This window comes from Staurois parvus, unplaced genomic scaffold, assembly GCF_062004578.1.
Source record: "Staurois parvus isolate SC_StPar_1 unplaced genomic scaffold, SC_StPar_1.0 ptg001349l, whole genome shotgun sequence".
NCBI lineage: Eukaryota > Metazoa > Chordata > Amphibia > Anura > Ranidae > Staurois > Staurois parvus.
Window position 1 is genome coordinate 2,794,905 of NW_028319145.1, and position 144,179 is coordinate 2,939,083.

Here is a 144,179-nt window from a genome sequence, read left to right on the forward strand (position 1 = left end):
CAGGAGCCAATTCACCTCCCAGCATGTCTTTGGAGTGTGGGAGGAAACCGGAGTACTTGGCGGAAACCCATGCAGGCACAGGGAGAGCATGCAAACACCAGGCAGGTGGTGCTGTGGTTGGGATTTGAACCAATGACCCTAGTACTGCCAGGTGGAAGTGCTAACCATTTAGGCATTGCGCTGCTCAGTCCCTAACCCGCAAGGGGCGTACAATCTAAGGTCCCTAACCCTCAAGGGGCGTACAATCTAAGGTCCCTAACCCTCAAGGGGTGTACAATCTAAGATCCCTAACTCACATTCATACATACACATACTAGGGACACTTTAGACAAGAGCCAATTCACCTACCAGCATGTCTTTGGAGTGTGGGAGGAAACCACTTGATGCAAATCTTAATAAATGTTACCCTATGACCTGCGTCTGATTTTATTATACATTGAATCATACCCCAGGACTTGTGACCAGAGAAACTAATGGGGAGAGAATATTAGTGTGTTAACCTGCTTCTGTTGGTGGTGAAAGAGACATCGTTATCCTATAAATTTCCTGATGCTGCTTTTTTCACTTACACAAAAGGTGCAGCGCTAATATATGAACAAAAATAATTGCGAACTAATATCCAATATTTAAATCATAAAGTCCAAAGGAAATTGCAGTGTCCAACAATACATGAAAATCAATGGCGATCAGCGATGTGAAGTGACATCTGTGACAATCCTCCACCACTAGCAAGAAATAAACAGGCTCTGTATGGAAATCCCTCCAAGCAATGTCTTATCCACTGCAGGAAATGGAAAGATACCCTAATGACCTCCACTGTGAAATGGGTATTCCTGAAAATGGACCTCCAGTACACTAATCAATAATCAATCCAAATGTGGCACACCCTGATAAGGTGCTGAATGCTGAACACTATGCTGCTCTGCCAGAACTCCTCAACCTATTAGTTCACTTTTTTTTCATATATTAGTGCTGCACCTTTGTGTATGTGTTTATTCAGTGCACTAGGAGGGTTTGCCGCTTTGTGCTAGCTACATATTCATTTATTTCTTTGCACACACTACAATTTGTTTTGGTGCTTTTCATCACTTGATTGAAGGCTGAAACCATGTGATTTTTTTTTTATTCCCTTTGGAGCACCTTAGTATAAAGTACACTCTGTAATTTATTAAACTCATTAACCAGCTGTTGCACATTTGTAGCAATTTTTTTTATTCATTGACTATTACAGAATGGAGTGCTGTTTTATGTGTTCTACATTGTGAGGATCCATCCCTTTGTGATAAAATTTTTCCCTTTCTGTTTCAGTTTTCTCCCCTTTGTAAAGCTGTATATGTTTCACAGACATTCTTCACTGTTTGTTTAGGGTAGTTTGAACTTGCAGTCTTTCACTTCTAATAGCGTTCATACTGTATTGTTGGGTTGTAGGGTTTTGTTGTGGGTGGGGAAACCCCGGTGCCCGGGTGTCTGGTGGGGGTGAGCTGTATATACTGAACGGTGTTTAATAAAGAGTCATTTATTTCACCCTACACAAAGTTTCGACTCGTGGTTTGGGGTGGCAGGGAAAGAATTGATTTTGGAGCTCTAATACCTGCCTTGACAGAGTGCTAGACTTGCTGGAAAAGGGGACCATTGGCTGAGACACCCTGCTCCACACAAGGAAGCCCAGGCAGAACAGTTCCACTACATACATATACTTTCATTCATAGAACACAACATTTTCCAAGAACAGCTGCTCAGGGCTCAGTCCAACCTTATCCAGAAGCAAGTCCCTGTCCCACTACTAACCACTTCTTTCTCTTTACTTTTCAGTTATACACTGACAGCCACAACTATACCCACCATAACGTATTGGAGGCATAAACTCCACTCGACCAATGAAGGCGTGCTGTGGTATCCAGCGCCAAGCTACCACGAGCCAATACCTTTAGTGCTGTAAGTTGTGAGCTGGAACCTCCATGGATCAGATTTGAATTTCCAGCACGTCCCACAGCTGCTCAATTGGATTAAATTCTGGAGAACCAGGAAGCCAACACCTCAGAATAATATTAACCACTTGCCAACCACCCTATAGCAGAAGTACTGGAACAAAAACAATGTATTTCCAGGTAGGGGGTTCACACAGGCCTACACACACCTCCATTGGCAGCTACACCTATTGATCACTGGATCCCAGCCAGAGATTTCCCACCGGCACCTGACGATCATCAAAGGAACATTGACAGGGGAATGGTCTGCACCAGCCTACTGCTTTAAATTGCTTGGCCTAGCAGCAGTACAAAGCAGCATGCTTACACAGTAAAAGCTACCAAACTAAAAAAAAAATAAAAAAAAAACCACGTCATACTTTCCGCAGTAGCTTTGCATAGAGCAGCCCCACTCCTCTTTCAGGTTCCTAACAGCGCTTCTGCCCCCCTTCCTCCTGCTGAATGGCCCCAGAGCAAGTAAGCTCACTCCTGCTTTATGTCCATTCTCACACAGCTGCGGCTCAGCCTCCCCTCTCATTAGCTCATTGACTGATAGACAGGGACAGGAACCAGTGGCTCCTGCTGCTGTCTCAGCAGATGACATGGGAAAGTACCCAGGGAGCACAGGCTCTCCTGCACATGACTGGGGAGGGATCGGCTCAGGTAAGTATTGGGGGGGCTGCTGAACACAGTTTTTTTACCTTATTTATTTCAGGTATTTATATAGCACCGTCAATTTACGCAGCGCTTTACATAAATATTGTATTCACATCAGTCCCTATTCCTCAAGGGGTGTACAATCTAAGGTCCCTAACCCACATTCATACACATACTAGGGCCCATTTAGACAAGAGCCAATTAACCTACCAGCATGTCTTGGGAGTGTGGGAGAAAACCAGAGTTCACAGAGGAAACCCACGCAGTCACAGGGAGAACATGCAAACTCCAGGCAGGTGGTGCCAGGGTTGGGATTCGAACCAGCAACTCTAGTACTGCAAGGTGGAAGTGCTAACCATTTAGCCACTGTGCTGCCCTTCATGCATTACAACCACTTCCAACCATTCTTGAATTCATAGGCTAGGCCACATTCCTCCATTAGTGAGTGGTTCAATGCCAATGCTGTCACATTGTGGACATGGGTCAGCCAGAGCACATGGACCAGTCTGCAGCTACACAGCCCCATACGTAACAAGCTGATGCACTGTATTCTGACGCCTTTCTATCAGAACCAGCATTAAGCATCACTAAAGGAAAAGCCTTCAGTTGTGGAGAAATTAGAATTCTTGTCAGATTTTAGTGCAGTCCCCAATAGGGAGATACACCCTCTATTTGTCATCAAAAAGTAAAAGAAAATTACAAATTTTAGGTTGTGCACAGAAAAGGCGAAATCTTTCATTGGGGACATTTCCTGCTTTGGCTATGCAGCAGGAAGTGAAGGGAAATCTGACCAATGGGATATAGATAACTGGAGTTAGTAATACCCTCACCATCCAAAACTGAAAAGTTTTTCCTTTAGTGACACTAAATATTTCAGGAATTTGAGCTACAGTGGCCCCTCTATTGGATTGGACTACATGGGCCAGCCTTTACTCCCCCACATGCATCAATGAGCCCCAGCCACTCAGAACCTGGTGGTCCAGTCCTGAACCCTACAGAGCCACAAGAGCTGCAGTTTTGGAGATGTCTGACCCAGTTGTCTAGCCATTACATTCTGGCCCCTTGTCAGTTAATCAAGCTTGCCCATTTTTCCTGCTTTCAGCACGAACTTCAGGGACAACATGTTTACTTGGTGCCTTATATATCCCACCCACATTCAGATGCCATTGTTAAGAAAATCAGGGCTTCCTGCTTTACCTGTCAGTGGTCAATGTTATGGTTGATAAAACACTCTTGTTCAGAAAATATGCTTTTTTTTGATTGGTACAAAAAAGAAAAAAAAAAAAAAAGAAAGGAGGAGGTAGGTCTGAGCATTAGCACCCATGGAGGAGGAAATTAAAGGGCTTTTCATTCCATTCTAAATGAAATTAGCTCAGTACCCTGCACCCTTAACACTCCCATGTATTACAGAATTAAATCACTAGTGCCAAAGACACCAAACAAGTGATTAGCAGGACTTTAAGTATAGAGAAAAAAAAATTCCATTTTGGACCGGCTAGTGTTTTGAATGTCTGTTAAGTCACCAAGACAAAGTGATGGGACAAGAATGTCAATTGTCAGCAGAAGTGGTAATCTATCCTTTAATGTGGTAACATGACTGGAGAGGTTCTCACTTCTGGTTATTTCTCTAGGAATGTGAAGGGAATCTCATCAGAAGAGATGGCAAAAAAGGACATGTTAAAACCCTTCATAAAGCTGACTATGCAATGGTAGAATTTCCCTTGAAGGTTTTTAAAGAACATTCATTCAATGTTCTAATCATTTATGGGGTCAAATTGACTTTTGACCACAGTGAAGAGAACATTTTAACAGGATGGACATCATATTTAACAAAAAATTTAGTTTTGGAACAAAGTCCATTCACTAAGAAACCAAATGTAAAAGCAAATGAAATTGAAGAATGTTCAAATGACATTTGTCAAGTTATGAAATGTATTGAGAATTTTTATATAAAAATGTTCATATAAACTTTTGGTACAAAACCTACCAGTATTGCCAGCATACCACCATGAACAAAAAATATTTGGCTATACTTTAGGCCACATTTGTCAAACACAAGGCCTGTGGGTAGAATGCAGCCCACAAGGTCATTTCATGAGGCCCACACACCCAGGGCTTTTTTCTCAGCCAGAATGTTGCAGAACTCTGTTCTGCCACCACGAACTCTCCCCCCCCCCCGAGCTCCCCAATTACCACTGTCACTTGTGAACACAGAAGCCTTCTGTATAGGGCACCTCTGAAACTGCACTCTGTATATAGCAAACCCCTGAACACAATGCACTCTTTGTATTTTATTGCCCCTATAAGATCCTCCTATTGTCAGTGCAATTTGGCCTCCACTGTTCAATGCAGTTGGGTTCCTACACCTATTCTCTAAATTTATCCAGGGCTTTCTTCATTTAGTCTTAGATACAACTGGTTCTTTGAGGGACCATAATACAGCATTAACCTCCCTAGCGGTATGATTATGTCCATGTTTTTGTGCTGAAAGTAGTATTTTGCATGGAAATATGTATTTTTTTTATTGTAGGCCTGTAATTTTAAGGAATAACTCACTGAAATCTGTCCAAACAAGAGTCTGGTAAACATCCCAGGGATGATAAAACTTGAAACAAAATCATAAAATTATAATTTAATAAATCATAAAAATAAAATAAATTTAATTCAATATAATCAAACCAAAAACACTGAAATCTGAAAGAGCGCCAAGTTCACACATCGCTGAGCAAAGTCACAGAATCGTTTTCAGTGTCTGATGAGGCATTTCCCCACAAATCATCACTCAATTCTGCAAGTGGTTCTAATTTACTATCGCTGTTCTCTAGCCGGTCTAAAACTGCTTTTGACCAAAAGAGATGCTTTTTGGACGCCATGGCCTTTTCCAAGTTTCCAGGCAGAAAACTGTAAAAATGCAGGCAGGGCGCAGGACAAAACAGTAGTGACAACATGTATGTGAAATGGTTTGATACAGTAATGTTTTACTATGTCAAATTCATTTCTAAGAAAATGACAGTTTCAAAAAAATTTTACATTTGCCGCCGTTCCGGCCCCCATACGTCCGACACCCGCAGGGACCGGAACACTGTAGCCGGATGCCAGCATCGGCTGGAGGAGATGGCCAGGGACACATCACGGGAGCCAAGGACAAGGTAAGTGCTGCAGGGAATCCCTGAGCAACGCCGCATGGTAAGCCCGAGTGTAGCTCGGGGGGGTTACTGCTTTTGGTACTGAAACTTTACCCCGAGCTACACTCGGGAATACCGCTAGGGAGGTTGACCATGCTGAAGGCAACCTGTCAAACATGGGAGCCTCCAAGATTGTCACTTGGACTGTACCTATTTTAGAGCCCATTCACCCCAGTGAAGTCACATATGTAGATATTTGGTTAGGTATTCCACTGAAACTCCATTTTTATAGAGTTGCCTCTGCTTTACCATTAGAGTAGATGTACAGGGCATATAAAATACGACTGCAGTCCAATAGGTACCCAAGAAAGACCACACAGGCCACTGCACTTCATTGCCCTAGTCAGACCCCTCCAATACAATTCTAATGTTCACTTGTAATGATGGTTGTGATCTTTACTTCCACAGCCATAAAGCACAGACATGGAAGGTCAGGGTGCAATAGTTACATCAAGGCACATTTTAAAAACAAATCTTAAGTCATATTATACAGGACTTCAGTAGGGCTTTGGAGCAATATTAACTAGTATGAAGTCCTGATCCTTTACTGGATAATGAGACCAAACTAGTGGTTTAATTTTATTAGCCTTGTCCATAGTCTAGTCCAGGGGTGAGCAACTGTGGCCCTCCAGCTGTTGTAGAACTACAAGTCCCACGAGGTATTGCAAAACTGAGGTACAAGCATGACTCCCAAAGGCAGAGGCAAGATGGGACTTGTAGTTCACCAACAGCTGGAGTGCCACAGTTGCCCACCGCTGGTCTGGTCCGCCTAGCTGCCCTCCCACAAAAGCATTGGGGAGATTAAAACTGGGGCACAGAATCTAGTGCCCAATCAGCTGACTTCAGCCTGTTCAGTAAGCTGACTTACTATGCAGAACACAGCAGTTTAGTAAATCCCCCCCATAGTGTTCATGAGCAATTACGGAGCCACTACAGCTCTACAGAAAGATGAATTTACACCAAAGAAGCCATAAAATCCTGCATGGAGCTAGATTCTAAGCAGTGTCAACATGCTTCTGGGTAACTGCAACCCCTTCACAATTCTCTGAAGCGCATTGTGCTCCCCAGTAGACTGCAACATACATGTGGTAACTCTAAAAGCACTGGCCACCACTCGGGCCAGAAAATGCCACACTACTTTTTACAATGTGAATGTAATCGGTGGATGGCCTAAATCCCTGCAGCTTCCCCTTACTGGTTTTTATCCATATCAAGATTAACCATTCCAACCCCCCCCAAAAGAAAACCAAACACACGTTTTGCTTTTTTTTCTTAAAGTTTTATTTTTCCTTACAAAGGTTCATTTCAAAGCTTTCTTTGTTTAGAAGTTCCTACAAGAGAAAAAAATAATTAGTGATAGATGAAAGCAACAGGCCAACTTGCACAATAAGAAATGCAGATTTGGGAGTACGGCAGTTCTCTATTCACCCTTTAGTTTTCCAAACCCAGAATTTACCAACTGATAATCTACTGTAGGCTCCAAACTATGAGCTGGAGCAACGGGCCAACTACTGTTCCTGTCCTCATGACATGGAAGATGGGCAAGTCATGCCTCTAACACCTAAAGTGCCAGGTAAAGCAGGAGAGTTTCACAACGCACAGCAGAGGAACACATTTGTTTTATCTGTTCTCTACCCAAGTTGGGGAGACAAACTGTTCCTGGCAGCAAGTATAGAATAGGCAGGGCAATACCTGCAGGCAACCCTTGCGGCATCTGCTCATCTCTCATCACCCCCATTCACCACATAAGAACCTGCACTTTTTTTTTAAAGAACCAGCTGGGATTAGAAGTTTAACAATGAGATTTTTTAAGTGTCAAGTCAAAATATAAGACTTACTTTGAAACAATGCCATCACATTTTGCCAGCCTGAGAATGGCATCATCAGATTCACCCTGTAAAAAAAAATAAATTTAAAGAATATTCTGCAAGTAAAAATACTAATGCCATAAAGTCCTGAAGTCCACAGATTGAGTGTTTTAAAGTGGTGCTCCACTCAAAAGGGGATGTGATGCTTTAATACTTTGTCCCCCACTTAAGGATTGGCACCTTTGGGGTGTGGGTACCTGCTCCCACTTCCAGTGTGATCACTTAAGGTGATCGGAAATGGAAGTTGTTCTCCCCCTCCATGAAGTTTTCTGGGACATGACAGGTTCCATGGTCATGTGACACGTGACCATTCACAAAGTGTAGCGCTACTTATTCATGCGCAGTGCGCACCCTGCTGTGAAGCCGCAAGCTGTCACAGCTGGGTGCCCGCTACAGATGCCAGCACAGAGGAGAGAAGATGGCCAGTGAAACCAGCCGTGGTGAGGACACTGCCAGGACAGGCAAGCGTCCATTTTAAAAGTCAGCAGCTACAGTTTTGTAGCCACATCCAATGTAAGTTTAAAGCAGCATTCAGTTGAATAAGTAAGCGAACAGATGACTTCCCAAAAGGGGACATTCCACTTGAAGCCTTTGTCCCCCACTCCCCATTAAGGATTGGCACCTTTGGGGAGCAGGGAGGATTTGACAGGTACCCACTCCCACTGCAATCGCCTAGGCCAGTGGTGGGCAACCTTTTTTTTTCAACTGAGCCAAATCTCGCCAAAATCACGATTGAAATTTATTTTGAGAGACACATTTTTAAAACTGAAAATACATAGGATGGTACACTGTTTTTAGTTTCAATAAGTTTTTATAGTAATTCATCCCCCCCTATAGTAATTCATCCCCCCCTATAGTAATTCATCCCCCCCTATAGTAGTAGTAAGTAGCAAGTAGTAAGCCAAGTCCCCCCTGTGTCAATTCACTTACCTTTGCTCCGCGCGTTCCTCTCGCCGTGTTCCCGCACCGTTCCGGTCTTCAGGGCGGACTGTGAGAGGAGCTTAGCTCCTCTCAAGTTCGTCATGCTGCCCCGCCTACACACATCGTGACAGCTAATCACTGGCTATCAGGATGTGAGTGGCAGCGAGACTGGCCAATCATTGCATTTGAGCGCGCTACCCTGGCTGTTTTTTTTTTGGATCACGCTGCAGAGTCCCTGCTGCCCGAGAGGAGGGAGGGGAGCGGGCGCCCGGCACACAAGAGCCGCATTAAAGCGTGTAAAGAGCCGCATGTGGCTCGCGAGCCGCGGCTTGCCGACCACTGGCCTAGGCCATTGGAAGTGGAAGTTGTCCCTCCCCCCATAATCTTCTGGGACAAGACAGGTCCCAGGAGACTATGGGGACATACACAAAGCACAGCGCTTGTCACGCATGTGAAGTGGGCACCCGGCTGTGAAGCTGCAAGCCATCACAGCCGAGTGCCCACACTGAAAATGCCGGTGCCAGGGAGAGAAGATGGCCGGTGAAATCAGCAGTGGTGAGGACACCGCTAGACCGAGGGACAGGTATGCGGTTGTATTTTAAAAGTCAGCAGCTACACAGTTTTTGTAGCTGCTTTCAGGTGGAACTCTGCTTTAAAAGTTCTAGATGCCAGTTTTAGAATCTCAGAAAGTGACAAATGTGTCCATCCTCAGCCAAAAACAGTTCAGGTTTTAGAGACTTAAAACGCGTCATGTTTGTATTGCTACCGTGACCCCATTGGAGATTTCACATCACTTTAACAGGACCGGGGGGGGGGGGGGGGGGGGGGGGTGTTAAGTTTTAAAAATATGATGCTTGTTAATGCGCTCTGAAGGGGCTGCATATCCCCAAAACACATCCGCCTTAGTCTTGAAGCATTTTAGATTGTTGCCAGGATCGTACATAAGAGATATATCTTTACTTCTTGTCTAGACAGAAAAAGCAAATTTAACGGAGTAAAATCTGAGGGATTCTATCCCCTTCCTGTTCTGCCCTGAAGTGTAAGCTGGAGTAGGGCTTTAACATGATAGTACTGCCTCACTTACCATCCTACGAATGCTGCCGCAGATACCGTAGGTCTTGTACTGGCCAGTTACTCTGCCTGTTGTCTTTTCAACCTGGAAAAGAAAAAAAAAATAAATTAATAAAGACGCTGCTCATGCTGTTCTCAGATGCCCCCAGTCACCCCCATGTTTGCAATCCTGCCTCTCTGTAGTAGTAGGTATGTGGAAGAAATCAGCTACACAAAGCACACTTATCAATGAACTCCACTGATTTTGCCCATAGTTACCACTTTAAAGTTGCCATTTACTTTGCCCATACAGGGAAAGTAGGATCTCAGAAAAAGCAGAATGATATAAAACCGTTTCTCTAACCTCAACACACGTTTTCAATTACATCATGCTGATAATTTTCACATAAATATCTTGACACAAAAAGTGTTGTACCCAAATGCAATGATAACTTGAGACAAACAGATTACTTGAGACAGGCTTCTAATTATGATTCAAGATAGCTGGGATTACCAAGTCAGAAGTGTGGACTCCATCCAAAGAAACTGATAAGCTTTGGTACATGCTGCTCCTCAAAGGACATGAAGCAAAATATTTCACATTCCCTTCTCCCACTAAAAGCAGACCAGGATGACAGAACTATTTTCAGCCTTGACTGAAGGATTAACACTGGTTTCCAATAAGAACCTCGATTCTTCAAGTTCATGAGGCTTACTACAATGCCATGTTCCATTGGCATAGGTGATCACTTCCACACTACAACTTCTATTTGTCAAGCTACACAGCAAAGACATGTATAATGAAAGTGGAGCCCTCTATGGCTGACTAGAAGACTGCAGGTTGTATACAGGTGCTAACACAACTACATAGCAAGTGTTCCAGAGCGCTCCATAGCACCTGTGCCAACAGGCGTTGGGCTTGTGTGAATGGCAGTTTGATATGCTGTCCAGATCAATCGGAATTTACCGACAGCAGCACTTTACCTCATTTGCTTTAACCCCTAGACGCCAAACGCACATAAATATGCGGCATCTGGGCCTTGATGCCAAGCGGCTGCATATTTGCGTACCATTTGAAAATACATATGCTGAGAACAAGCTCCCAGCGCATATGTCTGACTCACGGAAAAATCCCAATCTCGCCATGCGATTGGGACCTTTTCCGATCATGTGACAGCGAGTCACATGACCCCACAACCCCACCTCGCCTCCTGAAACCTCGGGAGGCGTTGGCGCAAAGGGGTTAATCAGGCTTTACATTTCATGAGACTTGTATTGGAATGCAAACTATTTACAGTAAACAAAAGCCTGTCAACAGGCCCCTAACATCAGGATGACAAAGCCCCACCTCACCAGTTTATGCAAAATCATATGCCTGCTTAATTCGGGAAAGCTTTTGGGAGCACACATCAGTATCCACACCCTCCCATCTCAGTCATCAAGGCGCATGCCAACAGATACAGCCTAGCAAGGCCTTATGTCTATTGGCCTGTTCTTACCCTGGAGAGGCCATCAAAATGCCAAATCCTGCTCTGACTATGATTTTTACTCAAACACGAAAGTGACATTCTATACCCTATATGGGCAAGGCAACAGATCACCTGCTCATCCCTCCAATGCTCGTCCCTCCTCCAACTAGGGACAATCACCTGCCAGGGACAAATACCCAAATTAAGGGTATGGGTGAGCATGTGACCATGCCAGTGTAGAATAGGTACAGTGCTTTAACAGGGACCAGGGAAGGTGTTCACAGCTATGCGTTTGCTCCCACAAGTCTGTTGGCAGCTTACATAGGGATCTTCCAGCAAACTGTTGAACAGAACAGTGCTGCAAGGAATGGTTTGTGCTGCTGGGGAGATCTTTTCACTTTTCTCTGCAAACATCCTCCAAAGCATTAGCAGTTTATCGTCCCAAAAGATCTGGGTTTTTTTTAGGCTCCATGCACATGGGGCATTTTAATAACGCTGGTAACGTTAGCTATATAAAGTCATGTTAAAAACGTTAGTTTTTCAGCGTTTTTGCATTAGCGTTTAACCAAAAAAAAAGAATTTATTTTTAAAAAACTCCTCTAGAAACCCACTAGTTCTGGGTTTTATTTCCAAACAAAAAAATGCAGATTACAGTCTATGTGCATGGACACATAGGATAACATTCTGGGGAGTTTACTGGCTGTAGAAAAAAAAAAAAACGCCAAAAGCAGCCGCTGGAAAAACATCCAGTGTGCATGAGGACTTAAGGCACGTAAACGGTTTGTTCTGCACAGCAGGCAAGTTACACAGCGGCACTGTCCCCTTGTGGACAGGGAAGGCTTACTAGGAAGTGTAGTTTCAAGTGAAAAATTACTAAAGTGCTAATAGGGTGAATAAAACTGGAGGGAATCAAACTGCTGTGCTAATGCCATTGACACACTGCATCTTTTTTTAAATTTGACCCTACCAAAGAAAGCTGTAATGTCTACCCACACCTAGCAAACCTTTTTATGCCACTTACACATTATGTTGGTTAGCTCAGCATCACTCAATCTCCCAAATTGAAGAAATTCAGACCCTGAACACATCCAACCCATTACTACATGAAGGCAATGGCACACTATAATCTGACATGTCTTTTCCACAGAGCAGTGAAGGAACAAGCTGCACTACCTACAGTCACCCAAATCCTGAGATGAAAGCTGCTCACCTCTGCAATATTAATCTGGATGGAGGCATGGTCCTTGGCACCAATGATTCTGTTGCTGGCAGAACTAAAGAGGAAAAAGAAAAAAGGTCAGAACAGCATTTCACGGCTGTAAATTTAAGAGTCATTCTCCCCTTGCATTCCAAAAACGAAATTGTCATTTCTGAGATAGTTTCAGGTTTATTTCTTACCACCAAAAACAAAAAAAGTAATTAAACATTTAATTCAAACAAACAGATAATTTGTAATTCTGTAATTTGTAATTCTCCTAACTAGGATGGCAGCAGCTGCCTGCGTTTTTAATACAGACGTAGGGTGGAACCGAGAAATTTGACACCTCCAGTATATTTCAGGTACTTCTATAGCGCAGTCAATTTACTCAGCGCTTTACATATATTGTACATTACCATCAGTCCCTAACCCTCTAGGGGTGTACAATCCAAGGTCCCCAACTCCCATTCATACACATACTAGGGTGAATTTAGACAGGAGCCAATTCTTATAGGCTGCGGTTTGTCCTCATTCGGCCCCCTTTGACCTGTGGGTCCTTTACCCGCTAGGTTGTTCTTTTTCTTATCTACCAAATTATACAGGAGCCAATTCACCTACCAGCATGTCTTTGGAGTGTAGAAGGAAACCGGAGTACCTGGAGGAAACCCATATAGGCACATGGAGAACATGCAAACTCCAGGCAGGTGGTGCCATGATTGGGATTTGAAGCAATGACCCTAGTACTGCCAGGCAAAGTGCTAACCATTTAGCCACTGTGCTGCTCATCCCTATATACTTTGTGACAGAATGGGATTTACTAAAATTGGAGTGTGTCCAATCTGGTGCAGCTCTGCTTAGAAACCAATCAGTTTCCAGGTTTTGTCAAAGCTTCATTGAACAAGCTAAAGTTAGAAGCTGATTGGCCGTCATGCACAGCTGCACCAGATTTTGCACTCTCCAGTTTTAGTAAATCAACCTCAATGTATCTCTGGCAAATGCCTGGTTCCAGAGACAAGGGTTGTCAGATATTTGTCTCCTTGCTAGATGCGTGGCTGGAAAGCAGTGGGTGAGGGGCATGGTCAATGTTCTCAGCAAGGAGACCAACTAAAAATGCTGCTCAAAGTATTAAACTTTGGGGACCAGGAGCAAAAAAAGTGTTAGAGAACTTCGTTAAACCTACCGGGATCTTTAATACTCTGATTTCCCGTCATTATCTGTCTTGCAGAAAACTAACAGAACAAATTAACTCAGTGGGGACACAGACTGCAATAGAAACCAGCCAGAGGGTCCATCCCTTCCATAGTCCATCCAAAATAAAAAGCTTTGTCTTCACACCAAGAACTTAGTTGTGGAATTTGGGGTTGGACCAAGCATGTCTATTAAAATCTGTCAAATTGGGATTCTACACACTAGATTTTTAACACTTGGCTGCATTTTAAATTTACATTTCTTTACCAGAAGAGAAAATTCATATAGGAAAAAAAAACAAAAAAAAAAAAAAAACAAAAAAAAAAAAAAAAAAAAAAAAGGGACAACCACAGGATACATTCCCATATCAAATAAGGACTGCAGAAAAAAATCAAATAGGGAGAACAGAGGCAGCCATGACAGATGAAGCTGATAATGAAAACATTCGTACCATTTACGGGGGACGTACAAGTCCACGAATTCACCGGCGTCGTTCTGCATTGTGGACTTTGGTTACAGTCACGAGGACCTGACAGAAAAAGATTTTTAAGCAGTTATTAGTCACACTTTATACAGTACACATTGCTAAGCCACCTGGCTACCCTTGTATTAAAACCCAAGAGACTACTGGTATTGTTGAACTTCTGATACACAGCCAATGATTGCTCCAGTGTCTCAAACCTGCATGTTTCCGGCAATGGAGGCACATCAGAATGAGGAGACCTGGCTAAGTGTCATCACAACAAAGTGGCATAACAGGTATATATTTCAGAGAGATTTGACAAGCGGCAAAGAAGCAGGTTTTATGTGCATACCAACCCCCCCCCCCCCATAGTGTGAATAATCCCCAAAGATAACGCATTCATCAGCTCCAAGGGCAGAACACTAAAGGCTCATTTACACTTGTGGTGCCATCTAAAGACAAATGCCCAGTAAAACGCTACGGAGGGCATTTGACAGGCAGCGAGAAGGCATTTTGTTTCCTCCTCACCATCTGTGTTAAATCCTAAAGTGCGCCACCGTGCTGCAATCGTGTGCATTTGGTTGCAGCACGGCCACATTCAGCTGAATGGATCACATTCTTCAGGCGTAACGGTAGGGATTGTATGCACATCCTCACCCACTGCCTCTGCAGCTTAAGATTTAAAGGTAAAAATGTGGCTCTGCGGTGTGTTTTTAATGCCCCCAAACACAATTGTAAGAAGCCTAACTCTGCAATGCAGGCGTATGGCAGGATCTCTGCATGCAGCCCCTATCCAGTATAGAACATCCTACAAGTATCCTCTCATATGCATGTCGTAGATGGGGAGGAAATCGGCCGCAAATTCGTCCAAAAGAATAATCGGCTGATTTTTGGATCCTTAGTGGCTGAATTGGTCGGTCTTCTTGATTGACACTTTTTAATTGGTCATGTTGGAAAAAAAACGGCCGATTTTGCCCATTGGCCGATTTTCACGGCAATGATGGGCAAATCAGCCGATCTTTTTACCAATTAAAAAAATGCACATGAGCTGTGACCAAAGAAAAAGAACATCTGTATCTATTTGTATCCATTTCAGATATTTCTATTCGGATACAAATAGATACAATGTTGCAACCACAATACTTATAAATGTCAAATCTAATAGTGGCCCTGCAGAGAGCTCCGCTATTATATTTCACAGTATAGCAAAGTTGCAACATTGTATCTATTTGTATCTGAATAGAAATATATGTATCCGAAATGGATACAAATAGATACAATGTTGCAACTTTGCTATACTTTGAAATGTCAAATATAATAGCGGAGCTCTCTGCAGGGACACCACTATTATATTTGGGACGAAAATCAGCCGATTTTTTTTTTACCAATGGTGGTAACGTCGGTCGATTGAAGGACTGATTTTTCGTTTTAAAAAAAACATCAGTTTTCTCCCCGTCTATGGCCTGCAATAGCCCCACACCATGGTCCTTCCTGTGATTGTAGTCGAATCAAGCCAATCAGGTGTTTATAATAGAAAACATACAAGCCAGCCTACAGCAGTCTGAAGGTTGTAATGGGTGCAAGCAGGAAAGCCAGACACCGGACAACCCCGGGGGGGGGGGGGGGGGGTGGAGGTAATTAAGCTCCCCCAAGTACAGGTGATCAAAGAAGCCACCATTAACCCCTTCCTGCCCAACCTTGGGGTCCCTTTAACTTCTTGACGCCGGCCGAACACAAACGTGCAGCATCCTGGCATCTGGGCCTAGACGTTGAGCGGCCGCACATTTTCGTTCTATTAAAAAACGCGCTGAGAGCGCGCACCCTGCACGCTCCCAGCACACACATTCGGTATTCACAGAAAGGTCCCGATCTCCTTTCGATCGGGACCTTTCCTGATGTAACAGTGAATCACAGCAGTCACATGACCCTAAAACACCATCCCCCGTCTTCTAGGACCCTTCAAGGGCCAGGAGGCGTCGGCATCAAGGGGTTAAAGGGATAAGTTGATCTTTCGTGTTACACCCACATTCAGGGTGTAACATGTTAATAGACCGCCAACCACCCCCCCAGCAACCACTCCCCTGCTTTGCCAGCTAGCATGGGGTCCTCTCCCACTGTCAAAATTTTAAAAATGCAGCCGTGCAGGGCTCCGCCCATACCACTCATTCCCAGTCCTCTGAATGAGAGACTACAAGTCCCAACAGCCTTAGCGGCTGCCAGCTTGTAGTCCTCAGTGAACTAGCAGGGCACTGTGAAGCTATGTGGTAGTTCATCCATTCTATCAGTATATCTGCTTGCCTGTACAGCAAGTACAATATACTGACAGGTCTGCAGGAGACCTGCGTAGCACCAGTGATCTACTGATTGCTAGTGCAATGGTTTACAGGCTCCAACAAAAACAACCGCACATTTTTTCCTGCACAAAAATACTTTCGATGAACTGGCTGAGATTCAAACCTTCCTGGCCCAAGGAGAGATCAGCAAATGGATGATTACTGATGTCCCCTGCCCTCAACTCCCACCAGGCTAGTTGCTACGGGTGACCACACTAGGCCGTGCACTCCCACCAGGCTGGTTGCTACGGGTGACCACACTAGGCCCTGCACTCCCACCAGACTGGTTGCTACGGGTGACCACACTAGGCCCTGCACTCCCACCAGACTGGTTGCTACGGGTGACCACACTAGGCCCTGCACTCCCACCAGACTGGTTGCTACGGGTGACCACACTAGGCCCTGCACTCCCACCAGACTGTTTGCTACGGGTGACCACACTAGGCCCTGCACTCCCACCAGACTGGTTGCCACGGGTGACCACACTAGGCTCTGAACTCCCACCAGAATGGTTGCCACATGTAACAATACTAGACCCTAAACTTCCATCAAGAGGGTTGCTATGACTGACCACACTAGGCAGACATCTCAGGCTGATTGCTATGGGTGATAATACTAGTCCCTGTCATCAGGCTGGTTGACATAGGTGACCACACTAGGCCCTGAACTGTCAGTTGCGCCTGTCTCAGGCCGGTGTAGTCGGCCTCGGCAGCTCCCTGCAGCACATGTCCGGCACTTATAGAAGATTCTAAGATGATAATCTAGGACGGCGACCTTATACTACAGACCGGGGACTTCCCCGACCATAGAGACATTCACCGAAACATCTACCAGGCCCCCACACCACTCCCAGGCGCCATCCACCCGCACAGAGCCAGCCCTCACCTCACACTCGCTGTAATGGCCGACAAGAAAGAGAAAGAAGCCCCTCCCCGGAAACACTTTATCTAATAAGCTCAGGGAAAACTTCCGGGTCACGTCTGGCGGGTGTCTCCATGACTGACCGCTAGGGGGCCGCCGGCTACAACAGAATGGCGCCATTCAAAAGCACCCGACAGGTGAAGGCGGGGCTTACACATCACAGCTGCCTGTGGTTGGTGGGGCGGCTCCTGTGTCTGGTACAATGCGGTGTCTCAGAATCACCTCACCGAGTCATGTGATCGGTCATGTGATTATTGAAAGACCCTCGAAGGAAGGACGTGATGGAGAAATTCTCTGTAGGTATTCCAGGAGTAGAACATAGTGACACCTCCGCCCTCCTCCACACACCTCACCATTCTCGGCTCCGTCCCTGGTCCCCTCCACCTCACTCCCCTCAGAACACACGGACCCCCTACAGGCACCTCACTCCCCTCAACACACAGGACCCCCAACATACACCTCACTCCCCTCAGAACACACGGGACCCCCTACAGGCACCTCACTCCCCTCAACACACAGGACCCCCAACATACACCTCACTCCCCTCAGAACACACAGGACCCCCAATGTACACCTCACTCCCCTCAGAACACACGGGACCCCCAACATACACCTCACTCTCCTCAGAACACACGGGACCCCTTACAGACGCCTCACTCCCCTCAGAACACACGGGACCCCCAACATACACCTCACTCTCCTCAGAACACACGGGACCCCTTACAGACACCTCACTCCCCTCAGAACACACAGGACCCCCTACAGACACCTCACTCCCCTCAGAACACACAGGACCCCCAATGTACACCTCACTCCCCTCAGAACACACAGGACCCCCTACAGACACCTCACTCCCCTCAGAACACACGGGACCCCTTACAGACACCTCACCCCCCTCAGAACACACGGGACCCCCTACAGACACCTCACTCCCCTCAGAACACACAGGACCCCCTACAGACACCTCACTCCCCTCAACACACAGGACCCCCTACAGACACCTCACTCCCCTCAGAACACACAGGACCCCCAACATACACGTCACTCCCCTCAGAACACACGGGACTCCCTACAGACACGTCACTCCCCTCAGAACACACGGGACTCCCTACAGACACGTCACTCCCCTCAGAACACACAGGACCCCCTACAGACACCTCACTCCCCTCAGCACACATGGGACCCCCTACAGACACCTCAGAACACACGGGACCCCTTACAGACACGTCAGTCCCCTCAGAACACACGGGACCCCCTACAGACACCTCACTCCCCTCAGAACACACAGGACCCCCAACATACACCTCACTCCCCTCAGAACACACAGGACCCCCAACATACACCTCACTCTCCTCAGAACACACGGGACCCCCTACAGGCACCTCACTCCCCTCAGAACACACAGGACCCCCAATGTACACCTCACTCCCCTCAGAACACACAGGACCCCCAATGTACACCTCACTCCCCTCAGAACACACAGGACCCCCTACAGACACCTCACCCCCCTCAGAACACACAGGACCCCCAACATACACCTCACTCTCCTCAGAACACACGGGACCCGTTACAGACACCTCACTCCCCTCAACACGCAGGACCCCCTACAGACACCTCACTCCCCTCAGAACACACAGGACCCCCTACAGACACCTCACTCCCCTCAACACACAGGACCCCCGACAGACACCTCACTCCCCTCAGAACACACAGGACCCCCAACATACACCTCACTCCCCTCAGAACACACGGGACTCCCTACAGACACCTCACTCCCCTCAGAACACACGGGACTCCCTACAGACACGTCACTCCCCTCAGAACACACGGGACTCCCTACAGACACGTCACTCCCCTCAGAACACACAGGACCCCCTACAGACACCTCACTCCCCTCAGAACACACGGGACCCCCTACAGACACCTCAGAACACACGGGACCCCTTACAGACACGTCAGTCCCCTCAGAACACACGGGACCCCCTACAGACACCTCACTCCCCTCAGAACACACAGGACCCCCAACATACACCTCACTCCCCTCAGAACACACAGGACCCCCAACATACACCTCACTCTCCTCAGAACACACGGGACCCCCTACAGGCACCTCACTCCCCTCAACACACAGGACCCCCAATGTACACCTCACTCCCCTCAGAACACACAGGACCCCCAATGTACACCTCACTCCCCTCAGAACACACAGGACCCCCAATGTACACCTCACTCCCCTCAGAACACACAGGACCCCCTACAGACACCTCACTCCCCTCAGAACACACGGGACCCCCTACAGACACCTCACTCCCCTCAACACACAGGACCCCCTACAGACACCTCACCCCCCTCAGAACACACAGGACCCCCTACAGACACCTCACTCCCCTCAGAACACACAGGACCCCCTACAGACACCTCACTCCCCTCAGAACACACAGGACCCCCAACATACACCTCACTCTCCTCAGAACACACGGGACCCCTTACAGACACCTCACTCCCCTCAACACGCAGGACCCCCTACAGACACCTCACTCCCCTCAGAACACACAGGACCCCCTACAGACACCTCACTCCTCTCAGAACACACAGGACCCCCAACATACACCTCACTCCCCTCAGAACACATGGGACCCCCTACAGACACCTCAGAACACACGGGACCCCTTACAGACACGTCGGTCCCCTCAGAACACACGGGACCCCCTACAGACACCTCACTCCCCTCAGAACACACAGGACCCCCAACATACACCTCACTCCCCTCAGAACACACGGGACCCCCTACAGACACCTCACTCCCCTCAGAACACACGGGACTCCCTACAGACACCTCACTCCCCTCAAAACACACGGGACCCCCTACAGACACCTCACTCCCCTCAGAACACACGGGACCCCCTACAGACACGTCAGTCCCCTCAGAACACACGGAACCCCCTACAGACACGTCACTCCCCTCAGAACACATGGGACCCCCTACAGACACCTCACTCCCCTCAGAACACACGGGACCCCCCTCAGAACACACGGGACCCCCTACAGACACCTCACTCCCCTCAAAACACACGGGACCCCCTACAGACACCTCACTCCCCTCAGAACACACGGGACCCCCTACAGACACGTCAGTCCCCTCAGAACACACGGAACCCCCTACAGACACGTCACTCCCCTCAGAACACATGGGACCCCCTACAGATACCTCACTCCCCTCAGAACACACGGGACCCCCCTCAGAACACACGGGACCCCCTACAGACACTTCACTCCCCTCAGAACACACGGGACCCCCTACAGACACCTCACTCCCCTCAGAACACACCGGACCCCCAACAGGCACCTCCCCTCAAGGCACACGGGACCCCCTACAGCTCTCCCACCCCTTCCCTCTGGTCAGTCGATATTATTACACTATATGTTAAATGAAAAATAAAGGTAAACATTTCAGTTTTTGCATTTGTTTCCTCTTGGGGTCAGTCAGTATATTGTGATGGAAAGGTATGGTAGCACCTGCAAATGCTCCTGTTTTTCAAAAAAATGTGATTGGAGTACAGCAATAGCCTATCAAAGTGTCAGAATAAAACATGAGTAGTCTTGTACATTTAATATTTAGCATTTGTTTTTTTTATTATGGGTGCTTGTATATTGCCGTCAATTTACGCAGCGCTTTACATATATATTGTACATTCACATCCGTCCCTAACCCTCAAGGGGTGTACAATCTAAGGTCCCTAACCCTCAAGGGGCGTACAATCTAAGATCCCTAACCCCCAAGGGGTGTACAATCTAAGGTCCCTAACCCTCAAGGGGCGTACAATCTAAGGTCCCTAACCCTCAAGGGGCGTACAATCTAAGGTCCCTAACCCTCAAGGGGCGTACAATCTAAGGTCCCTAACCCTCAAGGGGCGTACAATCTAAGGTCCCTAACCCTCAAGGGGCGTACAATCTAAGGTCCCTAACCCTCAAGGGGCGTACAATCTAAGGTCCCTAACCCTCAAGGGGCGTACAATCTAAGGTCCCTAACCCTCAAGGGGCGTACAATCTAAGGTCCCTAACCCTCAAGGGGCGTACAATCTAAGGTCCCTAACCCTCAAGGGGCGTACAATCTAAGGTCCCTAACCCTCAAGGGGCGTACAATCTAAGGTCCCTAACCCTCAAGGGGCGTACAATCTAAGGTCCCTAACCCTCAAGGGGCGTACAATCTAAGGTCCCTAACCCTCAAGGGGCGTACAATGTAATATCCTTGTTTGGTATTGCATTGGTTGTATTTTAAGTGTGTTGATTTCGGACATATTTTTGTCCCCCTTTACTGGTGTCATCTGAGCCTGACACCTCACATAGCTGCTGAGAAAACAGGACTGCATTGTTCTTTTTGTAAAAAAGTGGCAGTTGAATGTCACAAAATTATGCAGCTACTACAGCAGAATGTTTGGAGCATTGTGCGTTGACGCAACTGCTTGCCGATGGAAATGGGTGACAACACTGCAGATAAACTGAGAAAGCATTGTCATCCTAGGAAAGAAAGTGAATAAAGTAAAACGTAAAGGTTTAAAGGCTAATTTGAAGAAAGTAAATATCCCTCCTTGGCAGTGGGACTGTACCTGCCCTGCAGGGGTCAAAATAGAATTCCAGAATAACCCCAACTAATCTTACAAATTTTCCTTCACCCGTCCTAACAGCTATGTTTGCTAATCCTGTGTAGGAATGATGCGTATACTGACCTATTATGTCACTCAGGTCCTGTCATGTGATCATGACATGAATGGGCCATTGAAGCCTGTGGGTGATGTCACCGCTCCAGGATTTACTAGCTATGGGTGAGTACTCCTCACCTGTAGTCAGCACTGCCTGACACGGAAGATAACATGATGGGAGCAAAGCAGCATGGAAATAGGTTTTTTTGGGGGGGGTGGGGGGTTGTTTTTAATGCATCTTTCTTACACAGGTTATCAAGCAAAGGTGTTAGGAGGGGGGTGGGAGTGTTTTAGGATTAGTTGGGGTTAATCCGAAATTCTACTTTAACCAATTCAATACCGGGCAATTTTACCCCTTCCTGCCCAGGTTATTTTTCAGGTTTCAGCGCTCTCACACTTTGAATGACAATTGCGCGGTTATACAACATTGTACCCAAACTAAAATTTTATCATTTTCTTCACACAACTAGAGCTTTCTTTTGGTGGTATTTAATCACTGCTGGGGTTTTTATTTTTTGCTAAATTAACAAAAAAGACCAAAAATTGAAAAAAAAAAAAAGTTTTTCTTTCTTTCTGTTATAAAAGTTTGCAAATAAATAATTGTTCATAAATTTAGGCCGAGATGTATTCTGCTACATGTCTTTGGTGAAAATAACCCAAATTAGGATGTATTTTTTAGTCTGTAGTAAAGTTAGAGTTCACAAACTATGGTATAGATCTGAATATTGATCAATCCTGAAGTACTGACGGCCAATCTAATTTCTTGAGGTCCAAGAATGTCAGAACAGTACAGAGACCCCCCAAATGTCAGAACAGTACAGATATCCCCCAAATGTCAGAACAGTACAGATATCCCCCAAATGTCAGAACAGTACAGATATCCCCCAAATGTCAGAACAGTACAGATATCCCCCAAATGTCAGAACAGTACAGATATCCCCCAAATGTCAGGACGGTACAGATATCCCCCAAATGTCAGAACGGTACAGATATCCCCCAAATGTCAGGACAGTACAGATATCCCCCAAATGTCAGGACAGTACAGATATCCCCCAAATGTCAGGACAGTACAGATATCCCCCGAATGTCAGGACAGTACAGATATCCCCCAAATGTCAGGACGGTACAGATATCCCCCAAATGTCAGGACGGTACAGATATCCCCCAAATGTCAGAACAGTACAGATATCCCCCAAATGTCAGGACAGTACAGATATCCCCCAAATGTCAGGACAGTACAGATATCTCCTAAATGACCCCTTTTTGCAAAGTAGACAGTCCGACGTACTTCATAAGAGGCATGGCAAGTTTTTTGAAGTTGTATTTTTTTTGTCATTTTTCGGAAAATTAAAAAATTAAAAAAATTAGTTTCACTATTTTTTTTTTATTTTTTTTTTTTACATATTGTCACCAGTGCAGTACAGCGTCATATAACTGGCATGGCGGTGATCAGGGACACTGACTGGTGACAGTATGAAAAAAAAAATTATATATATATTTTTTTTTTTTCATATTTCACTAGAACCAAAGTAGTACAATGTTACCATAGTAACATTGTACTACTTTGGGGAAGTGATCAGTTTTTTTTTTTTTATACATAATTAGCTTATAGCAAAGAATTACTTTGCTATAAGCAAGCATTTACCTGAATGACATCGATTCATTCAGGGTTTTTTTTTTTTCTTTTGTGTTTAGCTGTGATTTGGCCATAGCTAATCACATGACATGTGCATGTGATTAGCTGTGACCATTCACAGCTAGGCACTAGTATACAATGGATGGCATGAAAGAAGCCATCCATTGTATACAACTGTCATGTGACCTGCTGTGATTGGTCACAGCAGGTCACATGGTACCGGCAACGGGGCCAGTACTCAGATCTGTCATCGGCCGTGTCCGAGGTACACGGCCGGTGACAGATCGCACCGCTGCGCATGTGCGGGAGGACGCCGTATGGCGTACACCCGGAACGCTGATGACATTTGTCGCCCGCCATTCGGCCATAGGGCGGGCGGCAAATGGTTAAATGTTAATCTTGGGGATGGGAAAAGCACTCCTGTTTACCCATTCCTCCTCTCCCCCATGCTCTTGTGTCAGACTTCCTCATGTCCAATGCAGGGCTGTTTGCTCTGCGTCGGTCTTGCTGATGTTGGAGAACCTTACACCGCTGAAAGCGAGGAAGAAAAGGCTGCCCGAATCAGTCCAGCAGTGCAGAGGAGCCAAGGATCAAGTAAGTAAAACTGCTTTTAGGCTTTTGTCTCCAGTGTATTTTTAGGTAGAAAAAAAGAAAAAAAAAGCGCAAAATGCGCACAATTGTTTCTGGGCTGTACTACAGGTACAAATAACATACGCATATGTGGTATTGCTGCAATCGTCAAGAGCTGCAGAATTTATTTTGGGTTGTTCTTCGGTTAAATGTTATAGTAACAAGAAACACACGTCCTTTTTTTTTTTTTTTTTTTTGAAATTTAGATCTTTTCTACTATTTTGGGCCTGTTTTCCTTGGATAATAAGAAACAAAATCAGGAGATATCCATTACCACTAACCACCGAATGAAAGCCCAATTTTGTCCTGGAAAAAAAGGTATAATTCACTTGGATGTACAAAGTAGTTGTGATACGTATAGTTTTACTAACACATGTCAAAGTTGTAAAACTTTCCTTGGGCATTAAGATTTGTTTTACCCTTAGGCGTGAAGGGGTTAAATTGTTGGTTTAAAACCACTCTTTCCACAGGCTTGACAATGCTTTTGGGCAATGTCCCTGCAAATCTAACAGTGTTGTCACCCTTTTACAGGAAGTGGAAGAATATTATTTATACTGGCAGGATTAGTGAGTAATAAAAACAAGGTTACAGGAGGGACACACTAAACCAGCTATGTAGAGTGCGTCATATATGTAATTTATGATTGTGGCCATAGTTGCACTTTAGGAACACACAGGCCATGTCAGGAGGCAGTTAGTCAATCTGGCTTTTTAAAAGTATACATACTCTAAAGTATATCTGTGTTCCTGAGTGGAAGATTTACCCTCCTGTTTGTTTTGATGACCATTCTAATGGGATTAATAGTGGAGGAAAAAAATCTAAAATTTTGAGTTGTCACCAGGTCTGGACGGGAGGGGAAATAATCCATTTGGAACCCTTCCTGTTGTGTCTGGACTAGAAAAAGAAAAGGGAATCTCCCCAATAGGACACAGAATAAAATAAACATATCAATGTTGTAACTTACTCTTTATTTGAACAAAAGCTAAAATAAATATATAGTACGTAAACATTTGGCTTTAGGTATTCGTAAAGCCGAATGCTTGTTCTTTATTGGCGGCTATGTCTAACTTGGCGAATGTGCTGAAGCTGGACCATGTTGCGGCCTTGCAGATCTGTCCGGGGGAGGCTCCAGCTTTTTCCGCCCATGAGGCTGCTGTGGCTTTTGTTGAGTGTACCTTTAGACTAGATGGTGGGGTTAGGCCTGCAGCTTTTTAACCTCCTGAGATGGCTTGCTTTAGCCATCTTGCGATTGGTACTTTTAGAGGCTTGGGAAACCTTTGGACCTTGGAACAGGACTAAGAGGCTGGACGAGTTCCTCCACTCCTTTGTACGTTTTGATATACATGATCAGGCACCTTCTAACAACATTGTTTTAGCGCTTCTCTAGTGATGCTCGGGTTCCCACAGACAGATGGTATCACAATGTCTCCCATCCTATGAAAGTGTGATGCTACTTGAGGCAGGAACACTGGGTCTGGATTGAGGATAATCTTGTCCAAAAGGATTGCGCAATAGGGTTCCAATACTGATAGCACCTGTAATTCGCGGACTCTGCGTGCTGAAACTACTGCTACTAAAAGGATGGTTTTGAGAGTTCAATACTTGAGGGTGCATCCTTCTAAGCAGCAATGGGCAAACTACGGCCCGCGGGCCATATACGGCCCGGCGTACCTTTTAATCCGGCCCGCGGAGCTAGGCTCCTCTCACAGTCCGCCCTGAAGACCGGTGTAGCATGAAAATCTGTCTCCTATGAGGATCTGTCCCCCTCGACGTATCTGCGCATGTGCCGGAGATCGCCGATCGGCTGCTAATGCCTGAAACTGGCACATGCGCAGATACGTCGAGGGGGACAGATCCTCATAGGGGACAGATTTTCATGCTACACCGGAACGGCGCGGGAACACGGCGAGAGGAACGCGCAGAGCAAAGGTAAGTGAATTGACACAAGGGGTACTTGGGGACTTAATATGGGGAATGAATTACTATAGGGGGGATGAATTACTATATGGGGGATGAATTACTATAGGGGGGATGAATTACTATAGGGGGGATGAATTACTATAGGGGGGATGAATTACTATGCTTACTATGGGGGAATATTACTATACTTACTATGGATGACACATACACATCATTCATCTACTCTTGGTCCGGCCCCCGGGTCCAATATATGAACCCATTGCGGCCCTCAAGTCAAAAAGTTTGCCCACCCCTGTTCTAGAGGCTCAAAAGGTTCCTGCTGGAGGCTTCTTAAACTGTACCTAGGTCCCAAGAGGGGAATCTGGGCTTCCAAGGGTTTCTCAGTTTGAAGATGGCTCTTAGAAATCTGATCACCAGAGGATCTATTGCTAATTTTTCTTCCAGGAAGTTGGATAAAGCCGCCACTTGAACTTTCAGTGTGCTAACTGAAAGGTTCTTATCTGCGCCTGCTTGAAAGGAATTCCAGCACTGTGTTCAGGATAGGTGTGTCTGGACCACTGTTCTCCAATTTCCAGAAGGCAAATCTTTTCCAGATTTTGTCATAAATAACGTTGGTGGACTGTTTCCTTCTACTTAGAATAGTGGTGTACTACCTTTTCTGGCTAGTCTTTGCCTCTCAGAAGCTATGTTGCTAGTACCAGTCTCTCTGGGGGCGGGTCGAGTACCTCCCCCTGTACTAGGAGGTCTGCTTTGGGTGGTATTATCTAGGGATCTGTCAGACTTAGTTTCTTCAAGAGGGAAAGCCATGACCTCTTCGGCCAGAAGGGGGCTATTAGAATGACCTTGGTGGGAGACAATTGTATTTTCTGTAAGACTCTTGGTAGCAGCCTGAAGAGTGGGAAGGGGGAGATCCCCCTCCCAAGGCTGGGCTAGTGTGTCCATTCCCTCGCTTTGGGGGTCTCTTTGTAGGCAGAAGTATTTGCTTAGTTTCGCATTTCTTTTGTTGGTGAAGAGGTCTATCGATGGAGTGCCCCATCTGTTGCAAATTTTGGTTGAATATCGCCTGGCTTAGGTACCACTCTGACTTTTCTTCTCAACTTAGCTTGTCTGCCAGCAAGTTCAAGTGCCCCTTCAGATGAACCGCCATAACTGACTTTAAGTTTTCTTCCACCCAAGCTAAGCGTTCTGGCCAGCAGCATCTGGTTTGGTGATCTTGTGCCTCCGTGCCTGTTTAGGTAAGCGACTGTTATGTTGTCTGACAAGACTTGAACTTCCTTTACCTTTTTCCTGGAAGAACTTGAGCACTTTGAAGATCGCCATCAGTTCTCTGAAGTTTCAGGTGCTTCTTGCTGTCTCTGGATCCCATTTGCCTTGGACCAAACACTCCTCCGTATGAGCTCCTCAGCCCCAGGTGCTGGCATCCATTGTGATCTTCAAGGGATTGACTTGTTTCCACTTCCTTCCCTGTTCCAAAGTCCGTGTATTGTTCCACCAGGTCAGTGACTCCTTCACTTTTTATGTTAGTGGAATCTTCGGAGTCCAGAGAGGTTTGGTGGCCATCCCAGAGGGAGAGTGTATGGTTTTGTATTATCCTCGAGTGCAATTACGCCCACTGTACTCCTGATATGGCTACAGTCATCCTCCCGATGTGCTGCAAAAACAATGACAAAAACCTTGTCTAAAGCATTTGCAGCATCACCACATTGGTTACACTACCAGTAGGAGGTATATCAAAAAATTGTACCATAGGGTATATATAATTATTATGACATGCTATGCAGAATGGCTAATACAGTCGCCATATGAAAGAGACATAACCCTTGGCCTAAACAAGGCAGTGTGGGTAAAAAGGTATTGTTATGGAGGAATAGAGCCCCAGTAATATCTATATGGACTCATACAATACAGCCCTTTAGGAGCACAAGTGAGTGGGACGCATCTACCCTTGGCAGATGCAAAAATTGGCACAATTTCTTATATATGAAGGAGTCCCTGTTGGTGTCCTTGATGGAGTAATTGATGTAGGTAGCAGAGCCCTGCTTTACATGGTTTCTTCACCACAACATGTGGACTATAAACCACTGTAATATACATGATGAAATGAGGCCTGGTTGGTCTTCCGTTTGTTGTAAAATATAATGGGTGCCTTGCACCTAGATGATACATCATAATGTACCCATCCTGGAATAAAACAATAAATGGACAGTCAATCTGGGTACTCCTACTTTGATGTATATAGAAAGTGACAAGAAACCTTCTTTGTTAGCCTTGTAACAGTCCACTCACCACCTGTGCCGTGGGTGATATATAATGGAGATGTCCTCCGTATTTGCTGCCGTATTGATCCAAGGAACACCTGCTTACATCAGCCGATATCTCGCGGGCTCTGCTCTCTCCTTGGCGCCTGTACAGCCTTGCATAGCTCATGGCATGTGAAGATGGCCACCTCCTTGCTGGTCGGCGTGCATAGCGCCAATGCGCATGACCGGAAGTGACGTGTATGACGTCAACGCGTTTCGCCGATGGGCGTATCTCACTCAGCTTCGTCAGGACCAATGAGATCCCTGCCTTTCAATGAGATCCCATGTATCCTCAAGCTTTATAGTGCCTCCGCTAAGACCTTTGTGAATATCCTTGGGCTTGAAGATGGGCCGAAGGGAAGGGCATTGAACTGGAACAAGATGGTCTTCTCTGTCCCTTTTTTTTTTTTCTTTTTTTTTTTTTTTGCGCAAACCTCAAAAACCTCCTTGATGCTTCCCTTATCGCGGTATGAAGGTAAGCATCTCTTAAATCTATGGATGCCATGAACGCGCCAGAATAAAGCATTTCTTTTGACTGTAGGTCGTTTTTCCATCCGGAGCTCTTTGAATTTTACGCATTCGTTCACTTTTTTCAGGTTTAGGATCATCCTGTATTTCCCTGATGGCTTCTTCCCCAGGAAAATAATGGGAGTAGAAACCCTCTCTTCTTCTCCCAGTAGGCTTTTCACCTTCTGTTGGAGCATCTCCTCCAGAAGGGTCACTAGCGCGTCTGCCTGTTCCTGTGGTAGTGGGGTGGCAAAATACCTGCGAGGGCGAAGGTGAGAGAATTCTATCCTGTAGATTCACTCTGATACCATTTTTTTTTTTTTTTTTAATGAAAAATCATTCAGGGTTCGACCCATGTATGGCCTGCTTTAGGATGCATTCACAGTCGAATGCTCCCGCAGTCTGATTACAGGCAAGAGCCCTAACGGGTGCCCTGTAATAGGTAAGCCGCACAATTTTTCTTAGGTTTTTTTTCACCTAGTGATCTGACCAATAACACATCCTATATTAGAGTGCCCCCATTCTGGATGAAGGAGCACAGTGGCACTTTTGGACAGTCGCATTGTCAGTCTGGGGGGAGGGGAGTGTTAAATTTGCTAGCAGATTTAAACTCACTAACAAGTTTAACTCCAGTTAATATTTTATAAGCAGTTTTTTTTTCCCCCTTTTGGATAAAGGTTGTACTTAAAAGTTGATCATTGTAAGCACCCCTGCCGGTGGTACATATATTGTCTCATCTCTGTAACTGATTCATTGTGCTGGAGAACTTGTTCCTTCTTCTTCTCCTTCCCCTCCTTCTTCTTCTTCTCCTTCTCCTCTTTCTTTCTTCTTCTTCCTTATTTCTTCTTCCTTTTTTTTTTCTTTTCTTAAGACTGACTTACTGGGATTACTGTGATTAACAGAAGAGAACCTAGAAACAGAAAACTAATGCAGCCAGCACATCTAAGAATTGGTAAACGGCAATATAATACGTTTGTTTTGAAGAGGAGACTTGCTTAGACAAAGGAAAATTTTAAAGCTAAAGGTGTTTTGGGTTTTTTTTGTTTGTTTTTGTGTGTGTGTGTGTTGTTTTGGGTTTTTTTTTTTTTTGTTTTTTTGACCAAATATCTTTCCTGCAGTGCCTGCTTCATAGCTGTCTGATAGGTCCTGATCAGTTGTCTTTTTAGCACTGTCAGAGGCAACAGCAGTTGCTGACAATAGTTGTGCTGTTCACCTGCCCTCTTCTACTCTCTCCGCTGTTCACATTGCTTTTATTACAGGTATCCCACAATGCATCACATTCTATGAATGGAGGAAGAGCAGTTGAATAACGGGATCTCCACTTCCAATTCACAGGACACCATGTATTGTGGAAGAATAGTAACACAGCTCATACTTTGGGTGTCACATACTCTAAAACAGGGGTGTCAAACTGGCGGCCCTCCAGCGGTTGCCAAACTACAAGTCCCATCATGCCTCTGCTTTTTGGCAGCCATGCTTGTAACTGGCAGTCTTGCAATGCCTCATGGGACTTGTAGTTTGGTAACAGCTGGAGGGCCGCCAGTTTGACACCTGTGCTCCAAAAGGTGGGCTTTGTCTTCAGCTAGGCAGTTGGCTTGAAGTATTCTGTACATTGTCCTTCCTCGTATTGAAGTTCCGTTGACTGTAGTTGTAATCGTCGTATATTGTCTTCTCTGTCTCCCGTTTTTTGGTGAATGTCCTCTACCGCCTTGATAGGATTCAGAGACGGGATTTACTAATAATGGAGCAGACAGAATCTGGACCAATCGGCTTCTAGCTTTCATTTTCAAAGTTTTAACTGAACAAGCTGAAGTTAGGAGCGAAGCGCCTTGTCTCCTCTGTTATTGTTTACTCTCTGAGATGTGGGTTTCTGGTGCCTTATTTTGGGCATTTACTTCTTTAGCGTGTACTAAACTACATTGAGAATTTTATTGTTTGCTACCTTGTTTATAACTTTGTACCACGCCAAGTCTGTACTACCTGCTTTGCAGTTTAATTTTTGTGCTGTGAGCTGTACTTACTACGTTGAGAATTTAGCAAAACTGTTAAAAAAAATCAATGGTTTCCGACAGAAATATAACTTCCTGTATTCCATGTCTGCTGCACTGTTAACATTTCTTTCTGTGGACTACAGAACACCTCCTCATATGCTTTAGATAAGAGGAAAGGAGGAGTGGTTCTGTAGTTCTAACACACTTCTTGGAGTGATAGCACTGCTCCTCCATTGATGTCAGCTACCGTGGCCGCCATAGGACAGGAATTGTCCTGCTGGGAGGATCATCAGGTGAAAAAGGGGCTTCTAAGTGGCAATGTATTGTTTTTGGCTTTAGATATGCTTTAAAGTGTCACCCTTAACCCTCTGGACAGGTCCAGCCACCAGTTGCTACTCTCCACTTTCATCATCTATCCCACTGATACTTCTGGGGTCCTGCAGCCTACTTTTTACGCCCATTGGATAGTCGTGGTGTGACTCCTGCACATGAGTGTAGTCTGTGTTCCCATGCCAAACGTGTGTGTGTGTGTGTGTGTGTGTGTGTGTGTGTGTGTGTCAAAGTGAACCATCAGGGGCTGTTTTAGATCCCTGATATTTCACCAACGCCCATCCCACAGAGCTGTTAAAAAAAAAAAATAACAATAATAAATAAATGTCAAGAATAATTTAAAAAAAAGTAAAACATTATTAAAAATAAAATTGGATTTCTGCTAGGGCTGGTGTCTTGATGTTGGGAATGTACCATATGATTTGGAAGGAGAGTAGGATCCTCTGAATGGCCATCTGTACCAGGGGTCTCCAAACGTTCAATACAAAGGGTCAGTTTACTGCTCTTCTTTTGGGGGCCAGACTGTGGCCAATGGGAGTAGAATAGGTGGGAGTAAACTATGCCATAGGCTTGGTGGTCAGTGCAAGTAGAAAAATTATATCTTTTGTGTAATTGGGAGGAATAGTGTCCCTTCATTGGTGTCAGAGGCGTAACTAGTTGCCCATCTCTGGTGTCATTGGGAGGAATCGTGTCCCGCCGTTGGTGGCATTGGGAGGAATCGTGTCCCGTATTTGGTACCAGTGGGAGGAATCGTGTCCCGTATTTGATACCAGTGGGAGGAATCGTGTCCCGTATTTGGTACCAGTGGGTGGAATCGTGTCCCGTATTTGGTACCAGTGGGAGGAATCGTGTCCCGTATTTGGTACCAGTGGGAGGAATCGTGTCCCGTATTTGGTACCAATGGGAGGAATAGTGTCCCTTCATTGATGTCAGAGGCGTAATTAGTTCCTCATCTCATTGGGAGGAATAGTGCCTAATTGTCAGTGTCATTGGGAGGAATAGTGTCCCGTCGTTGGTGTCATTGGGAGGAATAGTGTCCCGTTGTTGGTGTCCGTGGGAGGAATAGTGTCCCTTCATTGGTGTCAGAGGCGTGATTAGTTCCTCATCTCTGGTGCCAGCGGGAGGAGTCGCGTCCCGTCGTTGGTGCCAGCGGGAGGAGTTGCGTCCCGTCGTTGGTGCCAGCGGGAGGAGTCGCGTCCCTTCGTTGGTGCCAGCGGGAGGAGTCGCGTCCCGTCGTTGGTGCCAGCGGGAGGAGTCGCGCCCCGTCGTTGGTGCCAGCGGGAGGAGTCGCGTCCCGTCGTTGGTGCCAGCGGGAGGAGTCGCGTCCCGTCGTTGGTGCCAGCGGGAGGAGTTGCGTCCGGTAGTTGGTCTCAGCGGTAGGAGTAGTGCCCCAAGGGCCAGATAAAGGCGAACAAAGAGCCACATTGGGCCCGTGTGCCGCAGTTTGGAGCCCTCTGATAAGTCAGTAGTTATGTTGGTAATGGTTTGGGTGTATCATTCAGATGCTTTGTCCACTCTGAGCTGTGGGTGTCTAAAGATGGTGAGACAGAGGAATGATATGACCAGAACAATTAATTTTAATACAGTCTGTTTGATCAGATTTCTCTGAGTTGTGTGACACCAAGGGGGGGGGGGGGGTTTACTTCTTCCTGACCTCTATACTTCTCTTTTTCTTGCATGCCTCATATAGAACAATAGTCAAGAATGAGAGAAGCATGTGGAGTAGATGACGGCTCTGTCTACTGGATTCATGAACTTCCATCCTTTTCATTATAACTTTTTGTGGTGTCCTAGTGGGACAGCGATCGCTCCCAGACTGGCACCCGCTGTACATGTTGGTTAGAACGGGATGACATTTTTTTTATTATGCATAAGAAATAATTGCCTTTTTTGTTTTCAAAATAAATATTTTCACATTTCTCTTTTTTTTTTTCTCTCTCTCTCCATCTCAGTCACTTTCTGTCTTTATTCAACTCACTCCAGCACCTGCTGAACACCATTGCTGGGGACCAGCTTTCTGTCAGTGATGGTCCATGCCTGTGCCAGTTCTATCAGCACCACTGCTTTCAGGCTATAGCAGGGGTGCGTGTGACAGGGCAGGAGCACAGCTGGGAGCCCGGTGTCACCTCATAACACATAATAGTGTCTAAACTTGGACCTTCAGGTATTCTCTTAATGAAAGCTGCGGATTTAAAAAGCTTGAAAAGAACACCTTAAAGCTTACATGAATTATAAGGGGCTGAGTTTATTTGGGAGGGTTTTACTATTACATTTGTGACAGTAGAACAGTTTTATCTAATCATACATCTGCCTGCCCTATAGGAAATTGAATGAGATGACTTCAGGGGTAGTGTGGTGCTGTTATATAGTATATTGCTTGTGGGTGCTATTAGTTTTTTGGGGTGTGGTTTTTGTTTTTTTTTGTTATGTTTTGTTTTTTTTTTAATGCGTACCTTCTTCCTCCATCTGAAATGGAACAAAGAGTACCTTAGTGCTTGAGCAGGGCTGGTGGCTCAGAGGGTTAGGTCACTGGTTGGTCTGTGGGAGACCTGAGTTCAAATCCCTCTGAAGAAAGGCCTTGTGTGTCCCGGGTGCTGTGCAGTGCCTGATCCCCTGATGGGGTTGTGGGAAATGTTTTGGACCCACTACCTTGTCCCACCATTGGAGGGTTCAGGTATGGTGTGGCACCTGGGTGGGTATATATATATATATATATATATAGGGTGAGGCCAAGAAAACCCTAAGTCCCTGCTTTTTGAATGGGCTGCCCCGGTAAGACAGCCCATTGTATTTATATATGTTGCAGTGATGTCACAGACCGTGGACCAAGGAGGGGGGTGTCCACAACCTAATGTGATGCCCACACATGTTACAGGTCTGTGGGGACCTGGGACTGGAGCAGACTGGTGGGTTGTCCGTGGCCTCCAAGCTTTCACTCAGGGATTTGAGCTCGGGGTCTACAGTGCTTTCACAGTATTGCCCTTGGAGTCTACAGCACACTTCAGCATTTGCCCTTGGGGTCTGCAGTGCTTTCATGGATCTGCCCTTGGGGGGTCTACAGCACTTCTTTGGATTTGAACTTGGGTCTACGGTGCCCTGGGTCAACACTCTTATCCACTGAGCTACTCGCCTCTGCTCAATAATTCATCTCTTTGTTGCCCTATTTCAGGAGTATAACATCCTCTCACAATCCAAAGGATAAGGTCAGATTTGAACCTGTGAAGCCAAAAGCCATGCTGGTCTATGGGTAGGCAGCTAAACCTCTACACCAGAGAGAAGCTGAGGCTTGAGATTCAAGAAGCCTGTCCTTTGAACATCACAGGGGAAAAAGACTTAGTAAATTAAACATAGCTGGATGATCCAGGAATCAAACCGGCAACATGGAGATCTCTGCCGGCTCATTGATTGGCTGCTAAACCTCTGAGCCAGAGCACAGCTCAGCCTTTGTGTTCTAAATAGGAATTATTAAATCCAGATATAGTAAGTTAAATAATTATGTTACCAATTAATAATGTGCTCATCCTTGTGAGTCACGTAGAGCATTGGCCAACTAATGAAGAATTAGCAGCAGCTGATCCAATATCCAATAACTGCTGCCAGCAACAATGTTTGTCAGGTCGGTGAAAAGTGGGACTTGTAATGTTTTTCTTTGGTCTTTTGTTTTTTTTTATTTCGTTGTCTTTTGTTTTTGTTTTGTTTTTTTTTCTTATTTTTTGTTTTGTTTTTTTTTTCTTTTGTTTTGTTTTTTTTTCTTTTGTTGTTTTGGTGGGGTTTTTTTTTTTTGGTTAAATTTATATGGTTTTAACTCAGAACTGATAGCAGATGGGCGGTTGAGTTCCAGTTTTGGACAAGTTGACAAGTTTATGATAAACAAAAGAGTCATCTGAGAGTTGGTTCAGGGGTTAGTAACCAGGCCTGGTAGTAGATGTAGTTTTGGAGTTCCAGGTTCTAATCTCACATCCAGCTCTTCAGAATCGGACTATATAATACGACTATAAATTGGATCATGCTTTGCTGGTTTTTTTTTTTTTTTGCCTTTCTCCGGATCAACTGTGGGTATAGGATTATAGGTTTTTTTTTTTTTTTTCTTTTTTGAACTTTTCTCTTTTTTAAGTTAGACTAACTGTATGACTGATAATAAAGGAGGGGAGTTGCTGTGTTTAGCAGTCAATTGCCTTTGGGTATCTGATGCAAGTGTTGATGGCCAGTATTGACAAGATTGATATGAAAAATCTGTGGAATTGCAACCAGCACCATATTATTTCAAACTCTTATTCATTATATTCTGGAAAGCTTATTAACCTCCGGTCCAGTGTATCTTTTATTTTTATTTTTTTTAAGCATTTATTCAACTACTTATATTAGTTGTCATCATTATTATTATTTTTTGGGGGGGGTAAACCATCATCTCTGTAACAGGCTTGAGATCATTGCAGTCCCAAGCATGTAAAATGCTTGAGCATCACATTACCTCGTGGAACCCCATCCATGTCACTTTCAGTCCATGGTCTGTAATATCACCAAAAAAATAATAATTAAAATGTCTCTTCACACTGGTGGTTGGGATGTTAAAGCCAAGTGGCTGAGCCCAGGTTTTATTGCTGACCTGGCTACCCACCAGAATTCTAACCTCACAGCTTGACATGGCTGTAAACAGACCAATGGAGCCGCACCGCTAGACAAAAGCTTGGCTCACAATTCCAGTGTGGCTATGCAATGTAAAATGGCATTCAGCAACTGATAAAGTAAACAGAAAAACAAGTGTCAGGAAATCCACGTTCAGCTGGAAAAAGGGAATTCAGGAGGGAGCAGTGGCCACTCCTGATTGCCTGCCAGCTGCTGCTTTACCTACCTCTAAAAAGCGATCCATCACATCGCTTCTCAGAGGGTGGTTAGCATTGCCAGCTGTCTGAAAGAGACCTTACTGGGGCTGCCCAGCCCAAAACTGGGACTTGAAGGGTAAACATTTCCGGTGTGCTCTACATTCCATGTTTCTACCACGTGCTGAGGATAGGATATGGCAATCCTGGGAATTGATTATTTATCTTTTTGACAAACAGTAAAAAAAAAAAAAAAACACAGGTGAAAACTACATATTTATTAAAGATGTTTGTGGTTTCCTGTCATTATTCCCAATCAGGACTCTGTGAACTAAAAAGAACAAATAGAAAGTACAGCAGATAGCCGAGTCATCTTCCCCGAGGTAATGATCAGTCCAGAGATTGCAGGGATGATGGTGTCTCAGCACAGCGGGGTGTAAGCAGCCAATCAATGCACAGCGGGGTGTAAGCAGCCAATCAATGCACAGCGGGGTGTAAGCAGCCAATCAATGCACAGCGGGGTGTAAGCAGCCGATCAATGGATAAATATCTGAAAAAATGAAAAAAAAGATTTAGTAGTTATAAAAGGAGAAGTCCTCCTAATGCTGGTGTATCGCCAGACACATTTTTTTCAAAGTTTTGGAGCAGTGTCACTTGTTACTGCTCACTGGGCCTCAGTGCTTTTTATTGCTTGTTAGGGGGTGTTCTCTCACTTCCTGTCCAGGTGACAACCTTGTTAATGGGACAGAAGGTAAGGGGAATTCTCCACAATGAGGCCTCAGCCTCACTTCGCCAAAAAACAAATAATAATGTGAATGTAGTTACAATGTAAGGCCCCATCGGCACTCCTGTTAGAACTCGTTCACATGGACATACTATAGTGTTCATCACAGGGATTTGGCAGCCATGTGGGTGTGCAGCCCCAAACGCAGGCAGTGTGAACGTCCATGCAGCTGCTGTGTCCCAATTGACATGAATGGGACTGCCTGTATGGGGGACAGAACACTTGTACATCCCCGCGAAGGACAAGCACATCATTCACACGGGTGTATGTTATAGTATGTCCGTGTGAACGAGCCTTTAAAGCGTAATGCTAGCCCAAATGTTTATTTATCTTTTTTTCATTTTGGATGAAGTGGGAGAAGATTAGAGCCTCTTTCTGTATTTGATTGCTGTTTAGGATCTAGTGGGGAGATTTCTGCTTACTTCCGGTCTCTTGGACAGAAAAGGGAAGTCTCCACCAGAAACACGCTCCCTCAGCAATCAAAAACTGACAGAAGTTGTACTTAAATAATGGTTTTACAGAGCACCTCCCCCTCCATGCATCCCATGATATAATGGAGTAGGTCCCTCTGTAGTCCAGCAGGGGAGAACTGACAACATTGTGCTAGATTTCAGTGCAGCAGAGGCACTGTGTTGTCAGGTGGATACAGGAAGCTAGGCGCTCTCTGTATTTCTGGCACACTTTCTGTACTCGCAGCATTTTAAAAAGGGATAAACACGGAGAAATGTTTATGTATGCAATTTGGTTTTGTTTTGCCCTGACATACACTTTGACGTTAGAATAGAAGTCCAGTCAAGTCCTATCTAAACTTAAAGTGTTACTAAACCCCGGACCCTGCGTTCACTATATCCGGTCTCCCTGGACCCCGCGTTCACTATATCCGCTCTCCCCGGACCCCGCGTTCACTATATCCGCTCTCCCCGGACCCCGCGTTCACTATATCCGCTCTCCCCGGACCCCGCGTTCACTATATCCGCTCTCCCCGGACCCCGCGTTCACTATATCCGCTCTCCCCGGACCCCGCGTTCACTATATCCGCTCTCCCCGGACCCCGCGTTCACTATATCCGCTCTCCCCGGACCCCGCGTTCACTATATCCGCTCTCCCCGGACCCCGCGTTCACTATATCCGCTCTCCCCGGACCCCGCGTTCACTATATCCGCTCTCCCCGGACCCCGCGTTCACTATATCCGCTCTCCCCGGACCCCGCGTTCACTATATCCGCTCTCCCCGGACCCCGCGTTCACTATATCCGCTTTCCCCGGACCCCGCGTTCACTATATCCGCTCTCCCCGGACCCCGCGTTCACTATATCCGCTCTCCCCGGACCCCGCGTTCACTATATCCGCTCTCCCCGGACCCCGCGTTCACTATATCCGCTCTCCCCGGACCCCGCGTTCACTATATCCGCTCTCCCCGGACCCCGCGTTCACTATATATCTGGTCTCTTCGGACCCTGCATTCACTATATCTAGTTCTGTGAATGGGAAAACTACAAGTCCCAACAGCCTTTGCAGCTGTCGGCCTGTACTTCTCAATGAACTACCAGGATGCTGTTGAGTGTTCTAGGTAGTTCAGTGAGTTTCCTGTCGGTCTGTAACTGCTTGCCTGTATTGGAGATACGGGCAGACAGCTTCACAGACAGTCTGCTGGACCGTAGCAGTACACCTCTTATTGCGAGTACAATGCTTTACAGGTCCCCACCAAAAAAAAAAAATAGATCCGTATTTTTTTTTACCTGCAAAAAAATGTGCATTTATAATTTATGTAAAAGTGAAGTTATCCTTTAAGCCTCCTCCCTTTTAAACCCTATGCTACCTTGTAGAAGAAAGTTGTATCTACTTTATTATCAGGGCACTCCAGTACATAGTTAGTCTGGCTGAAAAAAGACAAAAGTCCATCCAGTTCAACCATAGAAAAAAAAAATGTTATAATCCTACACCCACAGTACGGTCATGTGATCTCCCCAGCGGCTGGCTTTGGTGAAGAGGAGAGATCGTCCACAACGGCTGCAGTGCCTATGCGGTGGAGTCACCTATAGGTTTACTATGGGGCATCTGTTGTCAGCTATTTCTCCTCTACACAGAAGCCAGCCGCTGGGATCCCATCATGTGCCTGGACTGAAGCGCTCAGGGAACAGGTAAGTATGCACCCTTTTCTCTACAGGGTAGTTAGTATAGGCCAGGGGTAGGCTACCTGCGGCTCTCCAGCTGTTGCAGGACTACAAGTTCCATCATGCCTCTGCAAGTCATAGCTGTAACTCAGTTTTGTAATGTTGCAATGCCTCGTGGGAAATGTAGTTCCACAACAGCTAGAGAGCTGCAGGTTGCCTACCCCTGGTATAGGGCTTAGAATGGGGGTGAGAGCAGGGTTATGTTTAGGTAGGATTTGACTGGACTTCTACTTTAATCAGTAGCCACGTGACAACCTCTTAACGTAGACTTGTTAGGCTGGCATCGCATCCACTTTTGGAAATACTAGTTTCCTGGCTGTCTCCAGCATCAAGTACAGAAACAGTGATAGTTGGTCAGTTGCTCAGAAAGCTCTGAATCCAAAGAAATAAAACACAAGAGATTTTGCAGCGGTCAGCAATGACTTTCTTCATATCTGACAGTAAAGGATTATTATAAGAGCCGTACTGACCTTTCCTCCATAAACAGAGAACGTCATTCATGTACAGATTTTGCCGTCCAGTAATGGCTGTCAATTCTTTTTTTTTTTTTTTTAATTTAAATATTTATTTATTTTCAGAATAATATACACATTTCTTCATCAGTTTCATATACAAAAAGATCATTTTCCAAAACCCTATAATTACTTTACAACCCCTAGTTTCTTCCCTCTACCACCACCCAAAAACCCACCCCCCCCTACAATGTCTCCATTTTCCCAATTAATAAACCCTCCCACTCTGCATACTTCTATTGACTTTTCCCTTAATAAATATACAAGAACTTCCTCCTAAGATATTACTTCGTAGATCTTGCTACAAAATCTTCCCATTTTCTCCACTTCTTAAAAAATAACCCCATCTTGTCTACTTGCATGTAGTATAATTTCTCCATCTTACATATCTGATTTGTTCTTTCTACCCAGTCCTCCTCTCTCGGTATCTCTGGTCTATGCCAAAACCTAGGAATCAGACCTTTAGCCGCATTCAAGTAATGCCATACACCGGAGTCTTTATATCTATTTACTGGTAGATCTGTACTATGTAATAGACACACCTCAGGGTTCAATCCTATTTTTATCCCAGTGATTATCGAAATTAATTGGACTATTTTCTCCCAGAAGGTTTGTATCATTGGGCACTCCCACCATAGATGATATAAGGTACCTATTCTTCCACATCCCCTCCAACACTCTAAAACCTTTCCCCCATTCATCTTGTGTTCCACGTTTGGTGCAATGTGCCATCGCGATAAACATTTATAATTTACCTCCACCTCTCTCATACTTATATTTTCGTGTATCAACCTATATATTTTCCCTTGTTTTTCCTCATCTATCTCTAGTTCCAAGTCTCTTTCCCATTTTGCTATATACAGTGGCTTTGTGTGTGTAACTAACTCGGTGAGAATTTTATATACCTTAGCTGTGCCCCGTTTCCCATCTCCGCGTGCATCTAACAACCTCTCAAACGGATTCCAATCCCTTCTCATTCTCAAAGGTTTCGGAAGATTTTTAACAAAGAGTTTTAATTGGTGATATCTCCATTCATCTATTTTAATAAAAAGTTCTCTTTTATCTGTTTTCAAGTCCTTAAGTGTTCTCAACTGCTGTCCATCCATTATATCTCTCAGTTGAATATCCTCTTTTTTGAACCATTTTCCTATACTCTCTTCCCTACCTGGGGGAAAAAAATCTGTGTTCCTAAGTGATATTAATTGTGAATTGAACTCCCATTTCATATATTTGTGCAAATTATCCCACACCTTAAAAACATTTACTGTGAAAACACTCGTGGAATCTTTTAAACCTCTATACTTTGCTGGAACCCATATATTTTTACTCAAGGTAGATCCGCTTAAATCATTTTCGATCTTAACCCACCTTTTTCCCTCTGGGTTATGTGTCCAATCGTACATTCTAGCTAAGATTACAGCTCTATAGTACCTCTTTATGTCTGGCATTCCCAATCCTCCCTTCTCCTTATTTCTACTCAGTAGGTCATATGATATTCTAGGTTTTTTATTTTTCCATATATATCTTGTTAACATCTTTTTTATTACTTTAAAGAATGCCTCCGGGATTTTAACTGGGACCATCTGAAATTTATATAAGATTTTAGGTACAATTACCATTTTTATCAGGTTTATACGCCCTATCCAAGACGGGATACCTCTTCCCATTTTCCTTAATTCCTCCTTGATCTCATTTAAGAGTGGAATATAGTTTAACTTATATAAATTCGTATAAGAAGCAGATAATTTAACCCCTAAATACTTTATCTCTCTATTTTTCCATATAAAAGAGAATTCTTTTTGTATTTTTTCTTTTTCGCTACTTGGGAGATTAACATTTAAGATCTCAGTTTTTGATGGATTAATTTTCAGGTTTGCTAGCTCCCCATATTCCTTTAAGGTCTTCATTAAGTTGGGAAGTGTTATCCTCGGATTTCCCACATAAAACAGCAGGTCGTCAGCGAAAGCTGCCACTTTATGTTCTTCGCCTCCTATCTTCACCCCTGTTATATCTATATTCTTCCTAATTGTTGCCAGCAAAGGTTCCAGCGACAGAACATACAGCAATGGGGACAGTGGACATCCCTGTCTAGTTCCATTTGACATTCCTCTAGTATCTGACTTCTCCCCATTAACCACTATAACCGCGGAAGGCTCTCTATACAGCTTTCCTATCCACTCTCTCATTCTTGCTCCCACTCCTAAAGTCTCCAGGGTGTCCATCATAAAGCTCCAGTTTACTCTATCAAATGCTTTTTCAGCATCAATCGAAAGCACCACTACTGGCGTTTTCCCCTTCTTGGCCTTCTGGATAAGCAACAGAGATCTTAAACCGTTGTCTCTACCCTCTCTTCCTGGCACAAATCCCACTTGATCTGGCTGGATCCAATCTGGCATTAGATCTTTTAATCTATTTGCTAAGACCTTTGCATATAACTTTGTATCGATGTTCAGAAGTGATATTGGTCTATAACTAGAGCATTGAGAAGCATCCTTCCCCTCCTTTTGAATTAATACCACATGGGCCTGTAAAGATTCCCGTCTCATCTCCATCTCTCCTCCCAGGGCATTCATATATTCCTCCATTTTTGGTAGTAACAAGTCGCTATATTTTTTATAGTACCTCACTGTATAACCATCTGGGCCTGGACTTTTCCCCTTTATGGTACTTTTTAATGCACTTTTTATTTCTTCCTGTGTTATTTCCATATCTAGGGAATTCAATAGATCCTCACTTAACTTCGGTAATCCTGCGTTTTTAAGATACGCTCTTCTTTTTTTCTCTACTCTCTTTCCCACCTATATTGACTAAGTCTTGAGGGGCAATATTATACAACTTACTATAGTATTCTCTGAACACTCTAGTGATCTCTTTGGTACAATAAACCATTTCTCCGTTAGGGGTCCTTATTTTTTCTACATAATTTCTATTTTTCTTTTCCCTCAAAGCTCTCATCAAGTATCTACCTGGCCTATCTGCCCATCTATATCTCTCACTAGCAACTTTATTAAAGATTCTTCTCTTCTCCTCCTCCATCAAAAACCCTAGTTCTTCTCTCTTTTTTTACCATCTTCTGTCTTATCTCATCTGTTCTTTTAATTTTATGTATCTGCTCCAATTCACTTATTTCTCTTAACAGTCCAGTGAGTTTCTCTCTTCTTTCCCTTTTCTTTTTTGCCCCGATTGCCATCAGTATACCTCTTATATAGGCCTTATGGGTCTCCCACACTGTGGCCACCGACACCTCCCCTGTCTCATTCTCCTGAAAAAATCTTTCGATTTCTACTCTAATTTTCCGGTCGACCTCGGGATCTAGAAGGAGAGCTTCATTCAACTTCCATCCTGTCCCTCCTGACAAACATCTCCCCCACCTCAGTTTCAATGTAACCGGAGCATGGTCAGAGATAGAAATCTCTTCAATTTCTATTTTGTCCACCCTATCTATGAGTTGGTGGTCAACTAATATGTAGTCCAGTCTGGAATACATCCCGTGGGCATTGATAAAGAATGAGAGTGCAGCGCTAACCCAAATAGCGATTAAACATATGATAGACCACATATGATAGTGGATCAGTAAAATGTCAGTGTAAGTTCATCAGATGTGCTGAAAATGCATACAGTCTCCAATATGTAAAGAACCAAAAGTAGTGACTTTCAGAAATGATAATAGCCAAATAATGCACTAACCAGATAGCGCATATTAAAGCGCATGGAGCATTTAAGACCTGCCCCTGGTGCTCAGCCACTGTATCACTGGAGCCAGGAGATGTCATCTATAGGGTGACCACTAGATGTCATCTATCCGGATGGAAGCTGAGTCCAGCCACTGTATTAGAGGATCAGGCGGATGTCATCTATAGGGCGACCACTAGATGTCATCCGTTCCAGGAGGAGCTGTGTCATGGATCCAGGGATGTCACTTGCAGATGTGTCCTTTGCTAAGCACAGCCCCAGGACCTTCAGAATTACAGGCTCCCCAGAAATAAAGAGCCCGTGGAAAAAGGCCTCAAATAGTGTGATATCGTTTATTAAAGTAGGTAAATAATCAGAAAAGAACTTACTAACAACGGTTCAGCTGCTCATAAACGGCCAGACCAGAGGTACATGTACACAGGATATAAATAGCTTGGCACTTCCCTAACGCGTATCGTGTGAGTACACATCATCAGAGGGATCCCGTGGGCATTAGAAAAGTAAGTGTAATTTCTCTCTTTTCCATGTGTCACCCTCCAAATATCCACCAATTGACACTCATACAACACGCCCTTCAGATTTTTCAAAGCTCTACCTCCCTCTCTCTGCACCGATGAATTCGTGTCCATTTGTGGGTCCATGCAAAAATTCAAATCCCCCGCCACTATCAGAAGACCCTCCTTAAATGCCATCAATTTTCTCAGAACTCCCTTCAGGTATACCTCCGGTCTCTTATTTGGGCAATAAATATTCACAATAGTACATTTCTGTTCTTGTAATCTACCCTTCAAAAATAGAAATCTCCCCTCCGGGTCTGTTACTCTATCTTCAATCTCCCACCTTATATTCTTTGCAAACCATATTGCTACACCCTTAGCTCTTTTAATCGGGGAATCAGAACAGAACCATGTTGGATATTTTCTTGAGTACAGCTTTACATTTCATTTAATTTCTAAGTGAGTCTCCTGCAGAAAAACCACTGAAGCCTCTCTGTGCTGTAGCTCCTTGAAAACTTTAAACCTCTTCCCTGGGCAGTTCAAACCTTTTACATTATATGTTAAAAATCGCAAGTTTTCCATCAGTCTTGTATCAATTTATTCTTATTCCCCGCTCTAGCATGCAGAGACTTAACCCTAAGGCCCCCCCTAACCCTCTTATCATATCCCTCCCCCCCGCTCCCCCTAAACACCCTCCCACTCTCACCCCTCCTACTCACTCCACCTCCCCCCGCCCCCCCCCCCTATTTAGGCCTTCAAGCCGCCTATCAATCATTTGTGGTAATGAACCCACCTTTGATTTTTATACCTGGGGATTGAACTCCTCCCATGTACGACTTACCCCCCCCTCCAACCTCTACGGTTTCCCACGCCTGTTTTATTTCTTTAACCTTAGCGATGCAGTTTAGTGAGATAGTTAGGGAGAGAAGAGGAAAAAAAAAAAAAAAACTCACACTCTCCCAACTAACTCCTCGCTACCCCTCCCCTACCTACTTCCTGCCATACTTCTTTTCCCCCAAAGCCTATTTCTATCTCTGTTTCCCACCCACTGATCCTCATTCTCTGCAATTCCAGTCTGTCACAGAAGTCTCTTAAGTCCTCAGGAAATCTCAAAAATGCTGTAACACCGTTCTTCCATCCGATTAAACACTCTGGGTTACCCCATCTGTATTGCACATTCCTTGATCTCATCTGCTCTAACAGGGGCCTCAATGCTCTTCTTCTCCACAAAGTCTCGTGCGATAAATCCGCAAAAATCTGGAAATTTATATCTCCATACTGAATAGTTGTTCTTCCTTTAGTCCTTCTCCAAATCTCTTCCTTATCTCCATATTTTTGCAACTGAACAATCACATCTCTTGATTTTTCCTTCGCTTTACCTTGTTGGGGCTTTCCTGCTCTAAAAACTCCATCTAGTTTAAGTTCCTCTGTTACAGGTCTGTCCATGATGGAATTTAACATTTTGCAGACTATTTCTTGTAATTCTCCCCCTTTCAGGATATCTGGGATTCCTCTTATCCTCAGGTTGCTTCTCCTGGACCTGTTCTCCTGTACTTCTATTTTATACTGCAGTTGTTTCTGCATATTCCTCATCATAGCGGACTTTTTTTCTAAGTCTGTTATGTCTTGGGTATGTTTGTTAATTTTTTCCTCCATTTCTTCCGTTCTCATTAGCAGGTGCCCTAGATCCTGACGTATATTTGTCATTTCTTGTTTAATAGTTTTTTCCAGATCCTTAAACATTTCAGCCATCTCTCTTTTATTTGGCACTTGTAGATCTTTTACCAGGTCTATCCTCACGGAATTTTCTTTCCACTGTTGGTTACTATTTTCCGGGCCCAATGACAATCTAGGACTGTTCTCCAAGGAGGTTTCCATTTCCCCTTTTTCATTTCCACTGTTGGCCCTTTCTGGAGTCGCATTCCCCTGGGAGGTATACTTTTTAATTGTACCTGTCTGGGACCCTTTAAGCCCACTACCTTTAACACTTTTATTCTTCATATCTTCTGCACTGACTGTGCTCTTTAATCAGGGGGAAATTTTAAACTGTATATTGGGGTAATGATGTCAGACAGGCTCTGTCAATTTAACACTTCCTTTTTCTTTTCCCACTGTTCACTTTCCAAATCCCCTGGGAATCCCCCTTTTTTCTTTATAGGCAATTTCAAAGTCCTTTCCCACAGGTCAGCAAGCTTAAACAATTATTTGCGTGTGGACTCACCCTTCTTCACCCACTCACCCAGTGGGTCGACATAGATCCTCAGCCGTCCACTCGTTACATCTGGCCAATGTCTCTGGGGGATTCCTACAGGGTCTCCTATGAACTGTGGGTCCTGTTCCTCTTTCCTCTCCTGTATGGTAGGATTGGGGTTTGAACCGGTGTCTCCGCTCTCCTGGTTGGGACCCGGCACTTGACAGGGAACCGGCCGGCGTCTCAGCTTCCCAGAGCTCCCTTGCGGCCAACCCACGTGCTCACTCCTCCTTACTGCATCTCCCCGGCAATCGAGCAGCTGATCGCGGATCTCCGTAGCACGCTCTCCTCCCTTAGCTCGGCTCCCGTCCCTTCAGAGCGCCGGCATCTCTCCCCCTGGAGACCTCCTTACTCAGGTAGGTCTCCACAGGACTAAGCAAACGGGGGTTTCCGTGGTGGTCTGGCTTGGAGGCTGTCGGAGAGCACTCACATCGTGCTCTCCGGCGCCGCCATGGTTAGGCTCCTCCCCCTCTTCCTCATGGCTGTCAATTCTAATCTGTAGAAAAAAAAAATCCATATATAATAATTCCACTGGTGATCAACGGCTTATAAAACAAGAGCAGAGATATGTCATCTACAGTGAAGGAAATAAGTATTTGCTCCCCGGCTGATATTGAATGTTTGCCCACTCACAAAGAAATGATCAATCTACAAATCCAATGTTCGGTGTATTGTAACACTGAGAGACAGAATAGCAACAAAACATTCAAACAAAATGCATGTCTAACAAATGATGACTGATTTGCATGTTCATGAGGGAAATACGTTTTTGATCCCCTTCACAAAACATGACTTAGTACTTGGGGGCAAATCCCTTGTTGGCAATCACAGAGGTCAGACGTTTCCTGTAGTTGGCCCCCAGGTTTGCACACATCTCAGGAGGGGTTTTGGCCCACTCCTCTTGGCAGATCCTCTCCAAGTCATTAAGGTTTGGTGGCTGGCGTTTGTCAACTCGAACTTTCAGCTCCCTCCACAGATTTTCAATCGGATTAAGGTCTGGAGACTGGCTAGGCCACTCCAGGACCAGTAGACAATTTCCCTTAATTGTCTACAGGTGCCGACATCCCTCAGTTGTCTACAGGTGCCGACATCCCTCAGTTGTCTACAGGTGCCGACATCCCTCAGTTGTCTACAGGTGCCGACATCCCTCAGTTGTCTACTGGAGCCAACATCCCTCAGTTGTCTACAGGTACCGACATCCCTCAGTTGTCTACTGGTGCCGGCATCCCTCAGTTGTCTACAGGTGCCGACATCCCTCAGTTGTCTACAGGTACCGACATCCCTCAGTTGTCTACAGGTGCCGGCATCCCTCAGTTGTCTACAGGTGCCGACATCCCTCAGTTGTCTACAGGTGCCGGCATCCCTCAGTTGTCTACAGGTGCCGACATCCCTCAGTTGTCTACTGGTGCCGACATCCCTCAGTTGTCTACTGGTGCCGACATCCCTCAGTTGTCTACTGGTGCCGGCATCCCTCAGTTGTCTACAGGTGCCGGCATCCCTCAGTTGTCTACAGGTACCGACATCCCTCAGTTGTCTACAGGTACCGGCATCCCTCAGTTGTCTACAGGTACCGACATCCCTCCTGCATCAGGATAGGCAAAACCAGATTTAGAAAACTGACCAGGAAAGACTTTGTGTCAGTATAACTCCCTTCACTGGGATCTCTGGACTTTCCTGTAGTCGTTATATCCTGCAGGAGGGGCTTATTCAAAGAGGGGGGCAGAATGGTTATTATCATGAGGAATGAGTGCATCAGCCTTATACATTTTAATGAAAATATTTTTTATATATATATATGAATTTTATATAACAACGTTTTGTATTGGTACCTGTAAAAGTCCCATGTCGGTGTATGTTTGTTGCTTTGTGTAAGAGGGACGGTGGTACCCTTCCTATAGGGATTAGACCCTTCCGGAGCCTTCCATACTATTGTACAATTTCTAGAAGGTGGTCAGCTATGGCGGCACCAGAAAAGCATACACTCTACATTTAGCCTGTAACTGTATTGTTCAGCAATGGTGCTGAATACATTGTCTGAGTTTCTAATATCCACTAAAAGGAGCTCCGAATTTGAAATATTACTGTGGTAAAATGGCATAGCACTCTAGTCGACCGTGAAAAAAAAAAATAAAACTTGCTTCAAGGTAAGGCCTGACATGGGCAGCACTCTCTATCACCCCTCTGAAAAGTGATCAGTGGTGGATAGCTTTTTAGAGGGAGGTAGAACAGGGGCTCTCAGCCATTCATGAGGAAGTACTTCACTGAATGCCCTGAACAGGTATATTTCATTTTAAATTCTGCAACGCAGCTGTGAGCAAAGCGTTGGTCTTGTGGTTATGGCACAGCCCCAGTCACCTGCATGGGTCTCATTTGACAGTAGTACTGGCTGGAAGCTGTGACATGCTGTATAATTTTTGCTGCGTGGTAATGCAAAAGCATTGTAGCTGCACTAATATGTAATATCCCCTCTGGTTGCCAAAAATGCAGATAGACCACCTGTTTTTACCGCTCTCTGGTCACCCATGTGAACAAGGTATAATTCATATAAATCTACTCACTGAGCATAGGTGGTAGTCTGCCAGTCTCTGTACTCCAGGTAGGGGCGCTATAGGGGAAGATCTTCAGCCAGACTAGAAGAGCCCCTGGAAAAAAAGAAACATGCAGAAAAAAAAAAAAAAAAAAAGTATCAGCTTTTATAATTCTTTTACCAAGTTTTGTAATGAGAATACATTTCCATTTCCACACAGACTCCAGGGGTGAGCACTACGTACAGCCCCAGAGAAGCCTCTCCACCATTCGCTCGTCATCGACAAAACCAACTGGAACGTTCTCAGGTGTCCCCTGCTGCAGCCCTGCGGTCCCAGGTATGTGGAAAGCAGCAGTGATTGCAGTTGAACTTGAAGTGAAAACATGAAGAAAGTCAAAAAACAGTTATTTTTTTTTACTGTTGCATGTCGGGCTATCCAGCAAAAATATCATTGGGGCAAATCGTACAACACCGCCAGCTGCGCTTACAACCATCAGTTTCAATTCAGATACATGTGTACCTCGGTTTACGAACGCCTCGGTTAACGGAATTTTCGGTTTACGAATCAAAATTCATTGAAAATAATGCCTGGGTTTATTAATTTTTTTCGCAATAGGAAGCAAGTTTCCCCAGGATGCATCGCACCTGGGAGGTTTATAGCGCCGGCCCCGTGCCTTTATAGTGCACTTTATAAAGAGTTTTGAACAGATAAGACTTTTTTTTTACTTTTTTCTGATCTCCGTAACAGATTAATTGGTTTTCAATGCATTTACAAATTGTTTTTTAATCATGTCCCTGTACAGTACTATGCCTTTAAGGTGAACTGCATACAGATTTTTGAACCGATAAAAGACTTTTTTCTGACCTCCAGAATGGATTAATTGGTTTTCAATGCATTCCTATGTGAAACCGCATTTCGGTTTACGAATTTTTCGCAATACGAAACGTCCCGGAGAAAGCATTAAATTCGTAAACCGAGGTACACCTGTAGTTTTAAATGATATACTTTTCTAAAAGAACAAAAATACTGTGCTGGGGTGGGGCTTTGATTGATTTGTCTCAAAGTACAGGTGAAACTCAAAAAATTAGAATATCGTGCAAAAGTTCATTTATTTCAGTGCAGAAACTTAACAGGTGAAACTAATATATGAGATAGACTCATTACATGCAAAGCAAGATAGTTCAAGCCGTGATTTGTCATCATTGTGATGATTATGGCTCACAGCTCATGAAAACCCCAAATCCATAATCTCAAAAAATTAGAATTAAGCCATAACACCTGCAAAGGGTTCCTGAGCCTTTAAATGGTCTCTCAGTCTGGTTCAGTAGGAATCCCAATCATGGGAAAGACCTGACACCATCATTGACACCCTCCATAAGGAGGGAAAGCCTCAAAAGGTCATTGCAAAAGAAGTTGGATGTTCCCAAAGTGCTGTATCAAAGCACATTAATAGAAAGTTATGTGGAAGGGAAAAGTGTGGAAGAAAAAGGTGCACAAGCAGCAGGGATGACCACAGCCTGGAGAGGATTGTCAGGAAAAGGCCATTCAAAAGTGTTGGGGACTTTCACAAGGAGTGGACTGAGGCTGGAGTCAGTGCATCAAGAGCCACCACACACAGACGGATCCTGGACATGAGCTTCAAATGTCGTATTCCTCTTGTCAAGCCGCTCCTCAACAACAAACAACGTCAGAAGCGTCTTACCTGGGCTAAAGAAAAAAGAGACCTGGTCTGTTGCTCAGTTGTCTAAACTCCTCTTTTCTGATGAGAGCAACTTTTGCATCTCATTTGGAAACCAAGGACCCTGAGTATGGAGGAAGAATGGAGAGGCCCAAGGACCACGAGTATGGAGGAAGAACAGAGGCCCAAGGACCCCGAGTATGGAGGAAGAACGGAGAGGCCCAAGGACCCCGAGTATGGAGGAAGAACGGAGAGGCCCAAGGACCCCGAGTATGGAGGAAGAATGGAGAGGCCCAAGGACCCCGAGTATGGAGGAAGAATGGAGAGGCCCAAGGACCCCGAGTATGGAGGAAGAATGGAGAGGCCCAAGGACCCCGAGTATGGAGGAAGAATGGAGAGGCACAAGGACCCCGAGTATGGAGGAAGAATGGAGAGGCCCAAGGACCCCGAGTATGGAGGAAGAATGGAGAGGCCCAAGGACCCCGAGTATGGAGGAAGAATGGAGAGGCCCAAGGACCCCGAGTATGGAGGAAGAATGGAGAGGCCCAAGGACCCCGAGTATGGAGGAAGAATGGAGAGGCCCAAGGACCCCGAGTATGGAGGAAGAATGGAGAGGCCCAAGGACCCCGAGTATGGAGGAAGAATGGAGAGGCCCAAGGACCCCGAGTATGGAGGAAGAATGGAGAGGCCCAAGGACCCCGAGTATGGAGGAAGAATGGAGAGGCCCAAGGACCCCGAGTATGGAGGAAGAATGGAGAGGCACTCACTGCAAGATGCTTGAAGTCCAGTGTGAAGTCTCCACAGTCTGTGTTGATTTGGGGAGCCATGTCATCTGCTGGTGTTGGCCCACTGTGCTTCATTAAGTCCAGGGTCAACGCAGCCGTCTACCGGGAGATTTTGGAACACTTCATGCTTCCTTCCGCAGACCAGCTTTATGGGGATGCTGACTTCATTTTCCAGCAGGACTTGGCACCAGCCCACGCTGCCAAAAGCACCAAAACCCGATTCAATGACCGTGGGATTACTGTGCTTGATTGGCCCGCAAACTCGCCTGACCTGAACCCCACAGAGAATCTATGGGGCATTGCCAAGAGAAAGATGAGAGACATGAGATCGAACAATGCAGAAGAGCTGAAGGCCGCTATTGAAGCATCCTGGTCTTCCATAACACCTCAGCACTGCCACAGGCTGATAGCTTCCATGCCACGCTGCATTGAGGCAGTAATTGCTGCAAAAGGGGCCCAAACCAAGTACTGAGTACATATGCATGCTTATACCTTTCAGAGGTCCGATATTGTTCTATGTACAATCCGTGTTTTATTGATTGCATGGAATATTCTCATTTTCTGAGATTGTGGATTTGGGGTTTTCATGAGCTGTAAGCCATAATCATCAATATTATGACAAATCACGTCTTGAACTATCTTGCTTTGCATGTAATGAGTCTATCTCATATATTAGTTTCACCTTTTAAGTTGCTGCACTGAAATAAATGAACTTTTGCACCATATTCTCATTTTTCGAGTTTCACCTGTATATGAATAGTCAAAGCTTTTTTTGTTTTTGCATAGAGTAGTTCCCACACAGTAATAGTCCCATAGACAGAGTAGGTTAAACCCTTGTCAGTTTTTTTTTTTTCCTGTGCCCAGTTGGGAATACTTCCCTTAATTTCCTGTCCTAGGAACGCAACTCTCCCCAAAGTGAGAGGAATATTAGTCACGTCACTGGAGCAGGAATGTTTTCCCCCCATCTCTGGTTCAGGTGATAACTGTAAAATGGTAAAAGGATATAAAGGCTGAAGGTTTTTTTTTTTTTTTTTTACATTTTTGCATTCTAAACATCAAGGTAAAAAACCTTCTGAGTGCAGCAGCCCCCCTTATACTCACCTGAGCCTGATCCTAGTGCAGCCATGTGCAGGAGAACCTAGGCTCTCTCACCTCTCATTGGCTTAGAGACAGGAGGGGCAGCCATTGGTTATCTATCTGAACTGGTGACATCATGGGTTGTTCCCCTCCTCGTCCAGAGGAGTGTTTATTTTTTTTTGCTGGAGATCTACTCTGTTTCCAGTATCTACCAAACAGTAAAACATTAGTTTTGAGTGGACAGACCCAGAGGCTGAATTCTTGCACACTGAACACTCCTCAGTTGATATGCGTGGACATGTTTGTAGTGCAGTAAAGCGCAGTTTTCTTTTTTTTATTCACAGCTGGAGCTAAAATGTTTTTTTTCTTTTTTTTCATTCCATTTTCATCCGCCACACACTCCCCTGCAGGAGCAAATTGGATCGTGCTTTGCTGGGTTTTTTTGCCTTCCTCTGGATCAACTGTGGGTATAGGATTATAACTTTTTTTTTTTTAATGGTTGAACTGGATGGACTTTTGTTTTTTTCAGCCAAACTAACTATGTAACACTAATGCAGCTGGTTGCTGTGCTCAGGTCCTATTAGAAACAATGCAGTTCAGCAAGTATTGCATTGACTTTGAGACAAGTACTGCACTCCAACACACGTGGTGTGCTTGTGCCCCCGTAGGCTCAGTGGTTGACGTACTCTTGCTTTTTTTTTTTTTTGCAACTTGAAGACCTCTACACAATGGAGACTCTTTATTCGTACTGCATCAGAAAGGAATCAACATTGAAGTCTTCTCCAGATCTATCGAGACTTCTTGGCAGTATTACCAGTATGGATACATAGACAAGCAAAGATGATGGGTTTTGTATCTTTAGCAGAAAAAGTTGTGCTGCGGTAGCAGTGATTTGAACACTTCTTTCCTAAGGACTCATTTACACAGGCGGCAAAGGGACGGTAAAAACAGGTGGTTGATCTGTGTTTTTGGTAAAGGCAAACTAACCCTTTAAATGCAAAAATCCCTACATTCAGGAGCCTGTAGTGTCATCACCTGAAAGCCACTGCTCTGCCACCAGTGGAGACTGCTGCTCATGTAAACAAGGTCTTATGTCATAGGCTGGCCATACATTATACAATATTCTGGTCTTGCGTCATGGGCTGGCCATACATTATACAATATTCTGGTCTTGTGTCATGGGCTGGCCATACATTATACAATATTCTGGTCTTGGGTCATGGGCTGGCCATACATTATACAATATTCTGGTCTTACGTCATGGGCTGGCCATACAGTATACAATATTCTGGTCTTGGGTCATGGGCTGGCCATACATTATACAATATTCTGGTCTTCCGTCATGGGCTGGCCATACATTATACAATATTCTGGTCTTGGGTCATGGGCTGGCCATACAGTATACAATATTCTGGTCTTCCGTCATGGGCTGGCCATACATTATACAATATTCTGGTCTTGCGTCATGGGCTGGCCATACATTATACAATATTCTGGTCTTGCGTCATGGGCTGGCCATACATTATACAATATTCTGGTCTTACGTCATGGGCTGGCCATACAGTATACAATATTCTGGTCTTGCGTCATGGGCTGGCCATACAATATACAATATTCTGGTCTTACGTCATGGGCTGGCCATACAGTATACAATATTCTGGTCTTGCGTCATGGGCTGGCCATACAGTATACAATATTCTGGTCTTACGTCATGGGCTGGCCATACAATATAGAATATTCTTGTACAATTTTATTTTAGTTTTACCAAAACCATACGATATGAGGTAAACCCTAAACAATTTGTATGCAATCAGAGAGGCCCTTGCACTACATAGTTTAAGGTAAATTGAAAGGAAATTGAACAAAAAAAATTGCATAACGTATGGCCAGCTTTAGAAGGTGCTGCCATTTTTTTTTTTTTTTTGCAAGAGTGACCCATTAGGGGGGGGCCTCAAGCCATCTACATCTTTCTGTATAATGAAAGTAGTAGGAGGCAACTCTTCTATTCACTGTTTCATGAGGCACAGCTGAAAATCTGAGATCAGGTTGTCATGATCCTATAGAGCACAGGTGTCAAACTGGTGGCCCTCCAGCTGTTGTCAAACTACAAGTCCCATGAGGCATTGCAAGATTGACAGTTACAAGCATGACTCCCAAAGGCAGAGGCATGATGGGACTTGTAGTTTCACAACAGCTGGAGAGCCGCCAGTTTGACACCCCTGCTATAGAGATAATAGACCCCAGTATAAAATTTGCAGCGAACGATTGGCTTTAATATGCAAGTCTACTCGAAAATAATAATCAGTTTTGAGTTGATGCCAACAGCTGGAATCCTCTGTTTCATATCTCTTACTGACACTGGCGAGCTCTCCTCTTCAGGATAGGTCTACAAAGGCTTGTGGAATGGGGAGGAGGGAGCTGCCATTGAGGCCCATTTCACACAGGCTTCAGCTTGTATAAGAACAGCAAGTTTTGATCAAGCATTTGTAGAGCTTTCAGCAGGCTTTTTACGTCCCACTCGGCTCCAGTTTGTAAATGCTGAACACAAATCTTAAAGGGAGGGTTAGTTGCCACTTACACTTCCTGACGGGTGGACGTCCATGGGCAGCCTTGACTTTTTGTGCTTATACCGGGATGATGCCTGCAGTTAAGGGCATCATCCTGGTATCTTTATTTTCAGCCAGCAATTTCCCCTCAAATGTAAAAGCCATCCTAGCGGCTAATCAGAATGCGATCGGGCTTCAGCTTCTGTCCGATCTGGCGGTGTCGCCGGGTTATCATAGAGCTGCCTGTGGACCAGATGGTCCCCAGTCATCTGTACCGTCCTGGGAAGCCAGAAGCAATGTCATGAAGTCACTTCCAGTTCTGGCAGATGTAAACACTGCCATTTGTGTGCGTGTTGGTTTTTGTTTTATATCATGCTTTCAAGGGTAGAGGAGACATCTGGGGTATCAAAGAGGACCTGTCATACCTTATTTCTATCACAAGGGATGTTTGAATTTCTGGGTAGGAGAATTCGCGGCCACAGCTGTCAATCACCGGGTCCTGGACGGTGATTACTCGCCGGCACCCAGTGATCGAGGAGCATTACAGAAGGAGGGGAGAACTGTAAGTAAACAACACAGTTCTCTCCCGTCAGCTCCAGCCTGCTGCTTTGTATGGCTCTGCATAGCAGAGCCATTCAAAGCAATGTGCTTACAGTGAAGCACACACCCATAGCTTACAGTAAAACAGCACACAGTTAACAATTTGATTGCCCCTTCCTGCCCAGTGTCCATGCTTTTTGAAGCTTGTTGAAAGCCTGCTGGCAGCTTGCTCTGGTCCCCAGTCACACCGGATGTGAAATGGCATGCAATTTGTACGCCATGCAACTTGCAAATCGCATACCAAGTCACATCCAATTATCCACAATTACAACAGTCATATCGCTGCGGTTCTGACTTTGTTGGAGCCGCACCGAGAGTAGTACATGCATTACTTTTGGTGTGATTTGCATTGACCTCTGTCAGATGTCTTGCAAATTGCACCTGAAATTGGCGTGTCTGGTTTGGTGTGATCGGGGTGTCAATAGGCAATTAACACTCCCTTTAGGATTTGTGTTCAGAATTTACAAATTGCAGCTGCATGGTACTTGAATGGCTTCAAAGCTTACTGATAGCCCTGCAATGCTTTCTATCCACACTGCTCTGGTACAACCTGAAGCCTGTGTGAAAGAGGCCTAAGAAAGTTTTTTCCCCCCTAGATTTGAGAAGTTCCAGAGGAAAAGCGGAGGTGGGTCTCCTAAATGTGGTGTTTTTGGTTGTTGCAGAGAACCTGAACAGAAGCAGCTTTGAGAACACGGTTACCTGTTAACGACGCTGTGCCATCAGAACCTGATCCATCTCCTGGCTGTGTGTTCCCTCCCAGACTACCACAGCAATGTAAGTGCGCCCCAAGTATTCCTAATAAATATTCATACCCAAGAACAAAGATTTCACATACTGCAGTCTTACAGTACTGCATCAGCATTGCCACCCTGGGGCAGGACTATAATACACCCTCCTCTCTCCTCATCAATGCAGGCTGAGGTGTTATCTAGTCCACAAAACATCTACAAATGGTATATTTATCAGACCAGAGCCAATAAGGGAAGACCATTGCTATGGATACACTTTACGGAATTCTAGCCATAGCAATTCTTCTGATAGCAGATGACGCAGGTAGTGAAAAACTGCTGTGTGCAGAGCCATGTTTGTCCTCATAGGAGGCACAACTGTTCCATGCATCTATGTACAGACAACCCCATTCAGGTCCCAATCTGACAGCGGGGCAGGCGTGTGTCCCCAAACGTACACTGTCTGCTCTAAGGAACGCACTCACACCTGCACAGCTGTGATTGGGACCAGTGTCCATGCACCCACAGCATCCCAACAGACATGAATGGGGCTGCCTGCATCTGGGCATCAAACATGGTCCTTCGCATGAATGTATGCCCAAGTACACCCGTGTGAACAAGGCCTAACAAAAAGACTTCTCCTGTCACAGGTTCGGTTTAAAAGAAAAAAAGATGGAGGATGTCATCACTGACCTCTCCTTCTGAATTTGCTAGTTGCCTGGCTGTGCTGCTGATCCTCTTGGATCAATGTCTTGAGTCAGTGACCTAGAACAATTACGTAGATAAGCGATTCTGACTTTCAGGATCTAGTTTACTTTGAATTTTAGGCCTCATGCACACTATACATTTTTCATGCTATTGGGCGTCTGGTTTTTTTTTTTTTTTGGGGGGGGGGGGGTCTGCCTCTAAACACACCTGCAGGTTAGCCTGTGTCTCCATGCATACATAGGCATTTAGAGAGGCAAACAAAAAAAGAAAGATGTGACGTTTTGGCAGGAAACTGCCTACACATGTTACCATCTAAATGCTCGACTTAGACTGCTAATAATAAATCATTCTGGCCAATAAAATTAACGCCCCGAGTGCATGACCCACCTAATTGTGTTTACAAGCTTCAAGATTTTTCCTGCCAAAACACTGCTGGCCAGGAGGAAAGGTATCTAGGAAAGATCACAAAAACGTCCAGTGTGCACGAGGCCTTTCCTGTCCGGCCTCTATATTTAAAGACAGATTGTGGTTTACATTTCAAAGATAGAAACAATCTGATAGGCTACAGGACAGAATTGTGTTACCATCTTTAAAATGTCATCACAATTATGTTCATAGAATAAAGTAGTAAAAGGGAACAAAGCATTTGAAAAGGAAAACACTCGTGCTAAAAGGTTTGATTTTGAAATCTGTATAAAAACTTTATTGACATCAGCATTGTCACAAATGCGTTATTATCCACAGGAACACTGGAATGAGATTCACAAACAAGGTGCTTTTTTTTGTATTCCTTTACTGTAAAACATGTACAATATATGCACAGTACAAATCAAAAACAAACAAAAAATAGCATATTTATTTTCATTGGCATTAATATATAGCATAGCAGCAGCCATCGTGAGCCTGAACCAATGTTCACAAGGAACCGATGACATCACCGGCTCCCATAGGCTGGATATTGGTTCAGCTTAATATGCTGTTGGCTGCGGCTATCTATATCGAACATAAAGATTTCGATATATAAAATTAGATGCAATCTGGCAAAGACACACATACCTGAATATCAAAATATATATTTTTTTCTTAGCTTACACAGAAATACCATTGTCTACATGAATATTAAAAGAACAGCTTCAAATTCTACAGTAAAATGCATCTCCAAAATAAACGGCAGAAAAATGACGTCATCGGATGATGCAGGTTCAGCTGTCACCACCGCACAATGGAGGAAGCCATCGGGCATGGTGAAGTGTTATTTAGGAGAAGTAGCCAGAAACTAATGACCTCATTAGTTGTTTATGAATGAAGTGGCGGATCAGGACTCCACAATGGCTGCATGGCGGCTTCACTGTGTGCGAGTGACTGCTGCATCCCCCACACAGAAGGGTGTCAGCTCATTATTGCAAGGTCACAGACAGCAGGCCTCATAGAAGACTGCCAAGGAAGAGCATCCTGTATTGCCCATCAGAACTAGATTTCTGGTTTTGAGTGTATAAAGAGGAATCTGATTGGCTGCGATGGGCACAATCTCTTTCAATACAAATGACAGAAATGTATCATAGTGACTGCAGCCAGTTTTCTCTCCTCAGGTAAAGAGAACAATTTTGGCAGAACAAAGCCAAGACAGACCAGGAAAGGGCCTCTTGCTGGATGGAAACAACTCATTAACAAGATCTTCAGGAAGAACTGAATTTTCAGTTGCAAGTGGAATAGTCTTTCAAAAAAAGCAATTCCACTGTACAATCCTAAGATTTATTAAAGGGGGTTCTGAGAATTATTAAAGGAGAAGTTCACCTTGTGGACAAAAATAATAAAAACGCACATTTTTTTGCAGGTAAAGAATGTGCATTTATTATTTTTGTCCAAAGGAGCCTGGAAAGCATTGTACCAGACATCAGTAGATCGCAGGTCTTCTCCTGCTGTGGGCTTGTAATTGTCAATAACCTACTATGGCTCCACAGCGTCGGCTGGGGGGGTTCATTGAAAACTACAAGCCGACAGCCGCTAAGACTGCTGGGACTTGTAGGCACTCGTTCACAGAACTCTGTGAATGAGTGACGCAACTATGTGGGTAGAGCCCGGCACGGCCATGCTGACTTCAAATCTGAGATAGACAGTACAGGAAACTTTTCCCTGTACTGTCTGTCAGATGGGGGGGGGTGCGCATCTATGGGAACATGTTACATAGTCCTCCCTAAAAATGGGTATAACATGTAACCTGCTCCCAAAGGTGAACCTATCCTTTGACACCTACTGGCTGTACCATCCCCCCTCTATAACAATGAAAGGGTCACTGCCTTGGGCCAAATGTTACATTAAAGGGTAGAAGAGCCTCTAATGAAATCTATGCTGCTGAGTATTTCCAGATGAGGAGCCTTAGCTTCAATCACCCCCTTATTAATCACATATATGAAAGAAAACCTCTAACTTGTACAAAGCAGTAACTTTACAACATAACCACTGTATAAAAACCAATATGGAAAACATTTCACACTTAACAAAATCTAACATTAGAATTCTACAATTACAAAGCGTTTATTCTCCAAACAGGAAAAGGAGTATGCTGGCATGTAAAACATGCGCTTCACTCTTTCTGCCACAAGATGGCAATATTCACAGACTCCGTGTGCAAAGGGCCTCCTGTCTTGCTAAGCTTGGCAGGACCAGCTGGGCCCTCCAGGGACCCCCCTGGGCAGGACCAGCTTGGCCCTCCAGGGACCCCCCTGGGCAGGACCAGCTCGGCCCTCCAGGGACCCCCCTGGGCAGGACCAGCTCGGCCCTCCAGGGACCCCCCTGGGCAGGACCAGCTCGGCCCTCCAGGGACCCCCCTGGGCAGGACCAGCTCGGCCCTCCAGGGACCCCCCTGGGCAGGACCAGCTCGGCCCTCCAGGGACCCCCCTGGGCAGGACCAGCTCGGCCCTCCAGGGACCCCCTGGGCAGGACCAGCTCGGCCCTCAAGGGACCCGGTCATACCAGCTGTGATAAGGTCGTGACTACCTACGTGTTAAGAGGCTGCAAGTTCCTGGGATCCAGTAGTCCTCCTTTGGCTCATTATTTAGCATAGAAGATGTAGGTGGTCAGGGCTCCCCACTCTTTATGTATGTTTGAGGTCAGCAACAAAGGAGATTGGAGTGACAGCCTAGGATAAATGAAGCTTCCAAAACAGTTGCCAGCAGCAGCTGATCCTGAACATGAATGAAGAGTGGAAAATCATCACTACCTACAAATCCTATGCTAAATAATGAAGCCAGAGGAGGACTTCTGGATCCCAGGAACTTGCAGCCTCCAACATGTTAGAAGCCACAACATTACCACAGTTAGCATTGCAGGCTCCCTTCACAATGGCAAAAACAGCTTGTCCCAGTGATCCAAATGAAGTGCTTCAATAGCAAATCAAGGATGAAGTAATTATTAAGGTTCCACACACCTCCATGTCTTCTATCTGGAGGTGGTTGGATGTAAAGGTCAGGAACCAGCAGCCTTCCACTGCCATCATATTGTGTGCTCACGCCTAAAGAAGATTTGTGGATGGAGGCACAGAGGCAGGGGTAATGCACCCCATTAGACGCACCTCCCCCACATCATGCAGTAGTTCTTTAACCAGACTGGTGGCTGGCACAAAAGCACAAGCGGTCTTTTTATTTGGCCTGTGATGTGTAGAAGTGGCAGATCCTCCTTGTGTTAGTTAAAGGCTGGCTGACTTGACACCCCACAAACCACAGCCTGAAGGAGCCAATTGTCAGGGTTGGCTAGTGAGGCAGTGATGGGACATTCACACTACACCTCGTCACAAGCAGCACAACAAATGTGCCTCACTTATAATTCTCTAACATAGAGATTAGCTTTATTTTTTTTTTTATAGATTTTGTTTTTTAATGCACAACATAAATGCCAGATTGCTTTTACAGACAGTCACAGTGGTGAATGACCCTCGGAAGAACGGAAAACACTGTGGTCTCCCAAAAATGGCACCAGTGTTGTCATGGTAGATGCTGCAGTTTGGTTATTAGCGGCAGTACAGAGCAGGATGGAGCCATATACAGAGTATTCTACACATAGAACTGATTGCAGACCACCTACGTTTCATCAGATATTACTGGCTAATAAATACAGAGAAAAGCTGGAAGAGATTTGTGCTAGTTGTTTATACCTGGAAGGCCTACAAATACATAAATGTAAGCAGATCATCTGCCATTGACATTAGGAACACAGCACAGGAAGCTCTAGAATTGTAGACTGGTCAAGGACTTTACTGAAACGACTGCGCTTGGATTAGGTAGTAAAGCGAGTGTGCTAGCTAAAGCTGCTATTGTGTGTCTGCAGCTGCCAAGTCACCACTTTAGTAATAAAGAAAAAATTAAATATTATGTGTAAAGCCGAACTCCAGCCACAACTTTTTTTTTTTTCTTTCAGTAAATGCAGCTCATTTCACATCCCTGTGACAGCAGAAAAAGAAATAGGGAAGCGGTTGTCACCAGGACAGAAGACAAGGTAATAATAGATTGACAGTTCTAACTCTTCCCCGTCTACAGAAAAGTTTTTGCTGTTGAAGTCTGGGTCCCCATTGGATAGACTTCCCATCACTTCTTGTCTCGACAGGTGGTGATGGTAATCTTCCTGGGGAAGGGGGGGGGGGGTCACAGAATGCCTAACAAACCTGACCACCCTCCCTCCATTACTTTGCTCTAAAACTGGAAAAAAAAAAAAAAAACTTCTGGCTAGAGCTGGGCATTAGGCACAACCACTGTCTACAGAGCACAAGAGGACAATTTGTCATTCAATCACTTCAATGGGAGCAGGTGACAACACTGAGAATACAGAATGGCTTACCCAAACAAAATCTGGCCTAATGGTTCCCAGATTTCCTGTTTTAGTTTTCCTTGGTCAGCTAAGACCAATATTAGATGTTACAGAGGGCAATGTGGTCCCAGTGCAAGATGTGGACAGGAGGTCCCCTCCACATGTGATAAAACTGGGCAGATGCAGCATGATACTGGAAATGGACTCCAACCTTCAGGCTAGGCTCACATCTGTGCGGGTGGTGCTGCTGCGGATCCGCATGAAAATCCGCACAGAGAATTGCGGACCTGCAGTCAGGTGCTATTATTTCTAATGGCACGCTGCCTGCACTGGAAAACGCAACCGAGGTTCCCGTGCGGGCTGCGTTTACCCAAGAAGTGCAGGGACTTCTTTCCCTGTGTGTCATGGGGCACGGGAGTCCATTCAAATGAATGGGCTCTCGTGCCCGCGCAAAACGTGGCCTGCACGGCCGCATAGATGTGAACCAAGGCTCACAGTTCCGTCACAGCTAATAATCTCCAATCATCACCACACCGAAGCAAAGGAGCCTTTACTGTGCATGAGGTCAGACCACAGAACAGATCAGAGTGCGCAGTGGTCCTCCTCTTTATTAGGCTGCTGAGGAAGAGGAGTGGGAAGGATTATTACATAAAAATAAAAAACAAAAACACACAAAGCTATTATAGGGATAACCATTTATGCTCCGTGACTTTTCCCAAGATGTAAAAAGCTCAGACAACAGTTGGCAGTAACAATTGTAAGGTGGTCTCAGTAAAGTCATGGCAGCATAAAAGGCAGGAAGACCTGTTTTATTAGAGGGGATGCAGCACTAACCTCCATCCGATACAAGTGGAACAAAGAAAAGGCCAAACAGCTAAAGAAACTGGAACATTCTAAGTGTTTACAGACATCCACTAGCAGAGTTGTGAATTCTGATCAGGTGCCATTCGAATGCAATACAGCAAAGCAACTCGGTGATGTCACTCCTCCCCAGTGAACATATACGTCACTATATGACTTGAGGACAAAAAAATGGCGGCTGGTGCTCTAGAAGGGCAATAGTTGTGCCTGAAATATCTTAGCAACAACAAAAAAACAACCCACAATAAATAAAATAACCCTGATACCAGACCAGGCTCAGTTTAGGCACGTTTCTTTAAATAACTAACTATGCATATTACTATAAAATGTATTTTCTTTTGGAATGAGGCTACCTGGAAGTCATACATATGTGCACTTTGTAAAGAACTAAAAAAACTCAAAAAATACAAAGAAATAAAACCCCAAATAACTGAATTCACAGATCACACAGTAATATTACAAAAATAAACCTCGTGCTCCATGCTAGTTATTGCCATAATGGTCTATGACAGGGACATCAAGTCCAGTCTGTGAGGACCAGGATCCGCAGATAGTTCTAGAGAACAGGCAGCAGTCATTTAGTACGTTACGGTTTATAATCACAAATTATTTAGAGGAAAATCCTCTACTGAATGCGGCCCTCAAAGACTGGATCTGGACACCCCTGACCTACAACTAACTAGGATTTATACATTTGTTACTTGGCTGCCTGACCATGAGAGCTGACAGTCCAAAGATTAGGACTTTCCTTGGACACCTACATTACTGAAAGAGCAAGTCCACGCAATATGGAGATTTCACTCAGGTGGATGCAGGTTGGTGGAATTATGGGCAGATTTTCTCACAGTTTTAGGATAAAGGAATTCCCTGTTACATGTGGAGGAAAACCCTACAATTGGATTGTCTTTTAGAAAGGTAAACCATCAGGCACAAGATGTTCAGAAGCCCGAGTCACATAACATTTTCTTGGTCTTGTGGTTTTTTTTGGGGGGGCATCCAAGGCATTGAAAAAAGTTAAAGAAGGATTCCCCAAAAACTATGGCAAGATCTACTCAAAGATCAATCTGGAGGGCAAGACAGCATGAAAGTTCTAAAGGGGTTGTCCACTCCAGACTGGAATTCAGAGGGGCCATTCCCCATGCTGAGAGGGGAGTCAAGGGGGAAGCAGTGACCTAATCCCCACGGTAAACTGTTACACCGAAACCTACTTGGGGCAAACTCCTACAACGAAGAGCGTGATTGGGTGAGCAAACTTAGAAAGGGAGTGGCCTATCAGACACAGAGGGCCAGCTAAACTATTGTACTTCTGACATATATGATGGGTCAAACAACATAGGGGGAGATATACTACACTGGAGCACTCTGATTGGCTACCATGCACAGCTGCACCAGATTCTAACCTCAGCTTGTTCAATTAAGCTTTGACAATAAAACCTGGAAGCTGATTGGCTACCATGCACAGCTGCACCAGATTTTGCACCGTACAGTTTTAGTAAATCTCCCTCATAGTGTGCCTATGCCGAAGAGGATTTGTGACCTGCGGTGGAAGCGGAAAAAGTACACATTGCAATTTGTTGCAGGAAAGTCACTGTTTCTGCACCTTGTAGACCATGATCTGCTCTACAATATTACACACATTCTAGCCGCAGATTTCTGCCTGGATGGACCTGATGTGCACATTGGCCTGACCTCCTCTGAGAAATGTTTTACAGACACTTCCGGCCAGTTCACACGACATGCGTTTCAGTTGCTTCTTTTCTGCATCCAAAACACACAGGAAGTAGGTTATGTGGTTGTCAATGTCATAGTTCACATCAGTGCGCTTCGATTGCAGGAAAAAAAAAAAAAAAAGAACAGGCTGCATTTTTTATGCAAAGAACTGTACTGGAATCCAGTAAAACACATACAAAATGCACTGAAACACACCAAAAACGTACATGTCCCTATTTAAATTGAAGAAAAAGAGGGGAAAAAACGTGGAATGCATAAAAACGCACTGGAATGCGTCAAAAACACACCAGAACATGCCAAAAACGCATGAAAAAAAGAACCAGAACACGCCAAAAACATGCATGCAAAAACGCATCCAGAACGTGTTTCTATAGTGTGAACTGTCCCTTACAGGGAGACTGAACCAGGAGAAGCTGACAACTACTTCCATCCTAGGTGAGCAGAGGAGCCAGACATTGAACTCCCTCTGATGAGAGTGGCAATCACTACAGAGGGAGCTGGCAGCTCTGCGCTGCTTTGTTGTCTGCAACCATCTCTTTCACCAGAAATCACTTCTGGATCACAGGGGGAGATAGACGAGAGCTGCGATGGCTCCTTGTATGTCCCTGTTAATGGGCCTAATAATGTTTGAGGCACTTTGAGAAGATGGATGGAGCAGTGCAGGGCTCTGCACGATAGTCCATCGGGCCATGTGTCTATGTACTAATCATTAGACGGACGATGGAATGCATTTTGTTTCTTTACAAATTACATTTTTGTATAGAACTAAAAATATATTTATATATTCTACGTTTTTTAACCAGGTAAATACACAATATTGTGTATTATATTCACCCATTTCCAGTCAAAATGTGAACACCTAGGTTTCCAAAGCTGTATTTCCCTTTACACACAGCTGAGTCTGGAGGGACACCCTTCCCTGTTCATTCAGGACTGTATGGAGTTCCATCTGTTCAGCTTCAAGTATTCCAGAGCACTGGACGTTTCCTCATTAACGTGGGGACTGTTGTAAAATCTACATAGAAGCCAATGATGGAGCTGCTCATACAAAGTACAACTGTCATGCAGATTTGCCCTTCCAGCCTATATGTCTGACACCTTTCCATAGGGAAATCCTCTTTTTCATCAGGAAAAAAACAGGCATTAATGAGAGCCTGGGGGAAGAAGGAGCTTTGACAATGTGCAATTACGCAAATATCAGAAAAATATGATAATAAAATAGGAACTATATCAGTACTCTACAACTCAAATCTACAGTTGTGCTTGCGGTCTTGTAATAAATATAAAGGTAATAACCGTTCGGACTCCACTCCTCCGCTGGTGATCAGATAGACGCTGGACTCGGCCTGAGTCTCCTAAACCAAATGGGAGCAGTGCGTTCCCAACCTAGTACAAAGATTGGATAGTCTCTGCGGGGTACCTTCTACTGCTGCTTGGTCAGACGACGAAAGTGAGGCAATACCTGGGCCTCTGGAAGGTACAGCGCCAGCTCCATGGCCACCAGCACCGTCAGCTCAAATACCACCAAGTCCCGTCTGTTCGTTCGGAAACGCTCTTCAAGCTTCTGTAATGGAACGGGAGGAAATAAAGGAACATTTACAGCGCACAGTTGAAAGAAAATAACCAAAGAGTCACTAAAACAAACAACTCGTGTAAAGAAACCAATAAACAACACAATGTAAAACCAATACATGTCAGCAGATGGATCTTTCAGCAATGTCGCCGTATTTGTATCCCAGTGTCAAAGATTACATGTAAAGTTACTTGGCAAAACGGTCAGCCATGTACACGTTGGTTTAGGCCAGTGTTTCTCAACTCCAGTCCTCATGGACCCCCAACAGGTCATGTTTTCAGGATTTCCCTCAGATGAAACAGCTGTGGTAATTACTAAGGCAGTGAAACTGATCAAATCACCTGTGCAAAATAATGGAAATCCTGAAAACATGACCTGTTGGGGGTCCATGAGGACTGGAGTTGAGAAACACTGGTTTACACACATACATGGAGTACTATGACTGGGGAGAGATCAGGAGGTGAAGTCAGCAAAAGGAGCCTCTAATACTACAAATCCCGGTCTGTAATTGCTTGCTGTCCGCTCATCACGGAAAACATTCAGCCCGACTACCATGGACACCAGGCAGATAGAAAAGACGCCCAGCTCAACTTACCAACCAGCCTGCAACCAACCGAATTGTACTGTCCAACAGTGATCGTTAAAACTGAAACTGCAGAATATTGGGATGCCATGAAGAGGCTCGCCAGCGAACACATGTTGGCAAATGTGTGCAAACTAGACCCGTTTTTAATGTGAACTGTTAGACAGGACAATTCAGATGGTTGGTAAATTGAGCTGGGAATTTTTTTTCTTTTTTTAACACAGTTAGGCACACATTTAACCCCTTGATTGCCCTAGATGGTAACCCCTTCCCAGCCAGTGTCATTAGTACAGTGACAATTAGTCAGTCTCCCCCAGCGTCAGTTAGTGTTAGATTGCCTTCCACACTATTGCAGTCCCATTATAAGTCGCTGATCACCGCCATTAGTAGTATATAGAAAAATAAATAAAACGTGTGTGTGTGATGTGTGTGTGTACACACACACATATACATACACACACACATATACATACACACACCACAGTTTGTAGGTGCTACAATTTTCATTCAACACAATCAATATACACTCATAGAGATTTAGCACAATACATTTTGGCCAGAATGTATGCAGAAATGTATATTTATTTATTTTTATTGGATAGGTTTTAAAGCAGAAAAGTATAAAATATTGTTGTCCCCTATGCTTTGGAGGTGGACTCAACCTTCGACCTCTGGAGCATGTGGGAGAAGACACGGCCAGGACCAGTCTAACAGTGTGGAGGATCCAGGAAGTAATTCTATGTCCTCTAGGCATCAGGTCTCCTCCCCTGCCAGGCAGGGCTGTGCTGTGTTAATGGATGGGCAGAAATACAAATACTTTGGTAGATAAAACCGATCCCATATTTGTATTTAGCAGTTTTCCTGGAGTTCAGCTTTAGATCATAAATGGACACAACTGTAAAAGAACGTACTCCATCATGAAGGAGAGATCAGAACTTACATCTAACAGATGTTTCAGCTCTGGCTTCTTGGAGTCACTGCTGATTTTGGCCGCCAGGAGGACGCAGGCCCCAGCACACAACTTGCGGTTCTGCTTGTTCACCTTTCCCTGTAGCACCAGCTTCTCGAAGTAGACATAAGCCATGGCCACCGTCACAGGCTCCATACTGCACTCCACTGCCAAATACCTCATTTCACGCTTTAAGCTGATGGGACAAGCACAAAAAACATTACAGCTGCAGAATAATGGACCTGGCTATGCAGCACAATCACATGTACCTAAAACCATCTTAAAGCTTTGCCGAACATGGAATACAAATGTGTGGTGGCAGGGATGGTGGAGCCACACACAACACATACACATCCATGGCAGCCGAGGTTCCTGTTCTGAGAGCGGTCTCGCTGCATGCTCCAAGCACAGCGGCCGAGCGCTCACACACAGCTCCCAGTCTCTAATCAGGACCTGGTGGGACTGGCTCCTGATCATGTGACAGCCAATCACAGTGATCACATGATAAAGATCTCTGCCCTGCCTCCTGGCATTAAGATACAGGTAAAGAGCCACCAGGAAGTGCCAAGAAGGGGTAAAAGGTAACTTGTCACAAGGCCAGACAGCCAAGATGAACCTATTCAACTTAAAGCGGTATTAAACACAAAACCAATCATGTAATATATTGCAGCTTCCCAATCATTCGACGTGGTGGCTGTATTGGTCTTCTTTTTTTTCCCTTTTACTTTCACCTGGTGATCTGGGCAGTACCACACCTCCTGTATTACAGGGCTGCCAAACCAGATCGCAGGGAGCAACTTTGGATAGCAGGTCAGTCTAGGAAGAGGGGAGAGTTCGATGTACTAGCAGACTTAGATACACTAACAAATTGAAACCAAACTCCAGCTAATACTTTATAATCAATTACAGTAAATATTTTTTCTTTTTGGGATTTTTATGAATAAAAAAAAAAAGTTGATCATTGTAAGCACTCCTGCCACTGTTAAATGGTTTGTCTCATCCATGTAGACTGATACATTCTGCTTGAAAGCTTGCACTTTTGAAAAACAGACCACCAGATGAAAATTGAAGAAAGAAAATATAAAAAAAAAAGGAAACTAATGCAGCCATCGAATCTAAGATTTGGTAAGCTGCAATAAAATAAATGTTTGCCATTTGCTTTAAATGCTGGGGATGTCACTCTCTTGGTAGAAGTGTGTAGTCTGTAAGGGAGCAGCGCGTGCTTTCCTTTGTGATCTACCTAATACAAAAGGTTAAAGCAGAACTAAACTCCCCCAATCTAGAACCGGCGTGTCTAATCCTTGTCATCTAGAACCGGCGGTTCTAATCCTTGTCATTGAGAACCGGCGTGTCTAACCCTTGTCATCTAGAACCGGCATGTCTAACCCTTGCCATCGAGAACCGGCGGTTCTAATCCTTGTCATCGAGAACCGGTGGTTCTAATCCTTGTCATCGAGAACCGGCGTTTCTAATCCTTGCCATCTAGAACCGGCGTGTCTAATCCTTGCCATCTAGAACCGGCGTGTCTAATCCTTGCCATCTAGAACCGGCGTGTCTAATCCTTGTCATCTAGAACCGGCGTGTCTAATCCTTGTCATCTAGAAGCGGCGTGTCTAATCCTTGTCATCTAGAAGCGGTGTGTCTAATCCTTGTCATCTAGAAGCGGCGTGTCTAACCCTTGTCATCTAGAACCGGTGTTTCTAATCCTTGTAATCTAGAACCGGCGTGTCTAATCCCGGTGCTGTTAGCAATAGTAAGCAGGTAGGAAGGTGTATTACATTTATTCGGTTTGTGGTGCTCAGGTGCAGTCTTGTTCTGCTATAAAAATGTGGTATCTTCCTCCAGCACAGCAATGGTCTCCTCACCTCCTGATCTTGCTCAGAGTAAGCTTCACATTGGGGAACTTCTCCTTGAACATCTCATTCATGTCTTTCTTCAAATCAGAAGGCTTCACGTATTCTATTACTGTTGTCTGGAAAAAGAAAAGACGTGTTTTATCTGTAGGTGACACCCAATGCACAGAGAGACTTCACGTTGTCATCATGAAATCTGTGGTCTAGGTCATCTACTGAGCTAAATACTAGAGCAATAATTACCATATAGGAAGCAAAGATGAGAACCCGCTTGTGTTTTCCGCAGGGCCACTGAGGGTCATCCAGAAGGTCTGGGTTATATTCAAAGCTTTCTGCTTCTGAACCTAAATGAACAAATATATGACATACTTAGCATGGCAGCCTATTCACATGTCCAACTAATCTCTGGGCTCGCCCACTGTCCTGCCATCAGATCACATTTACCAGCACAAAAGCTTTGTATTCACAACAGCAATCCAGCAAAGACAAATCTGCAAAGATTCTGCAGTTATTTTTGCCCTTTACATTAATTCTAAGCAAGAGACATTTTAGAGATGAACAGGAATCCATAGTATGTAGACATTTCATGTAATGGATTCTCATGTGTATCACACGCAAAAGGACTGAATTCAAGATGTAAAATTCCCTGTCTTGATGTAACTGGAACATCTAGTCAGGGTACTTAAACATTGTTGTTTGCTTTGTATAGAGCGTGGGTAGGCAACCGTTGGAGCATTGTGTGCCAAAAACGTTTTCCTGCACCTTCACCCCTCAGATCAGCCCAATTCCTGCACCTTCACCCCTCAGATCACCCCTAATTCCTGCACCTTCACACATCAGATCACCCCTAATTCCTGCACCTTCACCCCTCAGATCACCCCTAATTCCTGCACCTTCACCCCTCAGATCACCCCTAATTCCTGCACCTTCACCCCTCAGATCACCCCTAATTCCTGCACCTTCACCCCTCAGATCACCCCTAATTCCTGCACCTTCACCCCTCAGATCACCCCTAATTCCTGCACCTTCACCCCTCAGATCACCCCTAATTCCTGCACCTTCACACATCAGATCACCCCTAATTCCTGCACCTTCACACATCAGATCACCCCTAATTCCTGCACCTTCACCCCTCAGATCACCCCTAATTCCTGCACCTTCACCCCTCAGATCACCCCTAATTCCTGCACCTTCACACATCAGATCACCCCTAATTCCTGCACCTTCACACATCAGATCAGCAAATTCCTGCACCTTCACCCCTCAGATCATCCCTAATTCCTGCACCTTCACCCCTCAGATCACCCCTAATTCTTGCACCTTCACCCCTCAGATCACCCCTAATTCCTGCACCTTCACCCCTCAGATCACCCCTAATTCCTGCACCTTCACCCCTCAGATCAGCCAATTCCTGCACCTTCACCCCTCAGATCACCCCTAATTCCTGCACCTTCACCCCTCAGATCAGCCCAATTCCTACACCTTCACACATCAGATGACTCCAATTCCTGCACCATCACACCTCAGATTAGCCCAATTCCTACACCTTCACACATCAGATGACCCCAATTCCTGCACCATCACACCTCAGATTAGCCCAATTCCTTCACGTTCCCACCTAAGATCAGTTCCAATTCCGCTAGTTAATTACTAGTCCAAAATGAGATGAGGTTGCTTGGGGCATCCGACTCCAGGATTGTACCTAGCTTGTCTGATGACGGGGTGCAGTATAAAATGTCAGGGGGCAAATGAGTGGTTGGTCAGCAGGGCAAAGAATAGTGTCAGCAGTTTGTAGGGCAGTGTACAGAGGTCAGCAGGCCAGAGGATGAGACGACAGAAGAGGTCAGCAAAACAGAGGACAGGGTCCAGCAGAGTGGACAACGGGTTAGCAGGGCAGAGGATAGGGGGTCAGCAGGATAGTGGACAGCAGTTAGTGGTGCAGGGGACAGGGGTTAGCAGGGCAGAAAATGGGGTCAGCAGGGCAAAAAACAAGGATCAGCAGGGCAGAGGATGTGATCAGTAGGGCACAGAAAAGGGGTAAGCAGGGAAAAGGATGGGGTCAATAGGGGATAGGGAAGGACTCCGTAAGGGCACTGGACAGGGGTCAACAGTGCAGAGGATGAGTCAGCACAGTGGAGGAAGCAGTCAGCAGGAAAAAAAAAAAAAAAAAAAAAACATAGTGTCAGCAGGGCAGATGATCAGAGGGGCATGGGACAGGGGTCAGCAGGGCATAGGATGAGGTAAGCAGGGCAGAGAATGGGGTCCGCAGAGCAGAGGACTGGGTCTGCAGTGCACAGGACGGGGTCCGCAGGGTAGACACGTGTCTACGTAGTTAGGCTAGTCGTGGGCCATAACATTAGATGGTCACATGGCTATGCTACATCAGAGGAAAAGGAAGGGCTGCAGTCTGGACAATCATTACCTAATTCGGTTCCTGAGGATACGGGTGTGAATCGGGTGTTGGAGAAGTTTCGTTTGGAAGCGTCATGGAATCCCGGCTTGCCCTGACTCTCATCTTTCTGACTAACAAGGGCATTTGTTGGGTACAAGTACTTTGCATATGACACAACCTGGAAAGACAAGAGACAAGCATAGGACACTGCTACAACCAGAGCAACAAATGTGGAAAATGAGGACATTCGTTACATTTTAGGATACAGCCGACACTTTACTTTCCAAACACATTAGGTCTCCTAATAGAGAGATTCGGCTCAGTTTACATTCAGCCTGACTACAGAGGAAGAGTGACAACAAAGGATCTTCTTCCTATATCTGATTCTATGACTCTGTGCCAGGAGACAAACAACAGATCAAATGACGCAACCCCAACCCCATTACACAAGGTTTCAGAATCCAGCTGTAAAGAATCAGTGCACATCTAATGGAGTGCCAGATAGTTTCTGTTCTCAGTCCAGGTCGGCAGACATGCAACTCTCTACTCTGCACCTGTTGCCAGCTTCTAGCAGTTTGTGATCTTCGGTGACTATAAGTGCACTGCAGCAGAATAAATCATTATTTGCAACTAATGGCGATAAGATATCCTTTATGAAGCCAAGCAAAATGTGTTTCTAGTAACAAACAGAACATCTCCAAAAAAAAAAAAAAGATGTCATTTGTACGTTTTTCTTTTCTCTATGGTGCATGGACTACAAGACCTCTGAAGCAAGTCCAGTCATTGATTGCTCAGGTCTGTAAATATATGAGGTAGCCGCAGCACGGAGGATTTGAAAAGGGTCCTGGCAGACTAATCTGATGCTAAATAGCTTTTTGCTCGAATTTGGGGATTACAATAATTCCGAGTGAACATTTTCTTCATTCCACAAGGCAAACTAATCTCTTACCTCTCCTTCAGCCCCGAGCTCCACACCTTCCATCCCAAATGTGGGGTCTGTGTAAGACGAGGCTCCTCCGGATGGGTGCCGCTGCTTTGTCCCCTCCACTCGCAGCTCACTGTGTAACAAAAATCCAAGTCTCAGGTTAAGAGTCTCACACCACACAGGTGGGCAGCCCAATATGGTGCCAGCTTCAGAGCGGCCTTTTACCACACATGAACTTGGAGGTGAAAAAAGATTTTCTCACCCTGACCAATAATGCAGAAAAATCTACACTGAGCCAGCCTTGTATAGATCAACCCATCACATCCATTCACAGAAACGCCAAACAGATTCTCTCCGTCTTTCATGTGATGCTAAAATACTTCTTATGTTCTAATGGACAATGACTCTGTTATACAGGACAATGCCGTCTCCCCACCACAAACGTCCCTTTCCTTCCTGCTCTTCCACAAATTATGCGCGCTGCATAATACACAATGACTGCGTCTTCATTATTGGTCACAATCCTCACCAAAATGTCAAGGTCGTAATCTGAATGTTAAGCAGCATTCTGCCTCGTGGATCCGGTTCATGCTCAGGACACAGCTAACCTGGCACAGAGGAATAACTAATAGACTGCAGTTCTTCGGAGGGTCTGTGATGGTGGTGGAGCTGTGTAAGTGTCGGTCAGAAAACCACATCCCACTATGGAAGGGTTAAAGTGGTTGTAAACCTCAGACATGAAATATGAACAAAACACATCGCTCTATAGTGTGTGCTTGTCTCAATCCACAGTGCCAAATATTTCTGTCTGCTGCCTCCTTCCTCTGAATCACTTCTTAGTTTTCCCGACACCAAGAGAAAAATGGTGACGTGAGGGCACAGCCTGCAAACAAAAGCCTCAGCTCTGTTCCTGCGTGAAGGGGGGTGTGTCTCTTCCCTCCAATTAAGAGCTCTCCTCACTGATGTAACGTCAGCTCCCCGCCCCCTGCTTTTCAGAGCCCAGATCCTGTTTAAAATCAGCACTTTGAATGGATGTAGGGGACAGACTGCTATAGATAAACAGGTACAACTTATGTAGGAGGATCCGTTTCATCTCTGATCCCCTGAAGCCAGTTACTTTGCTGGGTATATGTAAGGCTTTACAACCACTATAATATAAGAAAGGTGCCAATTATATTTCACAGCATAGGGAGGTGATTGTTATCTTGATCAGTAACAAAATGGACGCGACGTTTTTTATTTTTAGTTCTAGGAAAACAAATCCATTCAGAGTGTAAAGTTACAGCCCATGTAAAAGACCAGCTCATTCTACCATATCCTTTACTCCTCATATATGGAAAGGAATGATCTCCCCACTGACTACAGTAACCACTTCCTTCCAAAGCTCTGTGAAATGAGAGCAGGAGGTTCTCCAACCCAAACAGTTCTCATTCGATGCGTTTCGTACATCTCTGCACACTGATGGATTCAACAGTGCTCTGTAAGATGTTCAAGGCTTGGGATATTTTTTTTAATAACCTAACCCTGCTTTAAATGTTCTCCACAACATTATCCCTGACCTGTCTGGTGTGTTCCTTGGCCTTCATGATGCTGTTTGTTCACTAATGTTCTCTAACAAACCTCTGAGGGCTGCACAGAACGGCTGTATTTATACTGAGCTTACATGACACACAGGTGGACTATTTACTAATTAGGTGACTTCTGAAGGCAATTGGTTCCACTAGATTGTAGTTCAGGGAATCAGAGTAGGGGGGCTGAATACAAATGCACGCCACACTTTTCACAGATTTGTTAGTTTTGAAAACCATTTATAATTTTCCTTCCACTCCACAATTATGTGCCACTTTGTGTTGGTCTGTCATATAAAATCCCAATAAAAATACATTGACGTTTTTGATTGTAACATGACAAAATGTGGAAAATTTCAAGGGGTATGAATACTTTTTCAAGGCACTGTACATTCAATGCAAAGTGTCCCTTGTGCTGCTGGCTGGTCTTTTAGTTAAAAATTACCTCACAGCCATATTCTTACAGTGCTACAGAAGTTATTACAGGTACTCATCAATAAAAAGCACTCCCAGAATGGAGGATTGGCGGGTGAATGAAAGGTCCAGCCCCTCCATTCACTGATCAATTTTCATTGATGCAGGTCTGGGTGATGAAAATTAACCCCCACAGATCCTGGGGGACTGGAATGCAGAAGACTTCTTATTTTAACCACTTGCCGTCCGCCTGCTGTTTATAAACGGCAGGGTGGTGGCAGTCCAGGGGCGGGTTGCCGTTCATAAATGGCACCCGCCTTTTCTAGCTGTGCGTGCTCCCTGGGAGCGTGCAGCACCGCGATCCGGTGCCCGCTGTGTCCTCCGGACACAGTGAAACACCGATCGTCGGACAGGACTTCGGTACGAGGTCCCGATCATGTGATCGCTGATTGGCCAATCAGTGATCACATGCAAAGTAGTAAGCAAGATGTCACTTGTGACATCATTGCTTACTATGTGTGAAATCTGTGAATGATCACAGAGGTCACATGGTACAGGGCTATTCACAACAGGCTTGTACCATGTGACAAGCTGTGACCAATCACAGCTCACTCAGTATTTCTCAATGAGTGCAAGAATGCAGCCAGAAAGAAGGAGAAATGATTGCTTTTACATCCTATATGGGTGTAAAAGCAATCAGTGTAAAAAAAAAGAAAAATCATCACCCCCCACAAGTAGTACAGTGTCACCATGGTGACACTGTACTGCTAGGGTGACAGTATGTTAAAAAAAAAAAAAAATAATAATATAATAAAAAAAATGTAAAAATAAAATGTAAAAATTATAATTTTTGGTTATAAACTAATTTGGATTTTTTTTTTTTACTAAAAAAATAACGGAATAAATTTTGGCCAAGATTTATGATGAAATATTATTTATTTGCAAAATTTTATTAAAAAAACACACTTTATTTCAAAATTTTTGGACTTTTTCATTTACATAGCAAAAAAAATAAAAATCCCAGCAGTGAATAAATACCACCAAAATAAAGCTTTATCTGTCTCAAAAAATGGTAAAAAATTCATATGGGTACAGTGTTGCATGACCGCGCAATTGTCATTCAAAGTGTTATAGCTCTGAAAGCTGAAAATTGGCCTGGACAGGAAGGGGGTGAAAGTGTCCGGACAGGAAGTGGTTAATAATGGCTCAATTACCAGGATGTAGAAGTATTGTCCCTTCTGTGAATTTTGAATTCTTATTCAGAACTAAATGTAGGCTTTAATGTTCAGGTCCTATTTAAAGCCCCATTTAATGTGTATGGCCAAAGCCTATGTTATAGGGTTATATGGCACGGGTCAATACAAACTCCTGTTACTGAACGTTTCACTACCATCACTTTCCACAGATAAGAAGACCCAGAACTGGAAGAAGACTCACCTAATCCGCAGGCTCTCTCCATATGGAAGGACAGAGAAGGCTGCACACAACGATCGCTTTGCACAGATCAAAACTATCCTGAGGATAAAACAAAGAAATAATCTTAGTCTCTGGATAATGTCTGTTTAATACACAACCACCACACACACCATGGGAGAAGAGAAGAAAGGCAACGTATACTGGCTGCAGTACACACATTCCTGATAGTGCCGGATACAAGATATAAACACCTCAATGGTTACTGTGCTCTTCAACTGTCTGGGATCCATCTAACGGTCTTCACTGGAAACCAACAAGGATTGGGGAAAAAAACAAAACATTTAACAATGGCATTTTGTCTGTCTCCTACACTGAGGGTCTTTAACCTTCCGCTGCCTGATAAGCTGTTTGCTCCTCACTTATTTGGTCTTGTATACATTTGGTTAAAATGGTAGTAAATGTTACTTTTTTTTTTCTCTAAATGTGCCCCCTGCAGCATTATGCCACGTGCTAATTTGCACCAAATAATCGCATACTATGATACTTACCTTTAAAACAGAGCCCCCCCCCAGCACTGTGCTGTCACCTCTGCCAGCGCCTCCTTCATCTAAGCACAGGGATCTCGTTTGTTGTATTGTTGGGTCAGTAGCCAGACCTGAACCTTGTAGCTCTCCCCATTGTGTCTTTTCCCCTATGTTAGCATTGTGTACACAGTAGCATTTGCGTAGGCAGAGCAGAGTAGGACTGGCCATAGAGGGATGACTTTGACACAGTTGGCCAGCTTGGGCATGTATTGCAATATGTGTGAACTAAATATCCCTATTTATTGCATAGTCTGCTTGAAAGGGTATATACCAGTCTGCAGAGCCTCCTCAATTTCCTTCATCTGTCTGTCTTTCTTCCAGGTCATTTGATAGGCCAGGCCATAATGTCAACCCTATGCATGCACTGCACTCTGTGTATTCAGGGCACTCTCCGTGTTCCTTCAATGCAGAGCAGTGCATGCACAATGACGTCATCTTCTAGAGCCAATGTAAATCTACCTACAGGTAAGGCTTACTATAATGTTTATCTGTAGGTAAAAATTAAAAAAAAAAAAAAAATTTGCTACCACTTTAATGAATTTGTACAGAAATTGTCTATTCCCACTATGGATCCAGCAGATTTCACCTTAACAAGGCCCTTGCTATTTCAGCAGAGGACACGCCTGACTTCAAAGACCCAACCAATAAGCTGCTAGAAGCCCTTTCTAGGTTTGTTCTCTTTGGTGAGTCCTGTTCTTCATCCAGTTCTGGTTGTGACCTTACATTGTCAATCCAGGTCTTACTAGTCACAATCCCTTAAAAGAGATGTTACCGCTGGTGCAGATCATCCCTCAGATCAGACGATCTGTAGCATTACACTTCAGCTGTGATGGCTTGCTGAAAGCCTCCCGTCTCATTTTAGTCATGTCAGTGCTTAGGCTTTGGGAACTCTGGCTGAAGTGCCTGACTGCAGAACCTTTGTGTGAAAAGCATTTGAACTGCATTGCCTTCAAGGGACAGCGTCTCTTTGGATCAGCTCTTGACAACATTACCAAGGAAGTTACTGGTGTCAATTTCACCATCTTCCATAGTGGAAGGAGCCCAATGAACAGACTACAAGGTCTGTTAACTCTTTGACGCCCCTTTTGTTTCTCCACTCCCTCGACCTTCACTTCAGGACCCCCAAGCTTGTTAACCATTGAAGACACTTAGACAGTGTTTATCTCAGACACTTCAGTGCAGGAGATGGTATCCCAGGGCTAGAAGCTGGGAGTTTTGCTCACTGCCCCCTCCTGGTTTTTTCACTGCCAATCTACCGGTGTCATGACACAGATTAGCAGATCCCCACTGAGGCACCTGGAGTCTTCTTGGTCAAAGTGTCATTGCCCCAGTTCCTGTGGCAGAACGGTTTCAGGTTTCCAATCTGTTCACTGTTCCTAAGCCCAAATGGAGTATTCACCATTCTCAATCTCAATAGCTCTTAATGTATATATTCAGGTGCAAAAATTCTGCATACCAAATCTGTCATTGCCTCTCTTTATCAGGGAGATTTCCTGGCTTCTGTGGACATCTACAATGCTAACCTACATATCTTCATGATTCCAGTGTTTCAGAGATACCTACACTTTGTTTTGGGGCCCTGCCCTTCAATCTCTCGATTACGCCTCAGGTATTCACCAACGTGCTAGCCCCAAAAAATAATCCTACTGCACCGTTGCTGCATCCACATGGCGTACTTCAATGACCTCCTGCTGAGGGAACAGCCGGCTCAAGCTCCATCAGACAATGCAAAAAATAGTCTAGATGTTACAGCCATTTGGATGGATCTTGAAACTTGACAAATTGTTGCTAGAACCAACTCATCATTTGTAGTAACTGGGTCTAGTCCTGGACACAGCTCAGGCTACAGTTTTCATTCCACAGAAGAGATTTCAGACACTCCAACTCAGTTTTGAACCCCCCAATCCAGGAGCTCTGCTTTTACATGAGAGTCCTAGGTCTGATGGCAGCCTCTCGAGACCATTCCGCTTGCCCAGTTTCACTCCAGAACAAAAACAAACATTCTGTTGTCAGGGTTCAAGTCACTTTGGGTTTGGACAGAAAAACCCTGTCCAATACAAAAAACAGGCAGCTCAGTAATTCTCATATTTTGAAAGATCTTCACAATGGATGCCAGGCTGGGGAAGAGACCTGGGCACCCTGTCCAAACGGGATTTTGTCTTTAGAAGACATCTTGCTGAGGAAAGTAGATCAGATCATTTCCTAGGCAGGGCTTCACATTCCAGCCTTGTCTTGCCTAATCTTCTTGAAGTAGAGGACCAATGATGTACTATGCACTACACACCTGTTATTCCTGTAGTAGAACACTGATGTACCATCAGGGGCGGACTGACAACACATGGGGCCCCTGGGCAATTGGGGATCATGTGGCCCCTGTGTCCTTGCCCACACTCAAGCCACACCCAAAAAAGCCTATGAAAAGGTACCAGGGGCATCTCATGGGGCCCCCTACTGACGCCGCGCAGTGCCCGAGTGCCCAAATGGTCAGTCCGCCCGTGTACCATGTATTACATTGCCATCCCTTAGATTGTAAGCTCCTAGGATCAGGGCCCTCCTATCCCTCTTGTATTGAACTGTATTGTTGCTGTATTGTCTCCCATTATATTGTAAAGTGCTGAGCAAACTGTTGGCGCTATATAAATCCTGTATAATAATAATAATAATAATATATAAATCCTGTATTATAATAATATATAAATCCTGTATTATAATAATATATAAATCCTGTATAATAATAATAATATATAAATCCTGTATAATAATATATAAATTCTGTATAATAATAATAATATATAAATCCTGTATAATAATAATAATAATATATAAATCCTGTATTATAATAATATATAAATCCTGTATAATAATAATAATATATAAATCCTGTATAATAATAATAATATATAAATCCTGTATAATAATAATAATATATAAATCCTGTATAATAATAATATATAAATTCTGTATAATAATAATAATAATATATAAATCCTGTATAATAATAATATATAAATCCTGTATAATAATAATATATAAATCCTGTATAATAATATATAAATCCTGAATAATAATAATAATAATAATATATAAATCCTGTATAATAATAATATATAAATCCTGCATAATAATAATATATAAATCCTGCATAATAATAATAAATAAATCCTGTATAATAATAATAATAATAATAATATATAAATCCTGTATAATAATAATATATAAATCCTGTATAATAATAATATATAAATCCTGTATAATAATAATATATAAATCCTGTATAATAATAATATATAAATCCTGTATAATAATAATATATACTGTAAATCCTGTATAATAATAGTATATAAATCCTGTATAATAATAATAAATAAATCCTGTATAATAATAATAATAATATATAAATCCTGTATAATAATAATAATATATAAATCCTGTATAATAATAATAAATAAATCCTGTATAATAATAATAATAATATATAAATCCTGTATAATAATAATAATAATAATAATATATAAATCCTGTATAATAATAAATAAATCCTGTATAATAATAATAATATATAAATCCTGTATAATAATAATATATAAATCCTGTATAATAATAATAAATAAATCCTGTATAATAATAATAATAATATATAAATCCTGTATAATAATAATATATAAATCCTGTATAATAATAGTATATAAATCCTGTATAATAATAATATATAAATCCTGTATAATAATAATAAATAAATCCTGTATAATAAATCACGGAGGACAGGGTCCAGATGCAAGATTCATACCTGCTGCCCCGGGTGTCATACTGCCTCATGCTTTTAATGAAGTGGGTTTTCCTCAAGTTTCTTGGAGATTCTGGAACATGTTTGGACCTGTAAAGAAAAAAGAAAAATAAACAAGGACACCTTAAAAAAAAAAAAAAAAAAGGAAAAACAAAGTGTCCAGGGAAGCTGGGAGAATGAGCAGCAGTGAGAGGATCAAGTGAAGGAGAAGGTGGAATGTCCTTCTGGGACTTCAAACGCATAATAGACGATTAACACTGTTCCATTGCAGCCATGCCTGGTTAGGATTGAATCTGACAGATACATTTCACAGAATCATTTAAAGAGTCAGACAGCCCAAATCAGCTACTTTGTTGACGAATTTAACTTTTGACAAATCCCTGCCAGGCCCCACCCACTTTTTAGGTATCCTATGGGCTCCATAATGCGGTGGGTGGGGCAGACATGAGATCGCCTTGCTGACAAATACAATAAGCCATTGGGTGATTCAACTCACCGAAACTTACCCATAACTGAATTACAGATGTTTTGTGGACTGACTCTTTAAAATGCAAGTTCACCTTTATAACTATCTCCCCTTTTTATTGTTTCTGATTCGTGTCTGACCCCAACATTTGCAGACATTGCTGGTTGCCATGAGTGATCTTTACATACGGCCCAAATAATACAAAGAAAACAGGCCACTGGATCCACGGATTGTAAATGCAGGAAATTAAAGTACAACTAAAGGCAAAACGTTTGTTTAGTTTTGGATAGAGTGGAGAGGGATTAGAACACCCCAGAGGTTTTTACTGCTGTCTGTGCCCTCAGTAGGGAGATTCACCCTCTCAACCTGTCATGTATGAGAGTGAAACAAAATCCCCACAGTTTGGGCTGTCATCAGAACAGAAATAAAAGGGGAAACCTTGCAATGGGGACACTAGTGCTAGTGACAACCTGGGATTCCATCAATGTTCTTGGCTATGGGACAGGAAGTGAAGGCAGGGGCGTCCCTTGGGTTGGTGTCACCCAGTGTGTTAACACTGGGTGTCACCCCCTCCGACGATTCTGGCAGGATGGAACAGATCTGCAGATTGAACATAATGGATTGGACTCCGATCCATTATGCTCCCCAATCCACAGATCAGATCCATCCTGTGGGAATCGTCAGCTTGCTTTACAACTTACCTTTTCGTGGAGCGGGTCCATTGTCACCCCGTGCGGTGTCACCTGGTGCGGCGCGCAACCCCCGCACCTGCCTCGGGACACCAGTGAGTGAAGGAACATCTCCCAAATGGGAAATGTATACTAAAAAAAAAAAAAACACACAGAAAGGGGTCATAATCCTCCTCTTACTCTATCCAAAATGAAAAGAAATATATGTTTTGTCTTTAGTTCTACATTAAAAGCAGAACTGCAGGAGAGAGATTGGAAATAAGTAGCCAATTAAAAGTGAAATGTTTTCGGCAATGTGGTGTTCCAGTTTCGGCTTGTTCTTCAATCACGTCTCTGTGGGCATTCTACGTCCCTTTGCAACTCTTGAGCTATAAAGTTGAACTTACATTTGCAATAAAGATTAATAAAGAATATAGTAGTTTTACTCCAAGCAAAAGCCATAGAAAGTGAACATTGTTTATAAAGAAAGGCAGCATAAGATGCGACTAGAAGGAAAATGTTAGTATGCCTGGAGAATATAGATAAAGCTGGTGTGGTTAGTAGAGGGCATTCCTGTGTCCGGAGTAATACCTTGGCACTGGTGTAAATTCTGTTATATCATCTAGAATCTCTAGGGAGCAGCGCTGAGACAGATGACGTATCCTGCAAGAGGGAGAATCATTGGGGTGACACTGCGGATCAACCAACAACATTCTACAACATTTCTCAGTGTGTCTGCGCCTGCCTGAGCTTGTCTACAGTTCACACTCTATTTATTCCAAAGGGATCAGAAAGGGTTCAAGTAAATTGTATCAAAAATGTCTGTTTTTGTAAATAAAATCCATTTTCTTCCTATTTTATTGCATATTAGTGCCGTTGGTCTCCAGCAGCCTTTTCACAGCCACTTCCTATCTACATGTTCTCCAGTGAAGTCTGTGCGGCAAATCTAAGGCGGATTTCCTGATGGTGACAATAATGGACCATGAATATGCAATGTGTGAAAGCGTCACTTGTAGTTTTTACCTCAAATCCATGTGATGGGGTGACAACACAGGAAAACAAATGGGAGACGGGGAAAGAGTGCCGTCGCTCCATCACGCGAGGGGGACAGAGCGCCGTCGCTCCGTCGCGCGGGGAGGACAGAGCGCCGTCGCTCCGTCGTGCGGGGGGGGGGGGACAGCGCCGTCGCTCCGTCGTGCGGGGGGGGGGGACAGAGCGCCGTCGCTCCGTCGTGCGGGGGGGGACGGGGACAGAGCGCTGTTGCTCCGTCGCAGAAGTGCCTGTACAAGGACATTTAAGGCAGGATCACCAGAGATTATTTTATAGAAAAAAAAGAGATTTGAAAACAGCAAAAATTACTTCTGAAATGACATCAACATGTTACAACTTGTAAAAGATTTTTTTTGATTGGAGTTTACATCTAAAATCTATATTTTTAAAGAGCCACTCCAGAGCATCCATTTCTAGGGATCATACATGGAGCTGGAAATACCTAGCATTCACGTGGCTCAGCAATTTGTGTTCTCAGAACAAAAATCTGGCATCCTTGGCTGGATGTGGCGGACTCTTTGTGGGGGGGGATACTCTCTTATCACAACCACTGTCTCAGGGTTCTGAGTGGTGGAATTAAAGTGTTAGTGATCTCTTCTGGTGCATATGGGGAGTTGATGGTGTGGATGTTTGTATCTGGTGAGTGTGTTTGACTGTTTTTGATTGTTGATCTGTTATGTTGTTTTTTTGTTTTGCAACTCTTCCTGTTCTCTGTAAAGGGCTCATGGCCTGGTAATAATTTGTTAATTGTTTTTGATCCCTTTCTGTGTATCCTTGCTCTTTAGGTTTTAGTTTTGGGTTCCTGTTATCATTTGTCTCTTTTTTCTGTTATTCTTTGTGTTTTATAAATGCAAAATAAACACCTTTAAAAACAAAATTGTGTGTTCCCAGAACAAAACCTTAAAGAGTGGTGGTCAACTACAAGATATTGTAAAGGGATTTTTCTTTCAAACATGTTTGCACAGAGCAGCCCCAATCCTCTCCTTCTGGGGTCTCCTGCCAGCACTTCAGGCTCCTCCCCACTTCTGAGAGTCCCCACACCGCTTGCTATGGAGGCACTCATGCAGGCTTGATCTCAAGCCATGCTGTGTGTGTCTACTGACACACAAGGCTCAGCCATGCCCTCTGCTCTTACCTCACAAGCTGTGATGGACAGTGGCATGAGCCAATGGCTCCCACTGGGCCAGTGAGGGGGGAGAGAGAGTGCAGAGTGCCGCTGCTCTCATGAGATCAGGCTCAGAGGAGTATAAGAGGGGGATGGGGGGGGATAGCTGAAAACAGAAGGTTTTTACCTTAATGCAGAGAATGTATTAAGGTAAAATAAAACAAAAACTTCTACTTTTTTAACCACTTCAGGAGGTATTAGGGCCTCAGCTGCAGCCCCTTTCATTGCCAATGGGCCTCACATCATGTTCACTCTATGTAATACTACAGTAGCGTGTCAGGAAGAGGCAGTCAGGAAGACCTTATAATTAGTCACGTTAACTCTGCCCTATAGTGGAAGTACTGCTACAGGGCAGCAGGGTCGGGGGGGGGGGGGGGCATGTAAACAACACAGGTCTCTCTTTTGTCAGAATAAACATGCTGTTTCGTATCGCTCTGCACAGCATGCCTCCCTAGTAAAACACAGCACACAGTTAACCCTTTGATGGGCCCAGATGTTAACCCCTTCCTGCCCAGTGCCATTAGTACAGTGTCAGTGCTTTTTATTAGCACTGATCATTGTATTAGTTTTACTGGGGATTACAGTGGCAGTTATTCAGTTCCCATCTAGTGTCAGAATGCCCTCCGCAGTCCCGCCATCACTAGTATATAAAAAGCCCAGTATATATCCCGCCATTTGTAGATGCTATATAACTTTCACGTAAACCAAATTATTTACACATATTGGGATTTTTTTTTTTTAGCAAAGACACAGAGCAGAATACAGTAGGGCCTAAATTTATGATTAAATTTGATATGTTTTATAGCAAACAGTCAAAATATTGTTTTTTTTTTTAAAAAAAAATAGGTTCTTTTGTTTATACTGTAAAAAAAAAATTTAAAACCACAGAGGTGATCAAATACCACCGAAAGAAAGCTCTATTTGTGGGAAAAAAAGGACATACATTTCATTTGAGTGTGGCGTTGCATGACTGCGCAATTGTCAGTTAAAATAACGCAGCGCTGTATCACAAAAAATGGCGTGGTCAGGAGGGGGGGGGGGGGATTCTCAGGAGGACGAGTGGTTAGAGCTGGTAAAGGTATATACAATTTTGAACATGCTCCGCACCTGTCCCTCCCCCTTATCCAAAAGCAGATGAATTCTTGTGGATAGAAGCTGATGTAGTAAATCACAGACAGTAACTGAACACATTTCAAGGTTTTTAAAGGGGCAATGATTTTTGGTTTGCAAAAACGAATCCGTATTCCTTGGACAGCCAATATGTGTTTCCTACAACAGGCAGCACAGACACCTAAAAAAAATAAAAATCAGCGGTGACCCTGGTGAGGTCACAAATTTGTGGTTCCTCCTCAAAAATGAGATTCTTTATGTGACACCATTAAGATCACTTTATAATCGGGTCCAGAAGTCTGTTCACTTTCTCTTGCTTGTTTACTGAACAACCAGAACGATGACGATATAATGAGCGAGATGCTTAAAATTTATCGAACGTTTAAATTCAATTTAATTGCACATTCACTCGAGCTTTATAAAACACGACATTTATTAGCAATTCCTGGCAAATGGAAGCACTCCTGGTAGAAATTCATTACGGCTTTACTTCATGAACTGATCACAAGTGACATTCCTATTATGTTCAGAATGATGAGGTGCAGTTTAAATGGAAGAGACGTTCGCTCATTCAATAATAGAGCTGAGCTGTATAGCAGGAAGAAGAGCCAGGGAAGGATGTATGTACAGTGAGGTCAGGAAACAAACAATAAAACACTGACAGGGGTTCTAGAATTCTCTACTCCACTTCACTACTGCACTTTAGCTGAATGACGGCTACAGCGCAGCTCCGTTGTTCCAGGAAGGTGTCCATGGACCACACACCCCGCGCGGCCCCCAGGGGAGCACATCCAGAGCGCTCTGCGATCAATGTATTGTTTGGACACAGCTGATCACAGATTACAGTAAAGGGCCAATCACAGCGGCCCTTTATCATGTAATCAGCCGTGTCCAATCACAGCTGTTCACAATGTAAACACACGTGCTGGTTATTGGCAGTGCTTTCTTCACGTGTTGTCACAGCGTGAGGAGAACAGAGCCGGTAACCAGCAAGTGTGGCAGGAGGCATATACACAGATAATCAGAGCCGCCTCACCGGCGCCCCCTCAGAGACGCCTCACCAGCGCCCCCTCAGAGACGCCTCACCAGCGCCCCCTCAGAGACGCCTCACCAGCGCCCCCTCAGAGACGCCTCACCAGCGCCCCCTCAGAGACGCCTCACCAGCGCCCCCTCAGAGACGCCTCACCAGCGCCCCCTCAGAGACGCCTCACCAGCGCCCCCTCAGAGACGCCTCACCAGCGCCCCCTCAGAGACGTCTCACCAGCGCCCCCTCAGAGACGCCTCACCAGCTCACATCTGTGCAGAAGAAAAATTACTTATCTGCAAAATTTAATAACAGAAAATACCCAGTGGTGATTAAATACCACGAAAAGAAAGCTCTATATGTGTGAACAAAAAATGATAAAAATTTCATATAGGTACAGTGTTGCATGACCACACAACTGTCAAAGTGCAACAGCACTGAAAGATGAAAATTGGCCTGGTCAGGAAGGGGGTGAAAGTACCCAGTACAGAAGAAGTGGTAAAAAAAAAAAAAAAAAAGCATTGGTGAATGGACACACAGGGCAGCAGCTCGGGAGCGAGCCTGCTCAGGTGCCCCTGTAGCAAGCTGCTTGTTATAGGAGCACTAGGCAGGAGGGAGGGGCCTGGAGCACTGGCAGGAGACCTGAGAAGAGAAGGACTGGGGTTGCTCTGTGCAAAACTACTACACAGAGCAGGTAAGTATAACATGTTCGTTATTTAAAACAAAAAAAATGTTAATATCACTGTGAATTTACAGAGAGCGTGTGAAAGCTGCCATTTTTGATCTCCTGAAAATACTAGTTTCCTTGGCACTGGGCTGCTGAACAGTCATGTAGATCATTTATGTCACATGCATTCTTGTTCTGGGCCAGAGACCTAAACAACACAGAAAGAAGATCAACGCAACAGCCAGGCAAACAGCATTTTCAGAAGGTGACATCAGTAATGTACGCCTCCATGTGTCTCTTAATTTAGGTTCTTCCAGCTCTCTCTGTACAGAATGACCAGAAAAAGCAACCCCTCCCCCCAACTACATTCCACCCAAAATAAATCCCCGGCTTTACATGGAGCTGGTGCAGACAAGAACGCCAAGCCAACAAAATTAAACTACAAGGACAGAAAGTTCTACAAAGAATGGGAAGGTGACAACGTTTACTCAGTGAACAGAGGACATAGCAGGCATGGCAAATTCCCCTACAAATACTCCCAGTATGTAACCCCTTCAGTGCCGGGTGACCCCGTAGCAGCCAGTGCAAGCAGCAGGGCTAAATGTAGCACCAACTGTCCCGACCACAGATGACTGGCAGAGTTCAGGGTTGTGCCGCATGAAAACAGGAATGTCTTCTCTGAACCGAGCGCCAATGTTTTAGGTATAAACTACACTCATCCTCCCCGGCTGCAGAACACAAATGCCCTGTCACCCAATCCCCCCCCCCCCCCCGGGTCCTGTCTGGCCGGTTATAAACACTTATTACCGGCTCGGGTCATTCCGGGACTTCTCCAAACTTTCCATAAAAGTCTCAGTGGCATGGGGGCTCAATGACTGGGCGGTAGTCACTGACAAGGGGGGCTGCCATGCCTGAAAACACATTCACCCACAGGGCCCCAGCTTGTCAGATGTCATATGGGAAGGCTTCATACACTGCAGCCATTGTAAACATCCTCAGCCCAGCTGTGATCTAAACTGAAGGCAACATTAAGGCCCTTTTCACATGGGTGTTCCGTGTGTCCGTTTACAGATGAGAAAAACAAAACAGGACACCCATGTATTTCTATGAACTAGTCTGTGTTGGCTGCCATGGCTGCTGTGTTTTCACGGCATCCCGAGCATCCCTATGGACTTGCATGGGCCGGGCTTGTCTGTGTTTTCCGCCATGGCTGCGGTGTTTGCACGGCATCCCCAGCGTCCCTACAGACATGCATGGACCGGGCTTGTCTGTGTTGGCTGCCATGGCTGCGGCGTTTTCACGGCATCCCCACAGACATGCATGGACCGGGCTTGTCTGTGTTGGCTGCCATGGCTGCGGCGTTTTCACGGCATCCCCACAGACATGCATGGACCGGGCTTGTCTGTGTTGGCCACCATGGCTGCTGTGTTTGCATGGCATCCCCAGCGTCCCTACAGACATGCATGGGCCGGGCTTGTCTGTGTTGGCCACCATGGCTGCTGTGTTTGCACGGCATCCCCAGCATCCCTACAGACATGCATGGGCCGGGCTTGTCTGTGTTGGCCGCCGTGGCTGCTGTGTTTTCACAGCATCCCCACACACATGCATGGGCCAGGCTTGTCTGTGTTGGCCGCTGTGCTTGCACGGCATCCCTGATGTCCCTCCAGGTGGGCACGGGCCACATGCTAAACTCTCTGGACACCCCTGAGTTAAGACTACAACCATTTGGTAGCATGACAGTTCAGCTGAGTGTACAAGAAACTGTGACATTTATCTTTCCTGACATGACTTGAATGTAATGGTTTTGGGAAACAGTTAAATTGATGATAAATTCCAGGGTGTAAGCACAGCAGTTATACCATCCGGGCCTGCCCAATGGGCAAAGCAATAAGACGCTGGACCTGGAGAGAGTAGAATAATATGTCAGCAGTAGGGACAGAGTGGATGAAGGGAGCTCAGACCTCAGGCCACTGGAGAGCACAGCCAGAAGTAAGCGTGTCATAATGTGTGCATGATGGTGAATCCTGGCCATCCTCACCATGATTTAATTCCGCTTTCATGCGGCCATCGACTCTGCCTTCTCTGCAGTTAAACAAGGTTTAATGGACCATAACATCCTACATTCACCTCTAGAGATTAATACGCCCCTGTGCACACCGATAGCCATGCCTGAGAGACAGCATTACCCGATGTGATTAGGAATTGAGGCGGTCACGGTTACTTAGAAGCCCATTTATCTACAGAACAGAGGCAGAGCTGCACCTACAGACCACATGTGGATGAGACCACAGACATCGACGAGCAGTAAGTTACAGTCACTTCACAGCACGAAGCAATTCAAAAAGCATGAATATTGATTCACATAGATTTACAAACTATACCATCGAGGCCTCATGCCTACAGACCTTAAAGCGGAATTCCACCCAAAAGTCGAAGCTCTGCTTTTCCATCTCCTCCCCCCTCCGCTGCCACATCTGGCACCTTTTGGGAGGGGAGCGGGTATCTGCTCCCACTTCTAGCTCAGTTCGCCACGGCAAAATGAAACAGAAGTTCGGCACTCCCCGCAGCCCTCTGGGACACTTCCAAGGTCCCAGAGGACTGCAGCCCATTCACAGAGCGCAGTGCGCTTCACGTATGCACAGTAGGAAACTGGCAATAAAGCCACAAGGCTTCACTGCTGGTTTCCCATAGTCAAGATGGCAGCGCCAGCACCTGACAGCCAATTGAAGAATGGGCTCGGGGTGAGGACATCGCTGGATGCCTGGACAGGAAAGTCCTTCTGTTGAAAGTCAGCAGATACAGTATTTGTAGCTGCTGGTTTTAATTTTTTTTTTTGGTAGGTGGCAAGAACTCCATTTTAAGGCTCTGTGCACAGTGTTTTTTTTTATGCTCAAAAAACGCGGTGAAAACACTGGATAAAAAACGCTGGTAAAAGCGTGTTTTAGTAGCATTCAGAAGCGTTTTAAGAGTTATATTAGCATTTTTACAGTACATATAAAGGAAAAAATAAAAAGCTAGAAAAAAAACTGTTCGGAGCGTTTTAGTAGCATTTAGCAGCGTTAAGCACTCCAAACAAACTCTACAAAAACAGTTTTATTCTGCTCCTAGACGCTGAAGATCAAAAAATGATAATAACCTAAGAGTAGTGTGCATGGACACAGAGGAGAACAGGATTTAGCATCTAGGAGCAGAAGAGATATGCTGAGAATAGCTTCTAGGAGATAAAAAAATGCTCAGGCTCCAGGCACACGGGGCGTTTTAATAATGCTGGTAACGTTAGTTTTGTAAAGTCATGTAAAGTTTTTCTGCGTTTTTGTATTAGCGTCTAGCGCGTTTGCGTTTTTTACCAAGAAATACAAATACAAGTCCAAAAATACTGGATTGCCACGATTTACTGCGTTTTTCAGCATTAGAGCATTGTTACAGCTAAAAAACTCCTCTAGAAACCAACCAGTTCTGGGGTTTTTTTCCAGCCAAATAACATTGATTACAGTCGATGGACACGTAGGAGAACACGCCGGGGATGGACACGTAGGAGAACACGCCGGGGATGGACACGTAGGAGAACACGCCGGGGATGGACACGTAGGAGAACACGCCGGGGATGGACACGTAGGAGAACACGCCGGGGATGGACACGTAGGAGAACACGCCGGGGATGGACACGTAGGAGAACACGCCGGGGATGGACACGTAGGAGAACACGCCGGGGATGGACACGTAGGAGAACACGCCGGGGATGGACACGTAGGAGAACACGCCGGGGATGGACACGTAGGAGAACACGCCGGGGATGGACACGTAGGAGAACACGCCGGGGATGGACACGTAGGAGAACACGCCGGGGGGGTTTACTGGCTGTAGAAAAAAATGGCAAAAGCCAAAAACAGCCGCTGTAAAAACGTCCCGTGTGCGTGAGAACTTAATGTGCGGTTGATAAAGTATAGACAAACCTTTTTTTTTTAGTTTTGGGTAGAATGGAGAGGGATTAGATTCCTTCTTGGTTTCTTTTGCTGTCTATGCCCCCGTGACGAAGATTCACCCTATTTGTCCTGTTTATTGGTGAACACTGAACGTAAAACAAAATAAATCCCAAATTTTGGTGTGTCCCCAGAACAGGCATAGATGGGAAATTTTCCAATACTTATTCTTGCTTTGACGACCGCAAAGGAAGTTCACCAAAGAGACACAGATGACAAATAAAACCCGACAGAGGTTATAACACTCCTGTACGCAATTTAAATACAAAAGAAAGTGTTGAATTTAGTTGTACTTTAACAGCACAATCATGACCGAGGGTGGCCGGACCTCAGAACAGGAACACCAGCTGTCTATGAACATTTCAGGTCTATACTAAGCGCTTCCTGTAATGAGATCTGACCAGACCGGCGCTGATCCAGCTGCAGTTACATGCAGGGACTTCATTCAGGTGAATTCCTAACACTCTCCAATGGGCTGAAGGTAAACAGGACGGATTGTGAAAGCGATGTCTCTGAAGAACCCTTTGTAAACGAATCTGACTCCTGACAGGTCTGTCTGCAATCACAGAGGAGTTCCAACACGTCTGAAATCAACGACCCCCCCTCACTGGTTCTTTCTGGACTATTGTGCACATTTTTAATTTTGGTTGTAGCAGAGCAAAGCTTTCTACCTGCTCAGTCATTACATGATCTGTAGAATGTGGTGCTAGATCTTAGATGGAGGAAAGCAAATAAAAAACAAAGCTCACTTCACACACAAAACTGTGCTATAGGAACAATATACGGGGGTGTAATATGAAGGTACAATACACAGCGGGGGGAGAGGGGGTGTAATATGAAGGAACAATATGGGGGGGGGGTATAATACGAAGGAACAATATGGGGGGGGTATAATACGAAGGAACAATATGGGGGGGGTATAATATGAAGGAACAATATACAGGGGGGTATAATATGAAGGAATATATTGGGGGGTATAATCTGAAGGAACAATATACGGGGAGGGGGGTATAATCTGAAGGAACAATATACGGGGGGGGGGTATAATCTGAAGGAACAATATACGGGGGGGGGGTATAATCTGAAGGAACAATATACGAGGAGGGGGGGGTATAATCTGAAGGAACAATATACGGGGGGGGGGGGTATAATCTGAAGGAACAATATACGGGGGGGGGGTATAATCTGAAGGAACAATATACGGGGGGGGGGGTATAATCTGAAGGAACAATATACGGGGGGGGGTATAATCTGAAGGAACAATATACGGGGGGGGGGGGTATAATCTGAAGGAACAATATACGGGGGGGGGGGTATAATCTGAAGGAACAATATACGGGGGGGGTATAATCTGAAGGAACAATATACGGGGGGGGGGGTATAATCTGAAGGAACAATATACGGGGGGGTATAATCTGAAGGAACAATATACGGGGGGGGGGTATAATCTGAAGGAACAATATACGGGGGGGGGTATAATCTGAAGGAACAATATACGGGGGGGGTATAATCTGAAGGAACAATATACGGGGGGGGTATAATCTGAAGGAACAATATACGGGGGGGGGGTATAATCTGAAGGAACAATATACGGGGGGGGGGGTATAATCTGAAGGAACGATATACGGGGGGGGGGTATAATCTGAAGGAACAATATACGGGGGGTATAATATGAAGGAACAATATACAGGGGGGGTATAATATGAAGGAACAATATACAGGGGGGGTATAATATGAAGGAACAATATACGGGGGGGTATAATATGAAGGAACAATATACAGGGGGGGTATAATATGAAGGAACAATATACAGGGGGGTATAATATGAAGGAACAATATACAGGGGGGGTATAATATGAAGGAACAATATACAGGGGGGGTATAATATGAAGGAACAATATACGGGGGGGTATAATATGAAGGAACAATATACAGGGGGGGTATAATATGAAGGAACAATATACAGGGGGGGTATAATATGAAGGAACAATATACAGGGGGGGTATAATATGAAGGAACTATATACAGGGGGGGTATAATATGAAGGAACTATATACAGGGGGGGTATAATATGAAGGAACAATATACAGGGGGGGTATAATATGAAGGAACAATATACAGGGGGGGTATAATATGAAGGAACAATATACAGGGGGGGTATAATATGAAGGAACAATATACAGGGGGGGTATAATATGAAGGAACAATATACAGGGGGGGTATAATATGAAGGAACAATATACAGGGGGGTAGAATATGAAGGAACAATATACAGGGGGGTATAATATGAAGGAACAATATACAGGGGGGGGTATAGTATGAAGGAACAATATACAGGGGGGGTATAATATGAAGGAACAATATATTGGGGGTATAATATGAAGGAATATATTGGGGGTATAATATGAAGGAACAATATACAGGGGGGGTATAGTATGAAGGAATATATTGGGGGGTATAATATGAAGGAACAATATACAGGGGGGGTATAATATGAAGGAACAATATACAGGGGGGTATAATATGAAGGAACAATATACAGGGGGGGTATAATATGAAGGAACAATATACAGGGGGGTATAATATGAAGGAACAATATACAGGGGGGGTATAATATGAAGGAACAATAAACAGGGGGGGTATAATATGAAGGAACAATATACAGGGGGGTATAATATGAAGGAACAATATATTGGGGGGTATAATATGAAGGAACAATATATTGGGGGGTATAATATGAAGGAACAATATACAGGGGGGGTATAATATGAAGGAACAATATACAGGGGGGGTATAATATGAAGGAACAATATACGGGGGGGTATAATATGAAGGAACAATATACAGGGGGGGTATAATATGAAGGAACAATATATTGGGGGGTATAATATGAAGGAACAATATATTGGGGGGTATAATATGAAGGAACAATATATTGGGGGGTATAATATGAAGGAACAATATATTGGGGGGTATAATATGAAGGAACAATATATTGGGGGGTATAATATGAAGGAACAATATATTGGAGGTATAATATGAAGGAACAATATATTGGGGGTATAATACTTCCTCAGCCGGCAGGACACGATTACTTCTAGTGGATGTAGCCATTGGCAGTAATCAGGTTGGTTGTATCGAAGTCAATTGATGGATCCACCATAGATGGACTGATGATGATCTCGGTGGTCCCAGCTGAACGGGCTGAGATTCGATCCTCCACACAGGGGGAGGGTATGATGACATACTGTATGGACAATGTATACAGATGGGGTCTGCACACTGACCATGGATGGCACTGACCTCACACACCAGTAAAATAAGGGAGGGGGGGGGCGGTATACAGGTGAAACTCAAAAAATTAGAATATGGTGCAAAAGTTCATTTATTTCAGTGCAGCAACTTAAAAGGTGAAACTAATATATGAGATATATATATGAAGGGGGGGAGTATATATGAAGGGGGGGAGTATATATGAAGGGGGGTGTATATATGAAGGGGGGTGTATATATGAAGGCGGGTGTATATATGAAGGCGGGGGAGAAGGGGGGGTGTATATATGAAGGCGGGGGAGAAGGGGGGTGTATATATGAAGGCGGGGGAGAAGGGGGGTGTATATATGAAGGCGGGGGAGAAGGGGGGTGTATATATAAAGGCGGGGGAGAAGGGGGGGTATATATAAAGGCGGGGGAGAAGGGGGGGAGGGAGTATATATGAAGGCGGGGGAGAAGGGGGGTGTATATATGAAGGCGGGGGAGAAGGGGGGTGTATATATGAAGGCGGGGGAGAAGGGGGGTGTATATATGAAAGGGGGGGTGTATATGAGAAGGGGGGAGAAGGGGGGGTGTATATATGAAGGCGGGGGAGAAGGGGGGGTGTATATGAGAAGGGGGGAGAAGGGGGGGTGTATATATGAAGGTGGGGGAGAAGGGGGGGTGTATATATGAAGGCGGGGGAGAAGGGGGGGTGTATATATGAAAGGGGGGTGTATATATGAAGGGGGGTGTATATATGAAGGCGGGGGAGAAGGGGGGTGTATATATGAAAGGGGGGTGTATATATGAAGGTGGAGGGTGTATATATGAAGGGGGGGTGTATATATGAAAGGGGGGGTGTATATATGAAGGCGGGGGGTGTATATATGAAGGGGGGGTGTATATATGAAAGGGGGGGGTGTATATATGAAGGGGGGGGTGTAGTATATCTCACCTGCTCTTCTCCCCGGCGGTCCCGCTGGTCGGTAGGCTGAGGGACGGCACTATCCTCCCGGTGGAGGGGGCGGGGGTGTCGGGTAGTCCGTTGTCCCGGGACAGGACGATACGGGGCCCGTTGGTGGGCGGTATCCGGGGGGACGGCTCGGGGTTCTCCCATGACTGAGGCGGACACAGCGGCCTCCCGTCCAGGGAGATGTTATTGAGGAAGAAGAGCGCCGCCTGCCTCCTCCGGGAGTCGCTGCCTTTCTTCCTCCGCTGGCTCAGCTCCCCGGGGCCCGGCACACCGGGAGAGCCGCAGGTTGCCGCGGCCATTCTCTGACAGAGGCCCCGGACCGGGGAACGGCCCGCCCGCCGCCGCTCCGCCCACCCGCGTTTCCCATTGGCTGGTGCCAGGGTACCGGCGAGCAAGCTCAGCTGCGGTTGGCTGAGGCCGCCGCCTATCACACCAGAAACCAAATAGGGCGGGGCGATAGAGCAGGAAGGTCACATGTCACCCGAGGACACACGTCTGTGGAAGTGGTGACGTCACGGCCAGCCTCTTTTGTATACAATGTATCCATCTGTATCACTCATCATAGGAATAGAGAGAAATAACGCCTCCTGGTACCCATGGCAGCCAATCAGCGTCCTCTATCATATTATGGAGCCTGCTGGGATCTGTCATTAGATATAGGATTGCTGGGACACCCCAGTCACATGACACCCCTCACATCATTCAGGGTACACTATAGAGCAGTGGTGGCAAACCGTGGGCACGCAGAGTCCTCTCTGTTGCCACACAAGCCCCGTGGCCCCAGTAGCCGAGCATAGGGTAACAGCGTACATAGGGGCCAAACACCTCCCAGCCCTTTAAGGGTTCTAAAAGCTGGGATGTGGGTCTTTGCATCATGTGACTTCTGTGATTGGCTGTCACAGTGCTCACATGATCAGAATGCTAATGCACCAGGATCTTACCAATCCCAGCCGGCTAGCATGGTGGGAGCGCCCTCTCAGCATGGTAAATTGTTATAACAGGGACGCATATATGCGTACAGCCGGCACCAACAGGCTACAATTTGCTGGAGGGTCTGATTGCTACTATGAAGTAAGCCTGACCTTGACCCCAAGACCAACTTCACCCCCCCCCCCCTTTGCTTTTTTCCAACATTCACTTAGCCATTCCCCTTTTTTCAAGGGACAAGAAGCTGTTTCATGGCCAGGCGTGGGCTACTCCTTCATTAGTTCTTCATCAATTAAGCAGGTAAAAGGTCTGGAGTTGATTCTAAGTGTGGTATTTGCATTTGGAATCTATTGCTGAGAACCTACATCATGTGTACAAAGGAGCTGTCCATGCAAGTGAAACAGGCCATTGTAAGGCTTCAAAAACGAAACAAATCCATCAGAGAGATCGCAGAAACATTAGGAGCGGCCAAATCAACAGTTTGGCACATTGTAAGGAAAGAAGAACGCACTGGTGAGCTCAGCAACATAAAAAGGCATGGACGTCCACGGAAGACAACAGTGGTGGATGATCCCAGGATCCTCTGTATGGTAAAAACCCATTCACAACATCCAGACAAGTGAAGGACACTCTCCTGGAGGTGGGTGTATCATTGTCATAGTCTACAATCAAGAGAAGACTTCACGAGAGCAAATACAGAGGGTTCACCACAAGGTGCAATCACAGAGGGTTCACCACAAGCTGCAAACCATTCATAAGCCTGAAGAATAGAAAAGCCAGATTAGACTTTGCCAAAAAAACATCTAAAAAAGCCGGACCAGTTCTGGAAATCATTCTTTGGACGGATGAAACTAAGATGAATCTACCAGCATGACGGGAAGAAAAGTGTGGTGAAGGGTTGGAACAGTTCATGATCCAAAGCACACAACATCATCTGTAAAACATGGTGGAGGCAGTGTGATGGCATGGGCATGCATGGCTTCCAGTGGCACTGGGTCATTGGTGTTTATTGATGATGTGACAGAAGATAGAAGCTGCCGGATGAATTCTGCCGTGTTTACAGATATACTGTCAGCCCAGATTCAGCTAAATGCAGCAAAGGTGATTGGACGGCACGTCACAGTACAGATGGACAATGATCCAAAACACACTGCAAAAGCAACCCAGGAGCTTTTGAAGGAAAAGAAGTGGAATATTCTGCAATGGCTGAGTCAATCACCTGATCTCAACTCAACTGAGCATGCATTTCACTTGCTGAAGGCAAAACTAAAGGCAGAAAGACCCACAAACAAAGAATAAACGAAGACAGCTGCAGTTAGAGCCTGGCAAAGCATCAATACGGAGGAAACCCAGTCTTTGGTGATGTCCATGGGTTCCAGACTTCAGGCAGTCATTGCCAGTAAAGGATTCTCAACAAAATATTACAAATAAACATTTTATTTACGATTATATTCATTTGTCCAATTACTTTTGGCCCCTTGTAAAGGTGGGATGGCTACTCTTAAGAGCTGTAATTTCTAAACCCTTCCTCCAATCTGGATGTACATCCCCTCAAATGAAACCTGAGAGTTTGCACTGTGTGCCCATATCCATTATATAACTATAGCTGGAATATGTTTTGGTAAATACCTGAAAAAATCTAAAATTGTGCCTGTGACCAAATATATATGGACCTAACTGTACATACTGATACATATAATATACTGAACCACACCTATAAATACATGTAATATACTATATATCCAAATATAGAAGCTCTTATATTAGGCTCAATCTAAACTCCCAACACCAAACATATACACAAAGGGGGTTATTTACAAAAACTGGAGAGTGAAAAATCTGGTGCGGCTCTGCATTGAAAACAGCTTCCAGGTATTATTGTCAAAGCTTAAAGTGCTACTAAACCCACAAAAGTACAATCAGTCTGTAGATGCAGTAAAAGATGCTTGTTATACTCACTGTGGGACCTAAGGGGTTAACCCTCTGCATTGTGTAAAAAGGTTGTTTGATCCTGTCTTCTCTGATCCTCCCCTTCTACTGTCCTCAATCCATCTGCTGATAGTACAGAGCTCTAGGAGACACTCTGCACAGTTTAGTGTATATAGCAAGGGAGCTTTATTTTGGGGGGGGGCGGAGAGTGCATGTGATCAGCACAGGGCCAATCAACGTTGTCCAGAGGGTCAGAGGTTATGCAGCATCATGGGAAAGTCAGAGGAGAATGAAATCTCCTCCTACAAGCTTTAACCAGTGCTCAGCTGGACACTGATAGGAGTCACAAGACTGCTCTAATTGCTGATGAGAAAAGGTATTTAGTAGTTTATATTTACTACAATAATTGCATTTTGTGTGTACATCCATGTTGTGTGTACTGTGGGAGACCAGATATAGTGAATGCAGAGTCCGGGGAGAGCGGATATAGTGAATGCAGGGTCCAGGGAGACCGGATATAGTGAATGCAGGGTCCAGGGAGACCGGATATAGTGAATGTAGGGTCCACGGAGACAAGATATAGTGAATGCAGGATCCGGGGAGACCGGATATAGTGAATGCAGGATCCGGGGAGACCGGATATAGTGAATGCAGGGTCCGGGGAGACCGGATATAGTGAATGCAGGGTCCGGGGAGACCAGATATAGTGAATGCAGGGTCCGGGGAGACCAGATATAGTGAATGCAGGATCCGGGGAGACCGGATATAGTGAATGCAGGGTCCGGGGAGACCAGATATAGTGAATGCAGGGTCCGGGGAGACCAGATATAGTTAATGCAGGGTCCAGGGATACAGATATAGTGAATGCAGGGTCCGGGGAGAGTGGATATAGTCAATGCAGGGTCCGGGGAGACCAGATATAGTGAATGCAGGGTCCAGGGAGACCAGATATAGTTAATGCAGGGTCCAGGGAGACAGATATAGTGAATGCAGGGTCCAGGGAGACCAGGTATAGTTAATGCAGGGTCCAGGGAGACAGATATAGTGAATGCAGGGTCCGGGGAGACCAGATATAGTGAATGCAGAGTCCGGGGAGACCAGATATAGTGAATGCAGGGTCCGGGGAGAGCAGATATAGTGAATGCGGGGTCCGGGAAGAGCGGATATAGTGAATGCGGGGTCCGGGAAGAGCGGATATAGTGAATGCAGGGTCCGGGGAGACCAGATATAGTGAATGCAGGGTCGGGGGAGACCGGATATAGTGAATGCAGGGTCCGGGGAGACCAGATATAGTGAATGCAGGGTCCGGGGAGAGCGGATATAGTGAATGCAGGGTCCGGGGAGACCAGATATAGTGAATGCAGGGACCGGGGAGACCAGATATAGTGAATGCAGGGTCCGGGGAGAGCGGATATAGTGAATGCAGGGTCCGGGGAGACCAGATCTAGCGAATGCAGGGTCCTGGGTTTAGTAACACTTTAAATGAACAAGCTAAAGTTAGAAGCTGATTACTTTCTATTCAGAACTGCACAAGAGTTTGCACCTTCCAGGTTTAAAAAATTTCCCCCAATGACAATACCTCAGTCACACACCTATAACATATATGTAACACCTATAAAATACTGTATGTGTAGTATAATACATAGATCACATTCACCAATTCCTCTTTTATCTTAACACCTCTTTTTATTTTTCTCAACAGGCCAAGTTGTCCAAGAGTGACAGCAGTGCTACACCCCAGTCGCACTGCTATGCAACTTGCAAATTATATGCCAAATTGCACCCTATTAGAGCAGTCATATCTGTGCGGTTCCGACTTGGTTGGAGCCACACCGATTTCTAAAGTAGTACATGTAGTACTTTTTGTGCAATTTGCATAGATATCTGTGTCAGATGTCTTACAAATTGCACCTGAAATCGGTATCTCACCCGACTTTGAAATCGTGTACTTTGAAACTTCAGTGTAAGTCGCACAATTTCAAAGTCGGGCTTGATGTGACGGGGGGGTAAATTAACTAGGACACAGCCAGGGGTTCTGAGCAGTTGCAGTGACAGTTTTCTTTTTTTTTTGAACCAGGTAAATAAATAGACGCCCTTCCTTCCTTTTATAATGATTCCGTTATATATGAATGCCAACTGCCAAAAGTGTTTAAGCCGCTCAGAACTTCATGATTCTATTGTTTGTTTTCCAACCCTGCACTGCTGCTATCAGGAACACAGAATTAGGTCGATGAGGGTTTATGAGCTTTCTGTTTTTTTATAGCATTGCCTGACTATTAGTGATGTTAGGACATTCTTAAGGACTGGTCAGAGAAGAGCTGGAATTCTCATGATCTAGAGATAAAGAAAATGCATGGAAACTGCTAACTGCCAATATGTTATATTTGTAATCACTTACCTAGGGTTAGCAATGATATATTTTCAGTTATTATTATTATTATACAGTATTTATAAAGCGCCAATAGTTCGCTCAGCGCTGTACATTACAAAGGGGGACAGAACATGTGACAGAACAATACCAATACAATGCAAAACATGAGGGGATTGAGGGCCCTGCTCTTTCGAGCTTACAATCTAGGAGGGAGGGGATGGTGGCACAGGAGGAGATAGCTGTGGTGGATGGAGTGGTAGGAAGAGTGGAGGAGGTCGGCAAGTTAGCAGGGGGTGGGGTAGGCTTCCCTGAAGAGATGGGTTTTCAGGGTGCGCCTAAAGGAGAGGAGAGTAGGTGATAATCTGATGGGTTGGGGCAGGGAGTTCCAGAGGATGGGTGACACCCTGGAGAAGTCCTGGAGGCGGGCATGGGAGGAGGAGACCAGGGAACTAGAGAAGGAGGTCTTGTGAGGAGCAGAGTGTGCGTGCTGGGTTTACTGATACGTATATCTCTGAAAAATGTATGACAGATGCCATGTCTATGACGGCTGCCATGACAGAGTACGGTGACCGAGAACTCCACTCTATAACTTGTGATGACACTGCAATGCATTTCCTAACACCGGGCGAGCAGGTTCAAGGTGACCTATACACAAAGAGCCAGCTTACAAACAGGACACCTAAACTGGTAAAACCCAGGATGTTACAGTGCTAAAGTAGACATGAACCCCAGATGGATGACGTTTTGTTTGCCGAAGTACTATGAGCCATAAACAATTGCCATTTTTAAATAAAATACAATTTTCACCTTGTTTTCGTCATTTGCTACATCTCAGTTCTGCCAAACTCCTGCAGTCACTTCCTGTCTATGTGCATGTGCTCCAGCAACTGCTGCATGTCATTTTCAGAAACTTTACTTGGATTTTGAAAGAATTAAACATTTTAAGAAATAAACACTAGACCATGGAATCCAGCACTGTCTTTCTTTTTGATGATTCTTCACCTTTGCAGCACCACCATCTTGGACATGGAAACTGGCAGTGACTTTCTGAAGCTGACATAATTCTCGTCTAGGCGTGAACTGAAAAAGTGGGAGTGGGTACCTGTCCCCAAAAAGGGACCCATTGCCAGAGAGAAAAAATAGCACCAAATTTGAGAGGGAGGAAGGTACTTTTTTAACCACTTCGCGCCGGCACCTCCCAGACCTTTAACAGTTTCAGAAGCCAGGACGCGGGCAGGGTTTTAGGGGCATGTGACCGCCGTGATTCGCCGTCATGGCGGTCACATGATCGGAAAAGGTCCAGATCGAAAGGGGAGATCGGGACCTTTCCGTAAGTCACGGACAAATGTGCTGGGAGTGCGTGCTCTCAGCACATATGTATTTTCTTATTGCACGCAAATATGCGGCTGCTGGGCGTCAAGGCCCAGATGCCAAAAGGCTGCATATTTGCGTGCACTCGGCGTCAAGCGGTTAAAGGAGTACAGCCAAAGCTCATTTGGCTGCACTTCTCCTTTGAATCAGTTTGTCCTTCACTCCTGCTCCCTGTTTTCAGCCGACAGTGGGATAAAGTCCGCTGTTGGCTGACGTCACTCAGCGAGTCCAGGCTGGGGATAGATCCTGACTTCAAAGTCGATATCCAGCCAAGAGCTTGGACCGGTACCTGAGCCACTGAGAGCCTGAGCCAGCCCTTCCTGCCCCATTCACAGAGCTCCAGTGAGCACTGAGGGGAAGCAGAGCAGAGAGCTGGTACCTGACAGTCCCAGCTGTCTGCTCAGAGCAGAGGGGAGAACTGAGTGATCAGTGGTGTTTGATCACTCAGTTTTAAGCTGTAGAGCTGGCGGAGGACGGATGCAGCATTGGATTGATGCTGCATCCACCTAGGGAAGTATGATAAAAAGAAATATCCAATACTTCACTTTTAAGCGAAGGTGTACATTACACTGGCCATGCACTGTATGAATTTCATTAGGAATTGGCCAAAATTCACTTAATTGGTGGCCATGTCAGCCCCTATCCATCTGACATCCTTTGGTAAACCAAAGCTGCTGGGCAGAAATTTTTGGCCATTGAGATGCAACCACTGTTCAGGAATTTTAACACATTTGTCTAAATGCAATAACTGCAACGAGAGGAATCTGTTCAATTTTTTTATTCGGCCCACAAACCGGAGCAAATAAGTCTGTATGTGTATGGCCAACTTTTGGGTGAGTTTCCAGAACAGTGGATAATGCCTGTGCAGTGTGAGTCAGCATAGTCCATGGCTCAGGCTCCATCAGAAGCCCACATGACAGCACAGGAGAAAGGAACAGAGTGTTGTCACCCTAGCAGGATCATTAGGTATTAATTTAAAGCTAAAGTCCAAATATGACCTTTATTGCATTGTTACTTTAGTCCAGCTTGGAACAATGTAAGTGTGCACAATTCTTACCTGGAAGCTGACAATCACTGTAGTAGTCTTGACTGCTGCAGTGATAGCCCCAATCTTCTCTGTCCTATGCCGAGTGGCTGTCCTGTATAGTGACCATAAGGGTATTTAAAAAAAATTAGGTGTTTTATGAATGGCAGTGGTGCCAAGCGAGCAACCTCCTGTGGTCACTATGGAGAAGGAAAATCACTCGGCAAGGGACCCAGACAATTGGGGTAATCATTATAGTAGCAGTGACTACTACAGTGATTGTCAGCTTTTATAGTAGTCCTTCAGGTGTGAGATATGCATAGTTACACTGGTCCAAGCTGGACCAATGTAAGCATTCAATAAAGATCATGCCTAGGCTTCAGCTCTAATCAAGCTAAAGATTTAAAAATATTATAAAAATCTTTTAAAATTACATTAAAATGTTCAAGAGATTTTAGTGATTGGGTTTACATATACTTTCATTGAGGAGGTTCACTTTTCACACACAGTACATGCAGATGTATTTAAAAGCAGATCTACACTGTATGAAAGAGAACCAGTCATGTCTGGGGTAATGCAAAAAGGTCAGAGGTTACCTGAAGTATGACAGGTGCTGCTCTACTAACTGCCTGACCACATGCTGGTAATACACACTGATGCAGCTCTGCACAGAAACCAATCAGCTTCCAGGTTTTATTGTCAAAGCTTAACTGAACAAGCTGAAGCTAGAAGCTGATTGGCTCCCATGCACAGCTGCACCAGATTTTGCACTCTGCAGTTTTAGTAAATCTCGCCCACTGTCTCCAGAGTGTGAATAACAGTATCACATAACAGAGGACTGTAGTTTATACTCTCTGTGGGAAATCTTTGTTACTGGATACTTAAGCCTGTCATACACAGCTTGAATCTCAGCATGCACTGGCTGAAATTCGATTCTCGGATGGCAGGTCCCACTGTCAGAATAGAATAGTCAGCAGGGGAGATCCATCCATCTACACTGTTTAGCATAGATAAAGGTATCTGTTAGATTTCTTTCATTCAGCCCACACCTTTGCTAAAGAAATTCATACACGTGTGGCCAGTGAGTTCTCAAAAAAAGAAATAAAAGAAATTAAATGGCAACACTGTGTTCTGAGTTTCTAGAATACCTCTCAGGGGACAGCAAGAGGAAGGATAAACATGTTACATGGGAATAGCCGGAGCTGTGCATGATAATAAAGTAGCTAAATCATATTTAAAATGCACTTTTTTCAATAAATACCAATCTATTGTAACCTTGTAATCAACATATTAAAAAACTACATTTGTGTAATTAGCAATTTATTGCATTATTTTTATATCTCTTATAATCTGAGTATACTATACAGTCACAGACATTGCTGTCAACCGATTGGAGGTATATAGGAACATAACATGATACTTTGGCCTTTATGACTGCTGGAAATGAGATGGGCCTCTTTCAGGACTAACATTGAAAAATATGGGCCAAGGAAAATAATGTGATTGTATGAATATATATATATATATATATATATATACTATTTATATATACACACCAGGTGCTGGCATGCACATCCTGCTATACCAGACTGTAGCTGGGTTCAAACGTAGTAAGTGAGCTGTGATGCACAGAGAACCGAGTGCCTTGTGAATCTGTTAAACAGGACAAAGTGTACAGACACCATCAGTCAATGCAGACATGAATCAGCATTAAGAAAAATAGTCACGGTTTGGAATATATTAAGTGCAACACTTTACCAAAATAAATTAAATGTGGATAACTTTATATATGTACAACTGGATATGACCCATTGCATCAAAGATAAAGTGAACCTGTTTATTTCTCAAGACATTCAGGAGCTTCAAAAAAACAACCACCAAAACTCCGCTTAAACTGGAGAATCGGAATGGCTGCTAAATGACCAACCAGGGGCGGACTGACCATTTGGAAACTCGGACACTGCCCGAGCGCCCGGGGTCAGTAGGGGGCCCTATGAGATGCCCCTGGTACCTTTTTCATAGACTTTTTTGAGTTTGGGCAAGGACACAGGGGCCCCTTGATCCCCTATTGCCCGGGGGCTCCATGAGTTGTCAGTCCGCCCCTGTGACCAACTTTGTGAGATAATTCTTCCCTTGGACACCCACTTTGCCCAGCCCAACCCCGAGTACTAGTGACAACTCTAGGCACTGAGAATAGTTTTCTAAAGGAAAACATGTTGCTTGTAGTAACAGGTATTTTAGGGCATTCACCCTCTGTGTTACAATAATTGGAACAGATTTAAATAAAAAGAGAGCAAAGAAAAATGTGTACTTCATCACAGCCAGTAAGAGTCCATGGTTTACATGCTGTAAGTCATAAAATGAAATACAGACGATATCGTAGTTTCACCGTTGCTCTGGTTGTAGTAAATGAGTCTTTGTATATGGTGGGATTGTGGTAAACCATACGTATAGAAGTGCTATTTCTCATGTGACTCTCAGTGTCTTTGTATATACACATCTCTAGATTCATCTTTATATAATGGAATGCCATCACTCATGCTGGTCTTTCTCGTTCAAGTTCTTTACCGGCTACATTATCATCTTGGGAGATGTCTCTCTCTGTTGGGTGGTCCTTCTTCCTTTTCCTCAAACATTTCTTAGAGGCTATGAAAACAGAGGAGGGTAATATGTAAAGGCTCGGTGACAGCTGGTGCGGGCCAGGAGTACCACAGAAACTGCTCTCAGATGCAGAGATGATAAAATTACAAAATACACCCCATAATATGTAATGGAAAGCTCAGTAGAATTGCTTGCAAAATAAGTTTTCACTGGTGAATTTTCTTTCTTTTAATGGAAGATCTGTGGGCTGTCATTGCTGATCTTCTGAAATTGCTATCTGCCTGTCCTGTTATGCTGCTCCTATAGCTTTAATACTTTCATAGTTACTGTCTGACTTGGACAAGTAGTATCAGTTCATGAGGAAATATCAACACCATGCTGCGTCTGACAGCTAGCTTCACCAGATTTGCAGTGAAATTTGTTGATGTTACTACTGATGCTCACTGTTCTGCTTGCTGTGAAGGAAGCTGTACCTGAGGACCTGCAGGCAAGAATTTCCCTGCTTCATTCACTGTGTGCATCTGTGCATCCTTCACCAATCCTGCTGCCTCCGATTGCTAGCTTCACCAGATTTGGAGTGAAATTTGGTGATGTTACTATTACTGCTCACTGTTCTGCTTGCTGGGGTGGGGAGGGTGGTTGGGAAGCTGTACCTGAGTACCCAGAGACAAGCATCTACCTGCTTCTGCTGCATTCACTTTTTGGATCTGTGTTTCCTCCACCAATCCTGCTGCCTCTTACCTATAGCTTCATCAGATTTGGAGTGAAATTTGGTGATGTTGCTACTGTTTCTCACTATTCTCCTTGCTGGAGAGGAAGCTGTACCCGAAGACCTGCAATGCTACGATCTCTCAACTTTTGCTTTGTTCACTTTTTGGTTCTGTGCTTCCTCCACTAATTTAGCTGCCTCTGACTTCTAATGTCAGGATCACCTGCTGATGGTACTGTGCTTCCCAGGGCAGAAGGTTGTAGTTCCAGTGTCCACCAGTGGGTGTCTCCCAGCAGCCATCAGATCACAGTAATCAGTTTCCAACTGATGATGGCTGCTGGCAGGGTATTTAAGTCCTTCCCTATTAGTGCCTCTTGCTCCAGTGTTTTGCCACTGCCAGATCCTGTTGCCATTTATCCTGATTCTGCCCTGTATGTTGTGCCCAGTACCTTGCTGCCATGTAAATGCTCTTCGGGGTTCCTTTTCCCAGTTTTGATTCCCCCTTCCCATCTGCTCCCTGCTCCTTCAGTTTTCCCTGCTTTCTGTGTTCCCCATTTTGTATATATTGTATATATGTAGTTATTAGTTTGGCTGTTGTTAGTTATTGGTATTCTGTCACTGTGTTTGTGGTTCACTTAAATGTTTGCTGTGTGCTGATGTTTGGATGGATTTAGTTTTATTGTAATTAAATGTAAAGCATACACAGCATGGTCACAGTTTCCGGAGTATAGCCACACATATCTGACCATCTCTGCTGCTGATTTCTGAAAGCTAGCTTCACCAGATCTACAGTGAACTTTGGTGATGTTACTACTGCTTCTCACTGTTCTCCATAAAAGAGAGGAAGCTGTGTAGCTCATGTATCTATCTGTGTAGCTCAGTACATGGTTTCCCTCAGTATACTGGCTGCTAAGGGTTACACCTCTGCTGTGGCTTTTTGAAAGATCCACTATACCTACCTTGAGACAGCCTCTTCTTCCACCGGCTGTGATTCCTTTCACTAGCATAATTGTCTCTGGATGTGTCTGCTTGGGAATGCTGGGATCTTTCCATCTCCCCCTGTAAAACATAATTTAGAAAGGGTATAAGAATTCCAGTGAATTTCAGCATATTTTTCCAGCTGAAGGATGGAAGGGCATTTTCTCCTAGATTGTAAGCTCTAACGAGCAGGGCCCTCTGTTTCCTCTTGTACCAAATTGTATTGTAACTGTAATGTCTGCCTTCATTTTGTAAAGTGCTGAGCAAACTGTTGGCACCATATAAATCCTGTATAATAATAATAATAATATATAAATCCTGTATAATAATAATAATAACAATAATAACTTAGAGCTGCCAAGATATGCTGAGCCTTGCAGTTCCTTGATATCATGAGGGCCAAAGTCTCATTCACTACATGGAGCCTTTTTAGAATAGATGCATAGTTGGGAATCTACATGAAACAGAGTAACACCTTTGTTATGGCTCTGTGGGAGGGGCAGAGATTCCCCCCCCCCTCCATTATTTAAGCAAACTCCCATCTGGCACCAGCAGTGCCAATCCATGACTTAAACATCAGATCTGGGTGGAGTAAGCCTTTAAATCATTTTCTTTTCAGTGCACTATAATACAGAGTTACTCTAGGCCTCAAAATCTGCAAGGTGGCAGGTGCCCCGAGGTCAGCTACAGATACAAGTCTGACCCACATAGTACAATCCCTTAGTACTGGGCATTCCTCACATGTGTGTAGACATCAAAAATACCCGAGAATGGGTGCCACCATCTTGGTTGTGATGTCAGCAGACTCAGAGCTGTCCTTCAAGTGACACATTATAGTATCATCTTTGCTCCTCCCCCATCAGTTATGTAGGGAGGTGAGGGGGTGACAGAGGAGCTAGGCAATGTTGTATTTAGACTTTGTACCCAAGAATACCCAAAAATTGGTGCCCCCCCCACACAGAAAGAGCCTGATATCGACCAAGAACACCCCTGCCCTCCACCCCAGCCTTCCATTACCACTGCCCCCCATACACCATACACCATCCCCCATGGCGAGAGAGAGAAAGACACTCACTTTCACAGCTCTGGATATCCCCAGGAATGAGACTTGGGCTGTGCATACACCGTCATGAAACCCGCAGCCTCTCTCGGTCCTCATGCCTCGTGTGTCACTTCTTCTGTCCCTTCTTCCAATGGGCAGTGCTGCCCCCCCTGAAAAATGCCGCCCTAGGCAAATGCCTTGTTTGCCTTGTGGTAAATACCCCCTTGGAGCTAAGTCAGTATAAACAGCAATTAGACACTCCCAGAAGGTGTGTGTGGGGGGAGAGGAGGGGGGTTGGTTGTAATAGGATATTGACATGTTTTTATAGGAAAACTACATACGTCACTATCAGATGTATCTAAATCTTCATCCATGTCCTGATGTGATGAATTCCCATCTGTTGCTTGTCCTTCCTCCTCCTCATCTGTTGGTACAGGACAGACATGTTATACAGTCCAGCTCTAATTGATATTATCTACGGTATACATGTACAATACACGTGGCTACTATGTGTTGGAAGAACACAGGATTAAAGTAAACCTGAGGACTGCCACTGTTGACTTCTCATGATGGATTTTCTTTAAAGAGGCAATGTCACTTTACCCATTCAGATCAAAGTGGCAGTGTCTGTGTCAATTCCCGGCCCCTTGACCCTTACCTGTGCAGCAATTTTTCCTTAAGCTGATGCAAAATATTCTATACTGCCAGGAATGGGGGAGCAGGTGACCTCCTCCTATGACGTAATCAGAGCTGCTATTAGAAACCATGGGGCCCCATACAGCAAACCTGACAGGGCCCTCCCCACCCCAAAAAAAAAAAAAATTACTATGCTTCAGTTATGAATGAACACTTTGAGTAATCGGTACCAATCACTTGTTGTGTTCATCATCCTGATGGATCCTATTGTGTGCTTGCAGTTACTGGTGGGAAGGAGAGGAGGGAACCAAGGAGCACTGCGGGGGTGGGCACACACAGAGGGGCCTGGACAACAATGTATGGTGCACAGGGAGGTTGATGGGTGTGGCAAGGGGGCAGTTACTGGAACTGATCCCTGTATGGCTCTCTCTGCAGCAGCTGAAAGCCAGAGGGAGGGAGAGGAGAAAACGCCAGTCTTCAGCTGCTGCAGAGAGAACCATATGGGGGATCGGTTCTAGTAATTGCCCCCCCCCCAACATGCTAATCACCCTCCCTACGCACATCCGATGTACCCAGCTGCCTGGCCCCATACAGTAGGACTGGTGGTACCCCCTTATCCACGGCCCTTAATGTAATCCTCAGGCCTATCAGCCAATCGTTTGGGCTTGTGCTGCACTGAAATCCAAAATAATCTAAGAAGCCCTACTTGGTTCTCTTCTGTGAACTACAGAAAACCTCCCTTCTATGTAATGAAGATGGAGAGATAGAGGTGTTCTGTCATCCAAACATACTTCCCATCCTAGGTTGACAGCACTCTTCTTCTATAGCTATATTACGGAGTGTTGTCGCACTAGGTCATCAGGATTACATAGTTACAGTACATAGTTCGTCTGGCTGAAAAAAGACAAAAGTGCATCCAGTTCAACCATTAAAAAAAAAATTGTTACTGGAAGGATCACCAGATGAAAGTAAAGTTTATAAAAAGCAGGTAACTATGCAACCACCACATCCAAGGACTGTTAAGCTGCACTATATTGCATTTTTGTTCTGGAGTGTAGATAAGCAACTATGTTTGCCCAAGGTGAATTAAGTATTACTAATCGTGTAATTGTTTTTGTTCTTTCACATATCAATTTCACAACTTCATAAGTGTAGTAAGTGTCAAAACAATATGGGGACAAATGTTGAAAGAACGGAATTTAAAAAGTATCAGATTAATGAATGGAATCGGCCAACCCAACCTTTAAACAGGCATTCAGAAATAAGCTGCATTACAGAATGAAAAACAAGAAAGAAAATGCAGCAAAATAACATCTTTAGGCCTTTAAATAGGCCCCTAGGGGTGACAGAACTCTTTATGACTGATCTTGGGGGGCAGCAAATGAAAGGGTTAAGGGAAAAGGTTATTAGTGAACCAACTTCATGTGCATATATATAATAAAGGAGTAATGAACGGTAACGTAGTGTATTCAATGTAATATACTGTCTGTAGCTATGCAGTACATGAACGAATGCAGCTACAGTAATGTAATACATGGAATATAATATCATGTGATATATGCAGCTATGTAGTACATGAACGAATGCAGCTACAGTAATGTGATACGTGGAATATAATATCATGTGATATATGTAGCCAGGGACGGACTGACCATTTGGGAACTCAGGCACTGCCCGAGGGCCCGTGGTCAGTAGGGGGCCCCATGAGATGCCCCTGGTACCTTTCATAGGCTTTTTTGGGTGCGGTTTGAGTGTGGGCGAGGACACAGGGGCCACATGATCCCCTATTGCCCGGGGCCCAATGATTTGTCAGTCCGCCCCTGTATTTAGCTATGTAGTACATGAACGAATGCAGCTACAGTAATGTAATACATGGAATATAATATCATGTGATATATGTAGCTATGTAGTACATGAACGAATGCAGCTACAGTAATGTGATACGTGGAATATAATATCATGTGATATATGTAGCCAGGGGCGGACTGGCCATTTGGGAACTCAGGCACTGCCTGAGGGCCCGGGGTCAGTAGGGGGCCCCATGAGATGCCCCTGGTACCTTTCATAGGCTTTTTTGGGTGCGGTTTGAGTGTGGGCGAGGACACAGGGGCCACATGATCCCCTATGGCCCCATGATTTGTCAGTCCGCCCGTGTATGTAGCTATGTAGTACATGAACGAATGCAGCTACAGTAATGTAATACATGGAATATAATATCATGTGATATATGTAGCTATGCAGTACATGAACGAATGCAGCTACAGTAATGTAATGCCGGGGCGGACTGACCATTTGGAAACTCAGGCACTGCCCGAGGGCCCGGGGTCAGTAGGGGGCCCCATGAGATGACCCTGGTACCTTTTTCATAGGCTTTTTTGAGTTTGGGCAAAGACACAGGGGCCCCATGATCCCCTATTGCACGGGGGCCCCATGAGTTGTCAGTCCGCCCCTGGTAATACATGGAATATAATATCATGTGATATATGTAGGTATGTAGTACATGAACGAATGCAGCTACAGTAATGTAATACATGGAATATAATATCATGTGATATATGTAGCTATGTAGTACATTAATTAAAGTAGCAACAGTAATGCACTGATCTCTGGACAGCATGTCTTATCTGTATTGGACTGCCCAAATGGCACATCTGACAATTGGAAGATCAAATGTGTACAGTGGATTGTTTACAAGACTTGGGATGTTCAGGGTTTTCTTCAAAGGAAGCTATAGATTTTTTCTATGCTCCTAGAATGCTGAGAAGCACAGAGATACTTTTCATTTACTTTCAGAACAGTTGTATGCGGTCTTCCTTTATTCACCTGATTCCCGATGTCTCTTGTTCCCCTTTCCTGGTCTTTTGATGATAGGAAACTCTCTGGTCATCTCTGTTCCCACGTTGTGTTCCTGAAAGAGGAGAACTATGAGTGAGAATTGGAATAATTTGTATAGGTTGTGCCTAGACTTTCCCAAGACTCCTGATGATGAAGGTTAAAAAGAATGCCTGAGGAATGCCCTTAACCCGCCTGGTAAAGCGACACATCTGTACAATGTATACAATCTACTACAGCAAAACTGACATTTGCAAATCAAAACTTGCAGTTTAAATTGCTGGCAAACGAAGGCTTCAGATGCTTTACCATCTGTTTGCTACACTAAATAATATAAAAAATGGCGTGGGGTTCCTCCTGCATGCTTAGATAAGAGTCTAGTGTGCATTTCTGGGGAGGGTGCCATGTTTTTTTCTTGATTTTTGCATGGGGTTCCACACCAGACCCAAAAGGATGTACAAAGAAGGAAGGAGGGTAAGACTCTCAAACTGAGACACAGATGTTGTTGGTGAGAAAACCCTGCTTCCCTGTTCTGTTTAAACCTAAAACGAATCCACTTCATACATAATAAATACACTGGGGGTTATTTACTAAAACTATATGGTGCAAAATCTGGTGCAACTGTGCGGAGAAATCAGTAATTTTCCAGGTTTTGTTGTCAAAGCTTAACTGAACAAGCTGAAGTTAGAAGCTGATTGGCTACCATGCACAGCTGCACCAGATTCTGAGTCAGGGCCGCCATCGGGGGGGACACACATGTAGGGGGCCCAGGCATCCCCAGGTTTCCGGGGCCCAAGTTGCCACCTCCCACTGACTACTGCTGTCCAAATTATCATGTGCATTTACAGGCCCAGGCAGAGGAGGAGGTCGTCATTTCCTTCTCCCTGCTCCACAGCATACTAGTGCTCCATCTCCTGGTTTCTGCCTTCTGTCCTGGTGCTGAGAACAGGACTGGGACACAGGTGAGGGGGACAGTCAGAGCGTCAACCTAGTGAGGGAGATCGGGCTATGGCTTCTGTATGTTGATGCTCCCCCAATACAGTGCTCTCAATATAGAGACGATCTGATACATGGTACATAGTGGGTACTCCCACAATAGAACAGTCTTTATTTACAGGCAAGAGAGAATGTCACAAGCACACCAAGGATCACCAATATGGGTCCAAAGGTTTTAATGAACGATCACGTAACCTGATGAAGGGGTCCTGTGAGACTCTGAAATGTTGCCTTGCTGTAACTATGTGAGCGTTCATTAAACTTTTGGATCCATAATGGTGATCCTTGGTGTGCTGGTGACATTCCCCCTTGCTGATTCTGTTCAGTTCCAGCCGACGGTCGCTGCAGCACACACTTGTACACACAGGCATTTTTAACACAGGAACGTGTGCCTGTGTATTGTACATTTTTATTTACAGGCAGTCTGGTGTATTTTGGTGTTCCCACAATACAGGGCTCTCTATACACAGGTGGTCTGGTGTGTGTTGGTGACTCTTTGCTTTATGGGGATGTCTGTTTGCTGGATTGGAATGTCTCTTTGATATATGGGATATCTCTTTGCTGAATATATGGGGATGTCTCTTTGTTGGATTGGGATGTCTCTTTGCTGAATATATGGGGATGTCTCTTTTGCTGGATTGGGATGTCTCTTTCCTATATGGGGATGTCTCTTTGCTGAATATATGGGGATGTCTTCGCCAGATTGGGCCATCTCTTTACTGGATTGGGCTGTCCCTGCTGAATATATAAGAATATCTCTTTGCCAGATTGGGATGTCTCTTTGCTATATGGGGATGTCTCTGCGGGATTTGGATGTCTCTTTGCTGGATTGGGATGTCTCTTTACTGAATATATGAGATTTAAAGCTGTGTAAGGGGCCTCAAATTTTCTGATGGCTGCCCTGTTCTGAGTGCTCTGGTTTTAGTAAATCGACCCCAATGTCACCTGCTTATTTAAGGTATAGTGACATTGTCTGCTGATAGCCCACCCAATAAATTACACTCCACACTCCCTTACCACCTCCCTGTTTGTTGGAATCCTTGATTTATAACCAGAGCGGGGCTTATAGATATAGGGTATTTGACATCCCGCATGTGACAGTGCTCCAGCCTGAGTGGCCTTTATCCAGGCCCAGACACTGTCATGTGGGGAGAGACATTTGGGAGGTGACGAGGGAGCATAGATGGGTGAATATAATTTGCTGTGGAGTGGGGTAATGGTTAGGCTATCAACAGATACTGTCAATTTGCTCTCTAATGGGCAAATGACAGTGTCCCTTTTTTATTTTTATTTTTGACAGAGTAACATTATTACTATCCAAATTTACACTATGTTTTACTGACATCAGTTTTCCTTAAATATAAGTTGTATATCACAAGACATACCCCACTGCTCTCTAAATGTAAGTTCCATTTCACAGACTGACATCATCAGTATCCAAATATAAAGTTATCATTGGATAATGATTAACCTCCAATGTAAATTCTGCTTTACCGAAGTTATGGTTTACAGGATTGACAACATTACTCTTAAAATATCATTTTATCCAGAATGAACATTACTACTTTCCAAATAAAAGTTAAATTTTTATAGTAAATGCAATAAAATTGAAGACATACTTCCTACCCCTTCATATTTTTCATCCATTCAATGACTACTGAAACTTATTGCACCGACTCCCTAGATATACTGTCTTAGTTCTCATTGCAATGTCTTGAACCCCATGTTGCTGTTTTGCTCTATATCGCCTTGATGTATGTTGAAAATATCAATAAAAATGAATCAATGATAAAGGTTACATTTTATGGTTGTACTCACCATCAGGTTTTCCTCTGAGATTCTCTCTTGTTCACTTTTAGCCACTGACATGAAATCAGAAACTGATGCCCTGTTTGGAGGTGAATCATTATTTCTGAAAGACAGATTTGCCATATGGATTTCATGATGGCCCTTTGGTTCTCTCTTGATGTCACTCTGAGCACTGTGATAACCTCTCCTGGCATCAGACAGGTCAAGTGGCTTATCTGGTGTAACATCTTCTTCAGTATGGATTTTCTTCTCTGGCTCTGCACACTTTTCCTCTTTATGGGACCAATCTTTCTCCTCCTCTTGGCTATCTTGACATCTGTTGTTCTTCCAATGGGTGCTTAAGACTTGTATCAGCGACAGCTCCTTCTCGGTAGGGCTTTCCCTCATTAGATATTTGGGCACGTCCGTTGGTGAACTGGGTGATCTGAGTCCTTGGTTCTGCTTGGCTATTACATATTGAAGCTTTTCTCTTTGGTTGGTTAGGTTCATTTTGTTTTTGTATCCGTGTTCCCTCATGTATAACATGGCACCCTGTAACTCAGCCATTGCAGCTTTTTCTTCCCAGTCATCATCTGACCGCTTCCTCTCCATTGCCAGCTCACGATTCTTGGCCAATACGTACCGAACTGGCCCATCACTGGGAACGCCTTGACTGCGCTGTGCAAGGCGCTTCTGTACGAAGTGTTGCCGCAAAAGGTTCAGTTGTTCTTCGGGGATGACATGTTTCAGAGAATCCAGAGGGGAAGGTGGTTCAGGCAAATCTGTTCGGCTTTCCTTAGGTTGTCTGCAAATTAGACTAGATCAGTAAGAATGAAATACATTTTCCTAATTACTCAATTACTCATAAACTCTCCTGATGTGTGTCAACATATAACTTGTCTTACTTGCTCCCTTTTGATTTAATAATTATGCCACTAAACACATTATTTTTCATTTATTACAGGTACTTATATAGCACTGTCAATTTACACATCACTTTACATATATATTATACATTCATATCAGCCCCTGCCCTCAACAAGCTCACAATCTAAGGTCCCTAACTCACATTCATACTTACTAGGGCCAATTAACCTACAAGCAGTTCTTTGGGGTGTGAGGGGAAGCCAGTGTACCCACGCAGGCACAGGGTAAACATGCAAACTCCGTGCAGGCGGTACCATGGTTGGGATTCGAACCAACAACCCAAGTGCTGGTAAGTGGAAGTGCTAACCACTGTGCTAGCCCTTAATATGTTTGATAAGTGAAGATACCAGCTGATCCTGCCAGAAATCCAACACTGTCCTGTGTTCTGTGCACTCTGCAGTTATCAGTTAGTTATGCTCAGTCCTGCCTAATTTACCTCTGTGAACTACAGAACACCTCCTTCCTATGGAATGGAGATTTTATTTCTATGTTCTGTAGTCCTAACACACTTCCTGTCCCAGGGTGGTGTTGCCGCTTCTCATTAGATGTTTGGTGAGTAAATACAGTTTAGTGAGTAAATACAGTTTAGTGAGTAAATGTTGTCACCCTAAGGCTGGAAGTATGTTACTGGTGCCTGGTGAAAATAAAAAAAAAATGCAAAAAAGAAAACAAATGGAGCCATCACATCTAAGTACTGGGAAACATAAATATATACATTGTTTCTCTTGGGTTTAACTTTAACTAAATATTACACAAGCCATTGCAGAGTCCAGAAGGCTTTTAACAAGTCCTGTGCCAGGGTCTACCTCCTAACATTTATACTGGATAACTTGTTTCCTCTTAGAACCCGACTTTAAAGCTGGCCATAGATGATTTATTCAAAATTTTTCTTTAAGCTAGCGGACTGAACGAAAAAAAACAAAACAAACAGAATCCTCCATCCACAGGAGAGATGGATGGAGGAATCCTCCCTGCTGGGACTTTGCATTCTGTCAGTAGGACTCTCCGCAGTCAGAATACACTGATTGTCTGCAGCTAGCTGATCAAGAAAAATTTTCCCAAGCCCAGTAGATTGACTTCTGTCAAACAGGCACAGCCACACTTGGATCTAAATTTGACTGGTCCCCAATGAAGCGGCCAAATTCTGATTCATGTATGGCCAGCTTTAGGCAAGTTTCAATCTGGTGCCTGTGAAAAACTGCTTGGTATTGACCTTTTGATACATCAGGCATTCTGCATGTGAGATACACCAAGGAGTGGGGCCAATTATGGGTGTGTTGGGAATACCTCTTCTGTATTACAAACAAGAAGGGGTTCTCAGATCAGCAAGAAAGGGAAGAGGGGTGGACCAGTAAATTGCAGGAATGACCGGGGCAAATATATTCCAAGGCTTAATTTTGAATTTTGGCGGTAGTGTATCTATACAGAAACATATAGAACAAGGGAATCCAGACTTTCTAAACAAACGGCCAGTTTATTGTCCCTCAGACTTTAGAAGGGCCAGACTGTAGCCAGTGAGAGTATCAGTGGCAGTAAACAATTAGGTTGATTTACTTAAGGCAAATAGACTGTGCACTTTGCAAAGTACAATTGCACTCTGCAAGTGCAGTTGCTCCAGAGCTCTGTAAATGAGGTAAAGCTTCACTTTACAAAAAGTACCTAATCGCGAAATTTAAAAAAACAGCATTTTTGCTTGCACATGATTGGATGATGGAAGTCAGCAGAGCTTCTGCTCATTCACTAAGCTCTGGAGCAATTGCACTTTGCAAAGTGCACAGTCTATCTGCCTTTCATAAATCAACCCCAATGTCTCAGCCTTGGTATTCAGAGGGAGTAAAAACATTTCATAGTGTCTGTTGTTAGTAGATGGAGGAATAGTGCCCCATCATTGATGTTAGTTGGAGGAAGAATGCCTCATCGTTGGTGTCAGTAGGAGAAATAGTGCTCCATCATTTATATAAGTTGGGGGAATTATGCCCCATTGTCGGTGTCAGTGGTAGAAATTGTTGATGTCAGCGGAAGAATTAATGGCCTATCATTGGTGTCAGTGGAAAGAAAAATACCCCATCACTGGTGTTAGTGGAAGGAAAAATACCCCATAATTTGTGTTATTGGGAGGAATGGTGCCTCATTGTTGGTTTCTGAAGAATGAATAGTGCCTCATATCAAAGGGAGAAATTGTACCTAATATCAATGATAAGAATAGTGCCCCAAGGACTGCATACAGGCAAGGAAAGGGCCGCAGTTTACAGACCACTGCTACAGACTAAGGACAAGGAAAGAACTTTTCACATGAGGATACCGGAAACAATGAGTGGAGGCATGCAGTGAACGCAGAGAAAGTAGGTATCACTTACACATCATTGGCAGAGCTGTGTCTGTGGATGGGTGATGAAGTGCCACTTTGTCCACACTTAGCTCCTGGTCTCATTACAGCGATGGTTCCATGAAGCTGGTTGGAGATCCTCTGCTGGTTTCGAGTGGTCATAAGGACCTTCTGCACACCGGATGTAGTCTACAATCAGACAAACAAGGTTGACACATATATCTAAAAAGATATCCTCGTTAAGTTAATTAAGTACATTGGGTTGTATGCTTCCAAGACCTAGTTGTGTCAGGCAACTCAATTCACACATATCACCAGCTAAAACTTCAGGGAGCACTGTGAAGGTGCAAAAGTGGTATTAGATCCAGCGGATTCAGCATTTAGTCCTGCATGGTGGACATGGGGTATTGTCTGACTCATTCTGCATTTTGTTTTGTGCTCCCTAGGTGGGTAATGATTGACACACCATATAATCATTCATTCATAGGGTGTAAAGCTCAATTTTGAAGAAGGTACCAGAGAAAAACGCTTTGATACATCACATACCATGTCAGTTTGCCGAGTTGAATTGTTCATCATCTGGACGTTCTTCAGCACCGGTGACAATGTAAGGACAGCGGGACATGTTTCTGAAATAAGAAAAATAGAATATATATATATTCTAGAGTAAGTCCTGGTTCATACTGGATCCGACTTGAAGTCGCACGATCTCAAAGTCAGATGTCAGTGTGACTTCAGGTGCGACTTGGAAGACATCTGTGCAACGTCATGCACAGATGTCTATGCGAGTCGCACCTGAAATCACAAAAGGTAGAGCAGGAACTACTTTCAAAATCGGTGCAAATCAGACAGAGTTGAAGTCGCACCAATTTTAATGGTTCCTTTGCGGACAATAGGGTGCAACTTTGAAATTGTCAAATCACATGACAACTCTCACCGGTGTGAACCAGGGCTAAAACTGTAATGAAAGAAATATGGGGGGTTTATTTACTAAGGCTGGCCATACACTTACAATTTTCTGTCCAATTTCCTTTAGATTTACCTTCAGTAATGTAGTGCAAGGGCCCGTCTACTTGGATACAATTAAAATGTGTTGTTTAGGTTTGACCTCATATTATATGGTTTTTAGTCAATCTTTTTTTTTTTTTAATTTAAATATTTATTAGTTTTTCATATTATTACAAAAATCCATAAAAAGAGACACAAATACATATAAATATCCATACATTTCTACTCTGTCCCTTATATTTACCTCTTTTCTATTCCCTTCCCTCCCAACCCACCATTTCCCCCCTTCCCCCCCCCCTCCCCTCTGCAAGATCTCCAATCTCTCTAGGCCCAATAACTTCGAATAACTTCCTAGATTAGAGTTTTCTATATTTCTCTTTCAATCCCGATTTTTCCCATTTTCCCCATGGTGAATAATATATTTTCATCCTATCTTCCTGAATATGATAAGATTTTTCCAGTCTGCTAATCTGGTTTACCCTATTGATCCAATCCTCCTCCGTTGGTATCTCTACCTTCCGCCAATACTTGGGGATCAACCCTTTTGCAGCACTTAAGTAGTACCATACACCCGATTCCTTATATTTATTTACTGTTGTCTCAACACTATGTAGGAGACACATGTTTGGGTCTAATCCTATGTCATTTCCAGTTATTTTTTCTATTAATTTGACTATTGTCTTCCAGTAAACCTGAATTTTTAGATATTGCCACCATATGTGAAACACCATGCCCTCTTCCCCGCATCCTCTCCAACACATGTTTGAATTCTCCCCCCTCATCCTGTGCTCAGTGCTCGGTGTAATATGCCATCGTGTCAAACATTTATAGTTAATCTCAACGTCTCTCATACTAACATTCTCGTGAACTAGTCTAAATATCTTATTCTGTTGATCTTCATCTATCTCCACCTCCATATCTCTTTCCCAATTTACTATAAAAATTAACTTTGTGTCTGTGTCTAGTTCTGTGAGTATTCTATACATTTTTGTAACTCCGTGTTTCCCATCTCTACGTGTTTCTAATAGCCTTTCAAACATGTTCCATTCCTTTTTTAATCTCAAGGGTTTTGGGAGAGTTCCTATAAAACATTTTAATTGATGATATTTCCACTCATCTATTTTAGTAAACATATCTCCTCCCATCTCTTTTAATTCTTTAAATGTTCTCAACTCCCCCTCTACCAATACGTCTCTCAATTGGATATCTTCCTTTTTAATCCATCTCCCTGATATCTCATCTTTTCCCGGAGGGAAGATTTCCGTGTTTGCAAGAGGCATTAATATAGAGTTGAATTCCCATTTCATGTGTTTATGTAAGTTGTCCCATATCCTTAAGACAATTAAAGTGTAGGTGCTTGTGCCCTCTTTGGTTCTTCTATAATGTGCTGGAACCCATATCATCTTGCTCAAATTAATTCCACTCAGATCATTCTCTATTTTTACCCAACTTTTCCCCTTATGATTAAATGTCCAATCATAAATTCTTGCTAACATTACTGCTTTGTAGTATCTCTTGACATCAGGTAGTCCCATCCCCCCTTTCTCTTTAGTCCTACTTAGTGTTTCATATGATACTCTTTGTTTTTTATTCCTCCATATATATCTTGTTAACATTTTTCTCATTATCTTAAAAAACACCTCTGGGAGTTTGATTGGGATCATTTGAAATCTATAGAGTATTTTAGGTATAATTACCATTTTAATTAGGTTCATACGTCCTAACCATGATGGATTTCCTCCTTCTAATCTTTTTAGTTCGTCCTTAATCTCATTTATCAGAGAAATATAGTTTAATCTATACAGTTGTTTATATGAGGTAGCGAGATTTATGTCTAGGTATTTTATATCTTTTTCTCTCCAAATAAAGGGGAATTCTTTTTGTAGCCTTTCTTTTTCGCTCTTTGGTATATTAATGTTCAAAATCTCAGTTTTTGTTGGATTAATTTTTAGATTAGATAGTTCCCCATATTCCTTCAGAATCTTCATTATATTTGGTAATGTTATTCGGGGGTTGCCTACATAAAACAGTAGGTCGTCCGCAAAGGCCGCTACTTTATGTTCTATATTTTCTATCTGGATTCCCTTTACCGCTCCACTATTCCTTATTATTGATAGCAGGGGTTCCAATGTCAATACATACAGCAAGGGGGACAATGGACATCCTTGCCTTGTTCCATTGGACATCCCAATGGATTCCGACCTCTCCCCATTTACCGTGATGATTGCGGTGGGCTCCTTATATAGTTTACCTATCCATTCTCGCATTCTCTCTCCAATCCCCAACCCTTCCAAGTTGTCTATCATAAAGCCCCAGTCCACTCTATCAAACGCCTTTTCGGCATCAATTGACAAGAGCACCACCGGGGCTTTCCCTTTTCTACTTTTCTGGATAAGCATCAGAGTTCTCAAGCCATTATCTCTACCCTCTCTCCCCTGGACAAAGCCCACCTGGTCTCCATGGATCCATTCGGGCATTAGATCTTTCAGCCTGTTTGCTAGGACCTTTGCGTACAACTTAGTATCTGTATTTAATAGTGAAATTGGTCTGTGGCTAGAGCACTGAGAGGGATCTTTTCCCTCCTTGTGGATGAGAACTACATGGGCCTGAAGGGATTCCCTCCTCACCTCCATCCCTTCTCCCAAGTCATTCATATATTTCTTTAACTTTGGTAACAGTACTTCACTAAATTTTTTATAGTACTTAACAGTATAACCATCCGGGCCTGGGCTTTTCCCTCCTCCTGTACTTCTTAATGCTACTTCTATTTCTTCCTGAGAGATTTCTGCCTCCAGGGAGTTCAGTTGTGTTTCACTAAGCTTTGGCAATCCCGCATTTTTTAAATATATCCTCCTTTTTTCATTAATACCTTCTCTAGTTTCTTTTGATGTTCCTTGGAGGCTGATGTTATACAACTTTCTATAATACTCCGTGAATACTTTAATGATTTCTTTAGTTGAGTGGACCATCTCCCCCTTAGGGCTTTTTATCTTTTCTATATAATTCCTGTTTTTCTTCTTATTCAGGGCTCTCATTAAGTATTTTCCTGGTCTATCACCCCATCTATATCTTTCACTTAATACTTTATTATATACTCTTCTCCTCTCCTCATCCATCAATCTCTCTAATTCGTCTTTTTTATCCCTTAACTTCTGTCTTGTTTCTATTGTTATTTTTTTCTTATGTATCCACTCCAATTCCAGGATTTCCTTTAAGAGTCCGCTAACCCTCTCTCTTCTTTCTTTTTTCTTCCTTGCTCCCATCACAATCAGGATTCCTCTTATATATACCTTATGACTTTCCCATACTGTAGCTGTCGATACTTCCTCTGTTTCATTCTCCTGGAAATATACCTTAATCTCTTCACTGATCCTCTGCACAATATCCTCATCAAAGAGAAGAGCCTCATTTAACCTCCATCCTAAACCTCCCGTCCACATTTTTCCCCATCCCATTTTCATTACAACTGGGGCATGGTCCGAAAAAGTTCTTGTCTCTATTTCTATTTTAACCAGCATTTCAATGAGTTGATGATCTATTAAAATGTAATCCAGTCTCGAGTATATCTCGTGTGCATTAGAGAAGAAGGTATAGTCTCTGTCCTTCATATGCATTATTCTCCAGGTGTCCACCAGTTGGTACTCATGGATCACCTTCCTCAAAGCTCTCAGGGACCTACCCCCTTCTCTCTGCACAAGGGAGGTTGCATCTATCTGTGGGTCCATACAGAGGTTTAAATCTCCTGCTATTATCAAACGCCCTTTTTTAAAATCTATCAATTTTTTTAGCAGACCCTTCAGAAAGATCTCAGGTTTCTTGTTGGGGCAATATATATTGGCTAGTGTGCATTCAATTCCCTGTAGTTTACCTTTCAAAAACAGGAATCTCCCTTCCGGGTCAGTCCTTCTATCTTCCAACTCAAACCTCATATTTTTTGCCAATCCTATTGCCACCCCCTTTGCTCTTTTAATTGGAGAGTCGGCGTAATACCATGTAGGATAATATTTGGATTTTAGTTTCACATTAGATTCTATCTCAAAATGTGTCTCCTGCAAAAATACCACTGACGTTGCCCTATGATGTAGCTCTTTAAACAACTTGAATCTTTTCCCAGGGCAATTTAACCCATTCACATTATATGTTATAAACTGTATTTCTTCCATCCTTCTTGATTCTGTTTATCTCTCTTCTAATTCGTCTCCTCCTATTAGGCCCAAATGACTTGCAGAATATTAGCCCCACCCCCCCTCCTTTCCCCCTCCTACCACCCCTCCCACCCTCTCTTTTTTTTCCCCTACCCATTTTTAGGCATATAAACTGCCTACAAATCATTTGTGGATCCATTTCCACCATTGATTAAAATTTAGGGCGTAAGCTCCACCTATGTACGGCTCACCTCATCTCCGACCCGCCCGATTCCCTCTCTCTATAGTCTAGACTCAGCGAGAGTCTTTACTCTTTACCTCCCACCGTTAACCGTATCCTCTAAGCGGATCTCGACCTCCGGAGGAGGAAGACCAGTGGCGAGAGAGTGAAGTAAGAGAGAAAAAAAAAAAAAAAAACCTCATTCTCTACTTAATTCTCCCTCCCCCCTCCCCCCTCCCCCCTCCCCCCGACGTGCTGCCAGTCCTCTTTTCTTGCATTAGTTATATTTCCTTTGTCTTCTTTTTCTTCTTCCCACCCAGCTATCTCCATTCTATGCAAGTCCAGTCTATAACAAAAATCTCTTTAATCTTCCGGAAATCGCAAATACGCTGTAACCCCATTTTTCCAGCCAATTAGAAATGCTGAGGAACCCCATCTATACTGCACATTCTGTTTTCTCATTTGCTCCAACAGGGGTTTCAGGGATCTCCTTCTCCTTAGGGTCTCTACTGTTAAGTCCGCATAAATTTGGATAATAAAGTCTCCAAACTTAATTAATGATCTTCCCTTGGTCTTCTTCCAAATCTCCTCTTTGGCCCCAAATTTTTGGAACTGGACAATTATGTCCCTCGGTCTTTCCTTCTCAGTAGCCTGATTGAACTTTCCTATTCTAAATACTCCGTCTAACTTGATCCCGTCTGTTTCAGGTCTATCTCTTATGGAGTTTAGGATTTTTTTGACTAGTTCGTATAATATTTCCCCTTTAGCAGTCTCTGGGATTCCTCGTATTCTAAGATTACACCTTCTTTCTTTATTTTCTTGAACTTCCATCCTATAGATCATTTTTTTCTGGTTGTTTTCTAATTGGCTTATTTTTTTCCTTAGATTATCTATGTTCTGGGCCTGGGTTTTAACTTTCTCCTCCGTTTCTTCCATTCTTGCTAGCAGATGTCCTAAATCGTTTCGAATAGCTGTCATTTCATGTTTTATCGTTTTTTCCAGATTTTGAAACATTTCAGTCATCTCCTTCTTATTTGGTACCTGTAGTTCACCTTCAGATCCTTTCCTTCCCAGGCCATCCACTATTTGTTGGCTACTGCTGCTATTCAAGCCCATTGATAATCTAGGACTACTTCCTGAACTAGTGTCCATTTCCCCCTTTGCTCCTTGGGCCCTTTCTGGCGTAGTATTTCCATATGATGTATATTTCTTTATTGTTCCTGTTTGGGACCCTTTGGGCCCTGCTCCCTTGGGACCTTTATTCTTCATGTCCTCTAAATATCTTGGTAGACTTGCAATTTTTCCTATATCCTTTACTCTCCTAGGACACCTGGGCCTCCTCTCTTCTTATCTTCTAGCCCCTGGGAATCCTCCCCCTCCTTCACCCCCTAGTAGCCCATGACACTCAGGGGTTCACCACACAATAAGCTCCCAACATTTTTCACTCACCCCTCCTTTCTCAGGACGGTGACTCCATACTTGTGTGGGGGGTCTTCACTGCTGCTCAGTCCTGGGGGGGGATTCCTCAGGGTTTCCGATACTATATTTCTTTCTTTCCTCCTCCTTTCACTTTCCTTTCTTGGTCCTTAGAAGTCGACTCAGGGAAGGAGAGTAGCTCTTCTGATATTTATGGGTCTCTCTGACCCAGGATCAAACAGCCGGCCAGGGGGTACAGGCAGCTATACGCCAGAAGCACCCTGTCACATCAGGGCACCAGCCAGCATCCACTTTCCCTCAAGGGTCCTCCGTAGCTGGCCCCTTACTCCTGCAGCATCTCTCCTCCTCTATCCGCACAGGTTCCCATTCATGTGGTGCCAGGGGAGCCGACCTGTCACTGTCTCTCTGCGAGGGAACCGGCCGGCGTCTCTACTACCCAGTCATCCTTTGCGGCGAGCAGCGTGCTCACACCGCCCAACCTCATTTCCCCGGCAACCCGGCAGCTGTCCTGGGATCTCCCCAGCAAGTTCACCTCCCGGAGGTCCGTGCAAGCTCCGCTCTCCCGTCTCCACACCCGCCTCTCTCTCCCAGGGCTCTCCACAATCCGGTGGGGCTTCACTCCGTGAGGGTCTCGGGATGGGCAGGTTTGAGATTATCGGAGAGCACTCACATCGTGCTCTCCGACGCCGCCATGTTTTGGCTCCACCCCCCTCTTCCTGCAGCGAGTCTATCATTCGGTTTTTAGTCAATCTAAAGCACAATTCTCAAGAAAAGTGTATAATGTATGGCCTGCTTAACTACACATTCAAATCTCAAATAACTTCATTATAAATAGCACCGTGTATATTTTGCACCATCTGGGTGACCGTCTCTACCTATGAGAGCACAGATTATCATGATACTAACCAGTCATAGTGGCCACAATAGAGATTTATGAAACTCAGATCTGGTTTTTGGTAAATCTAAAGAAAAATTCTCAAGAAAAGTTTAAAATGTATGGCCAGCCTAAAGCTGGAGACTGCAAAATGAGCTTAAGTGAACAAGCTGAGGTTAGAAGCTGATTGGTTAGTATGCACAGCTGCACCAGATTTTGTGTGAACCAGCTTTAGTAAACCTCTGCCATGGGGTGCATTCATTACTGAACTCCTGAAAATGCTAGTTGCCTGACTATTGAGCTGACGCTAGGGTTGCCACCTCATCCCTTTAAATCCGAACACATATTAATTACATAGTTTACCACCTTAATCAGCCACAGAACCTGTGTAATTAATATGTGTTCGCTTTTAAAGGGAAGAGGTGGCAACCGTAGCTGATGCCCTATTTTTAATAGTTTCTGAATTGCTGACCCTGTATTTAGATAAGAAAAGCCGGAGACAAATCAGAAGTCCTTATCTACATATTTTTTGTCCATGTCAGTGATTCAAATTGCTTAACCAAGAAGCGAGTATTACAACCAGGTAATCGGTATTTTTAGAGGTCACCAATGGCAGCCTCCATGTTTTTCCCATGGCAGGATTGCTTTAAAATCAGTGTGCTCCCTCTAGTGGCTTCTACTTGTCACTGACGACAGAGCAGTCACACTCTCCCGCAAGTCTGTTCTGCATATAAACACTGATCTCTGCCTTGAGCCGACTATGATGAGAGTGCTAGTCAAGTCACACTTATGGAAGCAGAGTATAACTGACCTTCAGATGCATTGTGATCAGAAACAATTTCTTGGACCTCGTCATCTTTACACGTCTGGTTGAAGTTTTGTTCTGGGTTGTTTTTGGGGTTGGCAGCAGGGATCTCCGAGTGCGGTGATTCTGATGTGGCATTACATTCAGGGGTATGGCTTCTAGATCTGTTCTTCTCACTGCAAACAAGCACAAGCCGTGTGTATTATGAAAGGTCAGAGTGACAGGAGAGCGCTAGAACAAAATCAAATTGTAAGAGAAGAGGGATAGACTGTCAATCCCTGAAAATGGCAGCAACCATCATGACATGATGAAGATCCAGCACTTACTCCATATGCTTGAGTTTCCTCAGCTCTTCGAGGAGAGACTTGTTTTCCTCTTTTAACAAATTTATTTGATTGCCTGAAATAAATGGAAACGCAAATGAAAGAGTGCTAAAGGCCAAAAAGAATACAAATAACAAAAGATGTCATAGATGCATTATATGTATAAGTGGTTGCAAACCTCAGACATGAAATATGATCAAAGCATATCCCTCTATAGTGTGTACTTGTCTCAATCCAGAGCACTAAGTGTCATTTCTGTCTGCTGCTTCCTTCCTCTGCTATCAGCATGAATCACTTCTGACATGTATACCTGACACCAAGAGATAAAAAATGGTGACAGGGGAGGGAACTCCAGTACACAGGCTGTGATTGACAGCCTCAGCTCTGCTCCTATGTGCTGTGTGAAGGGGGTGTACCCCTTCCCTTCAATCAGCTCTCCTCACTGATATCTACAGAGTGTAATTTCAACTCCCCACCCTCTGCTTTCTGAAAGCTCAGATAAGCTGTATAGATTGTCGACTTTGACCTGCTTTAGAGGTGAGGCTCCCACAAAACTTTGTGTAGTAGTACTGCCTGGACCTTGAAAAAGGGGACATACCCCGAAAGCTTGTCCTCAAAATTGCATGTTAGTCTGAGTACTGCCTGGACCTTGAAGAAGGGGACATACCCCGAAAGCTTGTCCTCAAAATTGTATGTTAGTCTGAGTACTGCCTGGACCTTGAAGAAGGGGACATACCCCGAAAGCTTGTCCTCAAAATTGTATGTTAATGCCAATAAAACAAGTATCACGTCAGTACTCAATTGTTTCTGTGGCAAATGCAGTAATACGGCTACAATCACCTTAAGTCAATTGCTTGAAAGTTTTGATTGGCTTCTTTAGGTTAATCCCTATGTGGATACAGCATTATGCTGAATGGTCATCACAGAGGACAAGGGGGCGCTCTTTACGTCTGGAGCAAAATAAATTTAATTTCCAAACACGGAAAGGTTTCTTCACAGTGAGAGCTGTGAAAATGTGGAATAGACTCCCTCAAGAGCTGGTTCTGGCCAGCTCAGTGGATTGCTTTAAAAAAAGTCCTGGATTGTTTCTTGGATACACAGAATATAACTGGATATCACATTTATCGGTAAAGTAGATCCAGGGAATATCCGATTGTCTCTCGGGGGATCAGGAAGGAATTTTTTCCCCTGCAGGAGCAAATTGGTTCATGCTTTGCTGGGTTTTTTTGCCTTCCTCTGGATCAACTGTGAGTATAGGATTATAACGTTCTTTTTTTTCTAATGGTTGAACTGGATGGACTTTTGTCATTTTTATGCCAGACTAAATATGTAACTATGTAATACACCTAGAACTGGGTCCATATACATTTTAGGGACACTCTTGGTTTACTTGCCAACAATCTACCTGCTGAATTTTATAGCAGCAGTAAAGAGCTTAGATGGAGCCATCGGGACATGTTCTTCCGTCACAGTACGGCATTTAATGCAGGAACAGGGAACAAAGAAATGTTGTGACACAGACTCCATTCTCCTGTAATCACAACACTCCTTTGTATAAGATATCACCGTACCTTTATTATTGTGCTCCACACAACATGCGAGTCTGTGTGACTAGTACAAGTGACATGATGTCTGAGACTTCTGTGACAGTGTATGGACTTGTTCACACATGAGGTTGGGGCCACTAAAACCATGTGGTGCAGCCACGCTTTTACTGCCCCCCTCCCACCTGCTACCCTCTAGCTGCAGAGGCAGCGATCAGGAATGTACACATACTCCAAGCAAAGCATCACGGCTACGGCAGGAATTATCCTCCCGTCCCTTTTGGCAAGCGTAGTATCCACTGAACACAACCCAAGACCAGGGGCAGAGTGACCATTTGGGAACTCGGGCACTGCCTGAGGGCCCGGGGTCAGTAAGGGGCCCCATGAGATGCCCCTGGTACCTTTTTCATAGGCTTTTTTGAGTTTGGGCAAGGACACAGGGGCCCCATGATCCCCTATTGCCCGGGGGCCCCATGAGTTGTCAGTCCGCCCCTGCCCAAGACCCGAGTGAACACAGATGCTCTGCTAGTGCGGGCATCAAGGTATTAAAGCAGGCAGTGAGGAGGCAATACAACGCCTGCTCTCTGACATGGATCACTCTTCAGAGAGCACTGCTAGTGTAACTGAGCCCTAAGACTGGACTTGGGCCTCATTTACCAAAGTTTGTGAAGCAGAAATTTGGGGTAACAAACCTATAATATTTAAAATTTTCTAACTTCCTCAAAAACTCAGAAATGGAATCTGACTGGCTAGGATAGGCAATGCCTCCATTTTCCTTTCCAATGTTTTTTGTCAGCGATGATCAAAGGACACGTTCTGAGGAAAAGCTGAAGTGTTTTATTAATGGTCTTGAAAGTGAATTCATAGAAATAATGTTAATGTTTTAACAAAACTTATTCTTTATGTAAATAGGATTTATAAATGAACTAGGAATAACATAATAAATATATATGAAAAAACCCCAATGTATGGATATTTATTATTATGTATGGGCGACGGGGTATGCAAGAAACGTGATGGCAAAGAAGCAAATGAAGCTTGCCGTAGTCAGGTACTGTCAGGGCTGTCTTAAAAGCATCATGGACCCAGCAAAGTAATGCACTGGGGCCCCTAGGAGCCTGCCCCAATTTACACACCTACTCTCAAGAATTAAAGTATAAATAGTTGATAGAATGAAACATATATTTATTAGTACTTTCAATAAAATTTATTTTAAACAATCAGAAAACATGCAACAAGTCAAAGACTAATCAGCACAAAAGGCACGGTACAAGGGGGGTGGAGGCAGAAGGGCACAAATCTGAGATCAGGAGGGCACAGTACAGGGGGAGTCAGGAGGGCACAGTACAGGGGAAGATCAGGAGGGTACAGTATAGGTTCTGGGGCGCTGCTCTGGGCCATCCCGGGACAGCTTAGTAAAAAGCATGACTGTCCCAGCAAATCCGGGACAGCTGGCAAGTATGATGTAATGTAAGATTATCATGGGGCACCTATGCACTTGGGGCCCCTGGGCAGTGCCCATACATTAAGACAACCTGGGTACTACCTAATTTCAATTTTTGGTAGACGCTGGAGAAGTAAACCTTCTATCTCATCTATCATTTAGGAACTTTGTTGGTGAGATCTTTGGTAGATGCTGGAGAGGTAAACCTATCTCATCTGTCATCTAGGAACTTTGTTGGTGAGATCTCTGCACCCGAGTTCTCACACCTGTTGTGCCCATTATGAGGGGCTCCCCCATTCCTGCTAGATTTATAATCATTTTACATTATGGAGAATGTAACAGCTGGAGCTGAGAACACCAAGGTGAGTGGGAACACCCAAACTCCCAGGTGCACAGGAATAGAACCAGGATTTATGGCAGAGAGATCTCACTGTTAGACTATCCAAAACAAAGAAGACAGTGGCTGACAAAGCCAACCAAATTCTTGCTACTGCTAAAACAGCCCATTCGGGTGGACTAATACTTTTAATTGATGGTAATTGTGTCAGTGGGGTACCCAAGGTCCTTTGAATATACTCACTGAGAGAGGAAATCTGCTGAAGAGTGTGGATGTGACAGTTCTCATATTCCTGCTGCTTCTTCTTGGCCAGTTCTTGGGTCACCGTGCACCTGTCACACAGTCCGGCTCTCAACCTGAACAACAAACCAAAAACAAACCATAATGAAATCGATAATAATGAATAATATTATATATAAGTGTATGTATAGCAAAAACATTTTCTGCTAGTTTTAGATAAAGTAGGGAAGGGTTAGAACACCGGTCAGGTTTTCATTGCTGCCTGTGTCCATGGTGAGAGGATTCACCCCTCTATTTTTCCTGTTGGCCACTGTAACTAAAACAAAAAGCGAAGGAAAATCCAAAATTTTAATGCTGTCACCAGAACAGGAGTTGAGGGATCTTATAATGGAGACATCTGTTTCAGTGACAACTGTCTAGGACAGTGGTCTCCAAACTGCGGCCCTTTGCTTGCCTCTACCTGGCCTTCGGGGTACTATTCCTCCCACTGACACCAACAAGGAGGTACCATTTCTTCCACTGGCACCAATTATGGGGCATTTTTTCTTCCACTGACACCAATGATGGGGCACAGTTCCTCCCACTGATATAAACAATTAGGTACTATTCCTCCAACTAATACCAAGGATGGGGCACTATTCCTCCAACTAGTACCAAGGATGGGGCACTATTCCTTCCTCTGATACCAATGATGGGGCACTATTCCTTCCTCTGATACCAATGATGGGGCACTATTCCTCCCATTTACACAAACGAGGTACCATTTCTTCCACTGGCATCAACTATGGGGCATTTTTCCTTCCACTGACACCAATGATGGGGCACAATTCCTCCCACTGACACCAATGATGGGGCACTATTCCTCCCATTGACACCAATAATGGGGCACTATTCCTCCCATTGACACCAATGATGGGACACTATTCCTCCCATTAACACCAATGATGGGGCACTATTCCTCCCACTAATACCAATGACAGGGCACTATTCCTCCCACTGACACCAATGATGGGGCACTATTCCTCTCACTGTCACCAATGATGGGGCACTATTCCTCCCACTAATACCAATGATGGAGCACTGTTCCTCCTAGTAATACCAATGATGGGGCGATGTACCTCCTTGTAATACCAATGTTGGGGTACTATTCATCCTAGTAATACCAATGATGGGGCACTATTCCTCCAACAAATACCAAAAGATAGGGCACTATTCCTCCAACTAGTATCAAAAATGGGGCACTATTTCTCCCACTGATACCAATGAAGGGGCACTATTCATCCCACTGACACCAATGATGGGGCACTATTTCTCCCACTAATACCAATGATTGGACACTATTCCTCTGTCCACTGACTTACAAGCACTGTGTCAATTTTTTTACTCCTACTGACACTGGGGCATTTTCTACTCCCACGGGGCACTCCAGCCTTCCTAAAGTCTGAAGGACAGTACACAGTTTGGAGACCCCGGTCTAGGAGGGAAATCTCACCAATAGGACACTGATAGCAAAAACATACTGAACAACCCTTCCCTACGCTATTCAAAATACGAAAGACACATTTTGGCTATATGCAACTAAATATAACCCTGATTAAGGAAGGAACTCTGCTGTGTAGTTTTGGGTGAATGACTGGAGGATTGGTATGTTTCTGGAGCAAAAGAACTGGGGCCAGCTTGGAAGAGTTCTCCTTAAAACATGTCAATTTTTAGTACTGAAAACCTGCGCCTAAATTTCTAAAAGTGATCTGAGTGTTATGAACCCAAACAACTTCTTATACATAGCTGTTTTTTCCCTTCACTCCTGGAGTAACATGGAATGTAGGAATGACCTGGATCAGACGCAGTTCTCACCTGTTCTCAAGCACTTTAATATTTTCATTGAGGATTTTGTGCTGCTCCCGCAGTAAGTGATTCTTAGAGAAGAGCTCTTCAAGCCTCTGAGTGTCCCTAAAAGTTATAGAGGAAAAAAATAAGATAATACATTGGGAACAGCTCAATTGTTCTACAAACCAAACAGGTAAAAGTGTCCACAGATATTATTCTCATTGCAGGAGGAATGGTTATTAGTGGCTTGAAACACTGGTCAGGCACTGACCATTAGGAATGGATTAACCACCAAATATTTTGTTCACGCTAGCACCCATGTGCATTTTTCTCTCTTGTACAGTATAAGGGTAGCAAGAGATGAGCAGGGGCGGACTGACCATTTAGGCACTTGGGCACTGCCCAAGGGCCCAGGGTCAGTAGGGGGCCCCATGAGATGCCCCTGGTACCTTTCATAGGCTTTTTTAGGTGTGGTTTGAGTGTGGGCGATAATACAGGGGCCCCATGATTTCTTATTGCCCGGGGGCCCCATGAGTTGTCAGTCCACCCCTGGAGATGAGAATCTCAGCACACATTCTGGCCCCTGGCTGGCTGTTGGATTCTATTGGAGAACAGGTTGGTACTGTATTTTATATGGGCATATTGAGGAGGAGGCGAAGGTGGTTGTAAACCTCAGACATGAAATATGAACAAAGCATATCCCTCTATAGTGTGTAGTATTCTCAACCCAGAGCAGTGTCATTTCTATCTGCTACCCTGTTCCTCTGCTATCAGCATGAATCACTTCTGATGAATTTTCCTGACACCAAGAGAAAAGAGGTGGCAGGGGAGAACAGCCTGTGATTGGCAGCCTCAGCTCTGTGTGATGTGTGAAGGGGGTGTGTTTCTTCCCTCCAATCCGCTCTCAGAGCTCTCCTCATTGATATAACTTCAGCTCCCCGCCCCCTGCTTTTCAGAGCTGAGAGGTCCTGTGTAAATTCTGCACTTTGAATGGATGTAGGGGAAAGACTGCCTTAGATAAACAGGTACAACTTACGCAGGATGATTTGGTTAATCTCTGGGTATCACATGAGGCCAGTCACTTCACTGGGTATATGTAAGGGTTTACAACCACTTTAATGTCAAGAGGCTGTTAGGAGGCAACCAAAGTGTTGCTTTAGCAGACACAACATGATCTGACACTTTGAATAGTACTAGACAGAAGTAACTGTCTTTGGATTTAAAGGAGAAATGGGGTTGGGCTGTGACCACCTCTTCTACAATTATTAATATACTGAATATTAATATTAATTTTTTTTGAATATAAAACAAATATTATTATAGCTTGGGACCAGCGCTGCTCTATGAACAGCTGAGATTAATAGTATGCTTGGTGCTGTTATTCACCAATGACTCTCACATTCATGGTTTCAAATGATGCAATTAGAGTTTGAAAAGAACCATTTTGTGAAAGTAAAAGCAGGTAAATAGGCTGTGAGTACATGTAGCAGAGAGCAGTATTGTTGTTTATTACTACAGTGACCATCTGTCACCATGTTTTGCACTCACCTGCATCTCTCCATTGTCAGCTCTGTAAGCTTTGCCTGCATTCCTGCAACAAAACAAAAAAATGTCCATTAACTAGTCCATCAACTCCAAGTGCTGGGCTCCTGGTGCTAAAAACCAATGTACCGGCATCTGAGAAGGGCTTTCCGAAACATAATGCATAGTTCAGTCATGGTTCTACTTAGTGCTAGGACTGAAGGGGTACAGCTCTAGGATATACTATATGAAGGAAGTTTTGCAAGTTAATGTTCCGCTCGCTTTTGGAGGAGACCGCAATTTAAGGTCCCTAGGGTCTTCTCCCGTAGTTGCTCCTGCAGCCAGGCACACAGTCACAGTCCCTCCTTTGGCTCAATGAACAGCTTAGGGGTATGCTTTTCTGATGCTTTATTGCAGAACTTGAACTTGGATAGGTTAGGGTAACTGTGGGATACTCCAGTAACTTTAGAAGCAACTTGAGGACTCTAAACTTTCTCCTAGAGATCTGAGAGCAGTCCTTGCACAAGCAAATATTGGACTGAGCTATAGCACGACACCATACACAATGTCTCCTTTGAGCAATGCCGACTCTAGCACGAGAGGGATGGCTGCAGCACACTGTCTCAGGGATCTCTCACACCAGTCTGTACTCACTAATGTCCTCGGATAATTGGACAACCCCTTCCAATATTTTCCAGACACTTCTCCAGTGATAGTAGACCAGGTCCCCAGAAAGTCCCTCAGTAAGCTCAAAACAGACCCCCCAGTTAGCCTAGCTGGGACCTCGTTGAACAGCAGAAATATGGCAAGCCTGCCTGGAAGGACGGCTGCCCTCCAGGCTGTGATCTCCTCCTCCTGGAAAAAGACACCCCTGTGCTAAGTCTCAGTATATTTATACACTCTCCCAGCCACTATCTGGGCATACTCCCCCATAGGGATTGACCAGTACTGCACAAATATGCAGCTGCTGATTTGGCTCTCCCAGTCCTTTATTTTCTAGAATTCTTCCAGACAGACAGGGGGAAGCAGTCAACCCTGTAGCCAGTGAAACACAGAACAAACCAAAACAATTGCATGCAGCTCAACTGATAACAGTGATCCAAAAGCTAAATTTACCTAACTCAGCTTCCACTTTGCTATAATCCCACTAACAGTTGAGCATGGAATGTTTAGTAGCCAGGAGATGTCATGGATGGACTTATTGCACAGGTGGCAACCTATCACGGGACCACGCTTGGAGTCACTGAGCTCCTGAGAATGACCCATTCTTTCACAAATGTTTGTAGAAGCAGTCTGCATGCCTAGGGGCTTGATATAAGCCAACTAACAGTTGAGCATGGAATGTTTAGTAGGAGATGTCATGGATGGACTTATTGCACAGGTGGCCACCTATCACGGGACCACATTTAGAGTCACTGAGCTCCTGAAAATGACCCATTCTTTCACAAATGTTTGTAGAAGCAGTCTGCATGCCTAGGGGCTTGATTTTATACACTTGTGGCCATGAAGGTGATTGGAAAAGCTGAATCCAATGATTTGGAGGGGTGTCCCAATACTTTTGGCAATATAGTGTATTTGGTGTGCCTGAGTCTATGAGGACTGGTGGATCCTGTCTGGAGGAGGAAGGAGTAAGTTTCTGTCTAGTGGTGGTCAGAGTCCTGGTCTAGTGGTGGTCAGAGTCCTGGTCTCTGAGGGGAATACTGCTTGCCTTGATCTTACTGGTAATGTAGGGGTCACGGCGTTGAGGTAAGCGGCTTTCATATATGGGTGGCGGAGAACACTAACCACATTGTTATTTGGATTGCACTAACACGGTGATGATTCAGTCATGGATTGGACTATTATAATCTCATGGACTATACACGTTTATATTTGTTATCATACACATTGGTATTTAGTTAATATTTATAGGTGGTTGCTTTTAATTTAAGTATTTAAGTGGTTTTGTTGCTCTGCGCTATTGTGGGGTATTTCGTACATGCATGCATGCCTATGTATCCAACATTCTAAACAGCGATCAGATGTTGGAGGTTATCAGAATGGGTTCATGAATATAGCTTTAAAGGTAGATCTTTCCTTTCAGCAGGTCACATGTTCTGGTTCAGGCGGTACATGTCCAAATGCCTCTAGTGCAGGAGAGCAGGTAAAGGTGGAGGTTTAATTCATATCCTTTTACATGTTTATCAAAGGAGTGGTTAATAATTATTCTAACAGCACAACTGCTGCACGCAAGAAAGAGATTGCAGCATTTTAAACAGCTTGTTTGTGGTTAAAATAACTGAAAGTGATGTCACGCTAATAAGTGGGAGCTCTAGAGACAGTTAAAAGCTTTTCTATCATCATTTTAAAAGACCCATAAACTTTAAACATTGGATGCCCTGTAAAAAGATACATAAAGGCAGGTTTTCTTGTACCTGTCAGGATGGAAAAAACGCTAACATTTTTCCAACTTGTCAGCCACCACTTGACTATGCAGTTTTATCCTATCACTTATTCCTCTGTGGTTCAACCACTGACCTCAAGCTTTAAGAATTTTAAGATTCTGGTTTTGCTTAAGCCAATCCCGAGGGCTGAAAGCAGCCCTTTAACTTGGCTTTAAATGCAGGAGCAAAATCCAAAAAACACTGCGTTAGAAGGAAAAAGTGTGTTAAAACTCAATATAGCAGCAAGAAGACCATACAAGAAGACCATAGAAACAGTGAAGTGGCGAACGAGTGACCAGATATGATTATTGTACCACATCCCTTAAAATTGCAAATATTCAATAGAGAAAATGGGACTTTCAGGGTGCATAAACATGAATACCACACATTAACCCTTTGAGGACCATAAGATTTTGGAACGCCAAAAGAATCAATTTTTTTGTTTTTAAAGTTTGTACACTTCAGTTGCTGTAACTAAGCCATTTCATGAAATAATTGGCAAAAAGCTAGATCCATTTGTTGTTTGTTGATAAGAACAAATATTTTGACTCAAACCAAAAAAAAAAAAAAGAGTTTTAAGTTCTTAATCAGATGATACACGCAATTAAAAACATGGGAAAAATACGTCCCTTGGTCCTCAAAGGGTTAAAAGTGCCCTCAATGGGGTGAAACATGTAGGGAGTAACTACGTTTACCTAACCAAGTTTGAATCTCAGCTGGTATTCTTAGAATTGAAATTGTTTTTATGTTTCTGTATTTTTTTTTCCTTTCTTGTGTTTTTTATCTAAATACGAAATAAAAATTGTATAACTTGTAATGTGTGGTATTCATGTTTATGCACCCTGAAAGTCCCATTTTCTCTATTGAATATTTACAATAAGACCATAGTCAATAAGTGCAGCCCTCAACTAAATAAAATAGTACATTTAGAAATAAATAAATCATGTTAAATAAATAACAAAAAGTAACAAAAAGTCCAAAGACTTCATATAGTGAGAACGTGCAAACTTCACGTAACCCAAGAAAGTCCACAGGTGAACAGGGTAAATTTAACATGTTCAGCATAAACTTCAAATATAACAACTCCTTCAGTGGTAAGTAGACCAATGATAGCACCACATGTCCTCTACCAGAAATCACTCTGAGGCTTACCAGAGTGCATGTGACTCGCAAAAGAGAAGTCAAACAGTACTTGGTGAATTGTATCTTCTCCCAGATCACAAGATGGCCTCTCCTCTCAGAGTGGTCTTTCACCGCAACACATTCGTGATCCCTGAATCAACCCAAGCCTCAATCATGTAAAAAAATCCAAAAATACCACTTCCCATAGTGTAAATCTGGCAGGTAGATTTATTAAAATTTGGTAAAAACACATACAAACTGTGGATCATAAAATCGGCATTAAGACTACACAACCCAGAATCCTCAGCAATGCACGTGCATATGTGGTGATGTCACGGCTTCCGGATCTGTCCAATGCGTTTCGTCAAAGAAGATGTCATCAGGGGCATGGGAGATGTGGACTAGGACAGAGATTGGCGAGAATAGGAAGAATAAGGAAAATTCTGTAGTCCAGCAAGAAGAGCTACAATGTTGGTTGGAATTTCAAAGCAGAAAAGGCACCGTGTTGTCAGTCCAAACAGGAATTTAGGCGCACACTGGGTTTCTGACAGATGAACAGCTATTTTTCTGTAAACGCAACATTTTTAGAGATAAAACATATGGGAAAAATGTACATGTATTGCAGACATATCCTGAATATGTTTTTGTTTTTATATTACAGAGCCACACCAGGAATGAATTGTCCAGTTATGGGGTGGCGGGGAGGGGTGTCAAAGGCAAATGTCCTGTACACATCATTCTCCTTCTTTAAGACCCAATGAAAGGGGTGTTTTTGAGACTCCTGAAATGAGTTGGATCCATCCTTCATCCTAATTTATATTGAAATAAGTATAAACCTAGACAAATAATTCCTGATGTGGCACTTTAATCTCAAATCCATTCAGACACAAGCCAAAGAAACCGTGGAAAGCCTTTTTGGCGTTAATAAGATGCCGGCCGAGAATCTGAATACTCTGTCCAAATACCACCACAAACGTCTACACTAATAGGATAACTCTAGGGTCCCAGTACCAATCTTTCTGCTTTCACAAATTATTATTATTAAGTGCCACCAATTCAAGTCTGAGTCCTAGCAACTTGATGAATAAGAGCTCTAAAAATCAGTCGCAAAATACACTTTAATTAAACAGAGCGTAGGATGGAAGCACAGCAGTGGGGAAAAGCAAGAGGAGCACTGACCAGAGATAAAAGTACAAGCAAGAGGTTGACCATTATATTGGGGAAAATTAGGACAAATGCCCATGCACCTTTTAAAAAATAATATTTTGTCTTGAAACTGTGTTTTATGTTAAATTTATAACTGGAAACATACTGGCAAAGTGGGACTACATCGTAATAATGTGTGATCCTAACAGCTTATTAGACCATTTCCAGATCTGAAGCTCGGTGTTGTTGTATTGAATGCAAACAGCTTGGAATAGCACAATGTATTTAACTCTCTGCCAAATGCATTGTTAAACGTCTGCTCAGGCTCATTAAGTATAAAACATTCAATGCGGTAACAATTCAGGCCCACGTGACAAACCCGTCTTGCGAGTTTCTGTCTTTTTACACAACTCAAACAGGTATTTGCACTTCAACTTAAACTGTGTTTGTGTTATAAGAAAAGGTGACATTGAGGGAGGTCCAAAATGCCTGTTAAATTCCATATACCATCAGCTGGTAATAGACCCACAGCCTCATTTTACTAGATGTAATTTAAAGGTTCAGTAAATGCAAGTCACAGGCTGCCTTACAGTATGTGAAATAGGTTTTGAAAATGAACCTGACCTGGCCTAAAAGATTCTATGATAACAACAGTGTTAAAGTGCAGGGGCCTTGTGCTGCCTTATGTCAGTCTTCTGATTCCTGTGTTCCTGTGGAGGACCATTGGTTCCAAGGCTAGGCCGTACATGGGGTCTCAACTTCTGCCCAAGTGAAGATTAAGCCTTGAACCTCCTTTACCCACTTCCTGTCCTTCATACGTCAAAGACCAGAAGATTACTAGTTAGTAAATGCTCCATCCAGCCTGTGACAGCTGAATGACAGGGGGGCAGGACTAGGAACATGTTCATCCAGTGATTCTGTGGCTAGTGACAAGACAGTGACAAGTGATTCTGTGGCTAGTGACTGCCTTGTGGTTTTGTTGCTGTCCAAACCAGCTAGGTGTCGCTTCATCCATTCTGCTTTGTTCCGACCAATTATGGGGAGACCTCCATTAGGGAACATGTCAGCTGCTGCAATTCTTTGACACCATTACTAGTGTATTGAAGAAAGGTGTGGGACGCTTGATCTCTTATAGCAGTGGGTGTTCTCTGTCAGGTCTTAAATAGTGTAGAAGGAATGATTATCCTTAGGTAGCTCAATCAGCAGTGGTGACCAAAGGTTGGCTTTTTGCTTGAGTAGAGATTGGGTGTCCAAGGAGGTGCCAGAAGCAGAACATGTAAAGTCCAGATTTAATTTTATTTGGATTCTAATATCATAAAAATCCAACACATTTCAGGGGTTCAAACACGGGATCAGCGGCAATCATACAATGTTCCCCTTCCGGGATCCCTCCAGTTTTAATAGTCCAGTACACACTTTGTTCAACAGAACCAAGCCCTGATGAAAAGGTACACTTTGAACTCCCCAAATTTATTGCTTTTTTTATGACATAAGAGTCCGAATAAAATTAATTCTGGACTTTATATGTTCTGGTTTTGGCACTTTTCTCCTTGCTCACTGTGTGACATGGACCTTAGAGGCAGAAGGTGGAGTTTTTTTTTTCTTGTAGAGAAGTCATATGGCCACATATGCAATCTAGTCCTTGGATCCAGGCAGCCCTATAGGTTCACTGGGATCGTTCTGAAGACTAGAACAGGTGTATATATAGGCAGCATAAGATAGCTGCACTTTATTATTCTTTGTTCCTGTTGTATGTTTTAGGTCAGGTCAGGGTTACTGTAATACTTTTCATGGATGAATAACTGAATTCTTTATGGAGGCATCCAAGAGAAGAAAAACACATTAATTTTGGCTACTGAACACTGAAATATTCAAGATGATCTGCATTGTTCAGACTGCAAGGAAAACTCCCCTGGCACTTTGCTCAAGGTCGGCCATAAACCTTAAGATGGCTGGCGGCAAGTTCAGTCCAGGCCTCAATTAAATTACAGTTCTCTGGGTACTACACCGCACAATATTAAAGTATTGCCCCTTTCTTATGAAAATGGGAAGATCACATAAATATCTGCACAGAATATCATGCAGGAATTTAAGTATTAACTCTCAAATTAATTTTAACTGTGCAAACTTACTTATGAAAAACTTATATTTCCCCCCTTTTTAAATCTGAGGTTCAGCCCTGTCATAAGCTAGGAATACTAATAATACACATCATGCTGTGCATGACAGTATAAAAGAAATGAGCCCAGCAATTGTATCTTTTTAGCTATCAGAATCTGTTATTTGGTATTGTTATGCGCTCTCAGTAGCTAGGACACAGCATGTGTGTGGTCAATGAGGTCAGGCTGTTGATTTGTAACTCGCCATGCCAGGAAAAGCAGCAAGTTCTTAATAAAGATCACAATCTTACATAAAGCTTTTCCAGACCTTATAGAAAGGGAATTATTGGAGATTGCTCTTTATTAGAATAATTTCAAAAAGAATGATCTCTAAAGTAATGTTTTTCAGGCCTCCCTCCCACCAGGCCTTGGCTTTCTTATAGTGTCAGGCTAAATGACAGCTCAGCCACACCATCACTAAGATGGCTATCAATTATTTGCAAAGCCCAACTTTGTGCCTACCCCTCTGGGCCCTCAGCCCACCCTTGCAGCGGCTCCACCTAACCTCCAGACTCCACCTCCTAACATAGCAGCTGCATCGAGGGCACTCTGAAAACAAGTAAGTGGCATGGATGTGACACACCTTGCACCTGCTACTGCAAGCTCTTTTCCTTGTTTGATGTGAACATTCAGATGTTGGCTCAACTTCCCCCAATGCTGGCCTATCAATTTACTTTCCTGTGCTTTGTGAGGAGCTGGTGGGGACTGCCCTGCTAGCTCTGTGAATGTGTGTAGGCACTAGGCCATCCAACCCATGTGACACAACTGGTTATCTTTTTTGTAAGAAAGGATGGTCATACACTCTGGAGGACCACATTTAGGCAGGGTTAGGATAAAGTACATTCACAGCTGGCACTGTGCCATTTCTTCAGGCTGGCAGGAGACATTTGAAGACTAAATAGTTCCCTGCTATGAGTTCCCGGCAGCCATCTTGGGGAGGGCAGCATCTCTAAGCGGACGCCGAAATCCCAGAAGATTTGGGTGGCCATCTCAACACTGAGGTGCTATAATTGCAGATTCTACATCATTTGGTGTGCCCACAGTGTTAAAGTAGGTTAAGGACAGATCCTGACTGGTTAGGGAGACAGCAGGAGTAGTGATAGGGACAGGTCAGTTATGAGGAGGGAAAGCAAACATTTCACCTACAGCTTGTGTCTTCTACAAGCTTCTTGGAACTGTCTCCCAATAGCAGCTGGATAACTGCAAGGAACAGATCTCCTGCTTGCAGCTATTGTATTCTGACAGTCGGCAACCACTGACTGGCTATAGTCAATGTTCAGCTGACAATTTTCTGCCCAGCTCCTCCAATTTTCAATCTGAAAGATGTTGAGTGAAGTGGCGTCGACAGGGCCACCCATGGCTCGAATTTCGTCAGGCAATCAGGAACAGGTTGAAAAATGACCGTGTATGGCCAGCTTAAGGTCTTTTAAAGAACTTGTTGGACGTTTTTGGGGGAAAGGCTGTAAGTAGAGGAACAGTTATAAATGCACATGTGGAGGCTGCTGATGGATGAGTAAAAGATGGCTGTACATTATAGGGAGATCCTAATGGATGAACATAAATGTGATTTACTTTGAGGTGCGACTGCTGATGGAATATGTTCACATTAAAAAGGGGGAGATGCTGATGAATCTAAGGGGGATGTACACTGGGGGGTTGCAGTGGATGAATATAAAGCTGCTGTACATGGCGGGGTCTGCTGGTGGATGAGTATGAAAAAAACTGGTGAGGCTGCACATAAGAGAGTGTCTATTTGTTTCTATTTAAATTGCATTATTTCATATATTCCACCGAATACACCTTTTTAATACATTTAAATACATATTTTGCATTCCCATATATTTATTGCATATATATATATATATATATATATATATATTTTGTTTTTTTTTTTAATTATTATTTATTTAATTTTTTTTGCTGTTGTGGCATGAAAGGTTTTGGAAGAATTTACTACGCCTTGTACTAACTAAGGTTAAGAACCATTGCTCTAAAGGAAACCTGTCCTAAATGAGACTTGAGACCCTGCCAATGCCAAAAATGCTTATTGTCTGCCTGTGTTAATACTCTGAGTCATTGACCTAGAACAAGCATGCAGATAAATATTTTTAAATCTGTAACTCTTAGTGTGCAAACGTGTTCTGGTTCAGTGACTTCAAAATTTGTAGCCAGACTCGACCAGGAAACAGGGGAGGACTGGGCTAGGACAAAATAATACTTGTTGGCCTGGTGGTCAATACTTTTCCAATTAAACTTGAATCAGAGGGGAACCTGCAGTCAATGGCAGCTGCTGGTATATATATATATATATATATATATATATATATATATATACACAGTTGCAAGAAAAAGTATGTGAACCCCTTGGGATTAAGTGGAGTTTTGCATGAATTGGGCATAAAATGTGCTCTGAACGTCATCTGAGTCACAACAATAGAAGAACACAGTCTGCTGAACATAATACTACACAAACATTAGATGTTGCCATGGTTTAATTGCACATAACATGTAAACATTCAGAGTGCAGGGAGGAAAAAGTATGGGAGGCGCTAGCTTAATGACTTCTCCCAGAGCTAATTGGAGCCAGGAGTGAGCCAACCTTGACTCCAATCAGTGTGATGATATTGGATGTGTTGCTGACAGCTGTCCTGCCCTTAAAAAACACACACCTGTTTTGGGTTTACTGGTTTCAAGAAGCACTGTCTGATGTGAACCATGCCTCGCAGAAAAGAGCTCTCAGAAGACCTACGATCAAGAATTGTTGACTTGCAACTGTATATATAGCTATAGCTATCTGCTCCTTGTTCAGACCTGCAAGCACAGTTCCTAGAAGAGGAATTTCTTTCGGAATTGACTTTCTTTGTCACACGACCAAACGTAAATGGCTGCAAAGGAAGGCAATGCTGGAAGTATACTTCAGGGCTTGCGTTGAAGGGCTGCGATGGACAAATGCTGTGTGCTTTTGACATCACTTTAAGATGTTTCTGATGTCAGTGACAATTCATTGTAGTTGCAGCTGACCATCATTTCACCTACTTCAGTTGCTTTTGCATTCCCATAAGCTTGTGTGAGGAGAGAAGCAGTTCTAAAGCACACAAAACCCTGTGGACCCTGTTCCTTTGTTTAAAATTTATTTTTTTACAACTCTCCTTTCTTATATTTATTATATACAGTATTAAAAGGTTTGTTAAATATAAATAAACCGTGGTCTTTATGAGAATTCCCACCTTTAACCAGGGCCACCAATCACTGCGGCACTGTAGCCTACATGAAACTTTCCTTACCATGAATTGGCTAATTGACTGTTTTTGCTTTAACATTACACAGAATCATAAACAGCGACTAACTGAGGAGTAGGACAAGTCTGTTCAAGAGCCGCTGTCTTGCGGCCTGTCTGAACGAGACACACAACAATGCAGTCTTACCACCAGCTCTACTTGTTTAACCAACACAGCCCAATTCACTTGCTCTTTCCCAGGGCATTTTTCTCACGATTCTTTTCATAGCATGCCTCGTCCTGTCCCTCAGTACATGACAAAGAATAAAGGACCAGCAACCAAAGAGACAATTTATTTTTCACAAATATACTACATAAGTAAAGCTTCCCATTTTCTTTTTTTTTTTTACAGATAATACGACACCTGTCAATTTTGTATATTTGCCATGCAGCCTATTATTCTACATTAGCTGTCATTTTAGTATAGCATACTCAGTGTGCAAATAATTGGAGTTATTGTTGCAGCGTGTCGCAATGTGACTTACACAGGGCTGGGGACCCTTTCCCACACTCCATGTGACAACGATGAGCATCTAAGCAGCCAATCACCATGTGATAACACTGTCATATGAGAGGAAGGGGAATGGGTCATATGCTTCTTCATACTTAGAGCGGTGAATGGAGTGGTGTGGAAAAGGATGGAATGGAAAGGCGAGTAAAAGCAACTGCAAAACAAATCTGTTGCTTTGCTCTGTAGAACTTTCAAATCATCTTTTTTATATGAATTTCAAACACCAAATAAAGCTGTTATGTGTTTATGAAAAACAACTAATTATTAGGGCTTGATTTCAGGTGCATTCTGCTTGCATTAGAGGACATTTTGAGATGCCTCTGAGATCATTCCTAGGTACATTTGACCTGCAATTGGCCTCCTTCTGACCAGCATTTGACCTTCTAAGCGGCATCGACCAGTTTCAAGATGCTTTTGCCTTCCCATTGACTTGTGTGGGGAAAAAAGCCAACTCTAAGGCGAGCAAAATACTATAGGCAAAGGTGCTAGATGTATTTCTTTGAACACTGTTGGTATAATTAACTGAACTGAACTCAAATTTCCTTTCATCTCCTGCACAGCAGAACTTAGAAAAGGGAGAGGAAGGGCTAGCAGTGTGTTGTAAAGTTCTGCCAGTCTAACACTGGAAGCTTGTTGACAGGAGGAAACAGCAGAGTGATGAATCATCAGCGTGCTTCTTCTAGGTTCAGTCAGGGATGTTAGTCAATTGTGCTATATGGGTGTGCCACCCAGATCACAGGACTGGTTGACCTGAATTAAACATTCTTCAGCAGGTTGGATAGTCCACATACAGTATATGTTTTTCTGGAATTCACCAAGTAGTATAGGAAAGGTCAGTATGACAGCCCCAGAGCGCCTCTATAAAACTTGACAGCAATGGCAGTTCCAATATTACACTACAGTAGGAAGTGGATGTATAAATCAGCAAGAAGTAAAGCCTTACCTAGCACCTCCT

The 144,179-nt window shown here is 44.0% G+C and overlaps 3 protein-coding genes and 1 long non-coding RNA gene across 7 annotated transcripts in view; 1 reads left to right on the forward strand and 3 right to left on the reverse strand.

Annotated features, from left to right (window-relative positions):
• Positions 1-7,066: 7,066 nt before the first annotated feature.
• On the reverse strand, positions 7,067-17,264 carry RPS21 (ribosomal protein S21). Its single transcript, XM_089661530.1, has 6 exons — positions 17,185-17,264; positions 13,955-14,032; positions 12,328-12,391; positions 9,683-9,754; positions 7,648-7,703; positions 7,067-7,140 (listed from the first exon to the last, which is right to left on the reverse strand). Exons 2-6 carry the CDS (start codon positions 14,002-14,004, stop codon positions 7,131-7,133), a joined length of 252 nt encoding a protein of 83 aa, XP_089517656.1. The 5' UTR covers positions 14,005-14,032; positions 17,185-17,264; the 3' UTR covers positions 7,067-7,130.
• Positions 17,265-17,370: 106 nt separating this feature from the next.
• On the forward strand, positions 17,371-76,161 carry LOC149436722 (uncharacterized). 2 transcript variants are annotated; one of them, XR_016308270.1, is made up of 6 exons: positions 17,371-17,516; positions 24,393-24,504; positions 48,712-48,828; positions 55,841-55,952; positions 61,028-61,105; positions 75,669-76,161. It is a non-coding gene; the product is annotated as an uncharacterized LOC149436722 (long non-coding RNA). The 2 variants fall into 2 exon arrangements; XR_016308271.1 differs by lacking the exon at positions 24,393-24,504 and having other exon boundaries at positions 17,387-17,516.
• CABLES2 (Cdk5 and Abl enzyme substrate 2) lies at positions 36,318-94,746 on the reverse strand. 3 transcript variants are annotated; one of them, XM_089661532.1, is made up of 11 exons: positions 94,387-94,746; positions 81,773-81,844; positions 80,051-80,137; positions 75,701-75,778; positions 72,306-72,414; positions 71,387-71,534; positions 69,208-69,308; positions 68,977-69,083; positions 67,103-67,307; positions 65,469-65,570; positions 36,318-36,604 (listed from the first exon to the last, which is right to left on the reverse strand). In XM_089661532.1, exons 1-11 carry the CDS (start codon positions 94,701-94,703, stop codon positions 36,590-36,592), a joined length of 1,341 nt encoding a protein of 446 aa, XP_089517658.1. In that variant the 5' UTR covers positions 94,704-94,746; the 3' UTR covers positions 36,318-36,589. The 3 variants fall into 3 exon arrangements, with proteins under 3 accessions (XP_089517658.1, XP_089517657.1, XP_089517659.1); XM_089661531.1 differs by lacking the exon at positions 36,318-36,604 and having other exon boundaries at positions 57,290-65,570; XM_089661533.1 differs by lacking the exons at positions 36,318-36,604; positions 81,773-81,844 and having other exon boundaries at positions 57,290-65,570.
• An 8,583-nt stretch (positions 94,747-103,329) lies between these two features.
• The window catches only part of RBBP8NL (RBBP8 N-terminal like), a 57,033-nt gene continuing 16,183 nt past the window's right edge, over positions 103,330-144,179 (reverse strand). The window contains exons 2-14 of the mRNA XM_089661534.1: positions 144,168-144,179; positions 132,614-132,656; positions 131,093-131,188; positions 129,242-129,354; positions 125,677-125,749; positions 125,357-125,526; positions 117,408-117,490; positions 116,893-117,050; positions 113,639-114,413; positions 110,816-110,900; positions 107,698-107,780; positions 106,296-106,395; positions 103,330-104,672 (exon numbers count right to left, since the gene is read on the reverse strand). The exon at positions 144,168-144,179 is cut by the window's right edge and continues 105 nt beyond it. Of these exons, the coding sequence (XP_089517660.1) occupies positions 104,563-104,672; positions 106,296-106,395; positions 107,698-107,780; positions 110,816-110,900; positions 113,639-114,413; positions 116,893-117,050; positions 117,408-117,490; positions 125,357-125,526; positions 125,677-125,749; positions 129,242-129,354; positions 131,093-131,188; positions 132,614-132,656; positions 144,168-144,179 (1,901 nt within the window). The 3' untranslated portion in view covers positions 103,330-104,562. The remainder of the gene's footprint in view (positions 104,673-106,295; positions 106,396-107,697; positions 107,781-110,815; positions 110,901-113,638; positions 114,414-116,892; positions 117,051-117,407; positions 117,491-125,356; positions 125,527-125,676; positions 125,750-129,241; positions 129,355-131,092; positions 131,189-132,613; positions 132,657-144,167) is intronic.

Bases quoted from the DNA above. Each gene is read 5' to 3' on its own strand.
- RPS21 (XM_089661530.1), bottom strand. From the start codon at position 14,004: ATGCAGAACGACGCCGGTGAATTCGTGGACTTGTACGTCCCCCGTAAA. The intron at 9,755-12,327 runs GTGAGCAGCTTT...TTTCTTTTCCAG, and splicing joins TCCAGATTAATATTGCAGAG to GTTGAAAAGACAACAGGCAG. The intron at 7,704-9,682 runs GTAAGTGAGGCA...TTTTTTTTACAG, and splicing joins GCGGCAGCATTCGTAGGATG to GGTGAATCTGATGATGCCAT.
- CABLES2 (XM_089661531.1), bottom strand. From the start codon at position 94,703: ATGGCCGCGGCAACCTGCGGCTCTCCCGGTGTGCCGGGCCCCGGGGAG. The intron at 69,084-69,207 runs GTAATTATTGCT...TTCTTTTTCCAG, and splicing joins TCATCTTTGCTTCCTATATG to ACAACAGTAATAGAATACGT. The intron at 67,308-68,976 runs GTGAGGAGACCA...TTGTCCCATCAG, and splicing joins ACTCTGAGCAAGATCAGGAG to CTTAAAGCGTGAAATGAGGT.